At 38.9% G+C, this 144,179-nt stretch overlaps 2 protein-coding genes across 2 annotated transcripts; both read right to left on the minus strand.

Moving 5' to 3' along the window:
- Positions 1-4,395: 4,395 nt before the first annotated feature.
- Positions 4,396-5,914, minus strand: LOC143857382 (gibberellin 20-oxidase-like protein). Its single transcript, XM_077367814.1, has 2 exons — positions 5,548-5,914; positions 4,396-5,193 (listed from the first exon to the last, which is right to left on the minus strand). The coding sequence occupies exons 1-2, from the start codon at positions 5,901-5,903 to the stop codon at positions 4,575-4,577; spliced, it is 975 nt and encodes a 324-aa protein (XP_077223929.1). The 5' UTR covers positions 5,904-5,914; the 3' UTR covers positions 4,396-4,574.
- A 15,750-nt stretch (positions 5,915-21,664) lies between these two features.
- Positions 21,665-98,518, minus strand: LOC143856995 (acyl-CoA hydrolase 2-like). The gene is made up of 17 exons (XM_077367272.1): positions 98,286-98,518; positions 98,030-98,122; positions 95,223-95,290; positions 83,285-83,354; positions 83,144-83,190; positions 82,886-83,011; positions 69,112-69,190; positions 59,390-59,476; positions 56,107-56,219; positions 43,108-43,170; positions 42,979-43,034; positions 42,016-42,120; positions 41,806-41,862; positions 40,842-40,943; positions 22,064-22,112; positions 21,911-21,979; positions 21,665-21,829 (listed from the first exon to the last, which is right to left on the minus strand). The coding sequence occupies exons 1-17, from the start codon at positions 98,299-98,301 to the stop codon at positions 21,752-21,754; spliced, it is 1,278 nt and encodes a 425-aa protein (XP_077223387.1). The 5' UTR covers positions 98,302-98,518; the 3' UTR covers positions 21,665-21,751.
- Positions 98,519-144,179: the final 45,661 nt, after the last annotated feature.

Consider the following 144,179-nt stretch of genomic DNA (forward strand, 5'->3'; position numbering starts at 1 on the left):
CTTACATTCAGTTGAATTCTTTGATGACCACTAAATTGGCCTCTTTCTCTAATCCATGGCCTCTTCGTGATCTTTTCTTCAAATTCATTTTTGATTGAAACGCTTGTTCTAGTGGATTTTCTGCAGTCCTATTCAATTTTACCCATGTGCTTGCAAAGAACCCATTAATTCATTCATAGAATATGTAGATAAATCCCTAGACTCTTCTATGGCAGTAACTACATGATCAAATTTATGAGGAAGACTCCTTAACACTTTTTCAACAATTTTTTTATCATCTAATTTTTCCATAAGTTCTTATTTGATTTACAATAGAACTAACTCTTGAGAAAAAAACTTGAATAGATTCATTATTTTTCATAATTAAATTCTCAAAATTACGACGGAGGGTTTGTAACTTCACAGAGATTACCTTCGAAGTACCTTTTGATATTCATCTTGAAGCAAATCCCATGCTTCCTTTGATGCCATAGCTTGTTGGATGAGGAAAAGAGCCCTTGCATCTTTCTTTTTGCTCTCCTTCAATTCGTTTTTTTGTGCCGCAATCAGTCTTTCCTGTTCTGCAAAATTGTCATACCCATTCTCTAAATTCCAATAATTCATATGACATAAAAATTATCACCTTTAAATAAATGAACGTTTTGCTAAAAATTTGAAGAATTGGTATTACCTGCCATGTTGCGAACTTATCGAACCCTTGCCGATGTTTTCTTGAATTCGCCCCAGGCCATTCTGCTCTCTACTTGATTGAGAAATCCCAAGACCTTCTGGTTTGATACCACTTTGTTAAAATTAAAGAACAAGAAAGAGGATAAAAGAGGCTTTTCTTAAAAAGAAAAGAGCAAAAATAATGAACGTATGTATTATTTCTGTTAGTGTAATTTTCAAAACAAATGGTGTTTTAAAAGTATTTTATAAACATGGTGCTTTTGTTTGGTAAAAATGAGAAGAGGGAAAACGTGCTTGTGAAAGATAGTCCCACACAGGATTAGAAAAGAGTTGGAGAAAAGCTTAAATAGCTTTTCCCTCTTGTCTCTATTGTTTTAATACTCAATGGGCTTTAGCCATTGGGTGGACCCGCGGGACAGTGCAACGCACACCCGCGCGCGCAGCGTGGGCAATGGGTTATAGGGCACACTTTGCACTTCGCATCGTAGCGATTGAAGCCTTTCATTTTTCCTGATTTGATCTGGACCGTTGGATCAAGATCGTCTCTCTTGGATAATTCAAGCGGGTAGACCGAATGGTTCGGCCGGGTTGGACCTGAGTTCAGGCACAACGGTTGGCCCAGTGGGCCTAGAGGCTCCAACGGATAGTGCATGAGTGGGTGCGATCCGAACCGTCGGATCGTAGTGCAACGGCTAGTGGATGATGACCGTTGGGGTGTGTCCCTTCTACACAACGGTCAAGAACCAAAGGGTGCGATTTGCACCGCGGATGAGAAATCTAGCGGTTAAGGGTTGAAAGGGTTTTTACACAACCCAATAGTCATTCTAGGATTGATCGTTGGATCAAGATCGTCTTGGATAGTTCAAGCGGGTGGACCGAATGGTTCGGTCGGGTTGGGCTTGAGTTCGGGCACAACGGTTGGCCTAGAGGCTCCAACGGATAGTGCATGATTAGGTGCGATCCGAACCGTCGGATCATAGTGCAACGGCTAGTGGATGATGACCGTTGGGGTGTTTCCCTTCTACACAACGGTCAAGAACCAATGGGTGTGATCTGCACCGTGAATGGAAAATCTAGCGGTTAAGGGTTGAAAGGGTTTTTGCACAACCCAATAGTCATTCCAGGATTGATCTAGATCGTAGAGTCGCGGATGGGCGTGATCTAACGGCTAGAATCAAACCCGCTCTAAAGAGGTGCCCTGTAAGGGTGTGTTTTCAACAGAAAAGACACCAGTAGCTCTATAAAAAGAGCAGAAACATACCATTACAAGTACAATTTGGAATCCACTTGTGAGACTTGAAATTTGACAAATTCAAAACCCCCCAAAAAAAAAAAAAAACTCTCTTCTAATGCTTTCAAAGTTAATGTTTACATTTTTCTTACAGTAACAAAAATCTAGTATATTGTTTTCTGCAGAAACAGTAACTAGTAGTCTCAAATACTTGTTCCATTCTTAAGGTGATTCTTGGGTCTGTTTTCGCTTGGTGCAAAGCCTCAACAGATATATTGGTGGTGATTACACCTGGTTTCATTGTATCTTGGAGGCATATTCGTGGTACCCCTTGCACACTCACTGGTGGGGGCGAATATTGTCTTAAGGAAAGCGACATCGCGCCTTGAAGAATCTCTTCTCTTCTATATTTCTCCCCATCTCCATAGAAATTTTTACAACACTTTCACAGTTGTTTTTTTTAACTTTTAATTCATCTAAAATAAATAACAAGAGAAAACGTATATATAGTTGTTGCTCACGTCCAACAACGGTAAAAAGAGTACTTCAACATTTCTACTTTTCATAAAATCCTACCTTCACACTACTACACTCAACCTTAATAAAATATTTATTAAACTTTCTCTAGATAACTACTAAGAACCGAATCGGAAAACGTATCCTATTCTAACTCTTCAACGTGAAAAGTAAACATGACTTGGGTGGGGCCCATTAGCTGCAATTAGTTCACTTTTTTGAATTATTATTCCAACAAAAATGTGGTTATTAACCCTCAGAATGACCTTAAAATGCAAGATAAATTAAAATAAAAAGGATAAACTGAATGTTTCCCTTGCAAAAACCAGCTAGAATGGTGCCCCTTCGGACCATCTCACCAAAGTGTATTTATTGAGCACAGAAAAATATAAATTTAAGGAATAATAAATGGACCTTAGTTAGATGGTCCAATGGAGGCGCCCTTGTAGCTGGTCTTTTGGATGGGCGCCCTTAGTTTAGCATTTCTCAAATTTAAATACTTTTATAGGAGAAATTCTATGGTGCCCGAGCGTGAAGTCTAGTGCGGGCGGTACCACAAATTTACAGCTATTGATATTTGATCCAACAGCATCCTCTTAAAAAGTGGGCTGTTGTTAGATCAAATATCAAGGGCGTGAAGTTCTGCACTGGACTTCACGCTCGGGCACCATATAAAATCTCCTTTTATAGAATGGTTATTTGAATTCATCCCTTAATTAAAAAGATGAGAGTTGGAGTGAAGATACTACACAATTATTAAATATGTAGTGGGAATTAACGAAACATGAGGCACTCAGAATGATCTATTCATTATTTTATGATGTCTTCTTTGAATTTGTTGAGAAAGTGGTTAATTAATGCAAGTGACCAAAGCTTGAGCTTCTCAATTCAATGCACACTAAGCAAGTGGGTTATCCATTTACAGTAATTTATTTTCTTTCTTTGGTCCAAAAGAAGTAAGTTGCCAATTCTTTCAATTCATTTAAGATCATGTCAAGGCAGCACATGAGTTGGTTCTCCAAGATGACTGGGTTTGCAAACCTCCAGGAAAAATTAACAATGTAGTTGCACCAACAGTTGGTAGTGTAGCATGACATCTCATCATGGAAGAGAGAGAGAGAGAGAGAGAGAGAGAGAGAGAGAGAGAGAGAGAGAGGATTATGACAATTAATATGTTAATTTCTCAATACCTTTAAGGGAATATAGTATTAATTGTGCTTCCAAGAATATTGAGATTAAGCATAATTTTTTCATAGAAAATATGGCTCAAGGTTAATTTCTCACAATATGTCCATTTGACAGAACAATTTGGTTCATTACTCAACTTTGGGGGACCGAGGATCCCACAATTCATAAGGATCCTCGTTGAAATTTTTGAATTTTAGAATTAATTTGAAGGCATTCTTCTTTTAGATAGGGCATGTTCTCTGATTACGAGATTGGAAGGGTCAAGCAAGCACCAATACTGCATGATCATTGGTTGGTCACTAGTTCTAATCTTTGCCTTTAACTTTAATTAATGCATTTAATTTGAACTTCATGCATATGAATTCTATATACAAACATAAGTCAGACTCCAGAAACAAGAGAAATTATATGGTGCCCGATTGGGCATGCCCTTGTGAAAAAGGGCCGCCCTTGATATTTGATCCAACAGCCGCCCTTGAAAAGATGAAAAAGGGGGCTGATGTTGGATCAAACATCAAGGGTGGCGCCTTTTCCAAGGGCATGCCCGATCGGGCATAGTATAAAAACTCCAGAAACAATAATAGAAAGTAAATTTGCAAGATGCAGAGAAGCCAAAATTGAATTATCAAGAACAACTAGAACTGTCTACATCATTGATCAAATGACTAGAAGATCTATTGTTTGACAGGTTATAAACCCAACCCACACACACACAAGAGACACAATAGGAATTATAAACCCAACCCCCATCTTACCATCCCAACTTGCGTCTTTATTCAACCTGAATTTCCTCATATAAAATTCAATCACCAAATTCCTATTGTGTCTTTATTCAATCACAAACACTCTGAATAACAAAACTCTTACATTATAAGCCGATGAAAGATAGTTCATTAGCAAGAACAAATAAACACTATATTATGTTACAAATAAAAGAATAGGAACCCATATCCAGTCTGCTCAAGTTCAGTCATGGGGGCAGTTCATTCGAAGTTTCAGCTGCGGCAAAATCATTAACAGTAAATCCAACTCTCTCAAACTTCCCTTGCACAAAATTCTCCCGAAACTTGATATAATCCAAGCAAACAAATGGCCTGTAGAACCTTGTTTTCCCTTCTCCCACCAGTTCCTCAGGTCCCCAGATTACTTTCTCATCCTCAAAACACCAAAAGAAAGCGAGAGAAAGCCGGTTCACGGGTCGTTTCAAAACAACCCGATGTTCAGATGACCTTAATCTCCCATTGCTCCAAGCCTGCAGTAAATCTCCAATGTTCACAACCAAAGTCCCTTCTAGTGGATTTATATCCATCCAATTACCCTCCTTGGATTTTACTTGAAGCCCACCAATATGATCTTGATTGACGATCGTGATACAACTCATGTCGGTATGCATTCCAAGCCCTTCGACGTCTCCATCTTCAACACTATTTGGGGGAGTGTAGTTGATTATCCTCAAATACCCATGACAGTTACTAAATTCGGATTCAAAGTACTTCTTTTCAAAACCATCACTCATACTCATTAAGAGAATAGTGACTATCCTCTTTGATAACTCTGTCATCTTGCCTCCATATTCTTGCAATATCTCACTACAAAACAAGAAACAGAATGTAAGGAAAAACTGTGAAACAACCAATTATTCCAAAAATCTTAAGCTGTTAGGGATGGTGTTATTTAACCATTTATACTTCAACACACCCCCTCTCGTGTGGTCCCTCTTTTGGGTTGGCCGTACACGTGGATTTTCAATATCAAGGAGTTGTTGGGGTTTGAGCCCAAGACCTGCCTTGAGACAATAGCTCTGATACCATGTGAAACAAACAATTATTCTAAAAGCTTAATATGTTGGAGATGGTGTTATTTAATCATTTATACTTCAACAAAACCAAATAAATAACAGTAAAATAGAGTGTATTGGGAGTCTGAGGAGTTCATGTTCTTACCAAAATTCCGAATTAGGTGGGTCGAAGAGGACGTCGGATGAGCTCTTAGCAGAGGCAAAGAAGTCCGGGCCGGAGACTCGGAGGCTTTCAAAGAAAGGAGAGGCTATGAAATGGGGAGTGTAGGTTTTGAGAAGTGATGAGGGTCCAAGTTTGAATTTGGTATCAGGAGGGCGTCCGAAGAGGTGGTTGGAGAGGGAATGTAGTTTGTTGTAGAGGTCTTTTGAGATGCCATGATTAGTGATGTGGAAGAAACCCCATTTTTGGCATGCCTGAGAGAGGGAGGAGAGAGAAGACTGATCTAAGGGTTGGGAGAGGTCTAAGGTTGGTAACTGCAAAGATGTTTGGGATTCAGGCATTATTGGTTAGAAAAGGAGGAAGGAAATGGTACAGTTCGTTTAGCTTTGTGGGTGATTTATAGAGAGTTCATAGGTAGAGGAATTTAATGCCTTTTTCATGGATCCAAAAGAAACTTTTCTCTCCTTATAAAATTCCTTCTTTTAATACAAACAACCCAGATGTGTTTGTTGGTGGTTGTTTGAGAGAGTAGGAGAGAGAGAGAGAGAGAGAGAGAGAGAGAGAGGTGTATATGGCTGTTTATGTGAGCAAAGTCAATGAGTGTGTCTGAATTTTGTTAATATGTGTGTAAAAGAGCAGCAAGTGGCAGGAATGATGGAGGTGTGCTCATCATCTTGACTTTCTTAAATTCTGTTATGCATGGAGTTTTGAGTTTAGATTCTTATGAAAAAAAAAAAAACTATTCCAGATGAGCAGCTCTAAAAGTTCTTAATAATAAACACTTAGAAATACTCAACTTGGAAGAGAATATGGCATGGACCTCTCTTTCATTAGCCAAATAATTCAATCACATTATCGAGCTATACTAATACAATGTGTTACCAGCCCTTCATCTAAAACAAAGTTGAAACGCCATAAACCTTGGGGTATTTTTGCCCAGCTAACGCTAATGGGTGTAGCTGGAATTAGGATTAACCAGTATTAACCCATATCTTTTTCTCTAGAAGAAACCCTAGAAAGAGAGAATTGAAGAAGAAACCTGAATACCGGTTAGGGAACCAAGAGGGGGGTGAATTACCCTTGTTTTAAGTTTTGATTAATCAAGTTGATTTAAAATAATGAACAAGTAACATGCAACAACTTGATTATTGGTGGATTAAAATTGACAAAATATAAGATATGAAAGATAAATCTAAGAGCCAATGAAAGCGTAAGCATACAATTACACAAGGAGATAATGGAGAGAAAGAGAGAAAGACAATTACCAAAAAAGAGACGACGCAAAAGATTTATTGTGGTTCGGTCCTCCACCTTGAAGGCCTACTCCACTCCGGAAATTGGTTCTCCTTGGGATTTTTTTCCACTAAATCCGACGCCACACAAAGCCCGGGTCGCAGAGAGAGGTACAATCACCACCAATGAGGGATAAGACCCTCTTTACAAACCGGATTCACCTTTTCTTAAGGGCCGAATCGTAGACCCCTTCTCACGAAAACCGGATTCACCTTTCTTGACGGGCCAAATCGTAGACCATCGTTATAATCTCAAAGAAGAATGAAGAACTCACTTTTATCCTCTTAAAAAATTGTTAAATATTGAAGCTTGTTGATTTAACTTAATTAGGGTCTTAATTCAATTCCCCTTAGTGTCTCTTATGAAATCCTAAGAGTGGATTGGACTTTTACAATCTAAAGGACTTGACTTTGAACTTGATCTTCAAATGAGCTTCATTCTTCTTCTCTTCAACTTTTCAACTCTTGAGCACTTCATCTCCATGGATCACTTCACTTGTCTTTGGCTCCATGATCTCCAAAATGCTTCAATGCCATGATCCAAGATCCTTGACTTTGCTTTGATGATGTCATCTTCAATACATGCACAAAGCTTAAACACAAAAATCATTAGTACATAATGAATCCCTTGGGTTTGAAATCATCAAAACAAGATAGAAGATTGCCAAGGGTTAAACCATTAGGCTTACATCTTGATTATAGGGGGATATTACCTGGAGATTTGGCTTAGAGAATTTGTCCATGAGGAATATTTTAATCGACAGTGGTAAGTGCTTTTCCCTATACCAGTGCTTTTGAAACCATGTCAATTGAAAATAGTATATATGCTTCCATTATTATATTCATGTTTCTTAACAATCATATTTTGGAAAGATAATCATTTTCGATTTCATTACTAACATGTTATATTTTTGAAAAATCTGTATCAAGCATGTGTGTCTTTTGTTGTGGAAAGATTTATTGATATTTATCGCATTTAAGATTCCATGGAATTGCTTTGGCCTCTGGTCATGGTTTGATCATGCGTGCTACTAGACCAGCCACATATTGGGTTTTCCTATCTACCGATGGAGTTGTGGCATTGGAACTAAACAAGATACCGTACCTGCCAGTTCGGCTGTGGAATTGGCACTTGGTCATGTAGATCTATCAAACATGTAGTTTTGGGATTACCCATGGTACCTATGGTATCGTTACCTGCCATTGGGGCTTTGGCACTGATCGTGTCTACATTAGACCAATCGCTTTTACCTGTCACTTGGGGTTGTGGCACTGACCGTGGTGTAGGCTAATGGACACAATTGATTATTGCATGGTTTTTGCCGTGAAATACATCGTGGTTAAAATTTACCATTAATAAGTTGTTCCTCTTTCCTTGATAAATATTTTGGACATATTTGTGATGAAATTATCATGCTTTATACCATGTTTTGTATGCATGCTTGGTCTGCCTATTATAGTAGTTTTGTAATTGCTGAGCATATGCTCACTTCGTTACACAACTATGTCTTCCAGATTCCGAGGAGTAGATACTGTAGACACCCCCATTTTGCTACGCCTTAAGCGAACATATTCCACGACTTATCTGTGGAAAATTCACTAGTTTTACCTAAGAAATGACAAAAAAATGACATTTGATGACTTAAGTGTACTAAATCATGTGAGAGGCCTTCGAACATAATTTTGAACACTTTGGGGCAATCCGACCTTACCAATTTTTCATCAGGTTAAAATTATGATCTAGAAATTAAGTCTCCACTTCCTCATTCACTTCACGAGGTTCAAAATCTTAAAATGTTGTAAATCGCAGTCAGATGAAAGCTTTGTACATAATAACAAACTACTCTAAGTGTAGGTCTAAGCATGCCAAGGCTCGATAAAGGTCAACAAATATAATCAAGACTGAATACCGAAGTCTCAAACAAAAATAGTGGGTATAGCAATAATCAAAGGCGAATGTCAAAACAGAATATTGAACAGGGGTGCAATAGAAACTAAATAGTATCAAAACAATAGTCAAAGCTAAAGGGTGTCCAGAATACAAATCCAATTCAGAATCATCGGCCCATTTCAGAAGATGTGTTATTGCTTACACCGGCCGTCCATGGTGTTGGAACTAGTTCCTCAAAGCATAGATACCTGTCGATAGGGCCAGCATTTTATCCCACTGACGGGCCGAAAATGCAATGTACAACCCCCACGGTAGGTATTAGAAATGCAAGAATCCAAGCAATAGCTGAGCGATAATGAATCCAAAGTCCATAACTAACAGTGTCAAAGGATCCAAAACATAGCTGATAAAAGATTCTTGACAAAGGTTCAAAGTCTCATATTACAAATAAAAGAATCCAAGCAATAGCTGAGCGATAAATAGAAAATTGGCAAATACCAAAGTTGTAGGATTCCAAGGTTTACAAAAAGGCATGCTAAACCCAAGCTAATTTCTGAGATAGTGTAGATACAATAGAAGGTACGAGGTCTCATAGACAATAATAGATTGAAATGAATAGGGTTATGTGGGAGCCGGTTTTTTCCCTCGTTGCGCAGGATGGCAAGGGATCACCACATCGGGTTATCGAAGGGGGTGTTCATTGATCTGCGTATCTTACAAACTCAGGACCGAGGTCCTAACTTCGCGAGATATAGAATTCAGAGTTGCCACCTAGGTTAGGGCCTAGGACCCATGTCTGTTCTTCCAAATAAATGAGCATTGGGGCTTGAATTTCGTTGGAAGAACAGTAACCAATGGGGTTCTTTTGCTCTGGGCTTTTGAACCTTATATTTTGCTCTGTTTTAAGGCGTGGTCCTTACAGGTATCTGGGTAAGGGTTGTGGTTACAATCGGGGAAGGTGTTAGGCACCCCTCTTGCCCGGATTAATTCGTCTCTTAACTTGAATTGGCATTTTTCAAAGGATTTGAATTAGGATAATTTATCTTTTTATCCTTTATTTTGGTTATGCTTAGTTCCCGAATGTAAATGAAATGAATTTATAAAAAAATAAAAAATAACCGGTTGGGCTTTATCCTACTCGAGATCATATGTCACAAACCCAAACAGGGTTTCACAACTGATCCCAAAAAGGGGCGTCAAATCTAACGAAAAAGACTGTACAGAAAGTAAAAGAAAGGTAGAGGGTTTATATTATAAGATGTAGGCAATATACACCAGGGATCTTATAACGTCACCGCCTAGTACCTTACTTTGTAAAGGAAAGTACAGAAAGCAGTAAATTGCATAAAGTAAAAGAAAGGCAGTGGGATTTATGTCATAATTTGCCTAGCGTAACACTTCGGATTTTATGACGTCACCACCTCGTACCTTACTTTGTAAAGGAAAGCGCAGAAAGCTCTAAATTGCAGAAAGTAAATGAAAGGTAGAGGGATTTATATCATAGATTCTGGGGGCAATTTGAGCGCATCTAGAAAGTGATTAAACAAATGTAGTTTTGCAGGTGGAGGATTGGGCAGCGTAACCGCGCTTGTTTGAAAAAGAGGAGGTTACCCAGATTTCGGCGGCGTAACGACGCTGTATTGATGAGGAAGCTTCGGGTTTGCCGAGATTTCGGCAGAACAACAATGCTACTATTGAAAAGTAGCTCATCATTCTGCGAAATTCGGCAGAACAACAGTGTAAAGAGAGAATGTCGCTCTGAACCTTCAGAATTTCGGTGGAGTGCCCACGCCCTGTGTGAGCTACCTAGTGTTTCTCTACTTTCTCTCTTCTAAAAAGCAAATAAACTAAGGTTTTTCTTGAATTTTAGATGGGTTTTTGGGCTAGAAATACACCAAAGTACGCTGTATATACCTAAAAGGGGGAAGAGAGAGAGAGGGAATCATGAAAACCAAAAAAGGGAGAGGGAGAGGAGAAGATGTGAAAAATACTTACCCCCCTATTTATAGATTTGGTGGGGGGGGGGTATTTTTGGAAATTGGGTGGGTGTGACTCACCCTGATGATGTCATCGGTGACATCATGGATGACATCATCGAGGGCATTTTGGTAATTTATGGGGGTGAGACACCCTGATGATGTCATGGGTGATGTCATGGATGACATCATCCTTGAGGGTATTTTGGTATTTTTGTGAGGGTTCCCGTCCTTTTGTGTTTTTTCTAAAAGCGTAATTTTTCGTCTCTTCTTAGAAAACTTCAGTGGTCCGTAACTTCTCCGTTTGGACTCTGAATCACGTGCGGTTAGATCCGTTGGATTCCTTGTTCCAAGGAAATTCCAACGAGTCTAATATTGCAACCTTTTTGGGTGAAGTGTTTTTGGGTAAAAAATGTATGTTTTTTGACTTAAAGCTAACGTACCGATTTGAAATGCCCGGCGACAACAGGTTTACCGGTTCCTGCCGAAAAAGCGGGTGCTGTGTAAAATAGGCTTTTCAGTTGCCAAAAGGCGAGTGTTGTGTAAAAACAGGAATTTCAGTTGCATTTCTGAGATAACACAGTTTTCGAAAATCGTTTCCTTTTGCAAATACCCTAAAGAGAGATTGAGAGAAACCGAACTGGTGCTCTGGGACTCATCATGAGGTTCTTCCTCGCGACACCTATCATTAGTACCACCTTGAAAAAATTGGGTATCTACAGGTTACAAATCAGCCAAAGTAGTACGTTATTACGTACCTCAAATGTTCTCTTCAAACTCTTCCAGACTCAAGATAGATTACCTAATACCACAATCATTCCATTATTATCAATAAGGAAACACAAAATATGAACCAAAACATAAATACCCAATTTCCTAAACCAAACGGGGTCAAACGAGAGAAGAAGGGTAATCCAAACTAGGGTCCCTCAAATTATTTTGAAATTTAACTCATTATATAGTTCTAAAACATTTTTGAAATCATTTTTAACAGCAATTACGCGCTTCCGGCATGTCTGTAGAGTACAAGAGGATCGAAAATGGACGAGAAACAAAGAAGTAATGATTTTTAGAAGTTGGGCTGTCTACGGGAAATACTGCTTGAAAATCACCTGACCCAGTTGGTTCGGATGTTCGAACCTTGATGTTCTGGCGTCCGAAGCCGCGGGATTGGTTTTTCTCCCGGGGCCATGAATTTTAGATTCTGGCCGATTTTCCCCAAACTTTGAGAGGACATAACTTTTTCTTTTGAAATCAAAATCGCGTGAGATAGGATCCGATGGACTCCTTACGATGGGGTGAATCCACCAAATCCAATTTCATGCTCCAAAATTATATAGACAATTATTGTAAAACAATCAAAGCTTCTCAAATCTAAATTTTTAAAACTACAACGTCTTGATCATGGATCCATTGAGGATTCAAAGACAAAATAACCCCTAAGCAATCTAAGATCAAGCGTAAGGTTCATCTTGAACACAATTAATCATTATTTCATCCCATCTAAATACACTAGAATTCCTTTCTAGGGTTCTCTAATGATCAAAATCAACTTCGAGTATGGATCTTACCTTGATCCATGATCTCTGATTACAAAACTTGATCTTCTCTTCCTTTCCCACGAAATTCTTCTCTTAGGGGTGAACAAAAAGTTTTTAGGGCTATTTTTGTTCTCACAAACACACAAAGGATGTATTTATAGGCTTTCTTAAAGAAGTCGTAATCAAATAGACTTACTCTAAGACAAAAAAAGCCCCTCTTTTAAAGTGGGGGATGAATTTGCTTGTAGGGGTAGTTTCGAGTATTAACATTCTACCCCCTTACAAAAATCATGTCCTCAAAATTTAACTTATCACATACCTAAGTCATCAAATAATGACGAATATTTAGATCTCATCTTCTCCTCCAGCTCCCAGGTGGCTTGACGTTTAAAGTGATTCTGCAACTGGACTTTCACATATGGTATTGTCCTTCTCCGGAGAACTTGATCTTTACAATCAACAATGCGAATAGGTTGTTCTTCAAAAGACAAATCCTCTCTTAGTTTTAATGGTGCTAAATCAATTACATGGCTTGGATCCGGTATATACTTTTGTACCATGGATACGTGAAACACATTATGCACTCCAGATAAGGATGGGGGCAATGCCAAGATGTAGGCTACTTTCCCACCCTTTCCAATACTTAAACAGGTCCCATAAATCTTGGACTAAACTTTACTCTAATCTCGAAATGCATCACATCCTTGGTGGGTGAATCCTTCAGAAGTACATTATTTGCAACTTCAAACTTTAGTTCTCTTTTTCATGTTATTCTCCCAAAAATTCCCTTTTTGAATCTCTATATAGTTTGGTGTTTCCCACACTCGATCTTTACTACCTGTCATTCAACACTGATCTTAATTGATATCACCCCTGAACTCTTTAAAGAACCAAATCTAGCTGGCTTCCAATGCTAACTCTGACTAGTTAAACCTTATCATTCATTCCCCCTTTACTCTTCAGTTAAATAATTCTTTAACAACCAGTAATGGTAAAAGAGAAGTACTAAAAAGGATTGCATATGTGAGAACAGGGTAATTTACTGGAGGAATGCCCATGCTGAGGAATTGACAACTTTATATCTTAAAAGAATGGAGAGTAGCTCTAGGCTATAGGTTCACACAATATCTGTAAGGTTCATTCTAGACACTTCCTTTCATACTCACACTAAGTAGTTAGTTCTTACTTTCAAGTGTAGCGCTTGACAATACACTTATAGGATTCAAACAAAATTAGGTTTGTCTTTATATGTCCACTACATTTCAGAAGGTGGTATCCCAACTGCAAATGATCAATGATTCATAGTAACAAAGATGGTCTCTTCCAGTCTATCATAGGGAAATTCGAACCTGGTAAGATACTTACAAGGTAAGTTTGGGAGCACGGGACAAAAGATCAAATCTCACATGTGGCGCACATTCATATTCTCAAGGTTTAAGAGGGGTCAAGTCTCACTATTGAGTTCAAATATCAGGTAGTTCCTTTTCAATTCCAAATCTGTAAAAATTTCTACTCATAGATAAAATGAGAAGGTCACTTAAAGAGTGGAACAAAGGTCAAGCTGAAATGGCTTTAATCCAAGGCCCAAATACAAGGATACACGCACTATTCAAATTATACACACACACACACACACACACACACACACACACACACACACGCGGACTCAGTTCAATACTAAGTTCATTTTTCTTGAAGCTTCTTTTATATCGAAATTTTCTACTCACAAGCGAAGACAATATACTCACCATAAGAGTGAAACGAGGGGCGTACTACAACGACTTACCCTAGAGTTCTAATTCAAAAGCATGTCTTTCAGATTTATAGAAGTAACACATTTATCTTTTTAATTTACAACTTAAGGTTGAGGTGAAGCTTTGCTTTAGATTTAGATTACAATGACGAACATGATTTCAGAGATCAATAGTAACTAAATTTGTTTTCTCCAATTTCAAGATCAATTTCAACGGAATTTATTCAGATATAACATTAATGATCTTTGATCTAACAAGATTAAGAAGGTTTCTCGGAAGATAACAAAATTTCACTAAATACATGGATAGGATATGGAATGTCTCATTAGATTGTGATAGTTTACAGTTACTTCAAATCTAATAACAATCAACCATGCCTCGGTGAGGATGAGCACAAGGCAAAGCAATCAAAATCTTGTCAAAGGGAAACATCGGATGAACAAAGCAGTAAACTTTTAACTATGGTCTCTTTTCCTACACAGAACACAATATCTCAAAAGCTCCTGGGGTTCTCGAGTTCACAACACTATCCCATACCAGTACAGCTAGCTCATATTCCAAACCAAAAGCTTGTAGTCCTTACAGTGACTACATTGTCTTATTCCAATATAATAGATTCTCATGTCGGACAAAGCACTCCAGATACGTACAATCTCAGCATGCTGTCCCATACCAACATAGCTAACTCATACTCGAAACAAAAGGTTCTACTTCCTTATAAGAGACTATGCTATCTCACACAAGTACAACCAATTCACATGCTGAACCAAGCGTCCTTAATGCATACGAACTCATCGTACTATCTCATCTCAATCCAACACGAATAACCCACATGCTGAACCAAATGTCCCTGTGCACATGAGTCTATCGTGTGGTCTCTAAATAGCACAACTAACTCGTGTGCCATACTGGGCATACCCAGTGCACACGAGTCCATCATGGGATCCTCATAATTATTCATCATTAATGTCTAATATTATCAATTTAAACAATAATTGTCTCAAAATCCAAATTCTGACTTTTTAACAAAATCCTAATCGATAGGTAGTCAATTCACTCATAGTCAAATAAACACTTCCCATTTTCTGCACTGTTAGATTTTCGATATTTTCTTATCTGAATGAATAAACAATCATGTTTTCGCTACTTACAGAGTCACTAAGCTGAACTCAGATAGTTATTGGGTTCAAACTAGGACTTATAGCCCTCACACAGAGATAGTTCCTTCAGTTTAGAAATCAATTAGATCCCGACTGACTTAGCTTGAAGCATGGCTTGCCATTTCGGGGCTCGATGCGGAACATTGATACATTGACTTTCAAGCATCTCGTAGTTGAGCGGTACTGCCATCAACAGTTCCAACATGGACAAGGACTGTTGAACATGCATAGAACGAGAGTCGAACTCGCATGTCTCTCTTTTCCTGTTAGTTAGGAAAGAAAGACAGAAAGAAACCTATCTTCCTTGACCATAAAGCATCTCTTTTTACACCAATTACTGGAACCCTTCGACACACCCTTCCATTCTTTGTTCGTTCTTTTGGGATGTTATTTGATTAGGAATGGGACTGAGAGAGCTAGCCCTGATAGTTCTCAAGATCATAAGATAGGTCCTTCGAATCCCCAAATTCTCAGGTTAACCTGTAACAGTCTATATGGTCACAAGCGTAAGTGCTCACAGTGTACAAAACCAAGTCTAGAATACCACTAGTTCTTAGTACCATAATCAAGATTCTAATAATGCACTAGGTCATGCCTAAAATTCCTTTCGTTGACAAGTCATCAGTTATATTCTTAGTCTATAAAGATCATAAATCAGTCTGTCAAAATCGGTTAAGAACTCACATGGTTCTAATACCCAAATTTTCCATTCAATCCTCACTTTCAGATTTCTATACATGAGCCCTAAAGCCTAGGCTTTGATACCACTTTTCTGTCACGCCCCAACCATACTCACGGCGTAGGACATGACAACGTCGTATACCTGCAAAGCAAGCTTTACAAGTTTACAAGGCAAAACAAAATAATATCAGATCCAAACATAATATAAATTAAACTGAAGGAATTTAACAAAGTCTTTTACAAGTTTCACATAATACTCACTGTCTAACTGATCAAATGAAACTAAAAGATATCCAAAGTTAGTGATCTAGAAATTAAGCCTCCTCTTCCTCGTTCGCCTCATGAGTTTCGAAATCTAAAAGTGTTGTAAACCCTGAAAGCTCAATACATAAAAATAGACTACTTTAAGTGTGGGAATAAGCCTACCAAGGATCGATAAGGGTCAACAAATATAATCAGAATTGAATACTAGAGTCTCAAACAAAAATAGTGGGCATAGCAATAATCAAAGGTGCATGTCAAAACAGAATACTGAACAGGGGTGCAATAGAAACTAAATAGTATCAAAACAATAGTCAAAACTAAAGGGTATCCAGAATACAAATCCACTTCGGAATTACTGGCCTGGTCCAGAAGACGTGATCTTGCTTACACCGGTCATCCATGGTGTTGGAACTAATTCCTCAAAGTTATTATACTAGTCGACAGTGCCAACATTCTATCCTACTAATGGGCTAAAAATCCAGTGTAGTACCCCGATGGTGGGTATCAGAAATCCAATGTACAACCCCCATGGAGGGTATACAAAATAACACAAGACTCAATGGAAGTGTTCAGATAATGAATCAAAAGTCCAAAACAAATAGTGTCAAAGGGTAAAAAAAAAGATTCTCGGCAGAGGTTCAAAGTCTCAGATGACAAATCAAAGAACCCAAGCAATAGCTGAGCGATAAATAGAGCAATGGCAAATACCAAAGTTGTAGGATTCCATTGGGTTACAAAAAGGCATGATAAACCCACGATAATTTGATGGAGAACGCATGGCATTGATCAAATCTTCTATTTTTTATTTCTTATTTTCATCATTTTATTTTTAGTATTTTTTTTGGGCATCAAAACTTGTCTATTTAGCTTGATTTTGGTGTTTTTAGAAATGTTTTTCGATTACCTATCTAAAGAGCCAAAGATTACACGATTTGGACTTGATTTGGCTAAGTTATAGGCAGTTTTAGGATAGGGTAAGTGTCAATTACAGGATTACTATTTTAGGAATATTTTAGCCATATTTCTACTTTTTATTTATGTTGATTTAGTTAGAAGATTTAGAATAATTGTTAGGCAAGTCTTTAGGGTTGCTATTCTTAGGTTTTGGCTCTTTATATGATGTAATGGCATGAGGAAAGAAGAGTGACTGAATAAAGTTTATTTTTGGGACATCTATTATGAAGAGAGCATTGGCTCTTTCACGTGGGTGAAGGAGCTTTGCCCCTTTCACGTGTTATATTGGAGTTTTTCTCCAAACCGTGGCATGGGCTTCCAACCCCCACGAGATTATTTTAGTCGCTTCTTGTGTTGATCTTCATCTTGGCGTTGCCACTCTCATGCTCCCGGTGTCATAATTTCTGAGATAGTGTAGATACAATATACGGTACGAGTTCTCATAGGCAATAACATATTGAAATGAATAGGGTTACAAATCACCCAAAGTAGTATGTTACTACGTACCTCAAATGTTCTCTTCGGACTATTCCAAACTCAAGATAGATCATATAATACCACAATCATTCCATTATTACCAATAGGGAACCACAAAATATGAACCAAAACACAAATACCCAAATTTCTGGAACCAAACAGGGTCAAACGGGAGAAGAACTGTAATCCAAACTAGGGACCTCAAAGTATTTTGAAAGTATGCGTTTCAGGCATGTCTGTAGAGTACACGAGCATCGAAACGGATGAGAAACGAAGAAGTTGTGATTTTTCGAAGTTGGGCTGTCTGGGAGAAACATTGCTCTAAAATCACCTGACCTTGTTGGTTCGGACGTCCGAACCCTGATGTTCGAGCATCAAAAGCCTCGGGATTGGGTTTTGTCCCCAGGTCGTGAACTTGCTTATTTTGGCCAATTGTCCCCAAACTTTGAGAGGTCATATTTTTTTCGTCTGAAATCCAAATCCGAGGTCAGATCCAATGGACTCCTTACGATGAGGGGAATCCACCAAACCCAATTTCACGGTCCAAAACTACATAGACAATTTATTGTTAAACAATCTAAGCTTTTAGGTCAAAATCCCCCAAATCTAAAATTTTAAAACTACAACGTCTTGATCTTGGATCCATTGGGGATTCAAAGGCAAGATAACCCCTAAAGAATCCAAGGTCAAGTGTAAGGTTCATCTTGAACATAATTAATCATTATTTCATCCCTTCTAAATACACTAATCTTTCTTTTTAGGGTTCTTTAATGATCAAAATCAACTTCGGGTATGGATCTTACCTTAATTCATGATCTCCGATTACAAAACTTGATCTTCTCTTCTGTTCCAACAAAAAATTTCTCAGAAGATGTATTTATAGGCTTTCTTAAAGAATCCCTAATAAAATAGACTTACTCTAAGACAAAAATGCCCCTTTTCTAAAGAGGGGGACGAATTCGCAATTAGAGGTAATTTCGGGTATTTACAATTCTGCAACAGTTACAGGAGAATTTAGCTGCCACACAAGATCATATAAAGAGTTACGCCGATAAGAAACGTAGAGAGCGAGAATTTCCCCTTGGTGATTATGTAGTCTTACATTTACAACCCTATCACTGTTGTTTTTCTGAGTTCAATGAAATTAGCAACAAAGTGTTTCGGTCCATATCAAGTGTTGGAACGCATCGGGCAAGAAGCATATCGATTGGATCTTCCACACGGTAGCAATATGCTTCCCGTTTTTCACGTTTTATGTCACAAAAAAGAAAATTGGTGACAAAGTTTCATCATCAACTACTCTACCTCCAATTTCATATCAGGGTATTTTTCAAATTCAGCCCTACAAAATTTTAGACCGTCGATCGGTACAGCGTCATAACAAAGCCGGCACTGAAGTATTAATTCAATGGTCCAACATAGCACCTGAAGATGCTACATGGGAAAATTGGTCAAGTTCCAGCAACGATTTCATGATTTTGCACCATGACGACAAGGTGCTCTTTAAGGGGGATGGATTGTGAGGTTCCCTCCGAAATATCCTGCTGATTTTTTGTAAACACCCAAAAACCCCCTTCTCATAATTTCGTTCCTCTTTGTGTGTGTGAAGGGTGTTTTTGTCCTTTGGTTAGAATTAAGAATAGGGCTTCTTAAGTATGCCTATAAATACTCGGAGGGTCTGTGCAAAACATTAATCAACCCTAATCATTTTCTACATCCCCAAGAGAGGATTATCGTGGAGGAAGAAAGTTTTGGAGTCCGAGAACGCGAGTTAAGGTAAGACTGGTGTGTTAAATATGATTTGTGTCTGTGAAAGAATCCCTACAACAAGGATTATGTCTTGGAAAAAGAACTCTCTGGCTGGGGTTTGTTTCGTTCTCAGATCCCTAATGAACCCAAGATCAGATTGTTGTGGCCTTGTAAACTAAGACCATGGGGATTTTGACCTAGAAACTTGATTATTTTACAATAATTATTCGTATTGATTCGGAGTGTGAAATTTAGTTTGGTGGATTCCTCTTGTTGCAAGGAGTCATCAAATCCGTCCACGCGCGATTTGGAGTTCAAATGAAAAATAAATGAATTTTTGAAGTTTTGGAGAAATCAGGTGAAAATATGGAAGTCTCGCGGAAAACCCAGCCCATGCTTCGGATGCCCGAATAAAGGTTTTCGAATGCCCAGTTCGGATGTCTAATTAGGGCACCCAAACACATGTGAACCCGAAACCCGATAGTTCAATTTTCCTTCGGAAGTTCTCAGAGACGTCTGAAGAGGCTTCCGAAGGGGGAGTTCAAAAGTCCGAAGTGGCTTCTGAAGATATTCGGACGTCCGGAGATCCGGTTCGGGTGTCCGAACTAGTTGGAATTTGTGAATAAAATTGGAGATTCTGGATTTTGGAATATTTGTTCTGGCTCACTGTAAGCCCAAGGGTGCAACTCATTCATATTTTGATGATTAACAGACCCAAATTGATGGTAGAATGTTAATGGTTCTAGTGTAGTGATTTAGACAGGAGATATTAAAGTCAAAACTTAAAGCAAAGAGAAGAAGGGCACAACTTGGAGAAAGTCAAGCTTTGGTGGTCACCCTACAATCATTGAAGAATCAAGGAAACCACAAGCACAAGAGCAAGATAGAAGACTCGTCCAAGTCCTCTATCTTGCTCTAATCTACAATTTATAGGCTTTCTTAAAAAGCCCTAATCTAAGCCAGTTCTTAAAAAACAATAACGCCCCCTCTTTAATGAGGTGGACGAATTTTCATAAGGGGGGTATTTTCAGGTATTAAAACTAAATTGGATAAAGCTCGGATCTATGCTTTGAATTAGTTTGGCTTGTCCTTGTTGTACTAGCTATGGTTAGAAAGAAAAGGTGAGGATGTAAAACATTTGCTCCGCATTATACTTCAATGGACATGCGGAGATTTGCTAGGGACCATTGCATAAGGCATTTCACGCTCGGGCTGTTGCATAAGAGAGCAGCAACCTCAGATGAATTAAATGCATAAGACAAAAAGTATGCCCGTGTGGCTGCTCACCCATTCAACAGCTCGGGTCACAATGCCTTGCCCGATGGTCCCTAGCAAATCTCTAATTTGTATGCATAGCTTAGCAAATTTACAATTTACTTTAGTAGGGGAGCAATTTGAAAAGGGATCTGCTATCGTCCATCCCAGAAGGCATTTTGCGGATGGGGTGTTGCATGTGAGAGCAGCCACACCTGCTCACTTTTCAACAGATTTTGTCTTCTTTCATGAGGTGGCTGCTCTCACATGCAACAGCCCATCCGTGAAATGCCTTCTGCTATGGACGCTAGCAAATCCCAATTGGAAATCCTGAATATTTTCATGAACTATCCGATTTCATAGTAAAATCTCAACCCAAATTCCCAAAAATCGACTATGTAGCGTTTTGGTAGCATTCCTCGGGTATCTTTTGTTAATATATTTCTCCTTGGTATTTATATCTCTAATTCAATGGACCCATTCATCGGGGCAGCCCCATCTTAAACCATCCATTGCCAAAAAAAAAGAAAAAGGAACTACTGTAACACAGACTGTTTTTCTTTCACCCTCGTCTATTATATTTATGACCACTCTTTTTACACTACAAGGAACTACCTCCACATAACAAGATGAATGGTCCAGATCGTATACATGCGCAACTCGATACTTATTCTAGAGATGGCAATTAACAAAAAAAAAGAAATTATGTCAGCACAACCATGATTTAATAATTGCACTAACCCATCTTTTCAAAAAACTTTCACCAGCCAATTAGAAAAGAAAAGGCAAGGTGAGTTAGTGCAATTATTAAAAAATGGTTGTGCTGATATCATTTCCCTAAAAAAAGAGAAGAAATTCCTTAACACCAGCTACCACAGCCTTATTTTTACCTAACTTTTTTCTTTTTCCAGGTAACTATTTCTCATAGAACAATCCCTATCCAATTAAAGATGTGCCCCACTGGAAATCCCAAAATTCTTTACTTGAATAGGCCTATTGAACTATGCTAAGTTCAATATCAGTGATCAATCTACAATGCATAAAGTCCACAAGCCCATAGACTACGTAGAAGCCTTACTTTTCCTATTAAATAAAGGGTTCGATTACAGTTATAACTAACAACTGGGTGACAAAAATAACCACAAACTTGAGACCATTTTCAGAAATAGAATGAAATCCTTGTCTATTAACCAAATTTAGAGTTTTGATTTCGGTTCTGGATTTTGTGTTTTAGCCTTCCTGATTACTCCCTCTTGAGTCAATGATACAATAAGCTGTTCAATCAACATAGAAAAAAAAATTCAGCATCCAAGAATGAACTGAATGCTTCTAATTAGGTGTTGAGTGGTTCATACCTCTCCCTTTCTGTTTAACATGCGGCCAGAGCAGAACCCACGAGCATTACTGGCAGATGGGCTCTCTATCTGTGAACCCAAGCACCAGAAGTTAGAGTCTAAGAAACCATAGATGAGGAATCTCAAGTGTTCAAGATATTATCTGATACATACCACAAATAACAACCATTCATCAGCTTTGAAGGGTCTGTGAAACCACATCCTGAAAAATAAAGTAAAAAGGAGTGGATATATTATTTTCTACACAAGTGTAATCCTGCTAGGAAATATTTTTCCTAGAACATATACGAAAGTGAGGAGTCATCTGTTTTGGCATGCAAGGAGGGATTGTGATGCAACCCTAGGCTTTTATACCAAATTGGTGCAAACCTAGCATTCGTAGTTTACTTTCTGAGAATTTAGGATCATAAAATGGGGTATAGATCATAGTTGCCAGCGCGGGAAGCAAAAGCAAGAAGCGAAGGCTCTTGGGAAGCTGGGAAGCGGGAAGGAAAGCATGAAGGGAAGCGCCGGGGTAAAGTGAAGGGAAGCGAAAGGGGAGTGTGCAATAATTGAAAAAATAACAAAATATGAAAAACAAGTAAATTCCAGTTTCCAACCAACATAAGCAATTTGAATCCAACCATCATAAATGACATGCAACACGTACTTAAAGGATGCTTCTGTTGACAAATGCCTAACTAGATCAAAATTTATTTTAGAGACCAAATGAGATTTTTTTACCAGACTTTTGGGAATTAATAATGTTTGGACATGATAGAATTTATGAATTATTAAAATTGGCAAAATATCATGTCATTTGGAAGTTAAGATTTTGACCCGGCTCGGAATGAGTGAAAAATATCGGATTTTATATTAGAACTGAAAAAGTTGACTTTTTATCCTTTAAGATTTGGGTCTTCAAACTATTTTAATAAATCCTATGGAGGGTAATTCCCTATTTACATGTAAATCTAATGTAAATGGACACTAAAATAGACACTAAAGACATTTACTAATACCCTATGCATGTATTTCCCTGTATTTCCGTTTTCATGAAATTTTGTAATTGATATAATGTTAAGGTCGAGAAATGCACGGGGAAACACACTTCCCAAATTGGGGAAACGGACTACCGAATTTGGGGAAACACACTTCACGATTTGGGGAGACGTGCTTCCCCAATATTGGGAAGAGTGGCATTTCCTTCTTCTAAAACGCGTTTCCAAGAAGCACGCTGCCCACTTTCCAGGGACTTTTCCGGTAACTTTGGTATAGATCAATAACAACAGCAACATATATTCCCAAAACAGGTTAACTCAATTCAACTCAACTGAACTAAGCCTTTGTCCCAAACTAGTTGGGGTCGACTAATGAATCCTTTAGAAAATTTTCATGAAGAAGGTGAAAGTGTCTACCCACTCAAATTGACTAAGTCTAATCCTGACACATTGGGTTCATCTACATAGATAATTTTCTTCTATTCTCTCCTATCCAAGGTCATGTTCTCTGTTATGCTCCTAGCCATCACGTCTTTCCTCACTGTTTCTACCCAAGTTGTTTTCGGTTTGCCCCTTCCTCTTTTTACTCCATCAACTTGGCACGAGTCACTTCTTCTCACTGGAGCATCCAAAGGCCTGCATTGAATATGCCTAAACCATCTAAGTGGTGTTTTCTCATCTTCTCCTCAATTGGTGCTATTTCCACCTTTTTCGGATGTCTTCATTTTTAATTCTATCTAACCTTGTGTGGCGCACATCCATCTAAGCATTCGCATATCCACTACACTCATCTATTGCACATGCTGCTTCTTGGTGGCCAAACATTCTGAGCCGTACATCATGGCTGGCCTCACATCTGTCTTATAAAACTTTCCCTTCAACTTGGTAGGTATTTTGCGGTCGCACATAACTCCTGAAGCATGCTTCCACTTCAATCAACCTGCTCTTATTCTGTGTTAACATCCTCTTCAATCTTTCCTTCCTTATGTAGGGTTGAAACAAGATAGCGAAAGATATCCCTCTTAGGTACCTCCTATCCAGTCATATTTACTACATCCTCGCGCCGCCTCCTTACATTACTAAAGTTGCACTTCATATACTCTATCTGAGTCCCACTCAGTTTAAAACCTTTGGATTCCAAAGTAGTTCTCTGTAACTCTAACTTAGCATTAATTCCTTTTTTGGTTTTGTCAATTAACACTATGTCATCTGCAAATAACATACACCACGGCACCTCATCATGGATACCCTCCGTGAGTTCATCCATAACTAGTGCAAAAAGATAAGGGCTTAGAGCTGATCCTTGGTGCAGCCCTATTGTTTTTGGAAACTCAAACTCAATAGAAGTTCCATCTGTAGTTCTGATACTAGTTACTGCTCAATCGTACATATCCTTAATCACATCAACATATTTAGTAGGCACTCGTTTCCTTTCTAAGGACCCACCACATAACACTCTTAAGAACCCTATCATACGCTTTCTCCAGATCAATGAAAGCCATATGAAGGTCCTTTTTATTTTCTCTAAATCTCTCCATTATCCGCCTAATCAAGAAGATAGCTTCCATAATCAATCGTCCGAGCATGAAGCCAAACTGATTCTCTGACATCTCTTTTCTTAGTCTATGCTCAATTACCCTCTCCCAAAGCTTCATGGTGTGACTGATTAGCTTAATTCCCCGGTATTAGCTTAAACAATGCATAATAATCAAATAGGTTAAACAAAGCATAATTATCAAATTCAACAATGGTATTCATAGAAATTTTAAATTATAGAGTTAATTCATCAAATAGAAATTAATTTAGCCCAATGTCTGTTCAAGTCCACAAAAAAATAACCAGTTTATGGAAAAATAAACAAACCTCAAATAAGGTATCAAAACATCAGATCTATGATGTAAACCTAACTATGACGCAATCAACATTTTAGTTGAGGTAAGAGAATGATGGTGGATGATGTGGTCAAGGTAGGGTGATACGAGTAGGGCTAATTAGGAAAAGTAGAAGTGTAAATCTGATGGAAACGGATTGGGGGTAGGGAATATAGGGGTAAGCTGCTAAAATGAATAGAAAATGTTCCGTAGTTGGGAGTGACGTGTTGGGCTTCGTGCCTTGATCCTCCATTGCAGGTAATGGTTGAGAAGAGAAGAGAGAGAAAGCAAAAGCAAGGGAAAGAAGGGCTTATCTCAACCAAGACAATGAGAGATGAAGGAATAAGGATCAACATCAAGTAAATGGGATCAAGCAAGAGAAAGATAAGGGGGAAAAGGAAAACAGTTCTAAACCTAACCAAAGGGTGAAATGGAAAAGGAAGAAAAATAAATGTAGGATATAAGACGGGAGAAAAAGAGAAGTGATACAGTAAAAAACAAATCCTACATAAAAGAAAAAACAACACATGTCCAATATAGAAAAACCAAATCTAATGACTAAGACTTCTGAATCACATAAGATTGACAAAAGAGTCCATGACCTCACGGCTATCATGGAGACCACCATCCAGTTAAATAATGGGCTTAATATTGAAAGCGAGCAATTGCTACCCTACAAAAATGAGATGATTTATTTCATACAAGTTAGAAATTGGCTTCTCCATATCGTGATGTATTTTATTGTGTCCATGTATATTTAGTTGTATTGAGCTAGCCTATTTCCTTTTATTTCTTTGTTTCCCTACATTTGTATAGTTATTCTCTGTATATAGCAAAGGTGCTCACTCATTTCCCCATACTTTTCACCATAAACTCCTCGTCCATCTCTTATTCTGTCTTCTACTTCTCATTTCTTGCATTGATTCCATCTAGCATCATGGTATTAGAGCTAATACAAAACTAAAGATTTATGTTTCTACTTTGTGTTTATCAAACCAAAGAAGAGAGTTTTGATTTTGTTTGTGAGAAATGCAAGAGATGTTTCTAATATGATCATTATGATCCCTTGAGCATAATCAGCTGATTTGAACTCCATTTCATAGATCTTACAAGGGTTAGTTATAGTTTTCCCCCTTTTTCCAATCTTCCTGGCATATATATGCAATTTCTTGCATATTTCTTGTTTTTAACCAAAAGTTTTGAGGATTTCTAGTTCTTCATCGGTGTAGTCTCTTCAAGCCTCCCTCTATTTTGTTTCAAAGTCCAAGCTACACCTTGAAGATGCGACAAGACAAGATGTGAATGCTTGTTTTTTCTTATTCGTTTTTTAAGTAAACGGATTTTTTGGAGACATTTTTAGCTTGTTTGTTGGGGTGCTCTCTCTCTCTCTCTCTCTCTCTCTCTCTCTCTCTCTCTCTCGGGTTGGCTAATTTCAATTGTCATAATTTTTCCCATATGAGGACAATCTCCTTTGTATTTTTGGCCACCTTTTGTCACCTTTTATAAATAAAAACCTAGATTGTGAACATCATATCTTTCCATATATCTATTGAGCTATTTTTGTGATTATCAGCTATTATCTCTTGTTATACTTGGAAATCAGTTATTTTTTCTTCATTTGAGCTTCGTCATCATCTTTCTGTGCCATTTGTTTTGGTCATGTATCAAGTTCTTTTTTATGGATTCTCCCACTCTAGAATCCTAGAAGTCCCAATAGCTTTTGAGAATAATCCTACCTTCATTAGCGCCACCAAGCTATCTTACACTACTTAGTTTCCATAGTCCAAGGCATTGTTTTGAAAATCTTACGATTTACGAGCCGATTTTACGATTAAAAACAAATCTTATGCATAACGATTTGAACCCCATGATTGAAACTTAATTTGTATGAATCTTACAATTTTCAATTGAATCTTACAATTCGATCGTAAATCCTACGATTCATGCGATTTAACCAAATTAGAGTTTGTATAAAAGAAAATTAACTTTCTTTTGAAATACCTCATTTCCTTTCTACAATACAAGAAGCCTTCGAAATCACTCTAAGTAGAAGGAATAAAACAGAGGACTAGGAGTTCGAACAAATCGAACTAGTCGTGCACAATGCATGTGCTTGAAGGCATTGCTTACATCAAGGTGGGAGATGACTATAATGAGGACAACACCGATAGCTCTAATCTTTTATGACTGATAGTTTTCATTTGATGTTTGAGACTTTGAGAATTGATATCATCTCGTGTCTTTTTTATTTTTAAGATTATTATCCAATATGTATGGGTTTGGATGAGAAATAGATGATTAGTATGTGTCAAGTTTGTTAGAAAACAATTCGTATTACGATATTCAATGACTAATCATGGTAATTTCTATTCGTATTAATGAATTTGGACGAAGAATGAACAATTGGCTATTTTTTTTCTTTAACTTGCTTATAAGCATAGAAAACTTTACAATTTTTTATTATATATATATATATATATATATATATATATATATATATGAATGAATCTTACGATTTACGACCCGATACGATTCGACAACTATTACGATTTACAATTCGATTCCGGTTTTCAAAACATTGGTCCAAGGACATTTGACTATATGCCAAAGGGCGTATGAAGATAGGACTTCTTACCGATGCCACTCCAAGGTCCAAGGATGGAACCACTGAGGCCAACAAGTGGGATGCCAACAACTCCAACATCTTAGGGTGGCTCTTCAATTCTATGAAGCCCTCCACTTATCGCATCTACATGTTTTTTGAGTTGGCATCGAATTATGGAACAAGCTAGCTGCGGTGTTCCTAGTGAACATGATCACGGGATATATCAGCTTTCTCAGTGCATTGCCAGGTCTATGCAGGGGAGATCGGACTGTTGGAAAGTACTATGGTGACTTGGAGCGTATCTGGACTGAGATGAGTCACAATGTGCTTCTCTCATATTTCACATCATAGAATGCGGTTATTTTAGCCAAATGAGAGGAGACAATATTCATACCTTAGTGGACTTCGCCTTGAGTTTGTGTAGACACAAAATTACATTCTCCCCTCCCAACTTATTGCTTCCCACAGCAACATCTATGGCATCCAGTTTGCCATTGAGGCATGTCACTCCAATGCGGTTGCACCCGTGGTTATTCACAAGTCCTCTTCTGATCGTATTAACCTCTCATATTATACGATTTGATGGCCTATCCTTGTCCTCCCAGGTTATATAGTTCCTTTGTTTTCATTTTTTTTTTGAAAGATGACATATTTTCATTGATACTAAAATAATTGCATTGGCGACCAGGAGTCCCACCTGGCAGTACATAGTATCAAAGAAGACTGGGCAGGGCGTACGCTAAGCCAGGAAATCTAAAAAAATATCAACAGCAAAAGTCTGGGCCCTTTTTTCCTGTGCCATTCCGTGGTCGGGCCTTACACCAAGATCAGTACAAGAGAAGCTTTTCCAAACCATGCCCATCCAACTTCCATCACTACAATCATTCCGACTATCTCCATCATCTCCCTCAAACAGCTTCCAACAACCCCATTACTTTTTAGCAGTAACACCACCCCATTATCATTTTAAAGAATCATCTTAACAACGACCAACAGAACTACCGACTTCCCCTCTGAACATCCCTTTTTTTCTTCCTCACTCTACTAATATTAACACTACAGACCAAACCATATCTATTCAATACTTCATTGGAGACAAATGTTTAAAGCCCTCAATACCCCACCAAAAAGTGATAGGACTTACTTTTTAATATGAACATTTTTCCAACTCCAAGAGAAGTTGCTCAATCTCGGATACAACAGACTCCTCGACCGGGATCTTTTCCCCTAAGGTCTTTTTCCGACTTAAGAAGCTCTTCCATCCTCTTAAACCCTGACGCCTTATCTTCTTCCCAACGAAGAAGTCTTTCTTTCTTTTCGTCTTCCAAGAACTTGATGAAGAAAGGGTGCTTGTGCAACGGCGAGTGGGATTCTTTTACATTGTGAGAACCTGTGAGGTTATAGAAGGTCTCTGGTCGATTAGCGACAGCCTCCTTAAACAGTTTCCATTGACTATTCAGAAAGGTTTTAATCTTTTCTCTTGGTGTTGGCAGAACCTTGGAGGCCTAGTCTTCATTGTATTCCAAGGCACGCTTGTGAGGTTATAGAAGGTTCCTTTGTTTTCATGAAACCCAACAAAAACATAATCAAGCTCCATATAATCAAGGTTTAAAATTTTGGTTTCGCTTTCGGCTTCCGAAACTGAAATTTTGGCTGAAATACTGAAATTCAGATTATAAAAAAAAAAAAAATTCATCAATGTGCCAAAATTTCGGCCGGCTAAAATTTCAGTAATTTCAGCCTAACTTTTTTTTAAAAAATTACATTTTCCCAAAATTTCGGTCAAAATTACTGAAATTTCTGAAATTTTGGACTCTGGCCGAAATTTCGGATTTTCGTGGTTTCGGTTTCAGCGCCGAAATTTCAGTATTTCGGCCGAAATTTAAAACCATGCATATAATACGACCCTTCCACCCAAATATCAGGATTGCTCATTTGAAGAAGATGCAAATAAGATCGAGGGAAACCCATGAATGCAAAACCAATTGACAATGCCTCTCCACAGCCCCCTATCCATTGAACAATGGATTAGTTAGTGACTAAAAGAGTTTACATCCTTACACAACATGCGACGATTTTCCATCTGACATCTTTTTTTTAGCACATCTATGGTGAATGGTGCTGACCATTATCCAAATGATCTTCTTACAAAAGCTTTTAGTATTTAGGCCGATGTGAAATCTCCAAATGCACATCCAATGAAAATGACTTACAAGAGAACAGAAGAAATTTCACTCTATAAATATGCCATTGTGATTGGGAGTCCAAATTCTCTGATCCATGCCAGGGGACACATTTTCAAGACAACTCAATAACTCAAGGAGTGTATCAATCTCTTCATCTTTGACAATATGCCAAGTAACCCAGCCGCAGACTACTCTATCCCCCCCCACTATCGGACAACACTCGACACTACAAACCCCGTTCTCACAAGCTAACCTATATACACATAACACAAGGGAAAGATACCAAACCAAAAAATTTATCATACTCGAATTCCCCCTCCCCCCACGTAGCCCCAAAAAAAAAATCCCACACTAAAGTTGGCAAAAGAGAGGAGTCATTTGTAACACTGTTACCGGGGTCTACATCCCACCCTCCGATCGGTGATCCGAGGTCACACGATCCTAAACGTGGTTTGTTTGTGACCAAGATCGCCAAAAAATGGTGACCTGCGGCGACCCCCGAAAAAGAGAGATGCACATAGAGAGAGAGAGAGAGAGGGAAGAAGGTGAGACACGTATACGAATGATCCTTTTAAGAAGACATTGATCAAGAACATACTAATATAGATAATACTATTGTTCGACTGGAGGATTTGAGATGGAGATCACTTGATGATGACGACATAGAAGCTTCAGACGATTATATAGAAAAAGATGATATAACATCATCCATGCATCCTTTGATACTTGTTTCTAGCACAAGACCCGCTCCTCCAAATTCAAGAAGGCCATCAATTCATCGACTGGGACTACAACAAACTTGCATATCTAGCTTTGCAAGAGGGAACACTTCGATGGACATGGGAAAGAGAGCTACACAATAGTTTATTAGTTTGATCATTTGTCATATATTTAATTTAGAATTGGGTAGTTGTTTTCTGTTTGCTTTTAGTTAGGATTGACAATGCAATATATGTTGGTACTTTTAGTAATATTTGAAGATCTTTAAACTTTATATATTTCGGGTTGGATTGGAACTGGAATTTTCATTTTGAGTAAATATGAATAACATGCATGAGATTTTTATTTTGTTTATTAAATGTATGTAGTATGGACCAAGGTTTTAAATGTCGGTTTTGGTGTTGGTTTTGGCCATGACCGAAATATTTCAGTTTCGGTGGAAATTTTGGTTGAAATCTTGTAAAAAAAAACATAAAATTTTGTTTTTATAAAATTTTCACTAATGTCTCAAATTTTAGTTGAAAATTTTCAAATTTTTATGGACAATTCTAAAATTTTGGTGGAAATTTTGTAAAAAGGGTAAAAAGAAAATGTTACTCTAAATTTCAGCAAAATTTTGAGGAAAAATTGTAAAATGGAAATTCTATGTTTTCATTTCGGCCGTACTCGAAATCAGAAATGTCGGTGATTTCGTTTCGGTTTCAGCTATGGACTATTGAATGATATTCTGGTAAAAAGGAATGCTAAACTCAAGGGCACCCTTACAGAAATTGGAGAAAAGGGCACCCCCATTGGTTGCAACATCACAAAGTGCAATAGATGCTCTTTCACTTTTACATATTATAAATGCACTTTATGAAGTTGCATGGGGCGCCCTTTCCTCCAATATATCCAGGGGCACCCTTCAGTCTAGCAATACTCCTTGTAAAAATATAAAAAATTATATATATATATATATATATATGGGATTTGCTAGGGTCCATCGCAAAAGGCATTTCGCCACTGGAGGCACTATTCACGGTATTGTTCACGGGTACTATTCACGATAATGTTCACGGCACTATTCACGGGTACTGTTCACGGGTACTATTCACAGGTACTGTTCACGGGCACTATTCACAGTGAGAGAGAGAGAGAGAGAGAGAGAGAGAGGTGGAGGCGAGGCGAGGCGAGGCGATGGTGGATAGCGGAGGCGTTCGTTCACGGTCCCTGGGGCATCGTAATACTAGGGCTCTGATACCATGTTAGAGTCAGAGAATAAGAATGAAAGAATTGGAGACTTGCTTCCCCTCAGTATGATATTTATATTACAAAGACAAGTACAATGACTATATTGCCCTCAGGCTTATTACATATATCTAACATATATATATAGTTATTTCTTTTGTCTGTAATGTTAATATTATATATATAAGAATTTATATATATATATATATATATATATATATATATATATATATATATATATATATATGAGAAAATGAAGTATGTGCAGTTGCACAGATAAGCTATCTGTGCATGGGTATAAAAATCAGCCCTATTGGTTAATTTTTTGGGGGGTCCAAAGCATTCATTTGGAAGGCCCTTCCATGGATAGGGTGTGTAACAAAAATCAGCCCTATAGGATCATCCTAACCCAATCAAAGATGGAGGGGAAAATGGACATACACAGGTACACACCCTATCCATGGAAAGGCCTTCCAAATGAATGCTTTGGATCCCCCAAAAAATGTGGCCCCCCTATGCTGCACAGATAGCTTATCTGTGCAGCTGCACATACCCCTCTCTCTCTCTCTCTCTCTCTCTCTCTCTCTCTCTCTCTCTATATATATATATATATATATATATATATATATATATATATATGAGGAAAGTGAAGCTACACCACCGGTGTAGCTAACTTAGCTACACCGCCGGCTTAAAATACAATGGGCCCACATTGTTTTGGTGATCCAAAGAATTCATTTGATTGGCCCTCACATAGATAGGGTGTCCACCAAAAATCAGCTCCATAGGATCATCCCAACCCTTCAAACTGTGGAGGCAAAAATGGACAAATTTGTGAAGGTTTTTACACGTCCATTTTTGCCTCCACAAATCGTAGGGTTGGGATGATCCTATGGAGCTGATTTTTGGTGGACACCCTATCTATGTGAGGGCCAATCAAATGAATTCTTTGGATCACCAAAACAATGTGGGCCCATTGTATTTTAAGCCGGCAGTGTAGCTAAGTTAGCTACACCGGTGGTGTAGCTTCACTTTCCTCATATATATATATATATATATATATATATATATATATATATAGAGAAAAGAGTTCTTACTCCCTAGAGTAGATAACTTATCTACTCCCTAGGCTTAAAATACAGTAGGGGCCACATTGTTTGGGTGATGCAAACAATTCATTTGATGGGCCCTCACATAGATAGGGTGTGCCCAAAAAATCAGCTCCATATGATCATCCCAACTGTTTGAACTGTGGAGGCAAAAACTGGACATTATATATATATATATATATATATATATAGAGAGAGAGAGAGAGAGAACTGTTGGTGAGCTTAAGTGCACCATTTTTTTGGTGTGCTTAAGTTGTTATAACGCCTCCCATTGGTGCGCTTAAGCGGGACCCAAACATTTAAACGAATGGGAGGCGTTATAACAACTTAAGCGCACCCAAAAAATGGTGAGCTTAAGCGCACCAACAGTTTTCTCATTAGATATATATATATATACACACTAGTAAAAGACCCCGTGCGATGCATGGGCCGACAAAGAACTGTACGGACCACATCATAGGTTGATCCAAACCGTCCATGTGATGGAACACAACATCAATACGGTGTGCCCGTAAAATCATTTCCATAGGCTGATCCTAGCCCTCCAATCTATAGAGGCTTCCATAATCTGTTGTTCCTCTTCAGGTGCCCGGAATTCATAAATATGTTTACAGGTGTCCGGAATTCATAATATCCTCAAAAAATTCATAAGGCAAAGTAGTTTTTTCGTAATTGTCATATATCGATACCTCATCGTTGTAGTTTTTCCCGTAATTGTCATATACAGGTACCTATTTCGGTACTTTTTCAGTAATTTTGCGACTTTCAAGCACTCTTTCCGTAATTTCCCTCCAAAACTTTAGTACGTAGTGATTATTATTGTCTTTGTCCACTTTTTTTATTCAAAAAACATAAAGAAGGGGGTTAGGATTGAAATTATGTGGCTTTAATGGGTGCCTTTGTTACAAAGCAGAAAGGAGGGGGTAGGATTGAAAATATGTGGGTTGAATGGGTGCCTTTGTTAAAAAAAGTCAAAAAAAGTGATGTGTAATTCTATTAGAATTTTGGGAGAAATTCAAATAATTCTCTCCTTTTCTCTTCTGCTATATATATATATATGAGGAATAAGATTGTGCGGTCGACCGCACCTAAGCTTAGGTGCGGTCGAGGGCCCAAACACATAGGTCCCACATTTTTTGTGCTGATCAAAACCATTCATTTGCAAGGCCCCATCATAGATAGGGCGTGTACAAAAAATCAGGTCCATTGGATCATCCTAACCCCTCCAAAAATGAAGGGCAAAAATGGGCAGATTTGTGGCAAACGGTGTCTGTCCATTTTGACCTCCACAAATGGATGGGTTAGGATGATCCTAAGGAGCTGATTTTTTGTACATACCCCATCTATGTAAGGGCCTTTCAAATGAATGCTTTGGGTCATCCTAACAAAGTGGGCCTGCATGAGTTTGGGGCCCTCGACCGCACCTAAGCTTGGTGCAGTCGACCGCACAAATCATTTTTCTCATATATATATATATATATATAGGTGAAAGGTGGGGGCATGGAGTTTTAACCATGGTTTTAAATTTTCACTGAAACCATCCCGAAATGACCAAAATGTTTCTGTTTCCATCCTAACGAAACATACTGAAACCAAAACCATAAGTATATTAGTGGTATACCATATCAATATGTGTTACATTATTATATTTATATGAATAACATGTGAACTATATAGTATGGACTGAATTATCAGACATGCACGACAATTCATGTAACCAAGTTGCTAAACATTGTGGATGGTTGTTTTGCTTATGTGATAGTTTCCAAGTGTGTATTTGTTATATATATATATATATATATATATATATATATATATATATATATATATATATATATATATATATCGGTGAAAGGTGGGGGCATGGAGTTTTAACCATGGTTTTAAATTTTCACTGAAACCATCCCGAAACGACCAAAATGTTTCTGTTTCCATCCTAACGAAACATACTGAAACCAAAACCATAAGTATATTAGTGGTTTCCCATATTGTTACGACAGAGTTTAGAGAGAAAAAATGAAATGAGTTAGGGTTCTCTCCCCCTTACTCATCTATATATTAAAGCAAAGGATGTACAAAGTCCCATAGGCGAGTTACATATTCCAACACTCCCCCTCAAGCTGGAATGTAGATATCATACATTCCCAGCTTGTTACATATATCACTCAATTTGGATTTATTCAAGGACTTTGTAAACATATCAGCTAATTGGTCCCCTGACTGAGTAAACACAGTACAGATTTCTCCTTTCTGGATTCTGTGGCGGATAAAATGGCAATCCACTTCAATATGCTTGGTGCGCTCATGGAAAACTGGATTGTTAGCAATGTATATAGCAGCTTTGTTATTACAGTAAAGCTGCGAAGGTGAAGATGGAATGAACCCAATCTCAGAAAGAAGTGAGCGTAGCCAAATAAGTTCGGTGCTCGTCTGTGCCATTGCCCTGTATTCAGCCTCTGCACTGGACTTAGCTATAACATCTTGCTTCTTACTTTTCCACGAAACGAGATTACCCCCTACATATGTGCAATACCCAGTGGAAGATCGCCTATCTGTTGGGAATCCAGCCCAATCTGCATTAGAGAATCCTTCAACTTTCAAATGACCATGCCTCTTGAACATCAATCCCTCACCTGGAGCCCCTTTCAAATACTTGAGAATCTGGACTACTGCAGCCCATTGAGAAGTACGTGAAGAGCTCATATACTGACTGACGACTCCAAAAACATATGAAATGTCTGGTCGGGTAACTGTCAGATAGATAAGCTTACCAACCAGCCTTCGATATCTACGAGGATCCTCTAACAATTCTCCTTCTTCTGGGACAAGTTTCACATTAGGATCCATAGAAGCAGAAGCTGGTTTAACTCCAAGATTACCTGTCTCTTTAAGCAAGTCCAAGACATACTTTCTCTGTGATAGGAAAAGACCTCTAGAAGAACGAGAAACCTCTATCCCCAAGAAATACCTGAGCTGCCCCAAATCCTTAGTAGAAAACTACTTTTGTATAAACGTTGTATACCTTGTGAATTGCTCCCTGCAATGATTATATCATCAACATACATTATCAACAGAATACACCCAGCTGAAGAGTGATGACTGAAAACTGAGTGATCCACTGCACATCGTTTCATGCCAAAGCGCATAACTGCCTCACTGAATCTCCCAAACCACGCACGTGGAGATTGTTTGAGGCAATAAAGTGACTTGCGTAGGCGACAGACGTAGGAGGATGTCTCCCCCTGACCAACAAACCCAGGTGGTTGCTCCATATATACCTCCTCAGTCAGATCGTCATGGAGGAAGGCATTCTTAACGTCCAATTGATGAAGAGGCCAGCTATGATTAACAGCAAGAGAGAGGATGACACGGACAGGTGGAATCTTGGCCACGGGGCTAAAGGTCTCAGTATAGTCAATACCAAAAGTCTGTGTATACCCTTCGCGACTAACCGTGACTTTAAGCACTCGACAGTACCATCAGGGAGATACTTGATAGAGAAAACCCAGCGACAACCAACAAGACGAGCACCAGGAGGTAAAGGAACTAGATCCCATGTGTCATTACTATGTAGAGCTCCCATTTCAAGGTTCATCGCATCACGCCAGCCAGGATATTCAAGTGCCTCAGCCACAGACTGCGGTAAAGACATAGAAGACAAAGAGGAAACAAAGCTGTGGAAGGAAGGGGTTAGCTTATCATAAGAAACGAAATTCGAAATAGGGTGTGCAGTAGAGCGGGAACGCGTACGAGACGCAATAGGAGAATCAGAAACAATTGGAGAACCAGAAACAATAGTTAATGGAGGAAGAGACGATACCTGAGTTTCTGGGAGAGGGATCACCGGCTCAGAGGATGATTGTGTGAGTGGAGGTAAGACAGACTTATCGTTTGTCTGATGTCGTTGATACTGCTTTGTAGTTTTTGGTGGGACTGGCTTCTCCAACGGTGCAGAAGAAGGTGAAGCGATAGGGAGTGGCTGCACAGAAACAGGTGTCACGGTAGGGAGTGGCTGCACAGAAACAGGTGTCACGAAACAGAAGGAAGTAGATTTGGTAAGGAAAGAGATACCTCGGAATCGAAAGAGGATGAGGAAGGTTAGAAAGCCTCAAACTCGAAGAACGTGACATCGGCTGAGATAAACCAGCGACGCAAACGAGGGATATAGCAACGATAGCCTTTCTACATACGGGGGTATCCCAGAAAGACACAACGCTCAGACCGGGGGTCAAGTTTGTCGTGCCCAGGTCCAAGGTGATGGACAAAGCAAACACAACCAAAGACACGAGGCGTGAGAGGAAATGGTTCACCATTAGGCATTAAAACCTCGAAGGACGACGCACCCTTCAATACAGATGAAGAGAGGCGATTAGCTAAGAAACACGCTGTGAGGAGGGCATCACTCCAATAGACCTTAGGAACACTCATCTGAAAGAGAAGAGTACGACCTACTTCAAGTAAATAGCGAAGCTTCCTCTCAGCGATGCCATTTTGTTGAGGTGTACGCACAGGAAGACTGATGAAGAATCCCATGATGGGAGAGATATGATTGAAAGCCATTTGTTTCAGAAAAATATTCTCTAGCATTATCTGTACGACGACATTTAATATTTGAATTATATTGATTTCTAATCTCGGAATGAAATGTGCGAAAAACATCAAACACCTCAGAACGATTTTTCAATAAATATAACCAGGTCATGCGAGAGAAGTCATCAATAAACACAATAAAATAATGAAATCCAGAACTAGACGCGACCCTAGAGGGTCCCCATACATCATAATGGACTAACTCAAACGGACTAGACACCCTACTGACGACCCGGAAAGGAAATGACACTCGATGGTGTTTCCCGAGTTCACATGACTCGCACTGAAAAGTAGAAAAAGGGCCTGGAACAAGATGAGTCTGCTGCAGCCGCTGAATGGAAGGATGCCCCAGACGACAATGCCACTGAAATGTATCCACAGAATTGTGTAAGATAGGAGGCGGCCGGCAGTCAAGACGATAGAGTCCATCTACCTCACGACCCGTTCCAATCGTCCTCCCAGTCGAGAGATCCTGAAACAAGCAATACGATGGGAAAAATAAGACAGAGCAATTAAGAGATTGAGTAATCTGACTAACGGAAAGTAAGCTAAAAGATGATTTTGGAACACATAAAACAGAAGATAAGGTTAGTGTAGGATGAGTTGAGGTATGACCAACACCAGCGATGGGAGTAGTGGACCCATCAGCAAGGGTGATAGATTGTGAGGAAGACGAAAAAGAACGAAATGACTGAAGCTGAGAGGAGTTACCGGTCATATGGTTTGATGCGCCAAAGTCAATGATCGTCATATGGTTTGATGCGCCAGAGTCAATGATCCATGACCCTGAGCTAGAAAGAAGGGTAGTGGGTGAACTACCTGGATGGGCGAAACTTGCAGAGGAATGACGAGAACCGAGGCAAAGTCGTTGGAACTCCTCATAATCAGCACGGGATTAGGTATATGTAGGATCCGCTGGGGCTGGAACAGACGCTGAGGGAGCGGAATCCAAAACAGAACCAGTAATAGCTCCCATGTGCGCCGACCGTGGCGGACGAAGCTCGGGATGTAGGGTATAGCAATGGTCAATATAATGTCCCTCTCGCTGACAGTGAGTGCAAAAGGAACGGCCACGGCCACCACCAGAACGACCACCACCACGGCCAGCACGACCACCACCAGAGGAGGCCCCACCATGAGGCGGACGAGTACTGCCATCATAGGTCACGAGAGCTGAGCCATCAACATGAACAGATATCACTGGATCACCGGGAGAGCACTGTTGAACTCGGGAGTATACCTCAGTAAGGGAAGGAATATCACCAGATCCGATAATCTGCTAACGAAGGTGCGTGTACTCTGGACCCAAACTCTCAATGTACTACACAACACGGATCTGATCTCTCTGACGGGCAGCCTCCTTGAGATCTGTGGTAAGCGGCATGTAAACATCAAGCTGCTGGCATAGACCAACAAACTGGCTATAATGGGTGGCAAGAGGTAGACCACCACGGCAGATACGACTGATGTTTGCCACGCCAGAGTAAAGAAGAGTAACCTGATCCCAGATTCGTTTCGCAGTAGGAAGAAGCATCAATGGCCCAGAGACGTGAGGGGCCATACTCTGCCATAGAAGAGTACAAACAAGAGCATCCTCATGTTCCCATCGATCAAAGGTGGGATCAGTCGTAGGAGGAGGATCACGACGAATAACGTGGGCTTTGCCACAGGCAATAAAATACTTCTCGACGGCCGCTTTCCAAGTAATGTAGTTTGCCCCGTCCAACTTAACAGTAGTAATATGGGGGAATGATCCATCCATAGAGAGAGGTGACGACGAAGAAGATGCCAAAGGGGGTGTCTGACGAACAATAGGAGTCACTCCTGAGGAGGGATTCTCAATCACTTCCTCCATAACAACAAACCAGAAAGAAACAGACAACCCAAACACAGGCGAAGAAGAGTAGATAACTGAATAGGAGGGCAAACTAGGGCAAGCCAAGAAAGCTAGACGCGGCTCCAAGGATGATGGTCATCGGCGAAACGTGAAACGACTGAAGCCATGAGGCACAAAGAGGAGCCGCGAAGACAAACAAGAAATCAAGAAAATAGAAGATGAAGATCTATCACATAGAAAGAGGGTGAAAGTGGTTTAGGGTTCACAGATAAATGAAATAAAGAGGGGGAAAATTTATTTCGGGTATATATATATATATAGGGTGAGGGGGGGTCGCGGAGGACTGGAAATGGAAGGGGCGGTCGCGGTGGCGAGAGGAGGGTGGGTGGGGAGGTGCGGTGGGCGCGAGTGTGTAGAGGGGGGGGAGGGGTTGGCTGCGGGCAGGGGGCTGCCGGGGGGGAGCAGGGGGGGCAACTAGAGAAGAAGAAGATGAAGAAGAAGAAAAGGCAAAGGTTTTGGGTTTTGGGTGTTGGGTTAAAGTAAGGGTTTTGGGTTTCACAAGAGAAGCAAGGGAGAAGGAGATGGAGAATAATGGAAGAAGGGTTTAGAGTTAGGGTTAAGTGAGGGAGATGGAGAAGATGAAGGTTAGTGGAGAACCTTAGGGATCAGAAAACCCTAAGGCTTTGATACCATGTTACGAGAGAGTTTAGAGAGAAAAAATGAAATGAGTTAGGGTTCTCTCCCCCTTACTCATATCTTTATATTAAAGCAAAGGATGTACAAAGTCCTAAATGCCCTTAGGCAGGTTACATATTCCAACACATATCAATATGTGTTACATTATTATATTTATATGAATAACATGTGAACTGTATAGTATGGACTGAATTATCAGACATGCACGACAACTCATGTAACCAAGTGTTTGAAATTGCTAAACATTGTGGATGGTTGTTTTGCTTATGTGATAGTTTCCAAGTGTGTATTTGTGCATAGACTAGCATTTCTTGAAGTTTGATCTTGAAATTCTACAATTTGCATTTGTATATATACGTTTCTGTGATTTTACAGGATTTCCACCGAAATTTTCAACCTAAATCATAACATTTCCATTTTTGTGGCGACCCAAACCAAAATTTAAAACCTTGGTTTAAACTTGGGGAATATATTTGAAACTTGTAAGGTTTTCGAAGCTCGTAGTGGAGTGAAGAATTGGTGAGTTTCTTTTTAATATTAATTTGATTTCAAAATAAGTATTGTTTATCTATTGATCTCCTTCTCTTTCTTTGGTATTGACAATCTCCAACAATTAGTTTTCCTTTGTTTGCATCAATCAAGAAACATCTTGTTCTTGCTAATCGCATAATAAGAATTGAAAACATTAAAGAAAGATTGGAAGACTAAAAGTAGCAGAATGCGCATGATAGTTTTTGCTTAACTCCCAGCATGCATGGGCTCACTTGAAAATTAAAGTATAAAGAAAAAAATGACCATTTTTTAATGAACTTTCAAGACCATCTCAGCATCACCAATAATACAAAATTACAAATGAGATGCATAATCTATTTTAGAAGTAGATCTTCCTGGAGCTGAGTTAGTACACACACACACATATACACATGAACACACATTGTTACATCTCCCTTAAATTATTGAATATAATCCACAAGCAGATGAAAAATAGACTCATTCAACTGAAAATGTACAGTAATATACTATTCAAAATCTACATGTTGATGTTCTCTCCAGATTAGCTTATATAGAACTTATTGTTTACTTCAAGGAGATTAAGGAATTGAGACATACGAGTGATCAAGACTGAGTGATGCTGTCTTCAAACCCATTTTACGGTGAGGATTCAGGCTTACTCCTCCGAATATAAGATCGGAAGCATATGCCACCACACATCTCTTGCAAAGCCATTCGGGAAAATCAGGCTCATTAAAAGTTGTGAATAATGAAATGTGTCATTATCATCCAATAAGAGAAATGGAAATATAAGAACCAAATAATAATTTATATCATTTTCACCCGTATGATTTTTCCATTGTGCCCTTGTAATTGGCACCTCAAAACACATTAACAAATGCTTTTTTTTAAAACATGCTATTTTAATTTTTGTCTTGTGATAAAACTGAAACAAAAAATAAAAGCATAGACCATTCTTCTTTTATGTTTCAGGAAACAATCAAACTATAATTAAAGGTTTTACCTAGCCATTTATTTCTGTTGATTGTTCTAATTCATGCCACAAAATTCACTTGTATCGTTCCAAGGATGCAGTTTTCTTACCAATTCCAACCTTTTAATTTACAAAGTTTTAATCACTAATCACTGAATCCCCTGGGCTTACCCGATGCGGGTGGTTTACAGGCTATTGCACACATCTGTAGGGACTAGTCCCACCCTAAAAATTGCAGTGGGGACACCCTATGTCACCCAAAAAAAAAAATTTATAATCAATGCTTCATTTAAGAAAACTAGATGTCATGCATGGCACCTGTGTCATGTCACTACAATTGTAACCAGTGGTCCAACTGAAATGTAACCATGCAAACAATCACACTTATAAAACTTGAAAATCAAAGGAAAATAAGATCACTGGTTTAAAAGTCCCACTTCAACAAATCTAAATTTGAATGGGTGCAGAACGAAGCAAAAAATAAAAGTACAAATGGCCCATTATAAAATACCAAATCCACATAACAAGCATTCACGCAAGTGAAAAAATAATATACGAATTTGAAAATAAATGAAGCTAGCAACTTACCTATGCAAAGCTGGGTCATCTGAAAGCCTTCCTCTAGCTCTAAACCAGTACTTCATACTGCAAACAAAATAAAAATAAAAAATTGATTATCACTAAAAGGAAACACAGTGTATGTGAAAAGAGTCTCCAAGCTCCCACGAAGGGTCACTATTGAGAAATAAATAAAGAATACATTCAAGGGAACAAAGAACACAAGGAAGTATATCTAACCTTGGATGAGAATTATATCGTCTCACAGAGTTGCCTTGATCACAAAACCTTATTTCTATAGGCCACGGTATAAATTTTGCTCTAGCCACCCTCTTCCGATAATCCCTGTGTTGCTATCCAATTGTTAGGCCTCATTATAATCACAACAAACTGGAACATAGAAGTATATTTGGCAGTTCAATATGTGAATGTGATCAAGATAATAACACCTTATTTAGAACCAGTAAAACATGGTGAACGAGTACAAGATACTTCTCGGAGGAGATAGTCTATCCAAAATATACACATAATTATGTCAAAAGGCAACGGATATAAAACATGCCATGCAAGAAAGCCCCACATATGCTCCATCATGACCAAAAATTTATTCAAATTTTCATACTCAGACTGCCAGTAGTCTAGAATGTAAATCAACCAAAAAGGATTAGTGAGTTTCAGAGGATAGTGCATTGTGAGCATATCCTAAACAGACTATCCATAGGACCTCTAATCCTATAGCAAACCTATATTTCATTGTGGAATTTATTAGTTTTCTGAAGCTATGTAACCTGATCTGAAGCCTGTATATCCAAGAACTTTAAGAGCCTATCCGGACTGAGACAACCTTTGTAAAGTGTAGTTTAAAAACAAACAAAAACACCTCAGTAGAAACTTAAATTCCATATATAGCTTATTTATTTGGTTATGTTTATTTATGAATATTATATAATATTGTCAAGTCATAGATGGCGGGAGCCTCATGCACAAGGCAGCCCTTTTTATTGTCAAGTCATTGATGAATGATGTGTCATGCAGTATATTTAGAAACTGTAAAAATAAGGAGACGAAGATTAAGTGGGGAACACCTTGCACAATGAACAGAAAAATAGGCAAGAAAAAACTATTACACTGATTACCATTCAAAATAAAACTGGATCAAAGCAGTATAGGAACTACCAAAAGGATTCAGTGTATGAGTCCTACATGGGAAGGCGCGGATCAGTAAGGCGTCTCTCCCGCAGCTCTTCCAATGATAGAAGCTGTGACGGAAAAATTGGATTTCACCAAACAGATGGACTTTCAAATAAATAAATATAAGTGAACTTCATTTACCATCTCCGGCGCAGGCACTTGAGGCATCTCAACTTCCTGGTGTTCAAACCCAGCTTCTTCCTTCTGTAAAATAGATAAAACCAAAATTGATGCATATATTAAACATGCAAGAAATCATGCAATGGTATTTCCCATTACTGTAAGAAAAAATAGGATATGCCAGTCTATCATCAAATTTATAATATTTAGATATGAAAAAATGGCCCAATGGTAAAGTCCTTCCATGAATTATTGCAAACCATGACTTAAATGCTAAATATATAGTTTGATCCACAGTTACTAGGTTGGAAAACGAATATGGGGCACGAAATGTGACATAGAAACAAGAAAGGCTGGGAAAAATAGAAGAGAAACAAGAAATGGAGAAACGGGAAAAATCATACGAGAAAAACATTGAGAATCATCTTACAAAACGGCTTAGAAATGTTTTAGAAATGATAGAGAAACATCAAGGGAAACACATGATAAATAAGGGGAAAAAAGAAATTCGTGTTTGCAAGTCTGTGTTTGCAAGTCTGGAATTTCTTAATTTCAAATTTCTACGCGCTTTTACCCATACATACATGCAATTATAATCTTTTTCTTAGTTTTCATTAAAATTACAGGCATACATACATGATTTAATTATGTTTTTTGAAATCCCAATAGGCAACACAAGAGGGGGGGTGAATTGGATTATTAAAATTTTTGCCCTAATTATGTATAATGTTAAAACCAATTTTAACAATTAGCAATTATAAATTTAATTAGGCTTTTGAAAAGCATTCCAAGTTTAAATCTAAAACTTTTTCAATTAATCATAAACGTAAATGAGGGTTAGAATTTACCAAACACCCAAATGAGGATAGAAGAAGAGCAAGGAGACCACACAATGATTTATAGTGGTTCGGTCACAAACAGACGTACTCCACTACCCAAGTACTTGGTCTTTCCTTAGGATTTTCCTTCACTATGATAGATCTCTTTAAACGACGAGTCCCAAGCTTTACAATGTACACCGCCTCCAAGGGAACAAACCCTCTTTGCAAAACGCTTCCAAGGAACAATCCCTCTTTGCAAAACCGCCTCCAAGGAAATCACTCATCTTCGCAAACCGCCTCAAAGGTAGTGATCCCTCTTCGCAAAAGCCTCAAAGGGAGAAGCTTCTCTTCGCGCCGAATTCACCTTTGTTGTTAGGCAGAATCGTAGACCCCGATTACAATGAGAATGGAAGAAAATAAAGCTCACTTAATGCCTCTTGATAGGCTAATACAAACACTCAAAAGCTCACACTCTCTCCAAAAGATTACACCAATAAAAGCCCTACGGATATCCTCTTGTTGAATGTAAATGTACAAATCAAAGTGTGAAGAGGAGAAAACTAAAAAACCTTAGATTTGCAAGTTTAGGCTCAAAGGATTTGAAAATGATTTGCCAAAAGGTTGATTAGATGGTCTAGGATAGGGTTTAAATAGCCCATGGAAAGATATGACCGTTTGGGGAGTAAAACTGTAAAAACTGGGTTGAAAAAGTCAACCTGCGCAAGCCCCAACGGCTCTTTTTCCAGGCAGCGGCGGTCGACCGAGGCACGGCGGTCGCCCGCCCTTATCAAGCTCTTTATATAAATTTCAAATTTCAGACCGGCCCATGGCGGTCGTCCAGCGAGGGCTACCTGGACTTTTATATTTTTGTCCAGTTACCTATCCGCGGCCGCTCGGCATTATGGTGGTCGACCGGCCCGACCATGATGGAGTGTTTCTGGATTTCCAGGAACACCTCCGCGGTCGCCCAGGAAGCCCCGGTCGACCGACCTGCTATGTTTCAACAAGTGCTAGATTTCCAGCCACCTTGTCGCGGTCGCCTGGGAAACCCCGGTCGACCGGCCCTATTTGAAAATCCTTTTCAACTTATAAAAATCCAAGGTCTTGGGCCATGGTCTTTGGGCTTTTGTCCAAGGTTTTCAAATACATTTTGGGGAGTGATGATGGTTTCTAAAGACATCAAATTTGTTTTACGAAACCATTTTGAAAACCTTTGAAAGTGCAAATACATTTAAAATAAGAAGACTCCAATACAATCTAAAAGTGTAAACCTTGAGTCTTCTTGATGTCTTGGCTCCTCCACACTTTCTTGGACATCTTCAACTTGTGAATGAACTCTTCAACTTGCTTTGGATCTTGTGACTTCCTCCATTCTTCAAATCATGTTGAGAGGTACATGAGGTGGTCACCAATGCTGGTTCAACTCCAAGCTTCCATTAGCACTTTGCTCGGCATGTTTGTGGGAACTTTTACTTGAGCTCTTTCACTTGAACATCTTCCGAGGATGATGTCTCCCATGTGTGTACAAGCTCTTTGGTTCCTTTATGCATGTTGATCCGCAAGCCATGTGTTGAGTTGTGTAATAGCGATATGACCTGTCAGGTTCCTGTCTAAGGCACAACACTACAAAGCAACACATTAGTCCATAAAGACTAATCAATTTGGGTTTACTAGCATCAAAACAAGAAGGTAAAGGTGAATGTTTGAACCCTTGAGCTTACATTTTTTTATCTGCATGGATTCACATTCGCGTGTCAGGATCCGACACGGATTCGAGGTGTCGGATTCGGCAAACCTAAAAAATAAGACTCAAGGATTCGGTAATTTTTACTAAATAAAATAAAATTTTAAAAATTAAAAATTGATATATATATATATATATATATATATATATATATATATATATATTTGTGTGTATGGGCGCGCTTGTAAAGGGTCGAGGCATTTTAATTAAGAGAGTCGAAGGAGGAAGGGGTTGATGTTTGAGGGTGGAGGGTTGAGGCGCTAGGGTTTTTATTAAAACAATACAGAATGTGCTTTTATATAAAAAAAAATTTAGCAGAAAACATGCTCAAGGGGAAATATACAGGATTCGCATTTTAAAACATACAGTGATGTGTTGGATTCGCCCGAAAATACAGGATTCATGCAAGACACGTCTACGTCAAGAATCCGGGTGTGTCCCATGTGAATCCATGTCTGATTCGCGTGTGGAGACTTGTCGACACGGATTCGGCATCAGGGGGCAAAGAATCCATGCAATGTTTTATATATATATATATATATATATATATAGAGAGAGAGAGAGAGAGAGGAATGATAGATACAAGGGAGCCCTTGCATAAAGGGCCAAAAAAGGGCTCTTGATTGAATCCACATCATCAAATGTAACTGATTTTACCTTTTCAATCGATTTTAAAATGTAACTGAAAATGACGTGGATCCAATGAAGAGCCCTTTTGCGGCTCTTTATGCAAGGGCTCCCTTGTATCTATCATTGCTCATATATATTGTTATTTAGCATACATTTTTACTCATTTCTAGTTTTTTATATTATATATACTCTATCGTTTTTCTTTTTAATATGTACTCCACAATTTTTTAGTGTGATTCCTGCAAAATGTTTTACATATGTTTTCTACGCATTTCTCATACGTTTCATACAAGTTTAACATATTTTCACACAAGTTTCCCGTATGTTTCCCACATGTTTCCCATATTTTTTCCATGTGTTTAGAAAACATTTCCCCAACTTTTTCACATTTCGGAAATGGGGAAACGCATTTCCCACCCGCAAAAGTCATTTGCGGCAACTATAGTTTGATCAAAGAGAGCACCATAGGGAGCTTAATGAATTATGGCAAATCAAGGCTTAATTGTTGGAGATATATTTTAATCTGCATGCTTCCATAGACAAAGCCTCTAGCTACTCAATAGGGAATGTAAGGTTTTGTGGAGATCTTAATGTTCATCTTACGCATTGCTAGAAACTTGGAACTTTCACTGAAACTAAAGGCCCTGCTTGCAACAAACAATATTCATCTAATTTGTAAAGTCCATATAGTCACTATTAAAAAGTATGTAAGGGTAGTTTAGTCATTACTGGTAGTACGAGGGGTATTGTAGTCTTTGTACACATGTTGCCCTAGTTGGGCCTATATATACATCATTTACATGGGAGGACTCCTCAGTGGAGAATCTCACCATCTTCTCCCTCACTCTTCTTCTCCTCTTTCCTTATCCACTTCTAACACTGTATGAGAGCAAAGATCCTGAAAAGAGGAAAGAAAGAAGAGTCTCTCTCTCTCTCTCTCTCTCTCTCTCTCTCTAACTACTACTGTTAATAGTCCTACCCTAACTCACCACACCCACTTGTGAATCCCTAACCCCCCCAACCCTAAATCCATCCCAAAACCCTAAATCTCTCTCCAAAACCGCAAATCCTTCTTCCCCAATCCTAAATCACTAAAAACCCTAACCCGTTCTTGTAAGTCCCTAAACCCAACCTCTTTTGTAAATACCATTTGTAAATCCATCGATCCAAAACACAAAAAGAAAACCCAAAAAGATCCCCTCTTGTATATTCTTTTCCTCCTTTTCCCCCATTCATACCTTCTTTTCTTGTTCCCCACTTGTTTTACATCCATTAATCTCTTTCTTTCTCAATCATTTGTCCATTGTTGGGGTCATTCTAGTTTCCTATTCCCTTTCTTTATGGTTTAAATCATCCCTTTCATTCTATTTTGAATCCCCTTCTCCCCCACTCCATCCTAATCTTTATTCCCTCTCTATATCCGTTGTGTTATATGGTGTTTGTGTTGATCTCAAAGGTGCATGCCAAGTGTTTGTTGAAATGTCTAAGAGAGATGTCATACCTATGGCCTCAACTTGAGGGGGAATGTTGAAGGCCTCATGTAGTTACAAGGATGGAGTGTTGCCTTGTCGTTGTTATGTTGTTGTCTTGTTGTCGTCTCAGGGTTGATGTAGTCCCGCCCTCTTCGTTGGTGTGTTGTTGGTGACTCAAGTTGATGTCATTTCATCATTCCTTGTTGATAGTCTTGTTGGTGGTTGTTCAACATCGAGTTCCCTGTCGGTGGTTGTTCTTCCTCTTCTGTCTTGTTGTCTTCTCTAGTTGATGTTGTTCTCCATTCTTTATTGGTAGTCTTTTGGTTAGTTTGTTGGTGGACAGGGGTTGTTTGAATGGTTGTGGTTGGTTGTTGATTTATTGCTTGTGGTTGGTTGGGTTGGTTGTGGTTGTGGTTAGTTTGTTGGTTGGGTTGATCATGGTTGAGATCATTGTTGTTCTTTGTTGGTTAGTTCTTCACATTGTTGGTTGGTTCCGTTCATGCTTGGTGTTGTTCGTGGACTCGCTTTTTGAGTCATGTTGTTGATGCTTCCACATAATGAGTATAGTTTCTTGGCGTAGTTTTATGCCTTTTGTCATTGTTGTAGTTTGCGTTGCAATCCACCTTATTGGTGCTTCTACACGCGTAATTTTATGCCTTTTTTTGTGATTGTAGTGGTTTGCGTAGCAATCCACATTGTTGTTGGTGGCTATATGCCCGGTCATTAGTGTTGCTTTCAGCCTCGTTGTTGGTGGTGGCAATATGCCCGGTCATTTGCGTTGCATTCGGCCTTGTTGTTGTCAGTGGCTATATGCCTTATCATTAGCTTTGCTTTCGGCCTTGTCGTTACTGGTGGCTATATTTCGGGTCATTGGCGTTGATTTCGGCCTTGTTATCTGACGATGTGATGTTTTGCCATCGTTGGTTGGTTGTTGTGCGTCACTTTGTTGTGCCCCTATTGGTTGGTGGTTGATCCTTGTGGTTGTTGGCTGATTTTATATTTCCTTATGGGTTGCGGCTCTTCTTCTATTAGCGATGTGATGTTCACCTGATCTCTGCTCGTGGTGCATCGTCGGTGGTCATGTTGCATCGTCCTTGCTCGTGTGCGCACCTTTGGTGCTTATTTTGCTCGATGGATCGCTGCTATTTCCCTGTCAAGGTGTCTCCGTTCGATCATTCGTGGTCTGCAGATTTATTAGTCGAATTCTCATTCAGGGGAGGCCCTGCTGTGATCGCCTTCGCCGTAGTGCTACTTCAGGAGGGTTGTTCTTTTCTAATGTGCGTTGACCTCGCTGTTGTATTCTTGTGGCCATTGCTATTTTTTGTTATGTTTTTCATTATTTATTCACCACATCATCTTGAGAGGAGTGTTGTACCAAGCTGGGCCGTGTGTATGGGATGATTATCTTTTTTTGTTGTATGGGTTTTACAGTTGTTTGGATGGGTATTGTAGTTTTATTTGTACCAAGTTAGAGTTCCATAGTATATACACTATAGATTGAGGGGGGGAGTGTTGAAGAGTATGTATGGGTAATTTAGTCATTATTTGTAGTATGAGGGGTATTGTAGTCTTTGTACACATGTTGCCCTAGTTGAGCCTATATATACATCATTTACATGGGAGGACTCCTTAGTGGAGAATCTCACCATCTTCTCCCTCGCTATTCTTCTTCTCCTCTTTCCTTATCCACTTCTAACAATCACCATACTTGATTAACCGGGTTAAGGTTTAAAAACCAAATCTAATAACTTCCCAAAGGTTTTGAGATACATTACTTGCATCACAAAACTGCATGAATTTAATGTGTGGTGAAAGTACATGATGAAAAATATGTGAAAAATGCACTAAAATTCCTGACTTTGTGGTTCAATCGCAGCTTTCTTCTTTCTATTCTCCAATGGAGCTTGGGATACAACAAACAAGGTACCAAAGCTAAAGGTTCTTATTAGGGTCTTGAAGAAGTGGAGAAAAAAGCCCTAGTAGGGTTTCAGTTGTGGAGCCGCCACCCCCCTATTTTGTGCCCAGTGGAGCTTGGGAATTAAAAATGCACTTAAATTCCAGACTTCGTAGTTCAGTCTCAGCTTACTTCTTTCTCTTCTCCAATGGAACTTGGGATACGGCCAACATGGTACCAAACATGGTTTCAAATTTCGGTTTCAGAATGCGTTTCGGTCCTCACCGAAACTGAAATTTTGGCTGAAATTTCAAAATTTCGGCCGAAATCCAACGGAATCTAATCAACGACTATTTTTTCTCGTATTGAATTTCAACAAAACGACCCTAATTGGGTTTCGGTTGCGGAGCCGTCACCCCTACTGTATCCCCCCCCCCCCCAATATTTCACTCTCTTTGCCGAACGACCCTAAACTCCAAATCCTAACAAGTCGCACCACCCTACCCCTCACTACAAGCCCTAGCCGCACCCATCTTCCCATCCCAATCCTTCGGATAACCCTTTTTGGGTTATTCGATCCTAGTTTTTTGGTATTTTTCAACATCCGTTTTACCATTCCCACCAACCCTTGGTTGTTCGGGTTGCACACTCCACCTTCTTCATTTTTCGAGCTTGGTTCAACTTCGCTTCTTCATTCGGGACCTTCATCGTTGTTGTGCACTTAAGATGTGAGTCACACTTGGTTGTTTTCTCTTCATGGTATTTCGCCATTGACGTGTGTCCCAATGGGGCTTGAGTTGCTGTTTACTTCGCTCGCACAAGTTATGTGGCTTGTGTCTGGATAGTTTCTTATGGCTCTTGTATGATATGTCAGTAGTTATGCTTGCCGTTGGTGTGGTTTGGTTTGATTCCTTGTTGGTGGTTCTTGTCGTTGGTTGGTTTCCTAAATCCTTTGTTGTTTGTGTTTTCATGGCTATTGCTTCTGGTTCTACTCTGATGGAGCTTCCTATGGTCCTGTTGAGCCAATTGATACTTGGTTATTTCCCATGCTGAATATAAGGAATTTTTGAGGTCCAAGGAGAAAGGCATACATCCTACATCCACTCTCACCAAGGAAGGTAGCACCCCATCCTGTTTTCTCAATAGTTCTGGCTCTTGGCTCATTGACTCTGAAGCCTCCAACCATATGAATGGTCAATCTAGTTTACTTCATTTTAGTCATATTCTTCGTCCGGTAATTTTGTTATATTGGCTGATGGGACTACCTTTTCGGTTTCTAGGGTTGGGGTCGCCTCTCCTAATTCTGGCCAATCCCTTTCCTCTCTTTCTTATGTTCCGTGTTTTCCGTTTAATTTGCTCTCTTTTAGTCAACTCACTAAAAAAAATCTTCATTGTTCTATCACTTTCTTTCCTTGTTGTACGTTTTTGGATCTACAATCTGGGAGGAAGATTGGTTCGGGTCATGAAGTGGACAGGCTATATTATTTTGATCAGAAGGTTACTGCTACAGCTTTACGGAGTTCTATTGACTGGCATCAATGGCATTGACATTTGGGCCACCCTCCTGTGGAAAAGCTACAGCATTCTTCGCTTGTTTATAGTCCAATAAGTCAATTTCAGTGTGAGTCTTGTCAGTTTATTAAACATCGCATCTCTTTTTATTCTAGAGTTGTTAGTCGTGTAAAAGAGTCCTAGTTAGTCCATTCAGAAATATGGGGTCCATGTTGGACTACATCTTTGTTTGGCTTTAAATATTTCGTTGTCTTTGTTGATGACTTTTCGAGAATGGCATGGCTATTCTTAATAAAAGATTGTTCTAAGGTATTTAGAGCATTTTGTTTTTTTATTCTGAAATTTCTAATCAATATAATTGATCAATTAAATGTTTGCGTGGCGATAATTATCGTGAACACTTCTCTACATCTAATGGCTTTCAACAATTCTTAGAAAATTGTGGTATTATTCATCAATCCTTGTGCCTACACTTCTCGGCAGAATGGGGTTGCCGAGAAAAAACTTAGGTATCTTCTGGATATTGCATGAACCACTTTGTTACAGATGCAGGTCTCGAAGCCTTATTGGGCTGATGTTGTCCTCACTACACGTTTCTTAGCAAATCGTCTTCCATCTTCTGCTTAGAATCATCCGACCCCTTTCTCTATTTTGCACCCATCTGGCTAGCCATTTCCTCTTCTTCTTCGAGTTTTTGCTTGTGTTTGCTTTGTACATAATCTATCTCCTGTCTGGATAAGCTTGATCCCCATGCAGAGAAGTGCATATTCCTTAGCTACTCCAGGACCCAAATGGGCTACCTCTGTTACAGTCCTAAGTTGTCGATGTGTCTGTCGATGTCACCTTTTTTTAGGATACCACATATTTCGCGGACTCTCCTAACATGTCTACTGGTGATCCTCCACTTCCTCTTCCTTTACCATCCTCGGCTTTGTCTTATTCACCTTCTCCAGTGCAGGTTTACTCCTGTGGTACTCGACTAATTGTTCTCCCTACTTGTGTGGACCGCCCTTCATGCGACCCACGTCCTTCTCAGCCTAACAGATCTGACTCCAACCCTCAAGTACATGTTCCCTCTGTTATAGTTGATGATGCACAAGTTTTTTCTCGCACACGTTCTCATTCTGTTGTACATTTGATTTCTAATGTTGTTTCTTATTCTCGTCTTTTGCCTGTTTACCGTTCTATTCTATCTATCATGTCCTCTGTTTCTCTTCCTCATTCTATTGCAGAAGCATTAGCTCATCCAGGTTGGCAAGCCGCAATGGATTCTGAGATGGGTGCACTTCACTGTAATGATACTTGGCAGTTGGTCCCTCTTTGTTGTCGTTAGGTATTTTCCGTGAAATACTTACCATATGGGACAGTTGAAAGATTGAAAGCACAGTTGGTTGCCAAAGAGTACATACAGACCTTTTGCATTGATTACACATAAACCTCTTCAGTTTCCAAAATTCCTTCCACTTGTATTCTGATTTATATGGCAGTGAGCATGGGCTGGACGCTTTATCAATTGGATATAAAAAATGCCTTTCCACATAATAACCTATAGGAAGAAGTCTTTATGGAGCAACCTCCAGGGTATGTTGCACAGGGGGAGATGAAGCATGCAATATGCCGTCTGCGTAAAGCTTTTATGACCTTAAACAATCTCCTCAAGCTTAGCAAGCCAGTTATGCAATTTGGCATGGAACAATGTGTTGTTGACCATCCTGATTTTAGCTCTCAGTTTGACGAAGGATACATCGAGCCCTCCCTAGATCTCGCAATGGGAAGAGCCTCGTGCACTGGGCCGCCCTTTTGACGAAGGATACACCATCCTAATCATTTATGTGGATGACATTATTATTACTTGGAGTAATAGATAAGGCATACAAGGACTGAATGATTTTCTTGAGAAGGAATTTTACACAAAAGATCTTGGTCACGTTAGGTATTTTCTAGGAGTGGAGGTAGCCTATTCACGTGGTGGATTGTCTCTGTCACAAAGAAAATGTGCAATAGATATATTGGAAGAAACAGTACTCTTGAGAGTGAGACCTGCTAAAGTACCCATGGATCCTAATATCAAACTCTATCATGATCAAGAGGATTTACTAGAGGATCAAGGAAGATACAGAAGACTAAATGGAAAATTGATTTATCTCACTTTGACCCGTCCAGATATCTCATTTGCAGTCGGCGTGGTGAGTCACTTCATGAGCTCACCATCTCATTGCATAGCAGTTACCCAGATTGTAAGATACCTGAAGAAAGCTCTTGGTAAAGGAAAAGGCATAATCACATGAGATTACAGGACTGTACTGATGCAGATTGGGCTGGGTCACCTGTGTATAGGAGGTCTACTACAGGGGTACTGCACATACGTGGGAGGCAACTTAGTTTCATGGACAAGTAAAACGCAAGATGTGGTAGCCAGGTCAAGGGCTGAAGCGGAGTATTGACCATAGCCCATACGTGTGGTGAAATGATCTGATTGAGATCTTTTTTTGTCAAAGAGATTGGCTTGCATTCCTCATCTCCAGCATCACTATATTGGGATAATAAGGCAACGGTTTATATTGGTTGAAATCCAGTCTTCCATGAGAAGACGAAGCACATTGAGGTGGATTGCCACTTCATTCATGAGAAGATTGAAAAAGCGGAAATACGTAATGTTTTCACTAGATTGGGCAATCAGCCAGCTGACATGTTTACTAAACCACTAGACATAGCGAAGTTAAATGATATGCGTGCCAAGCTGAGGATGTATGACATATAAACTCTAGCTTGAGGAGGAGTGTTAGACGAAGCGGTGTAATTACATACCCAATTATTTTAGACATTGAACACAAACCCTAGTTACATATATATAATACATGTTATGAGAGGGAGAGTCATTCTACTCTCTCTTCTCTTCTTCTCCTTTCTCTCCTTTCTTCTTTCTTCTTTCTCTTCTCTAATGGAGCTTAGGATACGGAAAACATGAACTTGTAAGTTGGAGGATCCCTCGTTTTCAGTTGATTGCTAAGTGATGTTAACTGGCCATCTATAAGACCAAAGTACACTTGTATTAAATGGATTGACGCCTAAGCATGAAGAGGAAGCTTTGCTTGAACAAAAAAGTAGAAGTTACTTGCCCCCACTATTCCTTCCAGAAGTTACGTATGTATGGATGTGGGTGTGAGTACATTTTGTACAACAAAAAACTATTAAACGATGTGGCAATGGATAAGAAGATTGTTTGTACACCAATATGCCTCACAGTTACTCATCCAAACATATTACATGTAGGGAACCTGAGTAGCCAGTTTATGGATGCATTTAGCAATTCTCATCTGGTAGCCATTGTGAAACAACCAGTTACTCCAAAAGCTTAAGCTGTTGGAGAAGGTGTTATTATACACCAATATGCCTCACAGTTACTCATCCAAACATATTACATGTAGTGAACCTGAGTAGCCAGTTTATGGATGCATTTAGCAATCATCTGGTAGCCATTGTGAAACAACCAGTTACTCCAAAAGCTTGAGCTGTTGGAGAAGGTGTTATTAAATCCTTTATATTTTACCAGCCATTTATAGAATTTTAAGGTAGACATCTTCACCGATTAAATCACTCAAGTGATAGATGAAGAAGAGACTATCAGCATTTAATTGGGAATCTTATTTATTTGACTATTACATATTCAGACCTTATGCTGGGAAGTCAATTCATGCATAAACCATAAAAACATCATTATGAGGATGTTATTTGCATTCTAACGTAATAGAAAGGATCACCGAGTAAAGGTATACTGTATCAGAGTCATGATCGCTTGGATGTTAGCAGATACTGTGATGCTGATTGGGTTGGCTTGTCTGAGGCTAGACGGTCTATCAGCAGGTATGGTATGTTGGTAGTAATTTGGTGACATAGAAGAGTACGAAGCAATCTGTTGTTTTGCCCGTTCTTTAGCTGAAATTGAATATTGATCAATGGTTCGTGCTACATCTGAGCTTATGGAAAATATATTGTCATGCCGTCATACATATTTTATCTAATCCAGTTTTTCATCAGAGGATTAAGCACATAGTGTTGGAATGTCACTCTGTCCATGAGAAAGTGTCTTCTCATACTATCTCCATTCTAGTTGTTTGGTCTGCCTCTCACTTGGCTAATATACTTGTGAAAGGCTACAGTCCGGGTTCATCTTCGTGATGTTATTGACAAGCTGGACATGCAGGTAGAAGAATAAAGGCTGGATGGGACCCATCTTTTGCATTGTTGAAAGGTGAAATGGGGTTTATTAATTTTTATTGTGGTTTTTAGTGTAGATGCGTAGTTATGTACTTTAATCCTTTCCATGTGATAAAGTTGCCTATGTTTGTGACTTATGTCAATGAACCTTATTTATCTCTTATTTTTTGCGCAAAAATAAAAAAGAGAAGTCCATGGGTGGGGGTTTTCTCCAACCACTCAAACACCTCCCTTCCTCATCTCTTATTCCTTTGTCTACTCATTATCTCTTTGTCTCTTCTTCTCTTCCGGTTTCTTATTTTTTCTCCTGTAGTTTTTCAACCTTGATTTACTAATCTAGAAGAGAGGAAATACCACATCCACAATCCACAATAATCTAAATAACATCTGACCAATGAATGTGTTTTACTTTTTAGAGATTTCTAATTTGAACTGTGATAGAAAGAACTTGTAAATGTCAAACCTTTCAGCAAACACTTTTCTATAGAAGATATCAAACAGAAAAACAAGAAAGAAATCCCATTCTTGACATACATGGTTTTCCCGTCTCATAAAAAAAAAAAGAAAAACAAGAAAGAAAAGACAGAAAACTTTTTTATTAAAGAAAAAGGAGCACACAGTAGGCCACTAAAGTGATTAAAATTTAAACCATTTAAAGCCTATAATTAATATTTCTAAACATGTTACTAAATCTAGTGAGAAAATGATTGAATGGATAGAATGCATTACCTGAAAAGAAGCAAGCAAAGTGAACATGACATTTCCTTGTTGTGTTGCATCAACTCGTCGGGTAGCAAAGCTATTCCCATCACGTGCACGATGAACCTGATATATAATCGGTACTGCAAAAATATATTGATGAATCAAGGAAGAACATAAAAGCTTGTATCAAGCGTCAAAATGCTATGTGAAAATAGAAAAAAAATGGACCTGATATGTCACTCCATTCAAATAAAAAAAGATGCATTACATTAAGTTAGAAAGATCCACACAATCAAGAAGCTATATGAAATCTTATAATGAAAACTTCAAACACTAAAATCATGGATGAATGGAATAGAGGCATCACGATCGTCTTTGAAAAAATTTTAATGTTCCAACTCAAAATTAAACCTCACATAGACGGCTTATAGGCACCATTACTGGGGTGTATATACGTCGTATGGAGATGCTTTTTTAAACAAGTATACATAACACATTTTACATATATAAGTAGAGAGGATATTACCATTATACCCCTTAGTTTATGTACTATATAAAAGGCACATTATTGTCATTGACTAAAGTGACTATTATAAATACAATGGGAGAAAAGTTGTTGGAGAGTCAAAGCAGTGATTTCCCTTTTGTTTGTGGTTTCCTTTGTGCTAAGTGTCTCCAAACCACCACCAGCCACCAACGACAGATGAAGCCGGCGACGCCATCGATTCTACTAGTCCAGCGATATAGTTCCCAGAATGATGGACATATAGAAGAAACAAGGCGCAGGCGCAGGCAGAGCACGGGCAACCACTTGACCTAAACTTACATGGATCAATGAGCAATATCGATCCTTTACTACTACTCGGATCATATATCCATTAACATATCATCCCAATGATTCAAATCAATTTACTATGATCTACCCCTTCGATGGTAGTGTGCAAAATCACTTCCAAAACCATTCATCAATCCGTTTCCGGATCAAATATAGAACGGTTAAATTGATAGAAAATTGATCCGAAATTTTCAACAATAAAATCAATTATCAATCTGGATCAATCACCATAATCCAAAGGTGGCTCCGGTACCAATTGTTAACCTAGAATTACACATAGTAGTTAGTGGAAGCGTACCTCGGCCACGGCGATTAGATCATGAAGCTAAAAATTCTGGCAATCGGTCCTAGTGAATGTATCGATCTACCCCGTGCGCACCACAAACATTGAAAGGAGTTCGTCTAATCTGATGAAGGCCTTATGACTTGATTGAGGGAATCACAGGCTCTCTTCCTTCTCAGACCAGGAACCCCTTTGGATGGAATTCTTTATCTCTTAATATCTCTTTCTCGTCCCATCAAGAAGAGAGAGATATTTATAGAATCTAATTTGATTAGAACTAGGAGTTCTAATGACACCACACCACTAATTAGATATTATTAATTTATCCTGAAGATAGTATGGGATTTATCATCTAAAATTGCCTTTTAAAATAAATCACTAAGTGGGACTCTTCAAGAAGAGTTTGGAGTCCAACTCAATGTGTGGGTCCCAATGTGGGCCACACAATTAACGCCGACGGGGGCAGCAAAGGACAACAAAGAGGTAAAGTGGACTGCAGTATAGAAGAAAAGACATCAAGAAAACATTGGGACAGAAACTATAGACAGCAGTGTGAGAAGAAGATGAGTAGAAGGAAAAGAATGGCAGACAAGGTTGCAACCAGCAGAGTTGGAGGTCGTGGGGTGTAAGAGAGAACGGAGGTGGTTGTCGGCCGCCGTATTGTACAGGGATGAAGGGTGATGTCAAGGGGAAATGATAAATTGTGGTGGGGGAGTAGCGGACAATACATGAGGGGGCTGGGACATCAAGGAACAAGACATGGGAGAAAGAAAAAGGAAGAGGAGAAAGGAGGAGAGAAAGGAGAGGGAGAGAGAGAGAGATGGCTGCTGCCTTGTGGCTGCCTTTTTTATTTTGGGGTGGCGGGGGTGTTGCTTTGATCCAATTGGCTATAAGCATCTCTTAAGTGACTTACCTTAAGTGACATTTGTTAAGTGGCTTAAGTGGGCCATGGCACGGTTAATGGGTAAAAAAAGGTGATAAGTCAAGGTAAGATGTGGGTCCTATCTGATGTGGCAGCTCCAACATCTAGGATAACAACATACCAAAAAAGAAACCAGCCAAAACTAGAAAAAAGGGCGGCCCAGTGCACGAGGCTCCCGCCATTCTGGGGTTTGGGGAGGGCTAGATGTGCACAGCGTTACCCCTGCTTAGCAGAGAGGCTGTTTCCGTGACTCGAACCAGTGACCACCAGGTCACAATGGAGCAACCTTACCGTTGCGCCAAGGCAAAAATAGAAAGTGGTCAGAAAATAGAAATTGGTCCAAAAAATAAACTATCCAAAAATGGAAACTCTCAGCGCTGAATCACATTAGAAGTGGAAGGCGATTACTTGGTGCAGAAAAGCTAATGAGAAACATTGTCCGGTGGATTCCCCCACCTCAAAATTTTATAAAGTTGAATTTCAATATCTTAATATAGGTAACCCAGAAAATGTTGGTATCAGTCACTTCACTTGCTTAGAGATGATTCTATTGACACGGGGGCATTAGTATGGATGGTTCTAGTGAGGTAAAAATTAGAGGGTTATTGAAAAGATTACAAATTAACTTTGGATCAAGAAGGTAGGCACGTTTAGTGGAAGAGGACTTTGTGAGTGCTATTAATTTGTCAGGATGGAGCACCAATGGGCAGTTGGCTTGTCTGCAACAAGGACACTTGTTCGTATTGTAAGCCCAATGGTTCAACCTTTGGCAATTTTCCTAGTCATATTTTGATGATTCTGTCGAAATCCCCATCTCTTTTACTCCAATACTCCATCATGCTAACAACGTGGTTAATGAGCTTGCCCGAACTTGGACCAACATAGACTCACTTGTTTCTAATGATGTTCGCAATGTTTTCTTGCGAGTAGGTTCAAATGAAAAATTAATCTTGTTTTTTATTAGTGAAAATTTGAGATGTCAATGACTTTGATACCAAAGAAGGTAAGATCCACAATGCACAACTCTGAATCAGAGAAGGAAAGATCCTCAAGTCAATAAGAGATAAAGGAAGAGTAAAAACATTAGATCATGCTCTAGACCCTGTTATTGTTCAAAGATCCCGATCCCTACTTGGGCATACAATGGTAAAAGAAGATTGTGAAGAGAAGAGAAAAGCAGCGAAGTGGAGAAAAGAGAACTCATGTGACTTAGCTCTCAACCCAACGATCTATCATATTTAAAATATTTCACTTAAAGTAATGTCCTTACAGCTAAGATCCCCAGCTCGAAGAAAACAACCGTGCAAACTATGCACAAGCTTAAAGCAATCCACAGTCTTACAAGCTGCGGCCAAAGCCTGCAAACAATAATGGAGACGAAATAAAGCTCGTGTCATATGAGTTCCCAAATATGTTTTCTTCAAATATGGAAACTCCAATCACTTAAACAAAGAAGTAAAAAATTCTCTTATAATTAGCACAAAAGGAAAGTAAGCATGTGAATACATTACTGCAAATTATAACTAAAATAGGATGTGGGATACAAATCTGTGTAGCAGAGAAAGAAAATGAAATCATTAAGATAAGCATGAATTATGTGACATCATGTAGGTACAAAGAATAAGCATCATAGAAACTATCGCTATTTAGCCATGCTAATCTCTATTTGTTTGACATCTAAATATCATCTCAACACACACTAGTTAAAATTCCCAAACAAACATTTGGCGCTACAGGAAATCATAGGCCTTATGCAAGAGAATGAGTTCCCTGATTCTATAAGAATCCACAGACATCTGGATAAATTGGCAATTTAAAATGAGTGCCAGCAAATAGTAGCCAGCATAATGATATGTTCAAACACTCATGTTTCTTCTTCATTTTTTATAAAAACAAAATTAAGGTAAAAATCCTAAAAACAACAAAGCTCCCTAAAAACAAATATTAGATCTTCAAATGGATGTTAGTCTTCAATCACAAATATCACCAGCATTTTTAAAAAATCACAATTTTTTGCGATTTTTTGTAAAACGACAATCCAAAAATTTACCTGAGATTTTGAAAATTCGTTCAGATTCTTCATATTTTATTTTCGATAATGATATTGGCAATACGATGTTTTAATAAATGCACAAACTCAGCGTCTCCTTCCTTTTTTAATTTGCTTAACCATAGACAGCTTTTTAGATAATAAGACATGTTGAACGTACTAAGGGTATTATGGTCATAGTATGTTAATTATTATTATTAATATATCGAATGGGGGGAGAGAATGCTTTGAACGTATTCTAGACTCTCACGCCAATCTCTCTCTCTCTCTCTCTCTCTCTCTCTCTCTCTCTCTCTCTCTCTCTCTCTCTCTCTCTCTCTCTTTTTGCACCATGTAGTTATCTAACATGGTATCAAAGCTTCAAGGTTGAAGATCGGACCACCCATCCTTGAAGAAACCTAAAACCTAGAACTTCTAAAACTAACCCTGAAGACGCGACGAGACGAGACGAACACAATCCCTTCTCTTTCAACTCTAATCGTAAACACAACCCTAAAACCTATTCCTAACCCACTTGCACCCCCTATTCACACCCAAAACCTAACCCTAATCCACTCACGTCCCCTTCCCTCCACCCTAAACTCTAACTCTTCCTTGTTTCTTCCCTTCACATCCTTCAAACCTAACCCTATCTTTTCAAATCAGTCCCTAATTCTTCGTTCTTCTCAAATCAGTCCATAAATCCTACTCTCTTCATAGTTTAAACTTGTTTCTTCTCCATATTTTATTCTCTTGTTGGTTCTGGGAAGTTTGTTGGTGATTCTACTCTCTTTCTTCTATGTGTTGGGGTTTTTTTTTTGTCTCTTTATTTGTCCCGGAACATTGTCTTTGTGCCTGCGACCGTGATTTGTTAACAGATTTAGTTGTATGTTGGTGTTGGTGATTGTGGTGTTGGTGTGGATGTTTACTGTTGGCGACTTTATTGGTGATTCCCTGTGGTAGACTTATTGGTGCTTGTTGGTTGCTGGTTAGAGTGATCGGTTGTGCCTCATCGCTTGGTTGTTAGTGATGCTCGGTGGTTGTTGTCGGTGGTGGATTGGTTGACGATTGTTGATAGTCGTGTTGGTTCCTTGTGAATGTTGGGTTGTTATGATTATCGTTCGTGATTGCTGATGATTGTGGATTTATTGTAGATTGTTGGTGGTGTTGGTTGGTTGTTGGCTGCTGAGTGTGGATGATTATTGGTGTTTGTTGGATTATTGACTCTTGTGTTCCTATTGTTATCTGTGGACGAATTGTTGGTGGTTGTTTACTTGGTCCTCGTTAATTATTGGTTATTTGGATTGTCGTAATTGGTGGTTATTATGGCTTCGAAAGATTCCTCATCACAGCCTAAGGTTTTTGAAGCCACTCTTCCCTCTTCGTTCCATTCATCTAGTGCTTTTGGTCGATTTGGCCATGGCCGTGATAGTTGTGGTCGTAGTCGTGGCCGTGATGGTGGTGTTGGACATGGCCGTGGACGTGGGCCCCGTTTTTGCACTCATTGTCGTATGGCTGGACATACCGCTGATAATTGCTATGATTTACACCCTGAACTTCATCCATACAGAACTGCGAATGCTTCTGCTGCTTCTGATGGTATTTCTTCTGATGCTCCATCTGTGACGCCTGATACTCTGGTTGTCCCTCGTGTTGAATATGAGGAAGTTCTCTGTACCCGAGACAAAGGAAAGCAGCCCACTGCCACGTTTGCGCATCAAGGTAGCCCCTCATGTTTTCTCTCTGGTAGTTCTTCTGGTCCATGGCTCATTGATTCAGGTGCTTCACACCATATGACTGGTAACCCTAACATTCTCTCTTCTTTCCACTCTATTCCGTCTATGGGTCCTCGTACTGTTACCTTGGCTGATGGGACTACATCCCCTATTTCAGGCATGGGTGTAGTCTCCATCTCGACGGGTCTTCACTTGTCTTCTGTTCTATATGTTCCGTCTTTTCCTGTTAATTTATTATCTGTTCGTCAATTAACGCAGTTTCTTAACTGTTCTGTTTCCTTCTTTTCTTCTCATTGTGTTTTTCAAGACATGAAGACTGGGACGAGGATTGGCTTGGGCCGTGAGATTGATGGCCTTTACTACCTTGATCAGGATAGTGCTGGTGTTGCTCTTCGTACTTCGGCGGATGCCTATCAGTGGCATTGTCGTTTGGGCCATCCACCAGTGGATATGCTTAGAAAGTCTTCGTTTGTTTCAACTCCAATTCCATCTTTTCATTGCGAGTCCTGTCAGTTGGGAAAACACCATCGTGTGTCCTTCCCTTCTCGAGTTAGTAGTCGAGTGTCTCGTCCATTTGAACTTATACATTCTGATGTTTGGGGTCCAGCTAGAACTACTTCGTTAAATGGACATAAATATTTTATCATATTTGTTGATGATTATTCGAGGACCACATGGTTGTTTTTACTTAAAGATAGATCTCAAGTGTTTCATGCATTTCGTACTTTTTATTTTGAGGTGGAAAATCAATTTAAATGTACGATTAATTGTTTGCGTACTGACAATGCTAAGGAATATTTTTCTGTGGATAACGGCTTTCATGATTTTCTTTCCTCTCGTGGTATTATTCATCAGTCGTCATGTGCACACACATCACAACAGAATGGTATTGCTGAAAAGAAAATTCGTTATTTGCTGGATATGATTCGTACGATTATGTTTCAGATGAAGGTTCCTAAGATTCACTGGGGAGATGCAGCTCTCACGGCATGCTTCCTAAGTAATCGTCTACCTTCTTCAGTTTTATCTGGTCAAACGTCATTTTCTGTCTTGTATCCTCTTGGAGATCTGTTTCCTTTAGTGGCACGTGTCTTTGGATGTACTTGTTTTGTTCATAATTTGTCTCCAGGTATTGACAAGTTAGACCCTTGCGCAGAGAAGTGTATTTTCTTGGGTTTTTCTCGAACCCAAAAAGGTTATAAATGTTATAGCCCTCGCCTTCGAAAGACATGTTTCTACGGATGTCGCATTCTTTGAGGACCAGCCTTATTTGTCTAGCTCAGGTCCTCATTTACATGTTGACATCCCTAGCCTTCCCGTTCCTTTAGTGATGGGTCATTCTCTTCCAGGTCCTGTGGGTGCTCCAGACATTGCCACAAGTTCTCCTGTGGACCCTAAGGATTCTGTGGATTCTCTTCCAGGTCCTGTGGATTCTGAACTGAAAACTTTTACTCGGGACCTCGCCAGGTCGTTCTTTCGACGACTGAAGCATCGTCTCAGCCCACTGATCCTCTTCCACAGTCGGATTGTCAACCTTCAGGTATTTGTTCTCCTACTCATGATTCACCTATTGCATCCCAGACTAGATCACGTACTGTGGCTCATCCTATTTCTAATTTTGTTACTTATGAGCATCTCTTACCATCTTTTCGGTCCTTTGTCTCTAGCATGTCTTCAGTCACTTTGCCTAAGTCAGTTACAGATGCTCTCAATCATCCTGGATGGAAGGCTGCTATGGATGCTGAGATGGCTGCACTTCACTCCAATAAAACGTGGCAGTTGGTTTCTCTTCCTTCTGGTGCCCAACCTGTTGGCTGTCGTTGGGTCTTTGCCATCAAGTACCTACCAGATGGGTCTATTGAACGTCTCTAAGCCCGCCTTGTTGCTAAGGGGTACACTCAGACATTTGGCGTTGACTATCAGGAGACTTTCTCACCGGTAGCCAAAATTCCGTTCGTACAAGTACTGATTTCTTTAGCTGTTAATCGTGGTTGGCCTCTGTATCAGCTTGATGTTAAGAATGCCTTCCTTCATGGTGATCTTTCAGAGGAAGTTTATATGGAGCAACCTCCTGGGTATGTTGCTCAGAGGGGAGATGTGCTCTTCTGTATGCCACCTTCAGAAGGCAATTTATGGTCTGAAGCAATCGCCTAAGGCTTCGTTTGGACGATTTAGTGCTGCCGTTTTGCGCTTTGGCTTGAAACAGTGTGTTGTTGATCATTCCGTGTTCAGTCACAAATCTGATTCTGGATATATTCTCTTGATAGTGTATGTTGGTGACATTGTAATTGCAAGAGATGACAAGTCTGGCATCCAAAATCTAAAGTCCTTTCTTCAAGGAGAGTTTTCCACTAAAGATTTGGGCCAGCTCAGATATTTCCTTGGTATTGAGGTAGCACGGTCTCGTCATGGACTAGTTTTGTCACAAAGAAAGTATGTGCTGGATATCTTAGAGGAGACAGGCTCAATGGGGGTGAAACCTGCGACTAACCCTATGGATCCAAATGTTAAACTTCTTCCTGATCAAGGAGAGTTGCTGAATGATCCAGGTCGATACAGAAGACTGGTTGGAAAACGAATCTATTTGACTATCACCCGTCTAGACATATCATTTGCAGTTGGTATGGTTAGTCGTTTTATGAGTGCTCCACGTACTTCCCACTGGACTGTTGTCATTCAGATTATCAAATATTTAAAGGGTACTCCAGGTAAGGGTCTATGCTTCAAAAAGTATGGACATGAAAAGGTAGAAGGTTTTAGTGATGCAGATTGGGCAGGATCTCCTGCTGACAGGAGATCAACTACGGGATATTGCACGTTTGTAGGAGGTAATTTGGTGTCTTGGAGAAGTAAAAAGCAAGATGTTGTGTCCAACTCAAGTGCAGAGTCTGAGTATAGAGCTATGTCATATACAAGTGGGGAGCTAATATGGCTTCAATCTTTCTTAGCAGAGATTGGTTTTTCATCTACATCTCCAGCACGGTTGTATTGTGACAATAGAGCTGCAATTCATATTGCAACAAATCCAGTCTTCCATGAACGGACCAAACATATTGAAGTTGATTGTCACTTCATTCGTCATCGAATTCAGAGTGGCGAGATCTGCACAGTGTTTACTCGATCTGCAGATCAACTTGCAAATATGTTTACCAAGCCATTGGGTAGTGCAAAACTAAAAGATTCTTGTAACAAGCTTGGAATATATGATATATACCTTCCAGCTTGAGGGGGAGTGTTGAACGTACTAAGAGTATTATGGTCATAGTATGTTAATTATTATCATTAATATATCGAATGGGGGGAGAGAATGCTTTGAACGTATTCTGGACTCTCACGCCATTCTCTTCCTCTCTCTCTCTCTCTCTCTCTCTCTCTCTCTCTCTCTCTCTCTCTCTCTCTCTCTCTCTCTCTCTCTCTCTCTCTCTCTCTCTCTCTCTCTCTCTCTCTGCACCATGTAGTTATCTAACAAGACAAAATGGCTTGGTGCAATTATCATAACATGGTAGTGCCAATATCAGTACCTTTATTTTTTAGCATGAAAATATCACAAAAATGTCGGGAGAAATTTCCTATATAAATATTTGTGACTAAGAACTTAATAGACCACATGTAACCTAACTTAAACATTAGTAGGTGTTTAGAGTATAAAAAGACGAAAAAGGGCAAAAAAACTAAATTTTGGGGAGTTAGGTCTTAAAAACGATGTAGATCAATTTTGAACATTAGTATATGATCAGTTTCACCCCTTAGTTCAACCTAAGTAAAGCCTAATTTCTAGGTTTAGAAAGTGTTACATGTTGCTGTAAAGCCAAAATTAAGCACCCTACTAGACAAAAAAACTAACTATGTTAGTTTTCTTAGGGCCGACCAAAACATAGTAAAAATTTACCTAGAAATTAAATACAAATCACTGAAAATCCCTAGATATCATAATGACATAGCTTTCCACTATTGTGATGGATGGAACATTGTATGTCCTACTATTTATGTTGGAATGATGTTCTAGTCGCCTTCAGCATACTTCTGGATCTATGTTAACCCTCTTGTTCTATCATGTCATCTTTGCTGAATTATTGGCTTGTTTATGAGCTTTGCTTGCATTATGAACCTTCTAGAAGCATAGGTTTCGGAAATTTAGTTATTTTACTTCAAAATAAGTCAGAAAATTCAACCCCGTTCAGTTAATTTAGAGAATAAAGATCTTTATTTATTTTTCTCTCCGGTGAGATGTGTGGTTGTAGCATCACCCATCAAGTGTTTGGGCTTTTAGAGCGACTTCCATGGTGCATAAGAGCAGAATTACACTCCTGCCTTCTGTTGATAGATCCACATTGACAAGATACACCTTAACTAACTCTTCAATGTGTTATGTTTACTTGTAGGGCAAACCTGTTAGCATGAAATTGAGAAACAACTTCAGAATGAACTGATAAAAATACACTAGAGGACACAGTTACCAATCACCAATCTGGTGACCTAATCGGAAAGTAGAAGGGGACTATGTCCTGCTACCTTAGAACAACTCATATTCCAATGGAAACAACTATCATTCAGCTGAGTGCTTCAAACAATTATACAATATTGTACCTTCCTGAAGAGTAGCGTGAAATTTAGAGGAATGAATCCCTTTAACAAATCCAGCAACGAGTTCCAAACAATAAAGCTTATTGTTTGCTCTCAAACTCTTCGGTTTCTTGCTTCAAGTTTTGATAACATTCATTCTATAGTTGGATATATTTTAGAAGAAAAAATATACCCTAATTTCTTTCTTCATCTTATCCCTTAGTTCATCTTCACCATGGCTGGAATTTTGCTTCTAAAATGCGAAAGCATAACCCTGGATTTTAATCACCATGAGATTAACCTGCTCCTTCTCCGATATTTTAAGTTATATGACTCTCCATCTCGGTCATCCAATCCAATACTTTTTCAGCATGACAATCGTCACTGAAGTATGGTGATAAACTTTTAATTTGGATGTCTTGATCCTTATGTAACTTGAACATCGTCACCACCACTTACTAGTACTCGATTTTGTCACAATTTAACTGAATTTTTCAAGTATCAACTCTACTTATGATCACCTTATCATGAGAAGTATGATGAAGGGCTGAATATTTCTTGTTCTGGTAAGTGGTGTGGAGATTTGGGGATGTGTTTCATGCCCTCTGATGTTCTCTAGCAACATAGTATAAGGAATAAGTGTTGTATCACTTTTCGAGTTGTGATTCTAATAAAGTCTCTAGACGTGTGAGGTCAAGTGCATGGTCCCCAGTGGTGCAGGGTTATCCCAAGGTTGCCAGAGCGAGAATCGAAGGCTTCCGGGTTGGTTGGAAGCGGGAATCCTGAAGTCGCCGCGAGATGGTCAGAAGCGGGAATCGTAAAGTCACCGGAGAGTCGCCTGGGAATTGTCGGGGATTCGCTGGGGAGTTAGGTATCACTGGGAATTTCGGAGGAATCGCCGGGAAATCGCATTTCACATAATATTAAACCGCGGTTCCCAAAAGTAGGAATCGAGTTTCCGGGGAATCATAAACCACGATTCCCAAAAGTGAGAATCAGGTTTCTGGTGAATCCGAACCGAGAATTCCAGTTTTTGGGGATTCGAGAAGATTCCCGTTTCGGATTCGAGAACCAGGGAATCGAGGTTCCCCACTCCCAAGGAAGAATCTTGCTTCCTTGGGTTATCCTTGGGACGCATGTCGTTTCTTTAAGGGATTAGATAAAACGTAAGCATGCGCTACATAGTTTTATTAGATAAAACGTAAGCATGGATGATAAAGAGAATGGGAGAAAAGTCGGGAGGTTGAAAGTGACAGTAAATCAACCCTCACAAAATTTCAGACCTTTAATGTTTATCGCATGCCTCTCTTTTTTTTCTTTTTATTGTTTGAATGATGAGAAATAATATTAGATGGAAGAAGTAAAGAACCCCACCCCCCACACCCCTCACCCACCCAAGATGGTCAGTACAGAGAGAGAGAGAGAGAGAATACATAAAAACCCTTAACGAGAAGGAAATCGAACATCTCTATGCCTTCCCTAGCAGCACCAGCCCGAGCTAACCTATCTGCATGATCTCCTCAAACCAATGTGCAAATCTCCATGAACGGGGTTGACTCCTCTTCAGCCACCAGATAACGTTAAGGGAGTCTCCCTCTACAATCAGCCTATCTAGGACATTACTCTCTACTATCCCCATCCCCTGGAGGACTGCTCTCACCTCCACCTCATTGGAATCCGCAACTCCAGTAGATCCTGAGAAGGCCCTACCTCGTAACTCCTGCCTCATCTCTTAGTACCCCACTTGCTCCTTCTGACCTAGGATTTCCTAGGATGGAACCATGAATATTAAATTTCAATTCCGGGATCTAGTGGCTCCCATCCAAGAGATGGGAGTAATCCCTAACATTCCTTTCTTTCCACAAAACTATGTGTAGCCAGCAAGACCACATTCCACAGGATCTTTCCTTTTGACGTCCAACGCACTAAGAACCATCTCTCCAATAGGTCACTCAACCTTGATGGAAAGACCCACATCACTCAGCCTTAATGTATATCGCATGATGAATATTACAAAAATGCAACTTACAAATGAAAAATGTAATAAAATATAAACTGCAACAAAACTTGAGTACCAAATTTTCATGCAATATCACCATACGATGAAGATGACAGTATTCAATAACTGCAAGTCTGCAAGGTCCTAAAAACATGCAACTTGGTAAAGTCACACAACTCAATGAGGAACACCCAAAGATACGTTCTAAGGGCAACAAAATATTACAACAAGTGTGTTTATATGCATGGTTTCAGATTTCGGTATAGAAATGTGTTTCGGTCCTCACCGAAATAGAAATTTCGGCCAAAATCCGACGAAAACAAATAAAATAATATTTTATCTCCAACAAATTTTCAGAAGAAATTACCGGAATTTCTAAATATTAAATAATAAATAAAATAGAGATTTTTGGGTGAAATTCCTTAAATTTTGGACGAAATTTTAGGAAAAAATGAAATTTCAAATTTTCGTTCGAAAACGTTTCGGGTGTAACCGGGTTCGATTTCAGTCTCAACCGAAACCTGAAATTTCAGATTTTGGTTGAAATTTAAAACCATTTTTATATGTACGTACGCATGTCAATAATTAATAGGCATATCTAAGCGAATTAATCTTATATAAAACATGCCATTTCAAAAGATCAAATTGAAACAAGCTAAAGCTTTCCTGTCCAATGAACTGTCCTCCAAAAACTTGTGCAAACTTTGGAGCATCTGGCAATGTAAATCCACGGAATATGTCCACCTTCAAAAGAAAAAGAAAATTGTACATGAGCATAACCTGAAACATAGGATTTTCATGATGACCTCAGACAAGGAATAAAATATGCTTTATCATGGCATGAATCTAAGAAGTGAACATGGAATTCTATGGTAAAGAAATTAAGGGGTTCAAACTTCAATTATCTAAATTTAACTAGTTAGATTCCCCAAGTTATGATCATTAAGAATCGTATTTCCACAGAAAATAAAAATGAATTGTAATAATGTTTGTTGAATAACATGTAAAGGTAGTTTAGGTAATATATGTAGTGTAGAGGGTATTGTAGTCATTGTGTAGATGTTGCCCTATTTGGACCTATATACATCATTTACATGACGAGCTCCCTCGTGGAGACCCTCCATCTCTCCATTCCTCTTCTTCTTCCTCTCCCTAACCCTAGCCTCCATTTCTAACATGGTATCAGCACCAAAGGGCTGATCCTCAGTGAAAGTGAAAGAAGAAGAGTCGATCCCTTCATCTCCACACCATTATCTCTCTCTCATTCTCTCGTGTTCCTTCTCTCGCAAGGCTCTCATTTTCTTTTTTTGAATAGTAACCATTGGATCATCATTATTGCGCTTTCGACTGTTGGATCATCTTTATTTGCTTTTGGATTGTCATTTTTGCTTTTATTATTGGTCGTTGGATTTATCTATTGGTTATTTAGTATGCCTAGATGTGGGGGTTGTCCACATCATCTAGGGCCCATTTTTGCACCCACCACTCACCCTTGTTTTATTTTATTTATCCACTTTTCCATTTATGCCCCTACTTATCACCTTGTTTTATGTTATTACAGGAAGGGTATGTTGGTCCTTTCACTTGGAGAATTGCTAGCAAAAGATTATAAATAAAGGGTGGATGAAAGAGAGCCCTAGTTTTGAAAGAAGTTTTGAGAAAACCAAAAAGAGGCCAAAAGGTAGCCGTCTCCTCTCTTCTCCCTCTCCCACGTCCTCTCTTTCTCTTCTCCCTCTCCCACGTTTTCTCTTTCTCCCCCTCACGTCTTTCTCTCTCTCTCTCTCTCCCCTCTCACGATTTTTCTCTCTCTCTACCTCTCCCACGACATTCTTTCTCCCTCTCGTTCTCTCTCTCCCCCTCACCTTCCCGCTTTCTCTCTCTAGTTCTCTTGATCTCTCACTTCCTTCACTCGTTTGATCTCCTCTTTCTTTCTTTCCCTTATTTCTACCCTCACCCACTCTCTCATGACCATTTCACTTCCATTCATGGAGGCCTTTTGCTGTCCGGTATTTCGAAATGCGATAACGGTCTTCTCCATCATCACCTTGGACCTTTGCTAGTAAGATCTACAAGTGGAAGGGCTGCTGCGTTTTCAGGGTAATATTTTTCTATATTTTCAGCCATGTTACGACCCTTTTAGCCTTTAGGAATCCTTAGGAACATCCCTAGTTAACTACCCTAGGATATTTTGAGCCTTCGCCATTCTATCATCAAGATTTGGGCCCTAGATCTTTATTTTTGTTTGTGGACAGCAACTTATCAGGGAATAAAGTTAGATATTTGAACCTTAAATCCTCTTCTTCTTACATTAATTAAGTTATTTTATGCATTTATGCTTAGTATAGAATGTTTTCCGAATCATGAGTCCTCTTTAAAGATATTTGTTGACTCTTTGAGTTGCAATTAATCATCTTTTAGTGCTTGTTCATTTAATTTGGGATGTGGATATGCCTATATGAATGTGACAGTTTGGTCCCATCAAGCTCCTAAAATCTTGGTAGTTATTCGCGACCCTCCGGGTATGCACCAACGTTCCTCTATTCCGTGCGTCTCTCTGTTCTTTTTTTTCGTGCGCAACTCCCCCAAAATCTGGAAAGTATCTACCAAATCCCTAAAATATCTCTTCCACAACCTTATTTTCTCTCACTTGGCCCATGCAAAAGATTTCTCTCATCTCTTGGTTTTCTTTTCTTTCTTTATGGGTTGTGTAAGTGTTTTTGGGTTTGCCGAAAACCAACCCTAAAATATCTGAACAATATCTCTTGAAAATCCCTCTTCTATATGTGTTGCATCCCCTTGTGATTATTAATCGCACTCTAGGTTCAGCGATTACCCATCATGCAATTAACCTCCTCATGCGATTACTCCAAGTGATTACTCCCTTAATCACATGCGATTACTCCCCCTAATCGCACGCACTTAATCGCCCTTTTCTCTCCAAGTTCTTGCGATTACTCCCAAAACAAAAAAAAAAACTCAGATCTCCTAAGTTGCCGCAACCCTCTACTCCTTTGTCTTCTGTTGAGAACCTATTTTGAGTGTCTCCACCATCTATTCCCCCTTTCTTTCTCTTTTGAATCTCAAATCTCAACTCAAAATCTCTTTATTTTCTCTTTTCTATATTTTTTAGGGTTCACCCCAAGTCTTTGATGAAATGTCTAAGAGGGTTTTGGTGCCATGCCTTGGAAGTCTTCTTTTCAAGTTGAAGGTATTCGGATTTCAACTTGAGGGGGAGTGTTGTCATGTAGTTCTTGGTGTTGTCCTCTTTGTTGTCTTTTCTTGAGTGAGTGTTGTCTTGCTTTCTTGTCTTGTTGTCTCTCATGTAGTCTCGCCCGAGGGGGAGTATTGTTGGCGATTCTATTCTTCGTCCTTCTTCATGTTGTCTTCTCTTTGATGTATTTCACCATTCTTGAATTGTTTGGTTTCTTCTTCTTCGCATTGTCAGTCGTTCTTCGCATTGTTCGTTGTTTCCTCTTCGTGTTCTTGGCGTAGTTTTACATATTATTGTCCAGCTATATGACTGTTTATTAGTGTTGGTTTCGACCTTATATGCTCCAGACGATGTGCTTTCCGCCAACGTTGGTCTGTGTTCTCTTCAGGCGACGATTTACCGTCGACCTTGTCTCCAGATGATGGTTTCCACATGTTAGTTAGTTATCTTCAGGCGACAATGTTCATGCCGTCGACCTTCTCTCCAAACGATGATTTTTCCATCGTTGGTTAGTTATCTTCAGGTGAGGGTGTCCCTGTCGACCTTCTCTCCAGACGATAGTTCCCCCATCGTTGGTTGGTTATCATCAGGCGGCGATGTTCATGCTATCGTTCATGTCATCGACCTTGTCTCCGGACGATAGTTTCGCCATCGTTGGTTAGTTATCTTCAAGCGACGGTGTCCCCTCGACCTTCTCTCTAGACGATGGTTTCTCCATCATTGGTGGGTTATCTTCTTATCTCCTGCCGTCGACCTTGTCTCCAGAGACCGGACGATGGTTTCCCCGTCGTTGGTTGGTTATCTTCAGGTGACGATGTCCCCATCGACCTTCTCTTTAGACGATGGTTTCCCCATCATTGGTTGGTTATCTCGAGACGAAGGTGTCCCCCGTTGTTGGTTGGTTCCGATCACCTTTCCGGTGGTTGTTCTTCTCTTGGCGTTGTGCTACTCAGCTGATGTCGCTGCTAACCAGCGCTACTTTGTTGGTGCTCGTGCACGCCTTTGGTGCTTATTATGGGTGATGGATCGTTGTTATTTCCCTGTCGAGGTGTCATTGTTCGCTCCCGCCATCATGTTGATTCAAGGGGAGCTGCTCTTTTTTATAGTCGCCAATCTCGTTGTTGTACTCTTGTGGCAGTTGCCATCTTTTCATTATGTTTTAACACACCAGCTTGAAGAGTGTTGTACCAAACTGTATATATGAGATGATTATATTTTTCCCTGCATGGTTATGTTAGTTGGTTGTTGTAGTTTCTTTGTAGCAAGCTGGAGTTCCATAGTATATACACTCCAGCTTGAGGGAGTGTTGAATAACATGTAAGGATATTTTAAGTATTATATGTAGTTTAGAGGGCATTGTAGTCATTGTACACATGTTGCCCTATTTGGGCCTCTATATACAACATTTACATGAGGAGCTCCCTAGTGGACACTCTCCATCCCTCCATTCATCTTCTTCTTCCTCTCTCTAACCTTAGCCTCCATTTCAACCCACTACCTCTTTGGAGAATAGAAAAGCACCCATACAACACTACTTGGACAAGCCATCCCGGATAATGAGAATCATTCTAGAAAGGAATGACCTCATTACCCTAGAACAATGTTCATAGGTCAAAATTTTCATTTATCATATTGAAATTCACCAAGAATGAATATAAAGATAATTATTTTAGAAATCATGAAAGAAAAGACACTCACTCGAACATAACAAATGGATCATGAAACAGAATCTTCATGTCCCATTTCTATATAAATGTTCTCACGCACCTCTCTGCATGGAAGTAATGGTGATTATTTTGTTTCAATGGTTATCAGAGATTCAATTCTGAATATTAAACACAATATCTAATGTGTTGTTGAAATCACAGCATCTAGCTGGTTAAACTGTTAAACCTTAGCCATACAGCATTAAATAATAAAATAGTCAACACTGATCAACCCAAAAGAAGCAACCAAAGTTGAAAGCTTGTTGTGGAAAAAAGAGAATTAGGAATGGAATATCATTAATATTCATTAGAAAATTCACGTATTTCAATTAGTCAAAATCTAGAATATTTGAGTAAAGACTGATCAATCAACAAAGAACAATCCCAAAATTGCGAGAGGAAATAGGAAGCCACCAAGGCGCCTACAAGAAAAGACATGGTACGAAGGAAAGAAGAACATGTTATCATACACCTCCTGACAAAAATGTAAAACAGATAACATTTCATGGCTTTATTTTATTTTAATCGTTTTCTAAAATAGAATGTAGAAAATCAAAAAGAGAACTGTAAGTATTGATTAAATCAAAGGCATAGGTGATTAAAAATTATCCATATGAAGAAAATATAGTAAAATTCGGGCAACACTGCTCAAGGTGGAGATGATATAACTGAATTTAATAGATTGTCCGCAAAAAGGAAGAACAAGGAATTGAAGATCCATTAATATTCACTCAAAGAGCAACTAATGTTGATCAAGTATGCTTAACCAAAAAGAAAAAAATAATCGATGATTAAATTTCCACCGAAACTGACACGAAACGACCGAAATGTTTCTATTTTGCGCCCCACCAAAACCGATACTGAAACAAAAATTGTAAGTGTATTAGTGGTGAACTGATACGTATCAGTATTTTTACATATTTTCATTTATACAAGCATTCTCATGTATGGGTGTAAAATAATGAGCTCGTGAGTAAAATAATACACCCCACCCCGTCAAAACATTATGGTGGTCCCCAACCTATGCATGGGATTGGTTGGAGATTGTGGGACCTACACCATCAAAATATAAGGAAAATGATGTGTCCCACCATTTTACACCATGTGTTTATAGGGTGGGCCCCACTCATGCTATTCATGAGGTGTAAAAAAGTTCCACCATAGAAAAAGTTCTAGTAATTTTTTTATATAGAAAAAATTTTCCATGCAAAGAAAACAAATGATAGAGGAAAGAAACATGGTTAGTAAATATATATATATATATATATATATATATATATATATATATATATATGAGAAAAGGGTTGTTGCGCTCGAGCACAGAAACGGGGGGGGTTGATCCTAACCATTCAGTTGGAAGGCCCCATCATGGATGGGGGGCCTACGAAAAATCAGCTCCATTGGATCACCAATGGGTGTCCATTTGTGGGGCCAAAATGGACAGATACTGTTTGTCCACAAATCTGTCCATTTTTGGCCCCACAAATGGACACCCTAAGGTGATCCAATGGAGCTGATTTTTGGTGGACACCCTACGCATGAAAGGGCCCATCAAATGAATGCTTTCGATCCCACCCAAAATGTGGCCCACCCCTGTTTCTGTGCTCGAGTGCAGCTAAGCTTAGCTGCGCTCGAGCGCAGCTACTCTATCCTATATATATATATATATATATATATATATATATATATATATATATATATATATATATATATATATATATATATATATATCAGAAAAGTGTAGCTACTCGGTCTTGTAGCTAAGTCATCTACTCGGTCGGGTTAAATACAGTGGGAGCCCACATTGTTTGGGTGATCCAAACCATTCATTTGAAAGCCCCTTACCTAGATAGGGTGTCTACAAAAAATCAGACCAATAGGATGATCCTAACCCATCCAACAGTGGAGGGAAAAATGGGCAGATTTGTAGACAAACTGTGTCTATCCATTTTATCCCATTTTCCCCTCCATTGTTGGATGGGTTAGGATTATCCTATGGGTGTGATTTTTTGTGGACACCCTATCTCTAGTCGGCCGACTAGAGAACCTTCTCTAGTCCGCCTACCCAAAACACAGTGGGCCCACAATGTTTGGATGATCCAAAGCATTCATTTGATAGGCCCTGACATAGATAGGGTGTGCCCAAAAAATCAGTTCCATAGGATCATCTTAACACTTCGATTTGTGGAGCTAAAAATTGGACAAATTAGTGAAGTTTTATACCCATCCATTTTAACCTCCACAAATCGTAGGGTTGGAATGATCCTATGGAGCTGATTTTTTGGGCACACCCTATCCATGTCAGGGCCTATTAAATGAATGCTTCGGATCACAAAAAAACTGTGGGCCCATACTGATTTTTTGGCGGACGGACTAGAAACATCAACCCCTTTATATATACATAATACATATATATATATATATATATATATATGAGGAAACTGTTGGTGACCTTAAGCGCACCAAACTTATGGTGCGCTTAAGCTCCCCGATCACATGGGTCCCACATTTTCTGTGGTGATCCAAACCATTCATTTGCAAGGCCTTATGATAGATAGGGGGTGTACGAAAAATCAGCTCCATAGGATCATCCTAACCCCTCCATTTGTGGAGGACAAAAAATGGGCAGATTTGTGTCTGTCCATTTTTGTCCTTCACAAATGGAGGGGTTAGGATGATCCTATGGAGCTGATTTTTGGTACACCCCCTATCTATCATAAGGCCTTGCAAATGAATGGTTTGGATCATCCTAACAAAGTGGGCCCCCATGTGATTGGGCGCTTAAGCTCACCATAAGTTTGGTGAGCTTAAGCGCACCAACAGTTTCCTCATATATATATATATATATATATATATATATATATATATATATATATATATATATATATATATACATAATACATTTTATATATATATATATGAGGAAAAGGATTGTACGCTCGAGTGTACCTAACCTTAGGTACGCTCGAGTGCCAAATCACATGGGTCCCACATTTTTTTTGGTCATCTAAACCATTCATTTGCAAGGCCCCATCATAGATAGGGTGCATACCAAAAATCAGCTCCATAGGATCATCCTAACCCATCCATTTGTGGAGGTCAAAATGGACAGAAACTGTTTGTCCACAAATCTGCCCATTTTGCACTCCAGTTTTGGAGGGGTTAGGATGATTCAATGGTGCTGATTTTTGGTACACACCCTATCTATGATGCGGCCTTGCAAATGAATGGTTTAGATGACCAAAAAAATTGTGGGACCCATGTGATTTGGCACTCGAGCGTACCTAAGGTTAGGTACACTCGAGCGTACAATCCTTGTCCTTTATATATATATATATATATATATATATAAAGATGATAGATGAATTGCATATGAAATACAAAAATATGTATTATGTATACATATATTGTGTATACAAATGTATATAAATTACACGTGAACTTTGGTATGTAGTAAATTATCAGACAAACGAGACAATGCATGACACTACGTGTTCGATGTTTTTAACCTATGAGAAGCGGGATGACAGGTGGTAAGACCGTAAGTAAAGCAAACATTTTGAAATACGAAAAGAGTCCACATTTGTATTAATTGAATATGTTTCCATACATTTCTGTGATTTTACAAGATTTCTACAAAATTTCAAACCCAAACCAAAATTTAAAACCTTGATGATAAGCAAAGTTTTTAAATTTCGATTTAGGTTTCAGTTCTAATCATCACAAAAATGGGAACATTTCGGTTTCGCTTGAAAGTTTTGATGGAGATCCAGTAAAATCACAGAAACACAAGGAACATATGCAAATGATAGAATTTAACAATAAAACTTCATGAAATGCTAGAATATGCACAAATACACACTTAAAAGCAATCACATGTGTGTGAGACTAAGAAACCATCACATAAGCAAGACAATCATCCACAGTGATTTAAAAACATCGAACACATGGTGACATCCACCGTCGCTCATGTCTAATAATTTGCTACAAACCAAATTTCATGTGTAATTCATATAAATATGTATACATAATACATGCACAACTTTCCACATGGAAAAAAAGGGGAGCCCAATGCACGAGGCTCTCGCTATTGCAGGGGGTCTTGGGAGGGCTAGATCCTTACCCCTACTTTGCAGAGAGGCTGTTTCCATGACTCGAACCCGTGACCACCATGTCACAATGGAGTAATCTTACCGTTGCGCCAAGGCTCGCACAACTTTCCACATGTAAGTCATATAAATATAATAATGCAACGAACACGATATAGCAAACTAGTATTACACTTACAATTTTTGTTTATGCATTTCGATCGTTCCAGTTTTGATTTCAGTGGAGATGGAAATCGGAACATTCCGGTCGTTTCGTATCAATATCAGTGGAAATTCAATACCACGATGGCAAAAACATAGTACATTAAGGATGTTAGCATGGATTGTGTTGAGTATTTCGAGGATTCAACCAAGTATGGAGTCCAATTTCACTGATGAAGGCAGATTTTGAAAATGGCATGCTCTTTTTCTTGTAGGAAAACGTTGGATGCGTAAAATATTTCCATCTTATGTTTTAAAGAAATGGTGAAGCTGCACAGTGTTCCACAAATGATCACTAGTTGAGACACAAAGTGATGGGGACGGTAAGCACCCGTTTTAGACTTACTCTAGGCACGGTTGCAAACCCATGGGGGCCCGATAAGTGGCATATTTGCCCTTTTGATTTTATTTTATTTGTTGATTTTCAATTGCCAATATATATGGGGATGATGTATTGAACATTTCCAGTTTTGGAATAATATTGCGTGCAACTTTCTTCTCCCTTACTTCTCGTCTTCCCTTTTCTTTCTTCCTTCTTCCTCTCTTCCCCTTCTTCCCCTACACTTTCTTCTTCCTTTTCTCTTCCCTATCCTACGTCCAGTGGTATCAGATCAGAGCATAATTTTTGGATTTGGAGTTTTATGGATTGTCGAAGTTTGCTTTGAAGATTAATATGATTGGTGCTAAACTGTTAATCACAGCTGACACGATTTTTTGGTGTTCAATCTTTAAATCGGAAGTAGTAGTTATTGTCAAGTTCACTCAGTTCTAGAAAAACCAGTCGAACAATGTTGGTTTGACATTCACGGTGAAGAACAGCAAATTGTTTTCGAGACATGGTTATAGTACGCAACTAGATTCCGGAATACGAAACCACCGCCCGTGATTGGCTGCAATCTTCAAAGTTCATGAGTACATCGTCACGCCCACTGTGTTACACCCACTCACATTCAGCCATGCCGCCTGGCCACCCCTCTCCCGCAAGCCAAGGAGCAAACACTACCTTCTTTCTCATCCATGAAGCCCACCCGTTTTGTTGCTCACAACCAGCGCTACACAATCTCGAGTCGTGTCCAGCCACTTGGTTACTTCCTTGTCCAACCAAGATCATCGCAACCCCCATCCACTCATAGCAAGGATCAGGTTGTCCGTGTCTCTTCGACACACAACCGCTTGGTTGCCATTGTGGCCACCAAGCCTACCCAATTCACACCATCCACAAGTCGTCGCAAGTCTTGCATAGCTGCTTTAGGTGGATTTCCCGTTCACCCACAAATCGCGGATAGATTTTGGCACTCGAATTAACACGTAATAGATCCGATGTAAGAGCTTCCTTTCTTTCAGTTTCTGTTGCCGTGCTCCAACGGGGAAGGAAAACCCGTGTAGCCAGTGGTACCACCAAAAATGAAAACGGAAGCTTGAGTTTTGTGTTGTCGTGTTTGACTAAAAAGGAAAAGCCAAAAAAATAAACAAAGCAAAAGGGGGGGAATAGCAAAAAAAGGAAAAAAAAATAGAAAAGGGGAAAAAAGAAGAAAAAATACATCTCATTTCACTCTGTCTTCTCTTTCATACTCTCTTTCTATCTCTCTCCCTTTCTCTTTTTTTGTCTCGCTCTCCCTTTTCTCTGTATGTCTTCTTTCTCTTTTCTCTCATACTTTTTCTATCCGACTCTTCTCTCTCTCACGAAACATCTCTCTCTCACTCACGAAACATCTCTCTCTCTCTCTCTCCCCATGCTATTTGAAGACTACACTCTTATTCGGGTCGTTTCTAGTCGGATTTCAAAGCTGCCATCAACATGAGAATTGGCCGGGACAACCTGACGATTGCATCCAATCTAGTCTCAGCCAACAACAAGCATCAATGCTGATTTTGGATAATTCTCATCCGTCGGTTGTGATTCGAACACGATCAAGGCCATCCGAGAGTCCGATGCGAGATCCACGAAAGGGTTTCTGTTTCTTTTGACATCAGAAATAAATCAAACAGTGGTATGGTAGAAATTCTAGCTCAAAGATCGTGGAGTAGTGAATAAGCGCTATTGGAGGCATTTTTTTCAATACCGATTGACACTCTGCCAAAAGGATTAGGTTAACAAGTATCGGCGGACAGTGGACACCATTTCAGAATTGAGCATTGGCTCATGCGACGTTAATCCGCCCCAAAATGACTCCACTATTTGCTCCATATTTTAATGGCTACGAACTATGATACTTGTGGTGATTATGAGGTTGCATGTCTACAGTGGATTGATGCTCTTGAGGCACACCATGAATACTACGGTAATGATCACCGAGCGACCATTTACCGAGTCAAAGACATCATGAGAAGAAACGTCAAGTCGATGTGGATATACATGTTAACAAAGCGTCATGACATGGGCGGGCCTCTATTCCGTCGATGAGAGGAGGTCAATGATGAGTTTATGTGGGCTTGTGAGGCATTGGCTTATCATCAGTGTCAACAGAGGTTGATACGTGAAGCAACAACTTGTCATGAACAAGAAGCCGAATCTGAGGAAGCGATAAAAAGGCTAGAGCTTCTCATGAGTTAGTTGGATTGGCAGAGGAGTCGCTTAGCTATTTCTTCTCCTCTACCACCCGATGATGAGGTTAGTTCTCAAGAAGGGGAGGAGGAAGTTGTGAAAACTAATGAGGAGTCACGTGATACACCGGATGCTATTGTACGTGAGGCCGATATTGATGTTGAGCTCGAGCCTATTTCAAAACATGCTCAGTCAGATCCTCCAGCATAGCCAAAGAGAGCAGATACAGAGCCAGAGTATATAGTGACGGATGAGGCATTGCCAGAGTATGGAGAGTTGAAGCATTCCATTGAGGATGCTTATTCCACATCATGACAAGAGCATAGTGCCAATGTTGATTCTGCAATACATGTTCAGATTGAGAGGATTGAGGAGGTTGAGACAGAGGGTTTCAGTACACAAGACGACAATTAGGAGAATTGTCGGTCTGATTTCAATGAGCAAGATAAGATACATGGATTGGTGTCACCCACAGCTATCACGGGATTCACGCAGGTCCAGGAGTACATTGCTATCTTCCCAGCCACTTTACTTTGCAGAAGGGGCTTGCGTTCTTACGATTCTACATGGGTGATTTCTTCCCTATCACTCCGCCCGCGTTTCATACGACTTTCACGAGTGTCGTGAGCATTATACAGCGTGACTGACTTCGACGAGTTACTACTGCTGCTAGAGTGGGTCATTTACATATTTGATTGGGGCGGAGTACCACAATGACAAGGCTCGTGGGGGAACTTGAGGACGAGTACTTTCAAGAAGGGGAGAATGATGGGAATCGTAGGCACCCGTTTCAAACTTACTCTAGCCGCAATCGCAAACCCATGGGAGCCAAATAAGTGGCATATTTACCCTTTTAAATTTTCATTTTTATTTTATTTTATTTGTTGATTTTCAATTACCTATTTAAATATATATATATATAGAGAGAGAGAGAGAGAGAGGTGTAGCTACACATACGTGCAGCTAACTTAGCTACACCGACGGCTTAAAATACAGTGGCCCACATTGTTTGGGTGATCCAAACCATTCATTTGATAGGCCCTCACATTGATAGGGTGTACCCAAAAAATCAGCTCCATTGGATCATCCCAACCCTTCAAACTGTGGAGGCAAAAATGGACAGATTTGTGAAGGTTTTTACACGTCCATCGTAGGGTTGGGATGATCCTATGGAGCTGATTTTTTGGGCACACGCCATCTATGTGAGGGCCCATCATATGAATGGTTTGCATCACCGAAACAATGTGGGGCCCACTGTATTTTAAGCCGTCGGTGTAGCTAAGCTAGCTACACGTATGTGTAGCTACACTTTTCTCATATATATGGGGATGATGTATTAAATATTTTTAGTTTAATAATGATATTACATGTCTTTCTCTTCTTCCCTTTTCTATCTTCCTTCTTTCCCTCTTCCCCTTCTTCCCTTCTCTTTCTTCTTTTCATTTTCTTCCCTTTCTTATCCGCTTCTGGAGAAGCTTTTGGCAAATACTGGCTAAAAAAATCCAGTACAATAGTGTGTACCATCCATGAACAAATGGACAGAGCACAAACTGACATTGACAACTGTTTTCGCAACTTATTGGGAAGTATCGCAAACAGTAGGAAGCGACAGTTGGACTTAGCATTACCACAACCATACTTTGCTTACAATAGTTGGAGCTGATAAAAGGAAATGAATCTTTAGACTGTTTATCAGTGGAATCCTGATCATCTCCTGGATTTCGTACCACTCCCAATATGTGGGATCGTGAATTGGGACACAAAAGATACGATGAACAACATTATCATTAGCAGGTTAGATGGAGGCTCGAAATTCCGGGTACAAGGTTCAAGTCAAAAACATAGAAGGCATCAAGAATTTCAAGGAGGATTCATGGTCTGTTTTGCAAAAATAATGATTTCCAATGGGTACATACAACAAGTTGAGCAATTGAAGGACTTGTACAAATACCGTGGCAAAGGGAAATACACCAAATACCCATTGGGAGATCGGGGCACACTACTTGAGGATATCAAATGGGCAACAGTTCCATGCAAGGTTGGCCAACACATGGGCCACAAAGTCATAAGGGACCCAAAAGATAGGAGAAAATGAGGGAGGTGCTAATACCCTCTCAAGACGTCTTTATTAGAATTGATTTTAGTTTCTTATCTGATATTAGATATATTTTAGTGATTCCAATTAGTCAATTAACTACTTAAGTAGGGTAATTTTGGTCTTTTACATTGTGTTTTAAGAGATTGAATATGGGTGTAGAAATTGTGGAGTGGAATAAAAATATGATTACATTTTATTTGTGGCCTGAGATAACAAGCAAAAGAATAGGAGAGGGAAACTATGTTATGAGAAGTTTTTCAACAATTCTGAAGAGGAACCGGTCCCTCCATCTCCATTCTAGGTGCAGGTTCTACTTTAGTTTGGAAACACTTTTAAATCTAGATTATATATTCTCTATTTTTTTCTGAATTTTTCCTTTTTCATAACTTGGATCAAATACATTCAGATATGTCCCTAGATCTACAAAAGAAGGGAGCCAAGTTTGGGCTCAGTTGTAAATAGAATAATGATATTGGCACTACCGTTTTTTAATGATTACATCAAACAAACATGAGTGTGAACTTCCTCTAGAAAAAGAATGACTACATTGACAAAACTGAGGAACATACTTCTATCGGTTCTAAATGTAATATATTCTCCACCATTGAGCATGTCTGGAGAGTTTCATCTGCATTCCAGATTGACTTTGGTTGCAACAAAGTACCATGCTGATGAGGCAGTACCAAGCAGGTCAGCTGCCACACTAAAAACAATTAGAAACTGGAAGTGCTTGCACGATAACCTATGATACATATCTATGGAGTGATAATTGAAAATTGTACATCATTAATATAAACTAGCACTACAAAAATGATAACTGCAGCCACCTTAGACGATGAAATTACATTGACTTGATGAACAGAAGTAATAGTACCTAGAAAAAGACAAGAATCGATTAAAATCATTAGAAAAGGAAAAACAAGTATTAAAGTATGCAGAGAATAACATAGGTACTTGTCAAATTATACCAACAGGTATCACAGTAATGCATTTATAAAAATGAACTTCAATTTTGCAGGAACTATATGTTGTCATTTCCTAATCACACAATCATTAGCTAGCAATAATGTAATTAATGAGTAAAAGAGATGGAAATGCATTTCAGAATCAGTATTACTTATTTCTGACCAAGAACATGGGTTGAGATCAATAATGTTGATTAGTCCCTATTTGACAAAATTAATTTAGCATAGTCCCGTCCTATTCTCTTTCTTCTTTTATCAAACCTTAACAAATTGTAACCCTGATTTGTCCCCTGTCCTATTCTCTTTCTTCTTTTATATTAAACCTTAACAAATTGTAACCTTGTTTTTATTCCATATCCCCCCCCCCCCCCCCCCTCTCTCCTTCGAAAGGAAAAAAAAAAGTAAAACAGAAACTTTAACCAAATACTAATATGAATATAGAGAAGAAATCCTAAGGAGAGGGAGCAATGCCTGAAGGGTGCTAGAGAGAGTACGTAACTTATAAACATACAGTAATCAAAAGGTTAATAAACCATTAATTAATTCATATTATGCGTGAGTTGGTGTGGTTCAAGATTCATATGGAACCAATGTGTTTTACTGTTTGCAAGCAAATTGATTCTTACTATGTTGGTGAAAAGGTCACACAAATCTAATGTCTGCACTATGTGCTGGGTAACAAGATCAATTAGTTGACATACTTATAGACGAACTTGGAAGTCAGTTTGGTGGTATGTATTCCAACCTCAGAATGGATGATATTTGTTGAAAACCTAGTATTATTTTGTATAATACATTATCAGGTTATGCCCCATCATTTATGTCACTTATGTGTGACATACTGGTAAGTTCTTGAAGTTTCGTATTATATATAATACAGAGTCAGACATTGTGGCATTTCACTTCAACCCACAGAACTTCTTTTTCTCCCATTCTTATTGTTCTCTTTATTCTCTTTAATTTACGGCTTATGTATCTCCTTTCTTTTTTCATTCCCCTTCTTCCCTTCCTTTTCTTTTCAGATCTTCGAAAGTTGGGATCGATATGAACCCAAACCTAGAGTTACCTCAACATGCGCAGCCCATGTTGTTAAAATCATACGATTCATGATTTGAATCTAGGATTCAAATCGGAAGCAAGAATCGTTTCTCCTAAAAATCGTACGTAAGATTTGGCTTTGAATCGTGCAATTTTTATGATTTTTTACAATTCTTTTTTATTCAATTTTTTTTTGGTGATGGGGCCTTTACGATTAGAAATAAATCGAATATGAACCCCTCGCCCAAATTAACAACCTAAAAACAAGTAAAGAAAACCCTAACTTAAATACCGGTGTAGCAACCGAGAGGGGGGTGAATTGGATCCCCACTAAAGCCGGATCCCAAGCTGGTACAATCCCCACCACAACTCTTCAATAGAACAAACCCTTCTCACTACAAGTTTAGGGACACCGCCCTTCTCACCAAATCAAATGAAGAACAAAGGAAAATCTCTCTTAGCCTCTATGTAGGTTTGATCCAACAATGATAAAGATCACAAATACTATCCAAGGAATGATACAAGTAAAGCCTATGGAGATCTTCGAAAGGATATGCAAAATCAAAACTCTTTGAAGAAATCTAGAAAACTTGAAAGTTTAAGCTCAAGGATGATATTCAATAGTTCCAAAAATCCTTAAATCTACGAGAAAATATCATATTTATAGCACACAATGATTCATGATCGTTTGGGGGGATAATTTGGGCTAGAAAAGTTCAAAAAACAGTAAAAAAATCAAGTAGACGTTATGCCCAAATGGCTAGTTCCTCGCGCAGACTCGGTCGACCGCAGGGGGCGGTCGCCCTCGCCTAACACGTTGGACTATTTTAATTTTGTGTCTCTGCACACGGCGATCGACTGGGCGGTCGCCCACGGCTGCAAAAAAATAGCCTTTTTAGGCCGGTTTGTAAAATTCATATCTCATTTCCATTGGATTTTGATGTTCTTATACTCTAAGGACATGAGAAGAATCAAAGGAATCTGAAAAAAATATTTTCAGAAATATTTGAAAATCATTTAGACCAATTAAAGTGGAATTAAGGTCTGTGGTCCACTATGCAAGTGCCGATTTGAGGTCAATTCACTATTTGCCTCAACTTGGCACTTGGGCTTTGGTTCTTGGGCTATGGCCTTTTGTTTTAACAATGTTTAGGACCTTGGAAAATGACTTTCCATGAAATACAAATAGGTCTCAAGGGTGGTTTCGAAAAAGGTTTGGAAAACACTTTGAAATGCAAAACCATCTGAATGAGATCTCCAATACAATCTAAATTGTAAAATACTTGAACTCCCTTGATTGCCTTGGCTTCAAAGGTCATCCTTGGGCTCTTGGCTTGTAAGTAAACACTTAAGAATGCTTGGTCCATGTGACTCTCTTGAATGGATTCTTCGTTTTGAATGCATGAGTAGATCATCATCACTTGTTCAACTCCAAGCTTCACTTTGGCATTGTACAAGGCATGCTTGTGGGATCCTCAACTTGAGCTCTTGACTTGGACATCTTTCAAGGATGATGCCCTCCAATGTGTGCAAGCTCTCTTGGTTCATTTATGCACGTTGATCGTCAAAGGCTCAAACAATGTCTAGTGGTTGAATTGTGCTAAGTTGGATTGAACAATCAAAATCCTGTCTAAGGCACAACACTACAAGGCAACTCATTAGTCCATAGAGACCAATCAATTTGGGTTATCTAGCATCAAAACAACAAGGAAAAGGTGATTAGTTGAACTCATGGGAACCCTTGGGCTTACACTAACTCTATTCTCCTCCTCATCTTTCCTACTTCTACTAATACCAGCCGCAAGTTTTGATTACTAATCATAAAATTTTATATTTAATATAATTGTTTTGAATGAAAAATAAATAATTACTAATTTTTATTTTTATTTTTTTTATATTTTTAACGATCCGATTTACGATTCGATACGATCCGAACCCTGTCGCTATTTACGATTCGATTCCAATTTTCAGAACCTTGTGTGCAGCAATCTCAATGGTTGGCAGCAGTGTTGGATGGGTTTTTTTTTTTTTGTTGAATTCCCCTTTCCTTGTAATCAAGAAAAGAAAATCAAGTGGAGTCGACTTCACAAGTGATTCAACATACCATTTGGAAATAATAAAGTCTACATCAAGTGCATTGAATGCCCCACAATCAGAATCAAAGAGGATGGGTCAAGGGGAGGGACGGCGAAGCCGCCGGTCCAAAAGCTTCCATCAAAGCGAAAGATCTGATCCAACAGAAATCCCGCATATTGAGCTTGAGGCAAAAGATGTGAAGTATGTGTCGAAGCTAAGTACTAAAATCAAGAATTTAGTGTCAAATTGTGGGGATTGTGATGTGAATTGAAAAGAATAGATAAGTTGAAGTGTGATTCCCACAAACCGTAAGTGATTACTCCATGTTGTTGTAAGTGATTTAATTTTCAATAATCAAAATTTTCTTTGTTGGCAGTGGAGAGCAACAATTAGGGTAGATCATTGATCATAGATCAATCCGAATTTCTTGGGCTTTAAATGACCTATACTAAGTTAAATGGAAAGGATAAACTACTACCCGTTTACTCTACTCAGTAGTCTACTTTCAATGATAATAAGCTCCCTCTCAAACGAGAAGAGTATCCAAGGTTTTAAATTTCGGTTCAGTTTCGGTTTCGGTTTCCGCCACCACCGAAATCGAAAAATTTTGGTTTCGGTGGAAATTTCGGCCGAAATCATTTCGGCGAATCTCTAAAATTTCGGTGGAAATCTTGTAAATAGGTGTAAAAATGAAATTTCGGTTGAAATTTTGGCAAATTTTGGTAAAAACAATTGATTAAATGTGAATTTTGTTTCAGTCCAGGCTAAAACCAAAATATTTCGGTTGAAACATGTTTCGGCCGAAATTTCAAACCATGAGTATCAACAACTTAAGAAAATTCAGCAATCTTCTACAATCCCTCAACATTTGCCAGTACATGCATTGAATTGTTTTATTTTATATCATTTGCTCCTTGGGTTATTGATTCAAAAGCTCCACATCATATCATGTGCGTCCTCTTTGTTAAATAAGCCTCTTTCATCCGGCATTATTACCTTGAATATGGTATGGTATCTAGAGTCATTGGAATGTGTATTGCACATCCTAATTCTAGTATACCTCTATCTCCGTGTTGTTTGCTTTGAAATTTACTTTAACTTTTATGTACGTAAATAAAATCACCCGTTCACTTAACTATTATGAAACCTTCTATTCATCACATTGTGTTTGTCAGAATCTAAGGGAACAAGGAAGAATGGTGGATGCCATGAATTTGGAGGGATGTACTACTTCGTAGAGGCATGTAAGGCTACATTTCAACTTGGCGATTCTCCAAAGTGGCATTGTCAATTGGGTCATCCTCCATTGAAGAGTTTGAGGGTCATGGTTCCTTCTATATCTTCTTTGTAGAAGTTAAATTGTGAAGTGTGTGAATTCGTAAGCATCATAGGGTGTCTTTTCCTCTTCTTGAAAATCATCAAGATGTTTCATTCTCTTTAATTCATTTTGATATATGAGTCTGTGTCGTATTACAATTTTATTGGGAACTAGATACTTTGTTACATTTGGGGATGATTGTTCATGAATGAAATGGATTTATTCAATGAATGCTCGTTCTGCAATATTTTTTTTATTTTTAAAGCCTTTCATATGGAATTTAATTTTTCGTTCTAATAATGCATAAAATACAAATATCCCATCTTTCAATCTTATTGTGATCATCGTAGTATTTTAATTTTTTTCTTTAATGGTTAATCATCATAGTATATTGCATTAAACTTCATGTGGAAACTCCTCAACATAGTGAAGTTTTTGAATGGAAAACTTGGCATCTTAAGTGGCAAGATCACTTGTTCTATATTAATGTTCCAAAAACGTATTGGATTTATGTTGCGCTCCCAACCTGTTATTTGAACAATCACATGCTATCATCCGCGCTTCTATCTTGTTTCTTGATGTTCCTCTCTTTTCCTTGAAGTGTGTTTGGATGTGGATGTTTTGTTCAACGTCTTGGTCCCAAGCTAGAGATACTTGATTCTCGTGCTATTAAATGCATTTTATAGAATTAAAGTCAATTTCTAGGAAATAATGTCTCCAGAAGTCACAATCTTTGAGCCTACGTCTTATTTTCCCACTCCTACTTAGGTGGATTGACCACTTTTTCTTCCTATTATACAAGGGTCCTTTCATAGGAATAGTTATTTAACGTTGTAATGCAGGAGTCTCACTAGGTATCTTCACTATCTTCACTCAAACTATACATTAGACTGCAGTATCTTCACTCAACCTATACATTAGAAGGCCTAAGTCTGTCTAAACACCAAATCCACTACCCACCATCAATTTTGATGCAGCCTTCTTGAAACTACATGTTGCACTTCAAAAAGATACAAACTTGTGTACAGCCCTAGAATTCCTATAGCTAGTCGTTTGAACCCCACTCTTCCTCCTAAGAGTTGTGCCACGAGACCACATATAGGTAAGACGAGTAAGGGTCATGGGCTTCTAAGACCCAAACAATACAGTACTACATTAAAAAATTTCCAACCATGGTGAAATGTGTCACATACATGGTTTTAAATTTCGGCCGAAACGTTGGCACAAACCGAAAAGAAATTCACATGAAGTCGTTTCTTTACAAGATTTCGCCGAAATTTTACCGAAATTTCGCCGAAATGTAGGCTAAATTTTCATTTTTTGACTTTTTTTACAAAATTTCCAGCGAAATTTAAAAAATGTACACCGAAATGTTATAATTTCCAACGAAATTTTCGAAATCACCGAAATTTTAGACATTTCGGTCGAAATTAAAAAAAATAAACGAAATCATAATCATATTTTTACATGATTTCGGCCGAAATTTCGGCCCGAAACCGGAACATTTCGGTTTCGGTGGTGGCCGAAACATTTCGGTTTCGGTGGTGGCCGAAACCGACATCGAAACCGAAATTTAAAACCTTGGTCACAGATCGTCTGATAGTCCACGCCGGACTTTCGATCATCAAAATAACCTAACAGAATCAGTAGCTGATTAGGACTGACCTTGAAAGAAAAAATGAACCACATTATAAAAGTTCACCTGGGGGGACTGAGGAGCAATCTTGTATGGGCAAGCATGATGAAACTCTACTTGATGGGATCATGTGGGGACAGTTTGTGTCACGCAGCACAAGGCAAGTCAATCCATTAGAAATTAAACCCAAGACATTGTCATGTACACCCCTTGTCAAGACTGCTAGGAAATTTGATTCCATCATTGTTATTGTTGATAGTTTCTAGGAGATGTCTCATTTCATGTCGATCTGTGTAAGTAGGATAATCCAGTCATTTTAAGAGAATTTTGTGCAAAATCGGGTTATACTTCATAGTGAATTTTATTGTACTTTATGAAATATAAAGTGACTTCAAAGAAAATAAGTCCCAATGTGAAGAGCAAAGATCAATTAGTTGAATTGTTCACTGACAAGTTCATCAATTGTTTGTCAAATGCGAATTTTAAGACATTGCTACCAAGTTGCAACTGGTTGACAATTGTACCTTTGGAGGAGTCTTAGGTATTCTTGTTGTTAGAAGTGTATTGTACCTAAGGGCAAGATAGTCTTTGTACTATGTTATCATTTATATAAATACATAAGTGAGGGGGAGCTAATCTCCAACTCACTCATTCTCTTCTCTCGTCTCTTCTAACATGGAATCAGAGCCTTAGGGTTTGGCTCCGTAGGGACCACGATTGTTCTCCTCTCTCCTTATTCTTCTCCACCACTCTCCTCCTCTCCTCTAGCCGTCCACCTCGCTGCCCTCTCTTCTCACTTTGACCCTCTCCCGTCATATACCCACGCCCTCTCTCTCGCCCTTCCACCTTGTTCCTCCACCTCGCTGCCTCCCGCCCCTCTCTCATTCCCGGCCCCGCCCCCACCCCCGCTGCTCTCTCTCCCATCTCTAACCCAACACCTCATGCCCCTCCAACCCTAATCCGACCCACCCCTCACCCCCTTAAACCCATCCCCTTCTCCCTCGCTGCCCTCACCCCACGCCCCTCTCACCTCCCGCGCCTCTCTCATTTCCGCCCCTTGTTGCTCTCTCTCCCATCTCTAACCCGCCACCCAACCCACACCCTCAACCCTAAAACCCTAACTCTCTCTCTCTCTCTCTCTCTCTCTCTCTCTCTCTCTCTCTCTCTCTCTCGCGGGTTCTAAACCCCTTCTCTTCAATGGCCTAAATCATCTTAGGTCATTTTTTATCCATTTCCACGACTCCGATCTATGTTGATTGTTTCCCTTCTCCTCATTGCACGCCACGTGCGCTGAAATGTCCGAGTGAGGTGTTGTGCCTCTGATTTCATCTCCTAGCCTCTATTCTCCTCTTGGCTAGTGATCATATGTCTCGTTCTACTATGTCTCTTCATCGGAGCCGCAGTATCATGGTTTATCATCTACCGCCGTTGTAGTTGAGAGTGTATATTTTTTTCACCATGGACCCTCCTGTTAGTTCAACTCATACTATCGGATTGACTGCTCTACCTTCGACTACCTTCTCTAGTTATTCCCCTTCTGTGGAGGCTTCTTTCCCATAGATGACTTCCGTTCCACTTGAAGGGTCCATTCCATCTCTCACAAGGATCGTCCCTCGTGGGCAGCGCTGTATGCAGCCTCATGGGTCATGTGCCCCTTCTGTTGATACCTCTACTCTTGGCACGTATGTTGGTGGTGACCATTCTGGCCGTGGCAGTGGTCGCTTTGCCAGAGGTCAGGGCCATCGAGGTTGTCTTCGTCGCCGTGATTCTGCAGGCGGTCATGTAGCTAGTGAGTGTGGGCGCCCTTACTGCACTCATTGTCAGGCAGCAGGGCATATTGTGGCTACACGCTGTTTTACATCTGGGACTCTCTCCCCCTACTCTGGTCACATCATATATGCCAGCCTTCCTGATGCCTCTACATCCTCCTCCACTGGACCAGTAGCACATGATAACTATTTCCTTATATCCAGGGCCGACTATGATGAGTTTTTGCACGTATGTGCGCAGCGCCGAGCACCTACTACACCTTTTGCACAGCCCAGTGGTTCACCTGCTTCACTTCTAACTACTTCTGGCTATTGGATTATTGATTCTGGGGACTCCAACCATATGACGGGTAGCACTGCTTCACTTAGTTTGTTGAAGCATCTATTGTTACTCTGGCCAATGGGACTACTGCACCCATATCTGGTATTGGTATTGTTTCCCCTCACTCTGGTCTTGCCTTGTCATCAGTGCTTTGTATTCCATCCCTCTCTTCAGCGACTCCAGCAGTCCTCTGTTCTTTCTGGCTTTCTTCAGCCCTTTTAGTGCGAGTCATGTGAGCTCGAGAAGCACTATCATGTGCCCTTTCCGTCCAGGGTGGTTAGTCGCGTCTCGAGTCCATTTGAGCTAATGCATTCCGATGTCTGGGGTCCTTCCCAGGCTCCTTCCCTTCTTGGTTACCGATACTTCATCATTTTGTTGATAATTTCTCCTAGCTTTTTCTTCTTAAGGATCGCTCGCAGGTATTTATTGCTTCTCGTACTTGCCATGCCAAGGTCACTACCCAATACAATTGTCGTCTTAAATGTTTGCGTACTGAAATTGCTCGGGAATACTTCTATGCCTCTAATGGCTTTCAGGATTTCTTATCCACTCGTGGCATTGTCCATCAGTCCTCTTGTGCCTACACATCTTACCAAAATGGTGTAGCCGAGAGGAAACTCAGGTATTTGCTTGATATGACCCACACACTTCTTTTTCAAATGTGGGTCCGTAAAGCCTATTGGAGCGATGCCGTGCTTAGCTCCTGTTTATTGGCTAATCGGCTTCCCTCCTCTGTCCTTGATGGTCAATCTCCCTTTTCTGTCTTGCATCCTCAGCGTGATCCCTTTCCTCTTACTCCACGGATCTTTGGTTGTGTGTGCTTTGTCCACAACGTCTCTCTGGCCACAATAAATTGGATCCTCAAGCGGAGAGATGTATCTTTTTGGGGTACTCTCGAACCTAGAAGGGTTATCAATGCGATTGGGCAGGGTCTCTAGGAGATCCACCACCAGATATTGTACCTCTGTTAGGGGCAACCTAGCATCATGGCGAAGAAAGAAATGGGGCATAGTTTCCAAGTCAAGCGCAGAAGCGGAATACCATGCCATGTCACATACGAGTGGAGAGCTTATCTGGTAGTGCTCTCTCCTATCTGAGATTGGTTTCTCTTCATCTCTCCCAGCTCAGCTTTATTGTGACAATAAGGCTGCTATTCACTTTGCTACCAATATTATCTTTCATGAGAGAACTAAACACATAGAGGTAGGTTGTCACTTCATATGTCAGTGAATGCAAAAAGGCAAGATATATGTTTCCTTCACTCAAATAGTGGATCAGCTAGCTGATGTTTTTAGCAAGTCTTTGGGTAAAGCTAAGCTAAATGATATTTGTAACAAGATAGGAATGTATGATATCTACACTCCAGGTTGAGGGGGAGTGTTAGGAGTGTATATGTGCCTAAGAGCAAGATGGTCTTTGTATTATGTTATATTTTATATAAATACATAAGTGAAGGGGCGCTAATCTCTAACTCACTCATTCTCTTCTCTCTTCTCTTCTAACACTTGTAATTAAATAGAATTTTAGAGTGGTTTTGATCGAGCGCAGCAACCCTTCTCTCTCTCTCTCTCTCTCTCTCTCTCTCTCTCTCTCTCTCTCTATATATATATATATATATATATATATATATATATATATATATACATATGTATGTATATGTATATGTATATGTATATGTATATGTATATGTATATATAGAGTTTTTATATGATGCCTGACCGTCAAGTACCGTAAAAAAGGTACCGCCCTTGATATTTGATCCAACAATAGCCCACTTTTTAAGAGGCTGTTGTTGGATCAAATATCAAGGGAAGTACCACCTTCACGCTGTCGGGCACCATATAATTTCTCATAATTTAGAGTCTGTTGACTCTATGTAATGTATGTACGAACTTCTGGTCCCCACTGTAATTTTCATAGATTCAATAAAACTGTCATCTTTCAAATATATATATATATATATATATATATATATATATATGAGAAAACGGTTCCTACACACATGTGTAGATAAGTTATCTACAAACTAGCTTAAAATACAGTGGGGGACCACATTGTTTGGGTGATCCAAACCATTCATTTTTAAGGCCCTCACATAGATAGGGTGTCCACAAAAAATCAAATCCATAAGATCATCCTAACCATTCGAACTGTAGAGGCAAAAGATGGACTAATTTGTGAAGTTTTAAAGACATCCATTTTACATCCACAAATCGTAGGGTTGGGATGATCCTATGGATCTGATTTTTTGTAGACACCCTATCTATATGAGGGTCTTTAAAATGGATGGCTTGGATCACCCAAACAATGTGGGCCCCCACTGTATTTTAAGCTAGTGTGTAGAGAACTCTCTACACATACGTGTAGGAACTGTTTTATCTCTCTCTCTCTCTCTCTCTCTCTCTCTCTCTATATATATATATATATATATATATATATATATAGAGAGAGAGAGAGAGAGAGAGAGAGAAAAGTGCTTCTAGTCTGCCGACTAGAGATCATTCTCTAGTCCGGCGACCAAAAACATAGATAGGGTGATCTAAAGCATTCATTTGATAGGCCCCATCATAGATAGGGTGTCCACAAAAATCAGCTTCATAGGATCATCTTAACCCTTCCATTTGTGGAGCTAAAAAATGGACAGATTTGTGCCGATTTATAGCCGTCCATTTTAAGCTCCACAAATCACAAGGTTGGGATAATCCAATGGAGCTGATTTTTTGTGGACACCCTCTCTATGTCAGGGCCCATCAAATGAACCCAAATAAGGTGGGACCCATGTTTTTTGGTCGCCGGACTAGAGAATGATCTCTAAAAAGCAAATAATATATATGTATATGTATATATGTGTGTGTGTGCGCGCGCGCGTGTGTAGACACACACACTAAAAAGCAAATAAACAAAAATCATGACATCATGACATAAAAATACATTTATGGCACAAAAATACATAAATTGCCGTTCGAAATTTGGTGGGCATCATATTTTCTTTTCAATGAACAAAGAAGTTGACCTCAAGTATAATATGCGTGTGTGTGCAACCAAGTTCCATGTGAGAACAATGAAATTTAGAGTCTTAAGGAAGATGCACTATAGCCGACCCTAACTAGTTTGGGACAAAGGCTTAATTGAGTTGAGTTGAGTTGAGTTGAGTTGAGTTGAGTTGGGTTGGGTTGGGTTGGGTTGAGTTGAGAAGGAAGAGGCACTATGAATGATTTTTGTTTTATTTTTTTTGAATGGCCGCACTATGGATGATAAATAGATAAATTAACAAGCTATGCTTCATAAAATAGGAAAAGGCAGGTGGATCACAAAATCTAACAAAATTAATCATCCTTCTAAACTCAAGCCACATGTGTACTTTAGAACCAATCAGAAATGGGTTAAATCATGGATAGGCAACAGGCCAAAATTCGTATCAAATGAACTTCGCTATGCATTTGATCAATAGAGTTTTGCTTGTTGAATGTAAGCAGTTAAGAATTTTTTTACCAGTCCACTTACAGACAAATCAATCAGATGGTTAGGACAAATTGGTTGGGATTGCTTATCATAACAAATTTTAGACAATGGTACATCCACCATGGGGTGTGCCCCTTGACCAGTTTTTCTACACCATACATACACATGTTCAGTCGAGATTAGGTCAAGATGTAATTTTGGGATGTCTCATAAGCCAGCAAACCAGTCATATTGGATTATTCTTTGGAAAGTGAATTATGCTTGTTGCAGCTATATCTACTCCAAACTTAAAATTACAGAGTAGAATGAAAAGAGCCTACCTCTCCCTCCCAAATGAAATAAATTCCATCCCCAATTTCCCCCTCCCGAACGACATAATCACCACAATCTATAACATAAAAGCACGCATAAGTGCATAACCCCAACAAAAGAATCAATTACCAGAATGCCGTTTTCCAAACACAAAACAGATAATTAAAAGATGACACCAAAAATTCACAAGACACCAAGTGCCATTGGTGAGCATTTACATGTACGTTAAATAAATACATTAGTAGACTACAATTCATTTAGCCCTTGCAGTTTCAGAAAAAGTAACATACTGTTTTTTTTTTTTTTTAATGGTAAATTGTTGTTACTTCGATCGATTGCTTCTAACATTCGACAAACGCATATCAAATACTTGGAATAGTAAAAACTAATCATGATTGTTGGGGGTTCCACGTGAAGGCAAAGATCCCATATCATAAAAGCTATGATTTGGCCGACACTTTAAATTTATTGTCGACACACGTGTCGTGTCGTGTCGACACACGTGTCGTGTCGACACACGTGTCGTGTCGTGTCGACACGACACCCATATCGACACTCATTTAGACACTTTTAAATGTACTGCTAGAAGTGTCAGTAACTTTATATGTATGCATGTGTATGAGTGTGCCACTATTTCTAGATTTTTGGGGGTTGCCATGTCAGATACCTCGTATCCATGTCGAAACTCAGCATACGAATTTGTGTCCACAAATCAAGATCATATGTACTTTCTATTTTAGTTGTGTCCCTGTTTCTAAATTTTGGGAGTTTGCCGTGTCCGACACTCCGTGTCCGTGTCAACACGCGACACCCGTGTCCGTGTCCACAAATCATAGCATAAAAGTAAATTGATGTGGATGGACTTATAAGGACTTGGGCACCATCCCCTTAGCAGGTAGCTTTTAAGGGTGAATTCTACCCAGGTCCCAACAAGTGGTATCAGAACTAGGGCGTGGTAACTCCTGCATGGCCTCAAGGATGGGAAAATCCCTCAGGCAAGATCTCAGTAACCCCGGTGTACCCTCGAGGACGAAGAAAATCCCTCAGGGAAGATCTCATAGTTCCCATGTTGCTCCCACGTGGAGGGGCAAGATTATGCACATTGCTTCCGCGTAGAGGAGGAGGGAGTTGTGGGTTCCACGCAAAAGCAAAGATTCCACATCAGAAAAGTGAATTGATGTGGATGGGCTTATAAGGATTTGGGCACCATCCCCTTCACAGCTAGCTTTTAAGTGTGCTCTACTTGGGGCCCAACAAGAGGTATTAGAGTTGAGACATGGTAACTCCTATGTGCCCTCAAAGATGGAAAAAATCCCTCGAGGATGGAAAAAATCCCTCGATGTGTACCCTAGAGGACGGAGAAAATCCCTCCAGGAAGATCTCCTGGTTCCCACATTGCTCCCGCGTGGAGGGGCGAGATTGTCCACATTGATTCTACGTGGAGTGGGAATTAGTAGGGGTTCCACGCGAAAACAAGGATCCCACATCGGAAAAGTAAATTGATGTGGATGGGCTTATAGGGACTTGGGCACCCACCCCTTAACGGTTAGCTTTTAAGCGTGAGTTCTACCCGGGTCCCAACAAAATATAAACGAAATTAATAGCGCTAACCCGACAAGAGCAACAGAAACTAACCAGTAGAGAGAAAAAATTATTTTCGACCCATGTGTTTCATTGGAACTTACGAAGGGCATACAGGACGAGGTGTCGTGGTGTATGTTATTTGCAGATGATATAATATTACTTGACGAAACCAAAGCAGAAATTAATGCTAAGTTAGAGTTTTGGAGAACTACTTTGGAATCTAACGGTTAAAACTGAGCAGGACTAAGACAGAGTAAATGGAGTGCAACTTTAGTAATGTAAGGAGGTGAGGCGAGGATGTAGTAAATATGACTGGACAGGAGGTACCTAAGAGGGCTATCTTTTGCTATCTTGGTTCAATCCTACAAAAGAAAGGAGAGATTGAAGAGGATGTTAACCACATAATAAGAGCAGGTTGGTTAAAGTGGAAGCATGCTTCTGGAGTTATGTGCGACCGTAAAATACCTACGAAGTTGAAGGGGAAGTTTTGTAAGACAGCTGTGAGGCCAGCCATGCTATACGGCTCAGAATGTCGGGCCACCAAGAAGCAGCATGTGCATAGAATGAGTGTAGCGGAGATGCGAATGCTTAGATGGATGTGCGGCCACACAAGGGTAGATCGAATTAAAAATGAAGACATCCGTAAAAAGGTAGGGGTGAGACCAATTGAGGAGAAGATGAGAGAGCACCGCTTAAGATGGTTTTGGCATATCCAATGTAGGCCTTTGGATGCTCCAGTTAGAAGAAGTGACTCGTGCCAAGTTGATGGAGTAAAAAGAGGTAAGGGCAGACCAAAAACAACTTGGGTAGAAACAATGAGGAAAGACTTGACGGCTAGGAACATAACAGAGAACATGACATAGGGTAGAATGGAAGAAAATGATCCATGTAGACGAACCCAACTAGTGTCAGGATTAGACTTAGTCAATTTGAGCCGGGTAGATCCTTTCACCTCTTTATGAAAATTTTCTAAAAGATTCATTAGCCGACCCCAACTAGTTTGGGACAAAGGCTTAGTTGAGTTGAGTTGAGTTGTGTGTTTCATTGGAACCACTTGTAAAATTTATCTATAAATATAGTGCAAAAGCACCCTATAATGAATTGGGTTTTATCCCTATTTTCAATCTCATTTAGAAATTAACCAATAGAGAGAAAATATCCAAGTTCTAAGTCTAAAAAAAGTAAAGAGAAAATATACAAGTTCTAACTCTAGAAAACCAACAAATCTCACCATAATGTTTGAATTGGACAACTTCAGCGATCTTCTTTAGAGATGAAGTTGAGAGTCTCTGTAGCAATGGTACTTGCCCCAGAAATCCGATCACTGCTCCTCCCACAGAGATTATTCACAAACACACCAAACCCAGAAAAAATAAAGGAAAAAATCAGAGCTACTGTTGAAATTTACTCAGTTGGAGACTCGATAGTAAGAGAAAAGTTAAGCAGTTTTCAAACGCAAACATAGAAATTAGGGTTTTTGGCTTTACCTGTTGCGTGATCCATTAGAAGCTACACGTTGTGAAGGGGAGTTTTTATAGGCTTGGGTTGCATAGTAGAGAGGGGCGATTTTTATGCAATAAAGGCTTGCCAATTTATGATTGATAGTTTCCAACCTCGAATCATTATTTTGATTTTCTGCAGCTTGTCAAACGGCCAATTTGAGAGTATAAGAAGAAGAGAGGAGTGCAAGTACTAAAACAATGGAGTGAGAATGTTGGTTTGGTCCTGTTTATTTAACGAGCCTGCAATGGAGACGAATGGTCTCCCAACCGTCCGATTGGACCATAATCTTCGGATTTCTAACCGTCCATTTATGGGTCACGCAACCCGAATGGTTAAGCTTTTTCCAATGTATGGCTTTTGGATATGGCATCTAGGTGCAACTTGGGTTGGGGTCGACCCGTACCCGACAGGTTTATCCCAATTTTGGGTCGGGTTAGGTTGGCATTTCCTCTGGTTCGGTTGGGTTAGGGTTGAGGCCTTGGCAACTGACCCGACCAAACACGTTCTCTGTCCTCTAATTTTATCGTGATTTTTATGGGGTTATGCTTTATCTTGTGAGCCCAACTCCAACCAGACTCAACCCGAACCGATTTGGAAAAAAACAAGTTAGATGAGTTGGATTAGGGTTGAGAGATTTAGAGGCGGGTTGGGTTAGGATTGACCATCCTCGACCCGAGGGTCGGGTTAAGGTTAGGGTTAGGGTTAGGGTTGAGGGATTGCTATCTTGCCAACTGCTCTAGGGATGGATACTTAAGCCTAAAATTCATCATGTGCCGAACAACTATGCATTTGGATTGTCACTATAAATACGTAGTTAGGGGTGTACAACCCGAACTCATTGGGTTAAACCTGGAAAAAAAAAAAAAAAAAAAAAGGTTGGGTCGGGTTGGGCATCCTTCGGGTCGGTTTCGAGTTGAGTTTTTGTTCGGGTTGAGTTTTCCCAACCCAGGTTGGGTTCGGTTTGAGGGCTTGGGCAACCCGACCTGAGTGAAACCCGGCATTTTTTTATCATTTTTTTGGGGCGATGAAAAATTCACACCCCCTGTAGGATAAGTCGCACCCCCTTTAAAGGAGGGCATGTGGCAGACTTTAATGCTTTTTAACGTCAATTCACGTTAAAGCGGTGCGAATTATCCTAAGGGGGGTGTGAATTTAGGGAGATGTACACACTTCTACAATTATCCTTCAGGTCAGGTTCGGGTTGGGAAATGGGTTCCTCAAGTCAAGTCGGGTTGGAACCCGGATCGGGTTCAGATTGAGTAAATGGTTCCTTGGGTCGGGTTTGGGTTAGTCTCAACCTGATTCAACCCGACCCAAGTGTTGGGGTTCCACGCAAAAGCAAATAGTCCCATATGGGATAAAAGAAATGGATGGGGATGGGTTATAAAGGAATGGGCACCCTCCCTCTAACAGCTAGCTTTTAAGGGTGAGTTCCACCCCGGTTAAATTCCCAACAAGTGGTATCAGAGCTCAGGGCGTGGTAATCCTGGTTTGCCTCGGAGGGTGGAAATGTCCCTTGGGGAAGATCTCGAAAACCCCGGTGTAGTTATCTTGTGGTTCCCACGTTGCCGCCGCGTGGACAGGCGAGATTTTCCATGTTGCTTCCCCATGGAGTGGGAGATTGTTGGGGTTCCACACAAAAGCTAACAGTCCCATATTAGATAAGTGAAAGGGATGGGGATGGGCTATAAAGGAATGGCCACCCTCCCTCTAACAGCTAGCTTTTAAGGGTGATTTCTACCCTGGTTAAATTGCCAACAGCAAGTTGCCACCTGTTGGGAAGGGAAACAGATTCCATCTTTTTCCTCCTTCAATTCCAACTGGGTGGTCATTTCTAGGCCCCTGATTTTGTTAATTTTTTAATCAAATGCAAGAATCAGGTGGAATCGTAATAAGATATCGATTCTAGCACGTGATTCTAGCATTCAAAACGCACCCAGAGCGATTTGTTAATAACATTGAACAAACAAATTCCTAATGAGCTGTTTCTAAAGGGATAGAAATCCTTGGATAAATTGTTATAGGGATTGGGTATCCTGCTTCAAATTTTTTATGTTGAACAAGCCCTAGGGTTGGCTTTTCTACTGCCCTGCTCTATTTCGACTGCAGGATTTTTCTGGATAAGTTTGGAATTTTTTTTTTTCTAAACATCTTGCTTGTTTTACACATCAAAAAATCTATCTTGAAGAAACCTTATTAAATTTTTCCTTAGAGGGAAGTTCAATTTATGATAATATCCCTCTAAATTAACCATAATCATATTTCGTCCCTCTAAATTGTGGAAAGCAAAACAAAATTCCTAGGAAAAAAAATTCCATTAGAAATGTATTGCCAGAACAAACTATAACAATTCTAGCAAGGATAAAATAAACCCCTGCTTGTTATCCAATTAAGGACAACCTCCAACCATAGCCTTGTGCCCATTTGAAGGTCACTATGGATAGTTAAGATTGTCAAATTGAAGCATTTTTTGTTTGGCAATGATAAATTCGCAGTCCCTATTGGATAATTCACACCCCTTTAAAGGAGGATATGTAGCAGACTTTAACCATTTTAATATCAAAGGGGTGCGAAGTATCCTATATTGGGTGCGAATTTATCATCGCCCTTTCTATTTTATAAACCATCCCGGTAGGGCCCCACACAAATGAACCCACAATATTCTAACGGCTATTTCTCTCGTAAGATTTTTATTTTAAACAGAATATAGAAAGTAGAGGGAAACCCTCTTTCTCTGTCATTCAAACTAATGCATGAGCTCTATTCCTTTTTTCTTTTTTTGGAATTTCACTCGATTAGGGTGTTTTCTTAGGTCTTATGTTTGTTTATATCATAGTAAGAAGTTTTAGGATTATATGTTTGGTTCCATCTTATGTAGGCTTTTTACCCATTTAGGCTTTCTTCTTTGATCTCACGATTTTTTTTTTATCATTGAAAGACATTTTTGTTGTTTCCCTTTTGTCTTGCTCCTTTTCTCAATGTGAAATTTTGTTAGGAAATAAGTTTGGTGTCATCTTATGTTGTTGTTCTTACGAATTAGGGTCTCTTCTCTGATCATATGTTGCTTTCTATCATAGAATGCTTTTTGTTTCCCTATTTTTCTTTTGGTCCTTTTGTCTTAGGAAAATAGGTTTGGTTTCATTTTATATTGGGTTTTTTTTTCACTGAATTAGGGTTTCTTCTCTGAACATATGTTTGTTTTTATCATACAAAATAACATCTCATGAAAATCTGCACATAAAGTTTTTGCAATGCTCCAAAAAAGAAAACAAGAGTGAATTTTTCTGCTTGTTCCCAATTAAAATCATAGTTATTATGTTCTAATTTTCTTTTTATCTTATATGATTTTAGCAGGTTCTTTACAATCCAAAATCAAAGCTTATTGATCAACAGTCAGCATGAGTCGTTCTGAGATGAAACCAATCGATTGCAAAAGACGTGGAAAGTGTGTATTTTCGAATAGACTGAGAGGGTTGAAGAAGAAGATCTTTGAGCTCTCAACTCTATGCGGTACAGATGCAGTCATGGTGTGTGTCAGTTCAGATGGAGACCACATTGAAACTTGGCTCGACAAACGATCAGAGGTCGTCCGCATCATTAAACGATATATGGACAAGAAAGAAAGTGTGAAGAATAATGAAGATATTGCAAGCTTGTATGAGAAAAAGGTCATGAATCTGCAGCAAAAGCTTGATCAGAAGCGAATTGAGAATGCTGGCCTGCTCTATCCTTCACGGGATGACCGTTTGGACAACTTTTCACAAGACTCGCTGAAAGAGATTGAGATGACGAAGAAAAGATTTGAGATGCTTAAATCTAGTAAATAGATATTGTTGAGTAATAAGGCAAAGGGAGATGGACCAGTAATTCAAGATGACTGCAATGCACCTCCCATTCCCCTCCCTTTATCTGATCATATATCATTGGACTTATTTTGACATGGGTATTCCTAAAGAGGTGACATATGACTATTGCCAGAATTATGGAAACCCCTCATCAGGTTGCTCAAGCACATACTTAGGGACTGGGACTCCGGAGAGCATGGTGTCAACGCTTGAATGCTTCTTTGATATTACACCTCCAGGTGATTGCACTGATTATGAGGACCCCCTTTCTTTTGACATTGGCTTTGAAATGTCTAATTATCTTCGCAAGGGCCTTCCAACCTGCGTGGAGCCAGTGTACTGCTAGAATTTAGAGACTGAGACTGAGACTTCGGAGAGCTTGGTGTCAATGGGTGAGCATTTCTCTGGTTTTACACCTTTAGGGGATAGCACTGATTTTGATGATCTCAGTTCTTTTGGCATTAACTTTGACATGTCTAGCTATCTTGGCATGGATCCTGAAACGAGTGTAAAGCCAGACCATTGCCTGAATAATGGAAACTTGTCAAGTTACTCGAATTTATATTTAGGGTGAGGGACACTGGAGTGTGTGGTTTCTCAGTGGGCGAATGTTTCTCATGAAATGAGATGTTTGAGATCGGTGACAGGAGATAATACATTTTAAAGTCAGCTAGTTGGAGAAATATCGAAATAAGTAAACAAATGGAGCTCCAACAATTTTGCAAGATACAGTTTAAATTTGTACAGTTATTGGATAGTCAATCAATTGGACAGCATGTGAGGAAAAGTATGGAGTTTAGATAGTGCAGTCTGTTATGTAATATATGTTTTCGTTGTTACCATTTTGCAAGAGACTTTTTTTTATACAGAGATGGGATAGTTATTCAATTGGATAGCATGTGAGGAAAAGTATAGAAAAGTATGATGTTTATAAAGTCAGCTCACCGGAGATGTCAAATAAGGAAACAAGGAGTTCCAACAATTTTGAAAGTTATAGTTTAGATTTTTTCCATGTAATACCATGTTTATCTTGTAATTTGTGAATGAAAAACTCTCTCATTACTGTACTCTGTTCTGATATTAGACAAAAACTTGAGTTTAACTTGTTCTTGTGCTGTCTCATGACAATTCTCTGTTCTGATATTATACAAAAAACTTAAGTTTAACTTGTTCTTGTGCTAGACTTTCGACACGCTCCATTAAATGACAAAATTTATAAATTATACTATACATTATGATGATTATGTATCTGGGTGCATCTTGTGTTGTGATGGGTTACATTGCTTGCTCAGTCATTTAGAACTTTGTATAGTGCAGCTCTTTGGTGGTGTTCCAACTTTGCCTATCTTATCTTGTCTTTTATCATTTAAATATGATTATTTGTAAATGTCACTGATGTTGACACTACCATGTTTTGATAATTGCACTATCACATCTTGTCTTTTATTATTTAAGCAGCTGTGAAAGGTTATTACAGTTCCCAAAACAGTTCGTAGTTGCCAAGTGGAGTTGGTTGCACCCAGCTTGTTACACATCAGCTATTCCAGCTGTCAAAGAGCTGGCCTTGAGCTGGCTTTTTCTAGAGTATTCACCGTTTTCTAAAAATAGAGAATAGGAAGCAACACTTGGGTTTTGGAGATGAAATAAAATTCTCGGTCTGCAGTCCTAGACTGATTTTCTTTCTTGAAGAATCCTCTTTGTCTATGGTGAGTTCCTGGATCTACATTTCTCTCTCTCTCTCTCTCTCTCTTTGAATGAACGCTATTCTGTCGTGAATTCAACTAAGTTTCCTTGCTTTGTTTCTTCCTCTCTATGATTCTAATGTTGTTTTCTTCTATGATCTAGTATTAAAAATGTTTGAACTTAATTCATATCTGAACATTGAGATAAGTTCTTGAATCTTTTAGCAAGATATGGAAGTCACATGACAGCAAGAGCTTTTTACTGCCCTACCTGTGTGACTGCCTGAGTAAGCCTCCCGAAAGTTCACCTAACTTACATCTATCAGAAGAGACGAGAACCTACAGAGATTTACTCATAATTCTAGATCAAAGACATCAATTTCAGGTTCACTAAAAAATATTCCTGCTGTAAGTGATGTTTATCTGTTTCCACTTATCACTCCCATTTCATTTGATAAACTATTGGCATTTTGAATTCCTACTAAAAGAAGTAGAGATCTAAATTCTCAAAACTCACAAAGAACTTTCCTCACTTTGAAAAGGAGTCGTGTTCTCAGTTCTTGGGAATACTAGCAGGAATTGCTTCTAGCTCTCGGTTTTGGCTAGAATTCTTAATCTCTAGTTTTAATCTCACCAAACCTTTATTTCCTGAGAGTGATAGTTCTAGAAGTAAAAATTTATTATTTCTCATCTTCAATATAAGAGGAGTTCACCATATAATCAAGGCTGCCTCTTGATTGTGGGCTAGTATTGATCATTCATGGGTAATCTTCAAGTGATTGCCTGATTGTATGATGTGGACACATGGACAGTCTTGGAGTGCGCTATATTTTAGCTTATTTTAGTGTGGTTTTCTTAGTTCCTGCCATATAGTTGGGAGGTTAAATGTGTTGAGTGGCAACCAATGTAGAATTAGGTCCCAAGAGAGGGTAAGAGCATGTAGTTTGGGAGAGGTGTATCGTGGTAAGGTGAAGAAATACTGAAGGGAGGAGGAGAAGGGTTGGCCGATCAAGTGAAGGGGCATGGAATGCCTTTGTGTGTTGTTGCCATGTCAACCTTATGACAGCTATATGTGCCACATGGCATTGCAAGAGGAAGGCCACCTAAGCAAGTACAGGTGGCATCAAGTAAGGCTCCAACTGTACATATTCTAGAGAGTTCCATTCTCTCTATAAATAGGGAAGCAGCTCACTTGCAAGACAATTTTGGGGGGAAGATGAGAAAATAAACAGATTGTGTGACATTTTGGGGAGCTCATTTGAGCTTGTGTTGAATAGGAGTTTTCTTTCAGGATGTGAGGAGAAAGTTACTTGGAAGAGTAAGGCCCTTTCTTCCTCCTTCCACTACTTGTCTTGCTTGTAGGAAGAAGCGTACTTCTCTAGTTATGAATTCAAGATTTCTCTTGTTTATGTGTAAATTCTGCTCTGTCTTGAATATCTACCCGGTTTTACCTTTCTTGCCATATTTCTTATGTCTTTCCATGTAATTCGTGTTTACTGCTAGAGATCAAATGCTAAAGATCACTGGTGTGATCTTTTCCATGAAGAGATCTGATCATATATAACTGTCGGCTCTTCCTTGTTTCACCAAATTTGTTTGAAAGTACCTTTGGATGAAGGATTGCTCATGCAGGATACCATTACATATTGGGTTTAACCTCCGATGGTCTCAGTTTCAGGGGCTAATGTAATTCTGGTCTTGTTAAAGATCTCCTAGAACTCTGGTAGCTTTTTGATACTCGATCAATGCTTAAACGAGGTACTGTAAAGAAGCTGATCCTTGTAGCTTCTGTATAGTTACTCACAAGAGCAGAATTTGTTCTTACTAATTGATCTAAATCCTCACTATTAATGGAAGTCAACTGATCATCAAGAGTCACTGTAACTTCCTTCGTTTAAATGTCTTTTGAATTCTCATACCATACAGGCCTACAACTACAAGTAATCAAGAAAAGTATCACCTCCTCTTGCTTCCGCTCCGATCCTGTACCACATCATTGTATCCACAGCAGGTCTGATATCCTCCGTGTAAACATAGCTTCCATAGTTTTCACTTCACATCAGGTGGGGCCCACCATTTTTCACCATTCATAGCATGGGCAGGAATGCTAGTATCTAACAAGGTTGTCAAGAAAACTTGTGGCTTTTATGGTAAATGCTAATTCAACTATTTAAATTATTAATGGATGGATCCACTTATGTGCAATTGCAAAGTCCAATATTTAAAGCCCAAGTTTGTGAGTCAAAGTAGAGGCAATAAGGAGTAGTGGGTCTCACTGAGTTCTGTATACGGAACAGATACCACAATCTTTTGACAATGTGAGATCCACCTTTATCCTTCACCGATGCCATACCATGATGCCATATTACTCTGTTTTCTCCTTTTCTGATATGTCAAGGTAGTTGATGCTTGTGCAACATTGTATTGGCATCACCAACAAATGCAGCAACAATGGTTGTTCTTAGGTTCAAAATCTGTTTAAATTGTGAATGTTAAACTGTTATGAAATTTTGTTCTTTAAAACTCCATGGCCAAACATGTCCAAAGAAAGAGTTGTGTTTCACCCCTGAGTTATATTCTTGTTTTGAAGGAAAAGGAAGGGAAGTCCCCCCAATCTGTGTGCCTAAAGGAGGGTGGTGTGAGGGCAATGGGTACACAAGTGAGATGAAACTGCTCTTATTCAACTGATTTTCGGTTTTGCAAGTGTGAGTGACATGAACGGATGATGGATCTTACTGTTGAGAATTCAGCTTCTTTTCCTCTACAAACAGTGAACATGCAATTAGAGCAGAATCAAGATTAAAGTGACAAGTTACTGCCATACCAATTTTTGTGGCTGGCACAGTCCTACCTTTAATTATACTTGCAAAGTGCATCATTTTGTGTTTATTTGTTTCATTCCTATTATTTCGAGTCCAATTACCTTGCTTGTTAACTCTACGGAGCTTGAAGCAGCACTAAGCACAATTTACAATTACTGATGGGTGTAATTTATGCCCCCACATACTATATTGTGAAATTTATAAATAGTACAATCCATTATGATCATACTGTATATATCTGAATGCATCTTGTGTTGTGATGGGTGCAATTTAGGTCCTGTTAGGATTGTGGTAATTTTTAGGAGTTGTTTCAGGAGAAGTTTAGGTCCACACTAAAAAAGATAAATTGAACCAGCCTTATTCAATTTTTACTTGGAAGACGTTCAATTTATGATAATATCCCTCTAAATTAATTCCTCGTGTTGCACCCCTGTAACTTTTTAATTTTCAAAAAAAAAAAAAAAATCCCTCGAAATTAACCATAAGCATACTGTTTTCCTCTAAATCGTTAAAAGATAATTTTTTCCCAAGAACAAATTTTCCGTTTCAAATATTTTTCTGGCAATCCAAATGGAGCCTATATTATAAGGCAAGGTTTTACATTTCGACCGAAATCCGAAATTTCGGGTTTCGTTCGAGACTGAAACCGAAATTGGGTAAAGTCGAAACGTTACAAAATTTCGACCGAAATTTTGAAATTTCAATCGAAATTTCGTTTTCCCAAAACTTTCGGCCGAAATTTAAGTAATATCTCCAAAAAATCTGGTATTTATTCATTATTTAATAATATCCCGAAATTTCAGCCGAGATTACCAAAATTTCGGGGACTGTGCCGAAATTTTTTATGGGCTAAAATATTACTTAATTTGATTTTGATTGATTTTGTTCGAAATTTTGAATTTCGGCTGAAATTGGTGAGGACCGAAATGCATTCCGAAACCGAAATTTAAAACCTTGGTTACAAGGGTAGCTCAGTCGTTTAGAAGTATTTATAATGCAAACTCTTTAGAGGGGTTCCAGTACAGAAACTTGATAACTGGTTGGATACCAAGTCGGGAAAAGGATATGGGAACGAAACGTGAAACACGGGAAAAAAAATTAAAGGGGAAATGAGAAACGGGAAACGATAGAAAAACACATGTGAAACATCTTGGGAAACACATTGGAAACGTTTGAGAAACATTTGGGAAACACAATGGAGACTTCTAGGAAACATCTTGATCTTATGCCAATCGGACTTCCTCTAATAAATAATAAGATTGTGACTATAAGGAATCAGCCTCTAGCTCAACGGTAAAGACTTAAGTTCTTCATCCGTGAGGTCAGGATTCATTCCCAGCTTACCAACCCAAAAAAAAAGAAAAAAGAAAAAAGATGTGACCATTGATTTGATACATTCAAAGCATGGCCTAGCAAGTGGATTGCTTAGGTGATGTAATTTTTAACAGTCGTATATTCTGCATATAAAGTAATATTCATGGATAAAAAGCCGGCATTTAAAGTGTAATATTCATGGCTAAAAGGCCACCATTTAAAGTGATTCACAACTAGCAAGTGGATGGTTTAGATCATAATACTTTCAACTGTACCATGCTTTACGTTTAAGGTAAGGGAAATGATATATTTGCCCTTTTTTAACTTGGCACAGCCCATCTAGTGAAAAAGATTAGTCATAAATAGGGGTGCAAATTGAACCCGACCCACATCGCCCGACCCGAAAATAACATGGGTCGGGTTTAGAAATCATGGGTCTTGGGTAGGGTTGGGTTTTAAATTAGAAAACCCAATTCAATCTTGGGTAGGGCCGGGTTTAAAGGAAAAAAAAAACCCGAAACCTGACCCGACTAATATGGGTGTACTGTGACTTTCTTAAATATCTCTTGGATAATATAGAAAATTATTTTCCAATATATTGATACAATTGTTTTCATTGAGGTGATCATGTCTGTTACTTGAAAATATAGTATCCATCTTATATTTATACACTTGATGACATAAATTTAGAGATTTTTGGTGTGAAGATTTGTTTTTTTTTCTCTACAATCTTTAAAATTAGTCATTATCCCACACTAAAAAATGAAAACCCGACCTGACCCAACCCGACCCGAGAAACTATCTTGGGTAGGGTTGGGTTTACCAATCTCGGGTTTTTGGTAAAAAATTAGACCCGACCCGACCCGAGATAATTCTGGGCATGGTAGGGTTTTGGAAAACCCAATCTGCCCGGCGCCTGACCCGAGTTGCACCCCTAGTCATAAATACACTTTAGAGCCTGTCTCAAGTTAAAAAAAGGGGAAAATATCACTTCTACACTTAAATTTTATATTCACAGCTAAAAGCCACCTTTCACGTTTTTCAAACCAATATTCACACATGCCAAAAAAAAAAAAAAAAAGGCTGGCCTTTTACAGTTTTCAAACCTGCCTTCACATGAAAAACAATGTTTTAGTAAAAATGTTTTGTTAACGAGTGCCCCGTTAAGGTGCATTGGAAATGTAAATCTGCAAATTGTTTGAGAAAAAAAAAAACTCAAAAGCCATGGAAAACTCTTAACTCCTATGTAAATTTATTGTAGATTTACATTTTCAATGCACCTTAACGAGCGCCCGGGCCGGGCATTCGTTAACAAAACCCTTTGTAAAAAAACCAGTCAATGATATTCACTGTTACAACATTTATTGGGCCTCACTGGGTCCCACTTTGCCTCTGTGAGGAGTGCTTGTATCAGGTAAAAACAGAAAAGGAGAGTATTTATATTGGGAAATGATATACCCCCGTAAACAGATAAAACGCCCCTTAAAATTCACCCCTTGGGAAGTGATATATCTGCACCTTTGGATTACTTGTGACATCCGGCAGCAGTGTATCAATGACTGCAGAGGGACTAATGTTCTTCACGTCAGAAGGATTCAATGAGGCTTACACAGCTATTGCGTGTCCCAAGTAATCCAAAGGGGTGGATATATCACTTGACATTTTTCTTTGCTTAAAGGGGTGATTTTGTTCCTCGGAGGGGGGAAATATCATTTTCCTTTTTATATTAATTATCAATATAGATGGTGCCTTTATCAAATATCAGTAGTGGATTTAATGCCACCGTAAACCTCATTTTCCTATCTTCGATCTCAACATCTTTGGTCTCATAATTCCGGCCAGAGATTATACGAACAAACGGGTGTGTGAAGCTGCTGCCAACCGTGGGAATGATGGATCCAAGGTAAGATTTGTCTCCCTTTTTTATTTTCGTCTTCATACTTTTCTCTTATTTATTATTATTATTTTTTTTTGAAAAAACTACTTTGAATCTGTCGTTTCTGGAAGAAAACCCGTTCCTGTGTTTTAGAAACTCATCTCCCAAATGTTTAACCGTGTTTCCTGCAACTAGCTCAAACAAAAATTTGCATATAACATTAGGGAAATGATTTTAGCGCCACAATATTTTGATAAACATGCGCTCCAGTTGTTTGTCGTGTAGCATTTAAAGGGCTTTAAGAGCTTTTTGAGAACCGTAATATCCTTTAAATACTACACGACAAACAAGTGGAGCGCGTGTTTATCAAAACATAGTGGCGCTGAAATCATTTTCCTAATATTATATCTTTCTATTATATCTATAAAGCTGAATGTGGTAAGCTGGGGTGTCGCCACATGGCACCCCCATGTGGCACCCCGCAATTTAAAAAAGCTTGCATTCCCTTATTTAAAAATGTTTTTTTTAAGGATAATGCCGCAAGGAATTCCAAAAGTTACTATTTTCAAATTACATGACACTTTTCCTAATGCCTTAATCAATAAGCTGAATGTGGTAAGCTTGGGTGTTGCCACATGGCACCCCGAAATTTAAAAACGCTTGCATTCCCTTATTTAAAAAACGTCTTTTTTTAAGAATAATACTCAAAGGAATTCCAAAAGTTACTCTTTTCAAATTAGATGGCACGTTTCCTAATGCCTTAATCAATAAATTATCAATATTTATATTGTTGATAATTTATCTTTCACTGATTTGGTTAGACGACCCATCTTATATTTCTCCGTTCCCGTGTCAAACACGTTTCATATTCCTAAGCAAGAGTCAAAACCCAAACGACACTTCTCTTTCTTTATATCTCACGGATACGCCCCATGCATCGCATGGGACTGCAACTAGTTGTAATTAATTTACAAATGAACTAGTTAGTGGCATCCAATTCAACTCAACTCAACAAAAAAGCCTTTGTCCAAGGAGAATAAATTAAAATAATCTCATTTGCAAATTTGGATCAGTTTTAGTGGGCATCCAAAGAACCCCTTGGCTAATGAAGGTGTTGCAACTGGTTCATGGGTCTGTATCCAAAGCAATGTTTAGCCTTTGGGAGTTCAAAGTTCCAAAATTTAGGTATTATTCTGTCTTAGGATTTTTCCTCTTATCTGATTGTTAGAGAGTTGATCCTAACGTCTATAGATAGGAGGGTTAGGGATCAACCTATGGAAATAATTTTTGGGGCACAACCTATTTAGACTAACCTATTTAGACTGTGGCCCATCTAATGGACGGTTTGGATCACCCCATGGTGCGGGCCATACAGTACTTTTAATAAAGTGAGGAGTGTGATCAACAAAATATAGTAGTGCTGATAACATTTCCCTAGAACATTTTATAACTAAAGAAGATGATGCTGTAGATGCTGAGAAGAAGTGTGTGCAACTAGGCCCACGCATGTACTAATAGTTGGAAAAATCAAGTACATGGAATGATTCCAGCCATCAAATTACTAGATATTTCCCCTAATAAATATTAACCGTTGATCATTTTTGTCTCAATTTGTTTAAAGGTCATCATCTATCATCTGGTGATGTTGTCCTTTGATACATGGCCCACAGATTAGGTCGGATCACACTATGACGTAACTCTATCCTGGCAGTACACATGGAAAATCTAATCATCGAGCTAGTCTATCTACGTGATGGGCCCTACCTATGATGCTTATGACCCCAAAGATCTAGATCTACCACCGCACATTTCCTGAGGCCCTGTTTGGATTCCAGGAATTTATTGGAAAAGTTTGGAAAGGAAAAATATTTGTTAAAAAGCCTACTGTTTTAACCCATGGAAAAAGATAAATTGAATCAAACTTTATTAACAAAGAGATAATGCTCTTATGTTTAAGTGGACCTTTTCTAACCAGGAAAGCCCTGAAGGTTGAGAATGTTGTAGCAAAAGTGGGGGCAAAGATATTAACGAGAATTGTCATAAAAAAGCGTTAAAGTTGCCCACTGTTCACATTATAAGGGGACTGCAGGGGGAGTGAAAATATCATCGGTCCAAAATGGTCCCCTTGTTATGTTGGGATTAGTTCTTCAGTGTAGTGAAAGGCCAACACCCTCTGTCCTTCTAACACCCTCCCTGTTTTTTTTACAGACCCAAAACCTATTAATCACTTTCGTCCTTCATACTGCTTCTATGATCTTTGCTCGTGAGATAGTGCGCCGTTTAGTGTTATATTGTTCTATGGTCTGATTCAATTTTCATGTAGATGGACCTTCAATTTATGATGATATCTATATAAATTAACAATAATTATATAATTTACTTCAATATTGTACAAAGAATTTTTTTCCAAGAAAACATTTTCCATCAGAAATGTTTTTCCTGCAATCTAAATAGGCCCTACAAGGTGATTTCTAGCTGTTCTAGTGATTGATCCTTTTCCATGGACCTCATGTGCACCTCGTGGATGTGATCTGGTTCGTTGATACTGTTTTTTGATGAATACAAGTATATGATATTGCCATTGGCCCCACCTTGATCGGATGATCATATGTAAGGATTTTTTTTCTAATTCAACGAAGAAATTGGTTTTTTCTAGGCCTTAGATTTAGGTATGAGATTTGTTCGGAGTGGGACCAAAACAATGAGGGCCATAGATATTGCCGATCAGTCAATGGTCCGAAACTTCATAGATGGGCCCATCTTGGATTGCCCAAAACCTCTCTATTTGATAGCCCAGATTGTCCCAAATTTTGCTTGCATGGCCAATTAAAAAAAAAGGAAAAATGCCAAAAAAAGTCTATACGTATTGGCCCCTCGCTAACGCCTATATCTCTTGGAAGATATTGAAAATGATATATTCTTCTCCCCTTTTACTTAGGACAGCCCATTCTAGTGCAAAAGAGTACCCATACAATAAATACACTAGGGGCTGTCCCAGTAATAAAATGGGGCGAGTTTTAAGAAGCGTTTGGGTTTCTTTCCCCTTTTTTCTTTACAGAGATTGTAAAAAGTTTCTCGTTGCCTGATTTTGCTTCCTTTCTTTTTCATTTTACTCTAATTTTCGATCCCTTGTTGCTTCTCTGTTTCCTTTTTATTTCCTTTTTCTTAATGTGTATTTTATGCTAGAAATTTCTTTTTTTTTCTTCTTCTTCTGTTCGTCTTCTCTCCTGTGAATTTTCAGTAGGAAAATAGGTTGAATTTCATCTTTTAATATTCTTTTTTCCTTTCTAAATAGGGTTTCTTCTCTGATATTATGTTGGTTTTTATCATAGAAATTTATTTTGGTTGTTTCCATGTGTTTGCAACTTTTCTAAAATGTGAATTATTGTTAGAAAAATAATTTTTATTTAATCTTATATTAGATTTTTTTTACTAAATTAGTGTTTCTTATCTTAAAACCGCACTCTCTTACACTCGTGCTGTATCTTGCACTCTCGCGCTCTCTGTTGAATTCAAACTGAAGTATAAGTTCTATTTTTTTTCCCCTTTTTTGCCTTATCTGTTACATTTTTTTTCTTATAGAGATTGTGAAAAGTATTTTTTTTTGTCTTATTGCTGTCTTTCTTTTCCTTTTTACTCTAATTTGAATTTTTAATGGAGAAATTCATTTTGGTTGCTTCTCTGTTTTCTTTTCTTTCCTATTTCCCAATGTGGTTTTTATCATAGAAATGTGCTTTTGTTGTTTCCCTGGTTTTCTTTTGTTCCTTTTCTCTAATGTGAGGTTTTGTTATAAAAATCAATGTTTAAAAACTCCTTGACTCGACAAGGAACTCCCCCGAGTTGACTCCTTTTTGCCTCCGCCGCGTTCCGCGTTGCACCACATCCGCATTCCGCGTTTTGCATTACAGAGTCAATAAACTCCTTCGACTCCCCCGAGTTATGATCGCGTCAACCAAGTTCATGGCCGCGTCCGCGCCGACTCGACAAGGATTGTTGTTGGCCGCGTTCCGCGTCACATCCGCATTTTTAAACACTGATAAAAATAGGTAAGGTTTCATCTTATGTTTGTTTATTGTACTCAATTAGAGTTTCTTCGATGATCCTATGTTGGTTGTGAATAAACTTGACTGGACAAAAGAAAGAGAAGAGAAAACATTTATTTGTGTCAGTATATTTCATCTCATATACATGTGTGTATATAGCATATATAGACTTTACAGGGGATATAAGAGGTAACATCGTATACATAGAATCTTCTATACAAGGAATGTTGTAGTGTATGAATATAGTATTCATGGAATGACAATGCTGCGACGAGCTGTTCTTTACATTAATAGTGGAATGTGAATGCCGTTATGCCGTGATGAGATATGCTTCCCATGAAGAGATATGCTTTTCACTAACGGAAGATATGCTTTCCACTAACACCCCCCTTCAAACTTATGCTGCTTTGGAATGCATTTGAAGTTTGAAAATAAGGAACCAGAAACGGGAGGTGGAATGAGTTTTGGTAAAGAGATCCGCAATTTGTTGTTCTGAGGGTATAAAGGGCAAGGAAATCGTCTTCCGTATCACATGATCCCGGATAAAATGGCAGTCAACTTCAATTTGTTTGGTACGTTCATGAAAGACATCATTGTGAGCTATTTGAATAGCACTTTTGTTATCACAATAGAGAGGAGTAGGATGAGAAGAACAAACACCCATATCATGAAGAAGCCATCTTAACCAAATAATTTCTGTAGTAGAATGAGCAAGAGCACGATATTTAGATTCCGCACTAGAGCGGGAAACGACTGTTTGTTTCTTGCTTTTCCAAAAGATAAGGGAATCTCCAAGAAAAATACAGAACCCAGTTGTGGAATGACGTTCTGTAAGATCACCGGCCTAGTCAGCATCAGAGTACGCACGAAGAGTGAGTGATGACTTGGAAGAATAATGTACCCCTTGAAATAATGTGCCCTTGAGATATCGTAAAATCCGAAGGACGGCCGCAAAATGGGTTGAACGAGGTGCCGCCATAAATTGACTAACAATGTGAACAGCATGACTGATATCAGGATATCAGGCATAGTAAGGCTCCCGACCAATTGACGATACAGGGCAGGATTGGGAAGAACGTTGCCATCAGAAGCTCGAAGCTTTATATGTAACTCAAGAGGAGTATCAGCTATCTTAGCATCAGTAAGACCAGCGCGCCTAATAATATCTGATGCATACTTCACTTGAGAGAGGAAACATCCAGTGGAGGTAGAGTCAACTTCTATCCCAAGAAAGTAACGAAGAAGGCCCAGATCTTTCATGTCAAAGCATTTGTGCAGATGGAGTTTTGTATCATTAATGCCGTGTAAATCTTCGCCTGCGATAACCATATCGTCAACATATAAAAGTAGGATAACAATACCACGACATGATCTTCGAATGAACATAGTAGAATCATAATGCACTCTAATTTGAATTTGTAATGGAGAAATTTGTTTTGGTTGCTTCTGTGTTTTCTTTTCTTTCCTATTTCCCAATGTGGTTTTTATCATAGAAATTTGCTTTTGTTGTTTCCATGGTTTTCTTTTGTTCCTTTTCAATGATGTGAAGTTTTGTTACAAAAATAGGTAAGGTTTCATCATATGTTTGTTTATTGTACTCAATTAGAGTTTCTTCGATGATCCTATGTTGGTTTTATTCGTCTAAAGTCATTTTTTTTGTTTGCCTGTTTTTCTTTTGTTCTTTTTCTCTATTGTGAATTTTTGTTAGGAACATAGGTTTTGGTATCATCTCATTTTGTGTTTTATACTGAACTAGAGTTCTTCTCTAATCTTATGTTGGTTTTTTTTTTAATCATAGAAAGTTATGTTTTTTGTATTCTTGTTTTTCTTTTGCTTCTTTCCTCCAATGGAAATTTTTGTTTAAAAAGTAGGTTTGGTTTCTTCTGATATTGGTTTTGTTTTTTACATAATTAGGTTTTCTTCACTGATATTATGTTAGTTTTAACATATCCTCTCATGAAATTCCCCACCATCATTATTTTTCGCAACACCCTAGAAAATAAAAAAAGAATGATTTTTTTGTGCGAAATAATTAATAACTTTGCTTGTTCTTTTGTTAGACCAACCCCATTAATGTCATAATTATAGTGTTCTATGTTGGAGAAAATGGAAACAGTGGATACGGAACGGAAATAATAAGTGAGAAGAAAATGCTTCAAGGCGCGTAAACGCTTTCCTAAAGACGATATTCGCCCCCACCAGTAGTGTGCTCGCCTCCAAGACACAATGAAGCCCGGTTCCAAACTGATTGCTTGATGACGTTCTGCACTGAAGAGAACCAAGACTGAATCACCCTTGAATTTTTCAAGTATTTGAGACCCAAGTGTCTGTTTCTGCAGAAAAACAGAACACTTGAAGAGGATTTCTAAAACAGTAAAAACAAGAACTTTGTAGGGGATTAAGAGAGTGTAATTGAGTGAGAATTTGTAGGGGATTAAGAGAGTGTAATTGAGTGAGAAATTCTACTGGAATCAGTAGTTTTGGGTCCCATTGCCCACGCCGCGTGCGTGCGCGGACGGTGCAACGATTCCACCCATGGCTAAGACCCAATGTGCAATTAAACAAAGAAGAGAAGAGAGTAAAGCTTTATAAGCCCATCTATATCTTTCTTCAATTCCCATGTGGGACTATCTTTTTCTTCACAAAACTACACTCTCTTGTAAAAAGCAACATTTTTGAAAGGAAATTTTTTCTTTTCCAAAACTCTATTTTGACTCAAAATTCATGTTCTTGAAAATTAAAATCCAACATTCTAGTCATCTTTTTATCTTTTATGATCCTAGCAGGTTCTTTAAAGCCCATTTCAAAGCTTATTGAACCCCTGTTAACATGATTCATTCTGAGATGAAATCAATCGACCGCATAAGACGTCGAAAGAGTGTAAATTTTAATAGAGTTAAAGGGATGAAGAAGAAGATCTTTGAGTTTGCGACTCTCTGTGATATAGATGCAGTCATGGTGTCTGTCAGTTCAGATAGATATCAGTTTGAAACTTGGCCCATCAACCGACCAGAGGTCGACCGAATATATAAACGATACAAAGACAATGAAGAAAGTGCTAAGAATAGTGAAGATATTGTGAGCTTGTGCAAGAAAAAGATTTAACAATCTGCATAAAAAGCTTGATAGGAAGCGAATTGAGCTCTATCCTTCATGGGATGAACGTTTGGACAACTTTTCACAAGACTCTCTTAATGAACTAGCGGGAATATTAAATATTAAGATTAAGATGGTGAAAAAGAGAACAGAGATACTTAAATCTAGGAAAGAGAGCTTGTTGAGTAGCAAGATAAAGGTAGATGGGAATGTAGTTGAAGAAGATTGCAATGCGTCTCCCATTCTCCTTCCTCTATCTGATCATATGGCATTGGAAGACTGCATTTACAATGCATATCCTTCTTATTTTGAGATGCGTATTTCTAAAGAGGTGGCATCTTGCTAGTGGCTGAATATTGGAAACTCCTTATCAGATTGCTCAAACCCCTATTTAGGGACATGATCCTGTTACGTGTCTTTCAGCTAGACCTGGCAAACAGGCAGGTTGGGTCAAAAATGACCTGCATCAGTACTTAGGTGACCCGACCCACTGCAGGTGGGTTGGGTCAGCCTGCGAGTAACCCGCAATTTTTTTCCAAATAGTATTTTTTTTGGTGCTGATAAATTCACCCCCTTCTATGTATGAATTCATCTCCTAATTTTCAAAATGGATGGTACAACCCACACCATAGGATGATCCAAACCGTCCATTTGATGGGCCAAAACGTAAATAGGTTGTGCCCAAAAATCATTTCCATAGAATGATCCCAACCATCCAATCTATAAATGTTTCCATAATGTGAGTCCCTCTTTAGATTGGAGGGTTAGAATCATCCTATGGCAATGATTTTTTGAGCACAACCTATTTATGTTGTGGCCCCATCAAATGGATGGTTTGGATCATCCTATGGTGTGGGCTGTACCGTCCATTTTGAAAAATAGGGAGTGTAGTCAATTTAATTCTATTCCACCCTCTGAAACCACAAAAAAAAAAAAAAAAAAAAAAAAAAAAAAAAAAAAAAAAAAAAAAACAGAAAAAAGAAAAAACGAATTGAGGTTACCTGCGGGTTGACCCGATCCAACCCCTGTTTTGGCGGGTTGGGTGACCTGCGGGTCAATTTTGACGGGTCACTCAAATGTCAACCCATATACTCAAATTTATGGGTGGGTTGGGTCGACCCAGCGGGCACAGGTCGATTTTGCCAGGTCTACTTTCAGCCTTTAGTTTGTTGAGATTATGGCTTAAGATTAGATATATCTATTATCTATCTACTAGTTGGATTAGAATTATCTGTTAGATTCTTAGCTATTTCATTGCTTTGGAAGTCTCGCATAGGAGTCCGTATTGTTATTTATCCTACGCATGGGATGCCCGTTTGGCATGGCCGCATGGGACCAAGACTAAATCGGTCTGATTATGATGTTCTACATTATAACGGCTTAGAATCATTGATCCCAATTATAATGTTTTAAAATAAAAGGGCAGTGATAAATTGATTCCAAGGAGAGAGAGAGACACATGCGGAGTCGATTTAAGATATTTGGGAGTCGATTCATCACTGCCCAAAAAAAAGCTCCCCAATTCATATCATTGGGTTGAAGGGGTTTTTTATCCGTATGTAGATGTCAGGTGTAGGAAGCTGGATGGGTGAAATCTGAAGCAGAGTTTTTTGTGATATATGAGGAGATTCCTCCGTAGGACCTGAAGATCATGTCTTGGAAGGTAACCTTAACAATACATGTTTGCATCCCTTGTTTCCAATACAACAAGTTTGATCATTTTATTTTATTTTTCTAAAATTCTGTAATGGGTTTCTATTTTTGAATTATAATCCATCATAGGTTGATGATTTGAAATTATGGGTTTTGTTAGGTTTTTGGGTTCTACTTGTTGGACTATGGCTCCCTTATTATTGATGTGTATTTGGGTGTTTGTTGTTTGGGTTTGGGTGTGATTGAATTGATGAATTCGAACATTATGTTATGAATGATGACGGCCATAATTGACTATCATGATGAGATTCCTGTTTCCTTCAATTATAGACTTTCGTTGGGATATTTAGGTTGCAAATCCATTTCTAGGTTGTGATATGTATGATAATATATTGGTGGATTTGAATGACATGCATTGATATATGAGAATGGTTGCAAAGAATATACAGATTTTAGTTGTTGCGTCTAAACTGGTATACTTAAATAATTCTGTTCTAGAATAGGTTTTTTCTGGTATGTTGGATATGTTGACTTTTTATGTGAAAAAAGTCTTTTTGTAATTCAAACTTACAATGGGGTGTTTTTAGTCATTATATGTATGTTTTTGGGCTTCCCTCCAAAAAGACTAAAGTCATGAGAAAACTTTAGTCCTAGATGGGAAGTGTGAGAGGATGAGAGTGGCCATATATACTTTCACTCTCTTAACCTTGTGAATAAGCAAGAGGTCATGGGGATCCTACGCGCACGGATAGCCCACTTGGGTCCGGTGGGCTTTTGATCTTACTACACACGCGCGCCGTCTAGCCCGGCCCGGCGCGGCCGCGTGCGTGGACCTAAGGCTTTTCTTTTTCTTTATTTATTTTTCCTTTTAACGGTCAAGAATTTATTTATTTTTGTTTTAACTCTTTTTTTACCGTTTGAGATTCCTTAATCGTGGTTTAGTGACCGTTTGAAAAACGTCTCTCACGCACTAAAAGAGTGTGACGTTTCACCCTAACGTGTCGATTACCTTTCTATATAAATCGGTTTAAGAGAAAACAGAAAGATATCCTTGACAGATTCTTCTTCTGCTCTTTCTCTTCTCTGGTTTTCTGCTCAAGGCTTTTGGCAAATATAATCGAGTTCTTAGGCATCCGGGCTGCGTGACTGCACACCCCTGGAGCGAGAGTTGTTGTATCCTGGAGGCATACGCCAAGACACCCATCTGCACCGACGCCCATCTGCACCGTTGATTCGTCATAGTGGGAGCGAGATTTACCTTAAAGACAACGAAGATTCTTCGTGCCTCAACTCGATAAGTGATCTAACGATATCTTTTTTCCTTTACAGATTATTATTGCAGAGATTAGTATTATTGATCTCTGTCTTCAAGTTATCAAATTAATTTGTTATAAGGTATTCTCGAATCCTAAATTACAGATTTGCACATCAATTTTCAAACAATCTTAAGGCAAATCTTCGATCTGTGATCTGTAATTTTTGGGATTTCGATTATTGGAAATTAATCATCATGGCGTCCCAAACCGAAAGACAGGATAAATTTGACGGATCGGATTTCGGTAGATGGCAGGAAAAAATACGATTCTTTCTGACTTTTCTAAACCTAGACTATATCTTGAATGATCCTGACTCATTACCTAATGAGGAAGAACCTGCTAGAACTCATCTCACTGAGAAAAGAAAAAGAGATAACTATCTCTGTAAAGGTCATATACTGAGTTGTCTCAGTAATCAATTGTTTGATGTATTTTTTAGAATTGCATAAGCAAAAGTGTTGTGGGAAACTCTAGAGAAGAAATACCTAGTCGAAGCAGCGGGTTCTAAAAAACATCTAATTGGAAAATATTTTTGATATCAGATGGTAGATGGAAAATCTATTATGGATCAAGTGAATGAGATCCAGTTGATTGTTTCTGACATTCTTGCTAGAGGAATCAAAATAGAAGAACAGATACAAATTGGTGCAATTATTAAAAAACTACCACCTTCATGGGAGAAATTCCAAGACACATTATTGCATGACAGAAATGATTTTTCTCTTCAAGACTTGTTTGTTAATCTTAGAACTGAAGATGAAAATCGTTTCAGAAAACAGAAATCAAGGCCTATGAGTTTAACTCTAAGGCAAATCTCACTGAATCTTCATCTGGAAAGAAAACTTCTTCTAAACCTGCATCTGGATCAGGAAAAGGTCATTTCAAGAAAAATAATAAGGATTTCAAGAAAAAGAAGGGTAACTGCTTTGTGTGTGGGAAAGCAAGTCACTATGCTAAAAACTGTCGGAAAAATGATAAGAAGAAAAACCCTCAAGGAAACAATGCGCCTCAGGCTAATGTGACTGAAGATCAATATCTTTCAGCTGTAGTATCTGAAGTGAACCTAGTTAGTAACGTGAAGGATTGGTGGGTGGACACTGGTGCCACTAGACACATCTGTAGTGACAGAAGTGTATTTTCTTCCTACGAGCTTGTAGGGGATGGAGAGCAACTTTTCATGGGAAATGCGTCATCATCTGTTGTGAAGGGTAAAGGAACAGTGTTGTTGAAGCTTACATCTGGAAAAGTTCTGAAGCTCTGTGATGTCCTTCATGTACTAGATATAAGAAAGAATCTTGTGTCTGGGTCACTTCTGATCAAGAAAGGTTTTAAACTGGTTTTTGAGGCTGATAAATTTGTAATCACTAAAAGTGGTGAATTTGTGGGAAAGGGTTACTCTAGTAAGGGTTTATTCAAACTGAATGTAACTGAGAACATTATGAATAAAGCTTCATCTTCTTCTGCTTATATTACTGATTCTTCTTGTTTATGGCATGGTAGACTAGGTCATTGTAATTATGTAACTTTAAAGAAAATGATGACCATAGGTTTAATTCCTAAAAGTGATCAAGTAGTAGAGAAATGTGAAGTATGTGTGCAATCAAAGTACTCTAAGAGAAATGTGAAGTATGTGTGCAATCAGAGTACTCTAAGAAGCCTTTTCACAAAGTAGAAGAAAGAAAAACAGAACTATTAAATTTAATTCACAGTGATGTATGTGACTTAAACAATATTTTAACTAGATGAGGTAAAAGGTATTTTATTACATTTATAGATGATTTTTCTAGATATTGTACTGTTTATCTTATTAGAAATAAAGATGAATCTTTTGATAAATTCATTACATATAAAACTGAAGTAGAAAATCAGTTAGAAAAGAAGATCAAAATTTTAAGATCTGATAGAGGTGGTGAATACACTTCTAATGCTTTTAGTGAATTTTGTGAAAACCAAGGCATAATACATCAAGTTACTGCACCATACTCTCCACAGCAAAATGGAGTTGCTGAACGTAAAAACAGAACTCTAATGAACATGGTAAATTCTATGTTAGGAAGTTCAGGATTACCTCAAAATTTATGGGGAGAGGCTCTTCTCTCTTCTTGTTATATTCTAAACAAGATAACTTTTAAAGATTCTGACAAAACTCCTTACGAGTTATGGAAGAATAGAAACCATATTTTAAATACCTTAAAGCGTGGGGGTGCTTAGCTAAAGTTAAGATTCCAGATCCTAAGAGTACTAAGTTAGGTCCTAAGACTGTTGATTGTGCATTCATTGGATATGCAAAAAACAGTAGTGCATATAGGTTCTTGATTTATAGGTCAGATCATGTTGATATGCAACCTAACACCATAATAGAATCTAGAGATGCTGAATTCTTTGAAACCTTATTCTCTTATAAGACTAGTCTAAGTGAGAACACACTTAAAAGACCCATTGAATCTATAAATAAAGATCATCTAGTGTCTGAAGAATCACTAGAGCCTAGAAGAAGTAAAAGAGTAGAGAAAAACTTTGGTCCAGAGGTCATTGACTATCTTCTAGAAGGAGATCCAAAGACATATAAAGAGGCAATGTCCCTTCCAGATTCTTCATTCTGGAAAGAAGCTGTCAAGAGTGAAATAGACTCCATTTGAGTAATGGGACATGGATCTTGGCAGATCTGCCTCTTGGTTGCAAACCTATTGGTTGCAAGTGGATCTTTAGGAAGAAATTAAAAACTGATGGAACTATAGATTAATATAAAGCTAGATTAGTAGCTAAAGGGTTCAAGCAAAAAGAAGGAAAGGACTTCTTTGACACCTATTCACCTGTAACCAGAATAACTATAATAAGAATCTTAATTGCCATAGCTGCAATCTATAACCTGGAAATCCATCAAATGGATGTCAAAACTGCATTTCTGAATGGTGAATTAGATGAGGAGATCTATATGGATCAACCTGAGGCTTTGTAATCCAAGGCCAAGAGCAAAATGTGTATAAACTTATAAAATCTCTATATGGTTTGAAACAAGCCCCAAAACAATGGCATGAGAAGTTTGATAGTGTGATGCTATCAAATGGATTCATAATAAATGAATCAGATAAGTGTGTATACAGCAAATTTAGTAGGGATAGTGGTGTTATTGTTTGTCTGTATGTAGATGATATGTTAATCATCGGAACAGACATTAGTGTCATTAAATGCACTAAAATTTTTTTATCAAATAATTTTGATATGAAAGATCTGAGAAAGGTAGATGTAATCCTGGGTATCAAAATTAAAAGAAACCCAGAAGAAATAATTCTATCTCAGTCTCATTATGTAGAAAAAATTCTTAGAAGGTTTAATCAATTTAATTGTAAACCTGTGGCTACCCCATATGATTCTAGTATAAGATTATGTAAGAATAAAGGAAGTGGAGTAAATCCACTTGAATACTCTAGAGTTATAGGGAGTCTAATGTATTTGACGAACTGCACTAGGCCAGACATAGCCTATGCAGTAGGTAGACTCAGTAGCTATACCAGTAATCCTGGTAGTGATCACTGGGAAGCTCTAATTAGAGTATTGAAATATCTTAAAGGAACCATAGACTATGGTTTGCATTTCACTAAATATTCTGTTGTACTAGAAGGGTATAGCGATGCAAATTGGGTATCTGGATTTGAGACAAAATCAAGGAGTGGATATGTTTCACTCTAGGAAGTGTAGCAGTTTCTTGGAAATCAACCAAGCAAACGTGTATAGCCAGATCGACTATGGAGTCTGAGTTTATTGCTTTAGAGAAAGCAAGTGAGGAAGCTGAATGGCTTAGAAACCTTCTGACTGATATTCCATTTTGGAATAAGCCAGTACCGGGTATTACAATCCACTGTGATTGTCAAGCTGCTATTGGAAGAGCAGGTAATAATGTATATAATGGTAAATCCCGACACATTCGTCGGAGGCATAACTCCATAAGACAGTTGTTAAAGAATGGAGTGGTAACCATTGATTATGTAAGATCAAGTGATAATATATCAGATTGTCTTACAAAATGACTAAATAAAAATTTAGTCATGAGCACATCGAGGGGGATGGGGCTGAAGCCCACTGTTTAGATCACCTATAATAGGAACTCAACCTATCTGACTGGAGATCCCAAGAAGTAGGTTCAATGGGAAAAACAAGTTATTTCAGTGATCTGTTTTGCACCAAGTTGTATGTGAATTAAGTTCACTAAGCCTATCCCTATGGTGTGGGTGCAACCTGTAACAAAAAGAGGATGAGTTGTAGGACTCTTAATGTTATCTATAGCTGACTAGCTGATTGTCAGTGGGGTGCGTAGTTACAGGGCACTCTTGATAGATACACCTATATGAGTGTGGAAGTGTGGCCGCTTCCTATGAGAATGGGCTAATTTCTCTAGAGCGCTCATGAAAACAGGACATAGCACATGGCCGAAAAGTGCAACACCGTATGAACTTGCTTATGCCTTCTATGTTGTGTGTGTGGTATGTTGTCTCAGTTTATTACTAAAAGTGCTTGGTTCAAGACGTATGTTCACCGAGTACTTGATAAACTCGATATACCTACACTAAGTAAATGTTCAAATCCAAAAGACACCTCTACTGATGCATAACACATCTTGCCTTGATCAAATCTATTTACATTTATGATTTAATTATTTCTTGTAATTTTGAAGTAGTGGGGGATTGTTGACTTTTTATGTGAAAAAAGTCTTTTTGTAATTCAAACTTACAATGGGGTGTTTTTAGTCATTATATGTATGCTTTTGGGCTTCCCTCCAAAAAGACTAAAGTCATGAGAAAACTTTAGTCCTAGATGGGAAGTGTGAGAGGATGAGAGTGACCATATATATACTTTCACTCTCTTAACCTTGTGAATAAGCAAGAGGTCATGGGGATCCTACGCGCACGGATCGCCCACTTGGGTCCGGTGGGCTTTTGATCTTACCACACACGCGCGCCGCCCGGCTCGACCGGCCGCGCGCGTGGACCTAAGGCTTTTCTTTTTCTTTATTTATTTTTCCTTTTAACGGTCAAGAATTTATTTATTTTTGTTTTAACTCTTTTTTTACCTTTTGAGATTCCTTAATCGTGGTTTAGTGACCGTTTGGAAAACGTCTCTCACGCACTAAAAGAGTGCGACGTTTCACCCTAACGTGTCGATTACCTTTCTATATAAATCGGTTTTAGAGAAAACAAAAAGATATCCTTGACGGATTCTTCTTATGCTCTTTCTCTTCTCTGGTTTTCTCTCTGGTTTTCTGCTCAAGGCTTTTGGCAAATATAAGCGAGTTCTTAGGCATCTGGGCTGCGTGAGTGCACACCCCTGGAGCGAGAGTTGTATCCTGGAGGCATATGCCAAGACGCCCATCTGCACCGTTGATTCGTCATAGTGGGGGCGAGATTTGCCTTAAGGACAGCGAAGATTCTTCGTGCCTCAACTCGCTAAGTGATCTAACGATTTCTTTTTTCCTTTACAGATTATTATTGTAGAGAATAGTATTATTGATCTCTGTCTTCAAGTTGTCAGATTAATTTGTTATAAGGTATTCTCGATTCCTAAATTACAGATTTGCACATCAATTTTCAAACAGGATATGGGGCGTGATTGAGTAATAGCTCTGTAATTGGAGGTTACTGTGAACATCACCACCGACTCAGTGGTTAGAGTCCTTTCGTTATAGGAGTTTGATTCCTAGAGAGTTTGTGTTTATGTAGAGGTAGATAGCATGAAAATAGGGGTTTATTTTTATCTAGAATTAGATAAAGGTTGAGTGTGGATATATGATGTAGGACGGTCCCTACACATAGCTGAACATATCTTGAATGTGGTAGATACCTATCTTAAATGTGGTAGATACCTCCAAATTTCATCCGGCGCAAATTGACGTGCAAATTGTCATGCGGTGCCTAACACGTCGAAAATGTGTTCGGCGCAACATTAAATACTTGTAATTAAATAATAATTATTAAAGCCTATAAATACAATTGAAGAGGTTTGTAAGGGCATCATCAATTGAAATAAAGTTTCAGTCATTTGGTATTAAATTTCTCCTTGTGGATTCAAGGGTTTGCTAGGCAAGATGTTGATCTTCCCTTCTTTCACGACTTCCGCTCCGTTAATATACAACCGAACAAGCATCTCATGTACATATAAAAAAGTGGTGTATGAATAAAGTGATTTTTGACTTCCACGTTTTCTCTTCCTGAGAGTGCAACGTTTTCTTTTGCTAGGTTTGTTTGCTTTATTTTATATAGTTCTTTTCATACTCCACCTTCACTCCTTTGTTAAATCCTATAGTTTATTCTTCCTAAATACCAAAGAGAGGTTCACAAGTGGTATCAGAGCAAGGTGTTTGATTGGAATACCGTCGGTTCTTGGATTAGCTTCGTGTGGATATCGAAGTGGGAATACCAGTTTGTTCTTTGGTTGGTTTGAGGTGATATCGAGGTTGGAAGAAGAGATGCAGAAAGTGTTGGTCCGGCGGCTAGACCTATAGTAGCTCATATGACCCATGGCCTAGGGGAAGTGCAGGACATGTAGTTTTCTCTATATAGTTTAGAAAGTTAGTTTGGCTTAGAGGTCTTTGTAAAGACTTTTTGCTTTGGCTTTTGAGACTTCGAGTGGGAAAGAACATGGAAAATAGTAGCTTTGAACGGCTTTGAGAAGAAGGAATTTTACAACGGGGTTCTTTCTTTATATTCCCAAGTCCTGACATTGCTCATTTAAACATAGATAGAAAATGCTAAGGAGGAATGATGTATAAAGTTGGGGGCTATAAAAAATGCCAATGCTCTTTTTCTTGGTTTGTCTTACTGGAATGCCCTTATGAAATCATAAATTCCATTTTTGGGTTTTTAAGTCCAGTTAAAAAAAAAGATGGGAAATGAATAGTCTTAAGTCAATTTAGGAAAAGGAAGGGGGAAATTTCATTTTCCAAACTAAAAGTAGGGAATTGCTAGCGTCCATTGCAGAAGGCATTTCGCGGCTGGTCTGTTGCATGTGAGACCACCCACCTCGTGAATGGAGACAAAAGGTGTTGTCTTTATTCATGAGGTGGCTGGTCTGGCATGCAACAGACCAGCTGCGAAATGCCTTTTGCGATGGACCCTAGCAAATCCCCTAAAAGTATTATCAGAGTTTTTTGGGAACATAGACCATTATTGCACCAAGGATGGTCTCAAGTGCAATTCCCATTAGTAAAAATAATTGACTCATATTCTCTCATCTCCTAAAACAGTGTTGAGCTTTCTCATTAAAAATGGTTATCTTCCCTTGCAATTTTTGTGACTGAGAACGCTGTCCGAAGGTAGAGATGTCCAGAGCCAGACAGGTAAAACAGATCAAATGAGATAATATCTAAGTCAGATAGATCAAATGAGATAAAAAACCCATGCGGCAATAAATATAAGGATATTGGTACCCACCCTACGGTATTTTGATATCAGCCTATTGACGGTGTGGCCCTACGAATGAACGGTTTGGACGATCCTATAAAGTCCCAAACATATCCTGCCCCTCATTGCTTTTCTTCTTCTCTATTGCCGTTCCCTAGCCCTAGGCCGCCATCCGCTGCAACCATCCGCTGTTGGCATTCCTTATGACTCAGTTATGTGATCAGATCAGTAGATCGGGATGATCCTAAGCCCTTGTTCCATCAAATCTCATACAGGGTTCTGTAGAGAAAATGACGTGGCCAATGTTGAGAGTCATCGCCGACTCTCTCCATATATAGTGCCGGAGGGGACGGGCCGAAGCGGTGTGGCACGCGGCACGGGCCCACATGGATGGACATGAGACATATCCTAACCGAACTAGGATTCTTAATTAATTAGAGTTTCTGATAGTTTCTAATTTGAGTGGTTGTGTTAGATTGAGATTGGCGGTTTTATGGTTTACTTTGGTTAGGAGTCATTGGTTAGAGTTTTGTTAGAATTGAATAGTCAAAGAAGAGTGTTTAAGGGGGAGATCTGATCTATGACTTAGAAGAACCCAAAAAATGCAACCCGAAGCGAAAATTATTTTCTATTGGAAAATCCAGAATTAGAATCATAAGGAGATTGTACTTATCTGCTTTGGAAGAAAACCTTTTTGTAAATCAGATTGAAAGCGAGAAGGCTGAGTCGTACCACTTGGTTACTCTCCTTAAGAATCGTATCCGCCCCCTACCGGTGCAATCGGGATTTGCAAACCGATGCTACAAGATAAAACAACCAAATATGGCTCCAGTCCATGTGCCCTCGCTGACTGATCCATCCGGAATCACCAATTGAACTATGCTCAAATGGGAACAGAACGGAGGAAGGAGATGAACAGAATAATGGGACAACAGAAACTCTTGCTTTGTAAAAAACCAGGAAGTGCAAAAACGTCTTGGTTTTTCTGTATCTGTTGAGAAAAAATGACTGTTGAGAAAAAAATCACCATTAACAACCATTAACGTTTCTCTTCCAACAGTCATTTTTGTGACTGTTGAGATTTGAAACGTTTATGCAATTAAAGAGGTGTGACAATACAAAAAACGTGGGGTAAAATTAAAACCGTTTTGGGCATTAAAAAGAATCTTTTAATTTAAACCCAAACCCAAACCTCGGACTACGGCCAGGCCCGACCCAGCGCGCGCACGTGTGTGCTTTTTTATACATAGGCTTGTGCTTAAGTAAAAGCCAAGGATCCAACAAATTATAAAGCCCCTTGAAGGCCAAGCCTTTCTCCAACTCTCCATCTTATATGGATGAGAAACTTTCTCACAAGTTCCTATGTGGGACTATTTAATTTGCTTGTAGTTGTTGGGAACCAACTCCATACACACTCCAAGGTTTTGGGTTCAAGTCTTTATTCAAGCAAAAGACTTTTGGTTTCAAAATAAAAGAGGAAAACTTTAATTTGAATCTTCCCACTAAGGTCAAAAAGCATCTTTGACTTTTCAACTCAAATTTTGATTTAAAATTCTAAGAACTAGTTATATGAAACGAGAGATCATGTGGCTCTTCTTGTAGTTCTAGGATAGGTTGAATCCTATCAGGATTGTGATATTTATTTTATAAATAGGCTGTAGTGCAAAACGTGTCTGTGTGACAGAGAGTGAGAAAGAGCAAAACGTTAACAGAAGCTATGTTTTGTAACTTGAATATTATTGAATTATAAATTTCTCTCTCCTCTCTCTCCTCGCTTTTGTCCTTTGTGCATGTTAGATTGTTTTGTTCTTTGAGTGAACAAGTGTATCAAAGCTTGGTTCTTTGATCCTTGCTTTCTACAGCCAACTTGTTTCTTATTTTGATGTAGCCATATTTCTTTAGAGCACTGCTTGGAAAACAGAATCCCATTTTGGGAGAAAAACATGGGCAAACCAGTGGAGCCAAGTCGACTAAAAGACAAATGGAGGGAGCTCAAATCCTCAAAAAAGCATTAGCATTAAATACACATTGAAAAGTGTCATATCCACAGTCATTTCAGTCCCGTTTTTTATTTTCCAAACGGGATCCCGTTTTCAAAGTGTTTTCCATTACTTTATAAGTAGTACGTTACTTATTTTAAAAGGACTCATGTAGTTTGTGGAATCATGTAGTTTGTCGCATATGTGCTTGGGAAAGTTTGGGAAAGTTGGGTAATTGACTCCTAATAAATCTAAGCAGTTGAGTTAAAATAGGGTAGGAGGTTGAATCTTAACTGGAAATCTAGAGGTTTCTTTTTGAGAAACGTTATCAGCACTACTGTATTTTGATGAGGGCACTCCTCACTTTATTAAAGTATGGTATGGCCCCCACCAGAGGATGATCCAAACCGCCCATTAGATGGGCCACAACCTAAATAGGTTGTGCCCCAAAAATCATTTCCATAGGTTGATCCTAACCCTCTATAGATCGAAGGGTTAGGATTAACCTATGGAAATGATTTTTGGGGCACAACCAATTTAGGCTGTGGTCCATCTAATGGGTGGGCCATACCGTACTTTTAATAAAGTGAGGAGAGCCCTCATCAAAGTACAATAGTGCTGATAACATTTCCTTTCTTCTTATTTTTTCCCTATAAAAGCACCTACGTGTAAGGGTTGTTGCACAATTGGAATTTTTTGTGAAATAGAGTTTTCTGTTTTACTTTCTTGAATACAAAATTTGCATCACGCATCGTGGATTTGAAGGTCTATTTGATCAAAGGTTGATTATAGGGGTGCAAGTTTGGTCCTGTCAACCCTGACCCGCCCTGAGCCCGAACAGGGTCAGGGCTGGATTTTCTAACACTGAGGGCGGGTCAGGGTTCATTTTTTTAGATCCTGACTCAGGTCGGGCGAGTTTTGGGTTAATGCCTCAGGTACCCTGATCCGGCCCGACCCTGAGTTTTCTATTATAGAATTGAACCATCTGTGCATGTTTCTTTTGCTAATGTTTTCTATTATCTTGGATTGATATTTCTTTAGATTATTATTATTAATTGTCTCTGTTGCCCGTCATGTTGTTGAATTCATATTGTCTTATTTTGTTCCCTTTCTCTGTTTATTGATCATTTTGTTCCATATGATAAGTGGTTGCTTTATTTTTGGCACTCTTAACAGGTATTTGCACTAGGGTCAATTAGGGCAGGCTCAGCCCGGCCCTGCCCAATCAGGGCCAATCAGGGCGGGCCAGGGCCAACACAATACCCTGTACGGCGGGTAATGGGTTGAGGTTTTCCGGACCTGACTCAGGGTCAAGGCGGGTCAGGGCCGAGATAATGGGATCCAGGGTTGGGCTAGGGTTTTGAAAAACCCGACCCAACCCAACCCTGTTGCAGCCCTAGTTGATTATGTTGAAATCTGGTTCCACGATCAATGGCTGGTAGAGCTCCAATCTATGATGAATCTGCACTCACAGAAAACACGTTAGCGGTCCCAGAGTTGTGACTCCGAGAAACCACTCCGACACTCAAGTTAGAAACCGGCCCAACGGTCTAGGTCTAACATACATGGTTCCATCTAAAATTTTCTTTTAAGCGGCACTAGAATGCTAGGGAGGATCGGAGATGATGAGACTTGAGATCATATAATTGAGGAGATGGTAAGAAGTGGCTAAAAATCAGGTAAAATAAAATTATTTTTGATGAGATTAAATAAAATTATATTTTGTTTAATATATAATCAGCATAGGTTTTAAGACTCTATTGATATTTGATCCAACAGCAGCATAGGTTTTAAGAATCTATTGTTGGCTCAAATATCAAGGGTGCGTTTGGTTTGCAATAATTAAGAATCGGAATCGGCATCCATTCTTTTCTTATTCCAATCTCTTGTTAAAGGGATGGGAAATTCCGATTCTAGTGTTTGGGCAATCACTGAAATTCATCAAGAGAATCAGTCATGATTCTGATTCTGGCGTTTGGTACCATTTGGAGCAACATTGGAATGGAATCAAAATTTCAATAAATTTTTAGCTTGTTGCACTTCTAGCAACTAGGGGTGGACATGGTTCGGTTCGGTTCGGTTTTGGGGTATACCCAGAACCGAACCATATATAATCGGTTCCCTGAAATTGGAACCGAACCAGAACCATATAAGTTTGGAACCGAACCGAACCAGAACCATATATAATCGGTTCGGTTCGGTTCGGTTCTGGGTTTACCCGATCTTCATCAAATCAACGGAATTTCTTCACAATAGTTGTTTGAATGTTTGGTTTTCTTTTCTTGAGATAGAATAATTTTTTGTTTCCAGCTTGTCATCATCATTATGGGAAAAGCAGAGCACAAAAGTCTCTAATGAAATGATGAATATGACTTTGTGGGGGCGTTATACAAACTACTCTCATAATATTTTACTATTTTTAAAAGCCTTTCACTTTCTTCTTACACTTACAAAAACTTTCAAGTTAATATTAAAAATAAAAAGGATTCCCACATCTTCTTTCCTGCCATTAAAATATTAAGGCTTGTTTGGTGAGATTAAAAATATTTGGGCAAGTGCTGAGATTAAAAAACTTGTTTTCCAGTCTGACTAAGGGTTTTAAGGTGGGTCGGTTCTTGGTTCGGTTCTCGGTTCCGGGATCCAAACCCAGAACCGAACCGAATTTCCATCGGTTCCAGGTTATTAGAACCGGAACCGAACCATATAACTATGGAACCGAACCGAACCGAACCATATGTGCCGGTTCGGTTCGGTTCCTCGGTTCGAACCGGAACCATGTCCACCCCTACTAGCAACACTGGACCCTTGGGTTTGTCAAGCCGAGCAGCAGCAGCAGCATCGATTGCTGCAAACCTAAGCTTTACCATATGAGATCACCAATGGAAAAGAAGGTGTCCATTGATTAAAAAAAGAGCACCTTTTTTTCTGTTTGGAATGATAACTAGAACAAAATTCCAGGGATCGAGAATTCGACAAATCTTAGGCTTTCCTTTTTTATTTCTCCTTTTCAGTTGGGCATTTTTCTTTGCCCACCCCATATTGGAAAGAATTTTTATTGTTTCTTTTTCTATTAGGCATTTAGTTAAGCAGGTTGTACACTTGGTTTTTAGCTGTTATTGCAATGGTATTCTGCAATTGCTGCCAAACATGCATTTCATCAAAGACATCTCTTATTAATCACCTCCATATTGTTGTAATTTTGTATTGATTTAAAGCTTTAAAGTTTTTTTTTTCTTTTAGGGTATTTGTATCAATGTGAATGAAATTTTAAAGTTTTAAACCGTTTTGCTTTTCATTTACTAGTAAAAATGCACGTGCAACTAAATTATTTTACAAATCTTAAATGGTCTAAATATTAGACTACTGATAGTGGCACTACCATGTTTTGATAGGTGCACTGATTCATCTTGTCTTTTTATTTAAATAGTTGTCAAATGTCATTACAGTTCCCCAAAAGCACTCATAAGGCATTTAAAAAGGAAAGACAAGCTGAGTTTGTGCAATTATCTCTCTTTTATTTTGCTAAAGGAATGTAATATTATTAATAAATTAGAATGATTTTTTATAATATTTTTTAATATTATTATTTAATTAAGTAGTATTTAAAACTACAAAATAAGTTGTTACTACAAGAAGTGAACTGTACATTAGAAAAATCAACTATATATTGATAAACAGATAAAGACATAAAAGGAAAGAGAATAAGGATATGTTAATCTAGATTATATTGCTAAACAAAAAAGGAGATTTTCAGCATACTTAAAGTTCTAAAGAAAACCCATATATGACGATTTACCCCTCAATCCATGTAGCAAAGCCTAATAACCGCAGTCAAAACTATGCCAAAATGTTGGTGGGAATGCAGTAATGATAGAGTTGCTTCAAGGCCCCTCAATCCATGTAGCAAAGCCTGAGATGAGCTCCCTTATTTTACATGTTTTAACAAGAGAAATGACATGTGAAGATAAATTCCCCCGCTCTGCCACAAGGGTTAAAAGGTACGATTATTGCACCTCCAAGAGACCACCACTTTTGAGGGTACCTCGCATGTGGAATGAGCTGTCTAAAGCAATAATTGTACCTTTGGGAGCCCCATGCCACCGAGAAAAATATGAAAACATGAATTGATATCTGCAACTGTAGAATGACCTGCCAAAAAACAATTATTGTACTTGCAGAGCTCCACCGAGGGAAAAATGTTACTAGCAAAACGGAAATTAAGTTTTGAAAAGGGATATGAAGGTGATTTAAGAAAAAATTTAGGCGAAAAAAAGAGGTGAGATTAGAGCTCGATACGATCTTGTTGCCTTGCCGAACATTTTCCCAGACTTCTCTCTATCTTGTTATCTCTCTCTCTCTCTCTCTCTCTCTCTCTCTCTCTCTCTCTTAATTTGCAATTTGATCAAAACAAAATTCAGTGTGCTGTCTCTTGTAGTCACCATTCGACAAATCAACCTAAAAAATCCTCCAAACCATCATTCTTCGTCTGTTCCTACGTTCAGCCATACAATTAGATTGAGGCGAGTAAGAAGCAGTAGTTTCAAGTATTATGTCTTGAGAGGCACATAATTCCTTGAACTCTGTCATAGTGTATTATCCTCCTCTATCACTTCTAAATCTCTTAATTTTCAAGTTCAATTGATTTTCAACACGATTCTTGAAAATTTTAAATTTATCAAAAGCTTCATCTTTCGATTTTAACATATAAATATGTCAATATCTTGAAAAATCGTCTATAAAGTGATTAGATAATTTCGACCACCTCTAGTAGTGAAACTTTTAACATCACAGAGGTCAGAATGTATTAACTCAAGAAGTTGTGTGCTTCTAGAAACCCTATGAAAAGGTTTTCTAGTGATCTTGGTTTGTGCACACACTTCACATCTGTCAAATTTAATCGACGTATCTAAAGGAATATTATGAGCTTTAGCAACGTGTACTATTTCCTTATAGTTCATGTCCCAATCTAGTGTGTAACAATTTAGGATCAATTATAGTTGAACTAACCTAACTAATTGTGTCATTTGCTAAACTCAATCTATACATACCATCGATCAAGAATGCGCAGCTAAAATAATAAGAGTTAATAGTTCAAGTAACTCTACCACAAAAAAAAGAGCGCATACCAGCATTGTCTAAAAGACTAATGAAAATTAAATTCTTTTGAAGAGAAGGAATTACTTTTCATTTTTTAGAGTTAGTAATTTACCTGAGGAAAGGACCAAGTTCGCAGTTCTAGTGTGAGTCACCTCTGCCTCTACTCCACTAGCCACTATAACAATCTCTTTCGCTCCAATAACATCAATAAGGAGTTTCTTGGAGTTGCAAACATGACACGTGGCTCCTGTATCTAACCACCAGTCGGAAGAAGTACTGGCCTTACTGTTGCCCAACATAACAACAAAACTATTAGGCTCAGCCTTGCCCACCAGCATATGAGCTTCCTTCTGTGGTATGTAAGATTTCGACTTCTTCGGTAGCCTACAATTGGCTGCAAAGTGACCCCATATCTCACAGTTGTGGCACTTGTCATTTTCCTTAGAGATAGTCTTTTTGGCCTCCAACTTGGGTTCACTTCCAGGTGACTTGGATTTCTGAGGAAATTTCTTGAGATTTGTAACCGCATTAGCAGTAGACTATTGCTATCTAACCATCTCCAAGTTATTCCTAGCTCGATTCTCATCTTCGATTCGAATGAATAGTTTGAGTTCATCTAGTCTCACTTGCACCTTGTTTCTATACATTTCAGTTTTAAAAGAGTGCCATGCAAATAGTAATTTATAAATGATTGCACCCACAAGAAAAGGATCACATACAACAATATTCTCATTGTTCAATTTAGATCTCAAATTCTCAAGATCAGTCACTTGAGAAGTGATTTCTTTGTCCTCTTGAAACTTGAAATCCATGAATTTGTCTACAAGATGAGTCTTGGACAAATCCTCCTCTTTTTTGAATTGAGCATCTATATTATCCAAATTTCTTTAGTAGTTTTAAACTTGCTATAGGTTTCTGCAAGACGGTTTGAAAGGCAATTTAACAAGTAATCTTTGCAGAAATCCTCATCCCTAAGCCATTGAGATTCATCAACATCTTCAACCGTATCAGCAAAGGTACTCAAAACGGTGTAGAAACAATTCAAATATTTTAAACCGAATTGAGTCTTTTGCTTCCACGAATTAAACTCAGACCCACCAAAGGATTGAAGTTTGATCATCTCAAACGGAATAACATTCTTGTCCATTGTATATTTTAGATGAAAATAAAATTGGAAAGAGTGCACTTGATTGTGAATCGCGAGAACCGAATCCAAGAATCGAATTGCAAACCAAAGCCGAGAACCGAATCACAAACCAATTCCGAGAACTGAATCTTGATCAGCGAAGAACGATCACGAAAAATAGCAAGAACCCGACGGCAAGGTTATCCGATGGACCCGAAACGATTACCAAAAGTAATCAGCCCCAAACGAGAGCCAGCCACAATAACCGCCCACAACCACATCTCTTGGAATACGTGATGGGGTAGGGAAGAGACCCATGTCCAAAAATGTTTTCTCTGGGATTGGAAACCCGCTACCAAAATGAATTTTGATGAAGTCAAACCCACGGTCAACTCGACTTAGATTTTATGCCATTGGTATGTAGCGTGGAAATCGTGCACCTTTCTCCTCTTGAATCCAACTAGTGACAAACCCACGAACCAAATTCCTTCTGTTGGAACTGTATCTTGAACCCACATTAAAAAAAATGTTAGATATAGGCAAACGTTCAAAACGTTAGAGAGAGAGTAAACGTTCCAAAATTAGGGTTTTCTTTCTAATGCTTCCAGATTGTTAAGTCAAGCAAGGATTGCTTGAAGCATTACACCCTATGTATCTAGTTTGGAATACCTAGTTTGCTGCCTCCAGCCCCTATATATAGAGATACAATAGGGTTATTGACTGGTTAATGGACTCTAGCCCATGTAGGCCCACTACAACGGTCCATTATCTTATTGGGCTTATATTAGAACATATCTAGGTTATACTATATACCCAACACATATAACCCCATCGACCAATTCCCAATCACAGCCAGCACCGAAGAGGATGGTGGTCGTGGCTGTTGTGGTTGCCTTTGTAGGTCGATAGTCTCCCGGAATACTGAAAAATGGTTTTTTTTTCACAAAAAAGCTTAGCTATTTCCCCTCTTCTTATAATAAGGGTTGGAAGGGTTGGAAACCCTCATAGTCCCTTAGTTTTCAAAAAGTACTCTACGGAACACACTATAGGATAATCCAAATCGTCCATGTGATGGGCCATAACGAAAATAGGTTGTGCGCAGAAAATCATTTTTACAGGATGATCCCAACCCTCTAATCTATAGAGGAACTGCATATTACAAGAGAAATAAGGGACTATATGTGCTGACATGATATAAAATCTCCCTTATTATGATACTGAGACGAGCTCCATTATTTTAAAAGTTTTAACAAGAGAAATGACATGTGAAGATAAATTTCCCCACTTTGCCACAAGTGTGAAAAGGTATGATTATTGATTTATTGCAGCTCTAAGAGACCCCCCACTATTTAAGGGACCTCGCCTGTGGACTGTCTAAAGCAATAATTGTACCTTTGGAAGCCCCACGCCACCGAGAAAAAAAATGAAAACAAGAATTGATATCTGCAACTGTAGAGTGACTTGTCAAAAAAATTATTGTAACTGCAGAGCCCCACGGAGGGAAAAATGTGTTAAAGATTTTTCAAAATCAAGTGTTTTTGGTCAAAACAATTTTTGGAAAATATTTTCTTTAAGTGTGTTTTGGAAAAAGAAAAACTTTTCTTTGGAAATAGTTGCTTTTTGCAAGAGAAAGAGAATAGTGTAATGTAGTTGAAAAGATAGTCCCAAATCGGATGAGAGAAAAGAAAGAGAAGGGCTTATAAAGCACTACACTTTTCTATTACTTGTTTGATTGCACATTGGGTTGAACCCATGGTTGGACCCGCGGGACGGTGCAACGCACCGTTCGCGCACGCGCACGCGCACACGCACGCGCGGCGTGGGCAATGGGCTATAGGGCGCATAGTGGCGCTTATTGGCGCTTTTTTAGGCGCACTTTGCACTTCGCACGCCGCATCGTAGCGATGAGCGATTGGAGCCTTTAATTTTTCCAGATCTGATCTGGACCGTTGGATCTAGACGATTGTGGATCGGTCTAGTGGGTGGGCCGAATAGTTCGAAGGCCCATCAAGCCCAAGCCCAGTGTCGAATAGTTCGATTGGGTTGGGCTTTGATTCGAGCACAACGGTGGGTGCGATCCATTGGGTTGTGTCCCTTCCCAACGGTCAAGGATCTAAGGGGTGCGATCTGTACCATAGATGGATCATCTAACGGTTAGATGGGAGGACGGGAATTTAAATATCCCAACAGACTCTCTAGGATTGATCTGGTTCGTTGAATCGCGTATGGGCGCGATCTAACGGCCAGAATTCAAACCGATCTGGAAAGACTCTATACAGGGGTGCTTTTCACACTGAAAAGACACCAGAAGCTCTATAAAAGTTGCAGAACCCAACCATTTCAAAGTACAATCGAATTTACCCATTTCTGGATAAATTCTTAAGACTTCTAGTGCATTATACTCTCTTTCTTGCTCCCACCAAAATTCGTTTTACTAAACTATTTTCTTATTGTTTATCTAATTACTGTTATACTGCAGTAACAGAAATTAGACTGATTCTCTCAGGCTTGTAAGATTCTAAGGGCATTTCGGATTTGACTCCGCTTGTGCATAGCGTCGTCAAATTAGTAGGACATTCCTACTGGCTTCATTGTATCTTGGAGGCAGTTCGCGGATCCCCTTTGCACACTTCTAGTGGGGGCAAAATCTGTCTTAAGGAAAGCGATTTCGCGCCTTGAAGCAAACTGGTTACTGCTTTTTCTTTCCAACAGATACATAATTATTTCTCTAACAATCTTAAGACAGAGTTTTCTTTGCTTCAATGGCGTTGTACTCAATCCGTCAAATGTCCCAAGACTTTGTCAAACTTGAGCGATTTGACAAAGGGAATTTCAAGCGATGGCAGAAGAAGTTGCACTTCATCCTTACGTCGCTCAAAGTAGTTCGAGTTCTCACATCCCCAAGGCTGACAACAGTTGAAAATGAGACATTAGCGCAGGCTCGTGCAAGAATGAAATGGGAACAAGATGATTACATCTGCAAAGGGCACATCCTCAATGCTATGTCGGATACTTTGTTCGACATATATCAGGGAATGGGATCGGCAAGTGAGATTTGGAACGCACTCGAAGCGAAGTACATGGCGGAGGATGCTAGCAGCAAAAAATTCTCTGTGAGTCGTTTCCTGAATTATCGCATGGTAGTTGATAGACCTGTTATTGATCAACTGCATGAAATCCAACACATGGTGAGTCAAATTCATTTGCAAGGAATTTTACTTGATGATTCCTTTATAATTCCGTCGATTATTGACAAACTTCCGCCAAGTTGGAAAGAATTTAGAAAAAGTCTTAAACACAAGAAAGAGGAGATTTCTCTTGATGACTTGGCTCTATGCCTCAGGATTGAGGAAGAGTCAAGGATTAGAGATCATAAAGATGATCATGAGAATTCTTCCTCTAAGATACACTTGGTGGAAAATGTCAATAAACCAAACCAACAAGGGAAAGGCAATCGGAAGAGAAACAAACACCCTGACAAGAAGAATAATAAGAATAAGAAAAGGAAGGGTGCTTGTTTCAATTGTGGCAAACCAGGCCACTACAAGAGTGAATGTCGACTTCTTAAAGATAAGAAGTCGGGAACACCAACAGACAACAACAAGTTTGTGGCCATGATTTCAGAAGCAAATATTCTTGAAGATGGCAATGATTGGTGGATTGACTCGGGTGCGACGAGGCATGTCTGCAAAGACAGGAATCTGTTTTCGACCTATGAAACGGTTGAAGATGGAAGTGTCCTTTACATGGGCAATTCGTCGACGGCAGAAGTCAAAGGAAGAGGCAAAGTAGAACTGGAATTTACATCCGGCAAGCGCCTCACTCTTACCGATGTCTTTCATGTACCTGAAGTGCGAAAGAATTTAGTTTCTGGAAGCATTCTTAACAAGAATGGCTTCAAGCTCGTATTTGAATCTGACAAATTCATTCTTTCTAAGGGGGGTACCTTTGTTGGAAATGGATATATGTATGAAGGGATGTTTAAACTCAATATCAATAAAGTGAATGTCTTTGCTTATGTTGTTGACTCTTTATCTTTATGGCATAATCGTTTAGGACATGTTAATACTAGGAAAATGCATGATATGGTTAAGTTAGATTTAATTCCAAAATGTGAAATTGATTTAGTAGATAAATGCAAAATATGTATGCAAACTAAATTAATAACTAGACCATTTCCCTCAGTAGATAGAACTTCTAATCTGTTAGACCTTGTACATAGCGATGTATGCGATATACATAGTGTTCCTACCAAGGGAGGTAAAAAGTATTTTGTTACTTTTATATATGATTTTACTAAATTTTGCTATGTATATTTACTTAGTCATAAAGATGAAGTGTTGGAAAAGTTTAAGGTTTATAAAACAGAAGTAGAAAACCAATGTGAAACATGCATTAAATGCCTTAGATCTGATACGGGTGGTGAATACCATTTCCCTCTTTTCTGTGAATCAGTGGGCATAGTTCATGAAACTTCTGCCCCTTATACACCACAGCAAAATGGTGTAGCAGAAAGAAAAAATAGAACTTTAACTGAAATGGTTAATGCTATGCTTGTTAATTCTGGTTTGAATAAAAGTTTTTGGGGTGAAGCATTACTTACTGCTTGTTACATATTGAATAGGGTACCAAGTAAAAAGAATAATGTAACCCCTTATGAGCTTTGGAAGAAAAGAAAACCAAACTTGAATTATCTTAAAGCTTGGGGTTGTAGAGCCATTGTTAAAGTTCCTAAACCTAAATTAAGAAAATTAGGTGAGAAGGGTATAGAGTGTATTTTTTTAGGATATGCTAGCCATAGTAAGGCATATAGGTTTCTAGTTATAGAACCTAATGATTTTCTACAAATTAATACAATAATTGAATCTAGAGATGCCTTCTTCTATGAGAATAGGTTCACTTCAATTCCAAAAGAAGTTCAGCCTAGTAATACTGTGGAACTTTCTTTAGAACCACAAACAAAAGATGGTGAACCTAGTGAAATAAGAAGAAGTAAAAGAGATAGAAGTGAAAAGAGTTTTGGTCCTGACTTTGTTACTTACCTAGTAGAAGGGACAAGAGAAAAACTCAAATCTTCTATAATGTTAGATTTAAATGTAGAAAGTGACCCTCAAACCTATACGGAAGCCATAAAGTCATAGGATGTCGCTTTTTGGAAAGAAGCAATTAATGACGAAATGGATTCTATTATGGGTAATAAGACTTGGTATTTAGTTGATCTACCACCTGGATCTAAACCTATTGGGTGTAAGTGGATCTTCAAAAAGAAGATCAAAGTAGATGGAACTATAGAAAAGTTTAAAGCTAGGTTAGTTGCCAAAGGGTTTACTCAAAAACCCGGAATTGATTATTTTGATACATATGCACCCGTTGCTAGGATTTCTACCATTAGAGTCTTGATTGCTCTTGCTTCCATATACAAACTTCACATTCACCAAATGGATGTTAAAACAGCATTCTTAAATGGTGAACTTGATGAAGAAGTGTATATGGAACAACCTGAAGGTTTCATTTTACCTGGTCAAGAGCATAAAGTCTGTAAATTAGTCAAATCTTTATATGGCCTAAAGCAAGCTCCTAAGCAATGGCATGAAAGATTTGATAAGGTGTTAGTCTCTAATGGTTATAGAATTCATGAGTCAGATAAATGTGTATATAGTAACTTTAAAGGTGGTAGTGGTGTTATTATATGTTTATATGTTGATGATATGTTAATATTTAGTACAGATTTTGAATGTATTCAAAGTACTAAATTATTTTTATCTCAAAACTTTGATATGAAAGATATGGGTGAAGCAGATGTGATCTTGAGTATAAGAATCATAAGACATAACAGTAGTTTGATTCTAACCCAGTCACATTATATTGAAAAAGTTCTTAAAAAGTTTAATCATTTTGATTGTTCACCTGCTTCAACTCCTTTTGATCCTAGTGGGAAGTTATATCTTAATTCTGGAAGGACTATTTCTCAACTAGGGTATGCTAGTGTGATTGGTAGCCTTATGTATGCTATGACCTGTACTAGGCCAGACATAGCATTTGCTGTGGGTAAGCTTAGTAGGTTTACCAGTAATCCAAATTTCTCTCATTGGAATGCAGTCTATAGAGTATTAAAATATTTAAAGAAAACTATAGACTATGGTTTATGTTATGGTGGGTATCCAACTGTAATAGAAGGATACACTGACGCTAGTTGGATAACTGAGCGTATAGATCATACATCAACCAGTGGGTGGATTTTCACCCTTGGTGGGGGAGCAGTCTCCTGGGCCTCTAAGAAACAAACATGCATTTCAACATCCACTATGGAAGCAGAGTTTATAGCTCTGGCAGCATGTTGTAAAGAGGCGGAATGACTTCGGAATTTGTTATTGGAAATTCCGTTATGGCCTAATCCTATGCTATCGATTTATGTCCACTGTGATAGTCAGGCCACACTATCAAGGGCATATAATCATGTTTATAATGGTAAGTCCAGGCATATAGGACTTAGACACAGTACTGTGAGAGAGTTACTTACTAATGGAGTAGTAACTATTGATTTTGTGAGATCAAGCCAAAATTTGGCTGATCCATTTACTAAAGCTCTTGCGAGAGATATGGTGTGTAAAACATCATTAGGGATGGGGTTAAAGCCATTACCAAATAGTCACCAATGATGGAACCTCGACTCAACACTTGAATAAATATCAAGTCTTGAGTTCAATGAGTCAAAGTACATCATATGGAGTGATTGCAAGCACTATAATATATATTATATTTCCATCCCAAGGTAAAGTGCTTGGTACCTGTAATGTATAAAAGGGAAAGGCTGAGCATTTGAGCTCTTAATAGACTTATAACAAAGTGTTGGAGTGTTATAGTTATAGGGGCACTCTTGATAAGTCTACCTATGTGAGTGTGGGAGTGGTGCCGCTTCCTATGAGACCTGGCTAGTTTCTAGAGCACTCATGAAACCAAGATATAGACACAAGGCCAATTCATGTGTCGGTTTTTTAGAAATTGCCTAAAGAGATAAATTCTTATGTGTGAGATGTGTCCGGTTAACCAAATAGAATCGCTAGTTCAAAGACATGTCTACTATGCAATTCTGGTTAACTTTGATGTGTTTTCACTAAGTAAAGGTTCAAATCGAAAGATACCTTTATTTATGCATAAAAATTCCAAGCCTTATGAGAAAATCTTTTTTGATTTTGAAAATGGTGGGGGATTGTTAAAGATTTTTCAAAATCAAGTGTTTTTGGTCAAAATAATTTTTGGAAAATATTTTCTTTAAGTGTGTTTTGGAAAAAGAAAAACTTTTCTTTGGAAATAATTGCTTTTTGCAAGAGAAAGAGAATAGTGTAATGTAGTTGAAAAGATAGTCCCAAATCGGATGAGAGAAAAGAAAGAGAAGGGCTTATAAAGCACTACACTTTTCTATTACTTGTTTGATTGCACATTGGGTTGAACCCATGGTTGGACCCGCGGGACGGTGCAACGCACCGTTCGCGCACGCGCACGCGCACACGCACGCGCGGCGTGGGCAATGGGCTATAGGGCGCATAGTGGCGCTTATTGGCGCTTTTTTAGGCGCACTTTGCACTTCGCACGCCGCATCGTAGCGATGAGCGATTGGAGCCTTTAATTTTTCCAGATCTGATCTGGACCGTTGGATCTAGACGATTGTGGATCGGTCTAGTGGGTGGGCCGAATAGTTCGAAGGCCCATCAAGCCCAAGCCCAGTGTCGAATAGTTCGATTGGGTTGGGCTTTGATTCGAGCACAACGGTGGGTGCGATCCATTGGGTTGTGTCCCTTCCCAACGGTCAAGGATCTAAGGGGTGCGATCTGTACCATAGATGGATCATCTAACGGTTAGATGGGAGGACGGGAATTTAAATATCCCAACAGACTCTCTAGGATTGATCTGGTTCGTTGAATCGCGTATGGGCGCGATCTAACGGCCAGAATTTAAACCGATCTGGAAAGACTCTATACAGGGGTGCTTTTCACACTGAAAAGACACCAGAGGCTCTATAAAAGTTGCAGAACCCAACCATTTCAAAGTACAATCGAATTTACCCATTTCTGGATAAATTCTTAAGACTTCTAGTGCATTATACTCTCTTTCTTGCTCCCACCAAAATTCGTTTTACTAAACTATTTTCTTATTGTTTATCTAATTACTGTTATACTGCAGTAACAGAAATTAGACTGATTCTCTCAGGCTTGTAAGATTCTAAGGGCATTTCGGATTTGACTCCGCTTGTGCATAGCGTCGTCAAATTAGTAGGACATTCCTACTGGCTTCATTGTATCTTGGAGGCAGTTCGCGGATCCCCTTTGCACACTTCTAGTGGGGGCGAAATCTGTCTTAAGGAAAGCGATTTCGCGCCTTGAAGCAAACTGGTTACTGCTTTTTCTTTCCAACAGATACAGAATTATTTCTCTAACAAAATGTTTCTAGCAAAATGGGAAGTAAGTTTTGAAAAAGAAGACGAAGGTGATTGAAGAAAATTTTTTGCCGAAAGAAATAAAGGAGAGGCTGAGATTAGAGCTTGAGACGGTCTTGTTGCCTTTCCGAACACTTTCCCAAACTTCCCTCTATTTTGTTACCTCTCTCTCTCTCTCTCTCTCTCTCTTCAATTTGATCA

The sequence above is a fragment of the Tasmannia lanceolata genome, unplaced genomic scaffold (assembly GCF_043159265.1).
Source record: "Tasmannia lanceolata isolate RefF3 unplaced genomic scaffold, GAP_Taslan_0.1 ptg000024l, whole genome shotgun sequence".
Lineage (NCBI taxonomy): Eukaryota > Viridiplantae > Streptophyta > Magnoliopsida > Canellales > Winteraceae > Tasmannia > Tasmannia lanceolata.

Coding starts and splice junctions, on each gene's coding strand:
- LOC143857382 (XM_077367814.1), bottom strand. CDS start 5,903: ATGCCTGAATCCCAAACATCTTTGCAGTTACCAACCTTAGACCTCTCC. Junction 5,194..5,547: donor CCACCTAATTCGGAATTTTG/GTAAGAACATGA, acceptor CTTGTTTTGTAG/TGAGATATTGCAAGAATATG.
- LOC143856995 (XM_077367272.1), bottom strand. Junction 83,191..83,284: donor CATTACTGTGATACCTGTTG/GTATAATTTGAC, acceptor GTCTTTTTCTAG/GTACTATTACTTCTGTTCAT. Junction 56,220..59,389: donor TCGAGCTGGGGATCTTAGCT/GTAAGGACATTA, acceptor ATATTTTTGCAG/TACCGATTATATATCAGGTT.